Source organism: Mustela lutreola, chromosome 3 (assembly GCF_030435805.1).
Source record: "Mustela lutreola isolate mMusLut2 chromosome 3, mMusLut2.pri, whole genome shotgun sequence".
Taxonomy (NCBI): Eukaryota; Metazoa; Chordata; class Mammalia; order Carnivora; family Mustelidae; genus Mustela; species Mustela lutreola.
In genome coordinates, this window is record NC_081292.1 from 36,776,292 (window position 1) to 36,906,061 (window position 129,770).

At 38.9% G+C, this 129,770-nt stretch overlaps 1 protein-coding gene and 1 pseudogene across 3 annotated transcripts; both read left to right on the forward strand.

Moving 5' to 3' along the window:
- Positions 1 to 45,889: 45,889 nt before the first annotated feature.
- On the forward strand, positions 45,890 to 46,520 carry LOC131827818 (large ribosomal subunit protein eL20-like; annotated as a pseudogene).
- Positions 46,521 to 60,189: 13,669 nt separating this feature from the next.
- Positions 60,190 to 121,316, forward strand: RNF19A (ring finger protein 19A, RBR E3 ubiquitin protein ligase). 3 transcript variants are annotated; one of them, XM_059165924.1, is made up of 12 exons: positions 60,193 to 60,330; positions 69,138 to 69,412; positions 81,339 to 81,469; positions 86,307 to 87,074; positions 103,395 to 103,603; positions 107,733 to 107,877; positions 108,754 to 108,916; positions 112,916 to 113,030; positions 113,522 to 113,683; positions 116,494 to 116,707; positions 117,924 to 118,067; positions 119,116 to 121,316. In XM_059165924.1, the coding sequence occupies exons 4-12, from the start codon at positions 86,401 to 86,403 to the stop codon at positions 119,804 to 119,806; spliced, it is 2,517 nt and encodes an 838-aa protein (XP_059021907.1). In that variant the 5' UTR covers positions 60,193 to 60,330; positions 69,138 to 69,412; positions 81,339 to 81,469; positions 86,307 to 86,400; the 3' UTR covers positions 119,807 to 121,316. The 3 variants fall into 3 exon arrangements, with proteins under 3 accessions (XP_059021905.1, XP_059021907.1, XP_059021906.1); XM_059165923.1 differs by lacking the exon at positions 81,339 to 81,469; XM_059165922.1 differs by lacking the exons at positions 69,138 to 69,412; positions 81,339 to 81,469 and having other exon boundaries at positions 60,190 to 60,330.
- Positions 121,317 to 129,770: the final 8,454 nt, after the last annotated feature.

A 129,770-nucleotide genomic window follows, 5' to 3' on the forward strand; every position in this document is an offset into this window, starting at 1 on the left:
GGCTCCCCAGTACTTCTGTGGCTTGGTAGCTGGTCTTTGACCCTTCTGGACACTTGTAGATGAAACGAATGAGAGTCTAGGCACTCTAAACCAAGGCTTCTAGATCTGGGGACTTTTCCCTGGGAGCGCCACTCTCTTTCATGCAGGAAGTCCAAGATTCAAGTCCTGGCTCCTGAGACCGCTGGCTGTGCCATCCTGAATCTGTCGCTTATACTCTCTGGGTACTTGGTTTCTTCATCTGTGAGAGGGATGATAATTCCACCTGCCTATCCCCCCTACCCCCCTTCAGCAGATATCTGAAGCACGAGCCATTATACTCCAGGTCGCGGAGCCAGTGAGTGAGGAAAACTATGGTCCCTGCTCTCTGGTAGCTTCCGTTCTACTTTGAAATTGGTTGTGAGCAACTATCTACAGGTGTGACGGTGTCACCGTGGAAAAGCCCCCGGAATCGTGGGTGCATTCACCAGGGTTCCTAACCCAGACCGGAAGGTCAGGGACGGCTTCCTTGCTGGAGGCACACTTGAGCTGACATGCAAAGAATGAGGAGAAGTTAGACCAATGATGTGGGAAAGGGAGAGCTGGTCATGATAAAAGAACAACAGGAGAAGAAGGTGGCGTGAACAACAACAAAAAACGGGCAGAGTGACAGGAAGTGCAAATCCACGCGGGGAAGGTGGAACAGATCGGTGCTCAGCCTCACAGGCTGCAGTAGGTTAATTCTAAGGGAGACAGAATGAATAATAAAGTGATACTATTTCTCGGGCCAGATGCCGTGGTCATCACTTTCCATGCACCGTCCCATTTATGTCTCCCAATACCACAAGGTCATGTAATTATCAAGTAGGGGAGCCAGAACGCAACCCCAGGCAGCCTGCCCCGGCCCCCTCACACTATAAATGTGCTTTATATAAAAATTCTGTGCAGACTCGAAGGCAGCCTGCCACTGTCACATATGGACACTTAAGACCCAGAAGGAATCCTTTCTCCCCAAATCTCTTTTGGATATTTCTATTTTTGTAGGAGGTGTTTCCCAAGGCCACAGAGAATGTGAAAAATGAAATCAGCTTCTTTTTAAAGAAACTCATGAGGAACAAATGACTCTCGGTCGGGCTGTTCCTCTCTCTGGTCAACATCCTGGCAGGAAGCTTCCATTGCTGCCTGCAACAAACACAAGAGACTTGAGAAGGAAGGAGGGTTTTCCTTTGCCTATAATTTGGTTTCCTGTTTTGCTTTCCATAATTTCAATAGATATCTTTTAAATGCTTTTAGGAAAAGTGGGGTTTTTTCCAGTCTTTTCCGGGAGACAAGATTTATGTCAGTGAGGGATCAGCCATAGGAATTGCCCAAGATTGGCTTGAGCCTTCTGGATGTAAACTCGGCTGCCTCCTCCCTGGAGCCTGTTCTGTGCCCCTTCTCCCGGTTGCCTAGAAATATCTGCTCCTTCCTTTGTACTCTCACGCTGGCCCCACATTCCTCTGAGGCACTTTGGCAAGCTCATTTGCTTTTATGCCCGTTCCTCTACTAGACTGTCTGCTCCCTGGAGGCAGGAACTGTCTGACTCATCTGTCCATCCCCATGCTTAACTCACATGGTTTCTGGTACATGCTGGCCATTCACTGGAGGTTTATAGACGGAATGAGCGAACAGTGATACCAGCAGCAATGAAGTATCCCTTTTGTGAATAGCGCCATGTCAGTGGCTTGGATGTATCATCTCATTATATTCTTGGAAGCCTAATAGGCAGGGACTCTCTTGTTCCCTGGTTTTCAGGTAAGGAAACTGGGTCAGGGGACTAAGTAAATCACACAAGTAGTAAACAACTGAGCCAGGAGTCTATATCAACCTTTTCTGGCATGTTCTTGGCCTCCTTCCTTAAAGTGGCAGGTAGAAGAAGTCAGCAGCTCAGAGGGCCAATTTTTAAATGCCGTCTCTTATTTGGCATGGTAAGGCTTGCTTTGGGGCCGCTCTAGGAGGGTGAGGTGATGGGGACCGTTACTTCCCTCGTGTTCTGTGCGCTTTCCCACCAGCATTGAGCGGGAGGGAGGAAGGAAGCCATGGGTCGGCGAGGCCACAGTTCAAATCCTGGTTTTGTCACATTCCAGCTATGTGACTCTGGCAAGGTGTTCATCAGCTCTGTGTCTCTTAAAGAGGAGTCCTTTATAAAGTCTGGCTGGTTTTGGTGTGAAGATGCCCAAGAGATAAAGGTCCCACCCGACCACACCCTCCAGCTTTAGCAGACTCGAGGCAGCAGATAAAGCTCTGTCCCTCTACCTGGAGCACTTTCCCGTTCTGACGTTCTGACACAATCCTCCTCATCACACCTTTCACCCTGCCTGCCCTATGGCTTGTTGCTGTCTGTTATTTGGTCATTGGTTGGTTGGCAGGTATTGGGGAGGTCTTGAACTCTGGGCATGGCCAGGGCTCAGCAAACTGGAACCTGCAGGCTAAATTTTCTCTCCTTGTTTTTCTATGACTCACAAAGTAAGACTGGTTTTTACATTGTTAAATGGTTGGGAAAAAAAAATTTTTTAAAGGGTACTATTTTGTGACAAACGAAACTCATGTACAATTCAAACTTTGTGGTCCATAAATAGTTTTATTGGAAGACAGCCAAAAAAAAAAAAAAAAAGGAAGACCGTCCTGCTCACTCATTTACATATTATCTACAGCTGCTTTCCTGTGACAAGACAGAGCTGAGTAGTCACAACAAAGACTGTAGGGTCTGCAGTCTAAAATATTTCCTATCTGGCCCTTTACAGGAAAGTTCGCCATTCCCTGGTATAAGCAAATAACGGCGGAAGATTCCTCACTCAGAAATACCCAAGCAAACCTCTTCCCCTTCTCCCTCGGTTGCCCATCCCCAAACAGAGCCTCAGGCCAGAAGTTCTACTGGGTGCACAAACTGCGTTTACTCCCTGAGAACTCCACCGGTGCTCACCACGCTTCACACTTTTATATTATTTGACTTCATCACACCTTAGCATAGGGGAGGGAGGGAGGAGAAGGTGGAAGCAGATGAGGAGGAGAAAAAAAAAAAGAACAAGAGAAGTGAAAGAAAGAGAGAGTGAGAAGGATACACAAGAGCGTACATAGACTTGTCCCAAACAAATCCATTAAAAGTCAGGAAAAGATTTAATGGAAATGTATAAGTTTCCCCATCTTCCCCTCAAATGACACAATCATACCATGTCTTCTTCTCCAAAAAAAGTAACAGTTCTGACAAGATGGCAACGAGAGCTAATGATACCAGTTAGAGAAGACGGCTGTTAACCAGGCAACTATTGTTGACACAATTTAGTATTTACTCAGCTTAGAAACTGACCAGTTGACAGAGATGACGTCAAAACTCTTGGCAAAATTTGGCTGTCCTGGCAAACAAGCTGAGGGGCCAGAACTATCTAGAAGTCACTGGATCTCTGGAAAAGAAAGAAATAGCAATTTTAGCACTGAAACCTTCATAGTTTTTAAACTTTAATGTATTATTTGCCCCAGGGGTACAGGTTTGTGAATCATCAGTCTTACACAATTCACAGTGCTCACCATAGCACATACCCTCCCCCATGTCTATCACCCAGCCACCCTATCCCTTCCCCACACAACCCCCCAGCAAACCTCAGTTTGTTTCTTGAGATTAAGAGTCTCTTATGGGGGCGCCTGGGTGGCTCAGTGGGTTGAGCCTCTGCCTTCAGCTCGGGTCATGGTCCCAAGGTGCTGGGATCGAGCCCCGAATCGGGCTCTCTGCTCAGCAGGGGAGCCTGCTTCCTCCTCTCTCTGCCTGCCTCTCTGCCTACTTGTGATCTCTCTGTCCAATAAATAAATAAAATCTTTAAAAAAAAAAGTCTCTTATGGATTATCTCCCTCCCCAGTCCCGTCTTGTTTCATTTTTCCTCTCTTCCCCCCACAATCTGCCGCCCTGCCTTTCAAATTCCTCATATCAGAGAGATCACATGATAATTATCTTTCTCTGACTGACTTATTTCGCTTAGCATAATACCCTCTAGTTCCGTCCACGTCATGAAACCTTCATGTTGAATGACTATAGTAATTAACAGGGAAAGTGCTGGGTAGAAAAAGACATGGGCATTATTTTAAAAAATTAAAAAGCTAGCACATGCACTTGATTAGCATAAGCCTTACTTCATCAATAGAAAGAAAAGCCCTGGTGATGGTAAATACCAGAGAAGATCTGGTTTTATCCTCCGTGTCTGGGGAGCTCAGGCAAGATTTCTGAGCACAGGAATAGGGATTGTTAAAATACCAGAATAAGCCTAGCAAAGCATTTCTCCACTTTAGCACAAAGACCAGAGATGACGACCACAAGAGCACAAGTGTTTGCCAAAGCCAAGTCTCATGGGGCTTCGTTTTTTTCTGAGTGTGCACTTGACACAGAGGGGGAGATTTAATCTAACCCGGACTCACAGAGGAATGGGAAAAGCTGAAAAATCTTATCTCCTCACCTCCAAGGCATTTAGTAGTACCAAAAGAAGATAAAAAAAAAGAGAGAGAGAGAGAGAGAAAGCAGAAAAGCAAAAACCAAAGTGGTATAAACAAAAAGAATAGGAAAACACTTGCTATGTTCTCTGCACTCTGGGGCTTTTAAGCATTTGCTTATGCTCCTAGCTCCCCCAGCTCCAGCATTCCACATTCCCAACTTGGGGGAGTTAGTGCACAAGTTTATGCCAAACTGTAAAAGGGGCCCCCCCACCCCGATTCACTGCCCCAAATTAGATAGCAAAAAGAATAAGAGAAAAATTAAGTGATTCCAATCGGAGCATCTCACAATAGTCAAGGTCATGAAGAGTAAGGCTGGTCTGAGAAACTGTCACAGCCAAGAGGAGCCTAAGAAGACGCAATGACTAAATGTAACAGTGCAGAGGATCAGAGGGGAAGGGGGGCAAACCGAATGGGAAGTCATCAGAGGGAGACAAACTGTGAGAGACTCAACTCTAGGAAATAAACTGAGGATGGTTGGAGGGGAAGGGGGATGGGGTGGCTGGGGGATGGGCATTAAAGAGGGCACATGATGTGATGAGCACCAGGTGTTGTATGCAACTGATGAATTATTTAACTCTACCTCTGAAACTAATGATGCATACTATGTGTTGGCTAACTGAACTGAAATTTTTAAAAAATGTTATGTGGTACCTGGATGGGATCCTGGAACAGGAAAAGGATATTGGGTGCAAATAAACAAACAAACAAATAAATAAATAAATAAATAAAATTATTTATAAATAAATAAATAAATAAAATTATATATATATATATATGTATATATATATATATACACACTTTAGATTTGGATTAATAGTGATGTGTCAATATTGACTTATAAACTGTATAAAATCCACCATACTTTTGCATCTCCCAAAATTCTCAATGGTTTCACTACATAGGGAGTAAACTGTCCTCTTGACCCTGCAATGGCTTAAGTCAGTGTTTTCCAAAGGGAAATTCTCTGTGAGATTCAGTAGGTGTTACTTAAAAAGAGAGGGAGAGGGAAGAGGGATGCCTGGGTGGCTCAGTGAGTTAAACGTCTGCCTTTGGCTCAGGTCATGATCCCAGGGTCCTGGGGTTGAGTCCACACATCAGGATCTTTGCTCAGCGGGGAGCCTGCTTCTCTCTATGCCTGCTGCTCCCCCCCCCCCTTCTCTCTCTTTCTCTCTCTCTCTTTGACAAATAAATAAATAAATAAAATTCTTTAAAAAATTAAAGAAAATGGCACACATTTAAACAAAAATTAAAAGACAGGGAGAGAAAGAACAAAAGAGAGGGTAGACTTCGGTTAAACAAATTCCAGAAAAACTGAATTATGCACATTTCTCTACTGTGGGACCTTGCAGAGCCTTTCTTTGGTGCATGAACATTGCACATATCCAGAAAGATGTAGAATGCAGCATTTCCCAAACTTAGTTGATTATGAGACTCTTTTATTATAGAACACCTCTTGGGACTAGCTTTCTCCTGAACGTACTTTGGAAAACACTAATTTGTACAACCTAAGAAGAGGACTAAAATAGCTAACAACAACTAAAAGAAGGCCCTGAAAAAATAAGAAGAAACACACGGAAACTATCCAATTAGCCATTGCTGATTTTTAACAGGGTTGCTTCGGGATCTCAAAAGCAAGAAATTCTGCCAAACTAATTGCTGAAAAATTCTCATTTTATGCCCAGGGCCTTAGACAAGAGCTTAATGGACTGTGTATCTTGTTAAAAGCAACTGGATGAGGAAACTATTAACATGGGGCTCAGTTGATTTCCTTTGTTGCTAAACAAAAGGCATTTGTATCTCAGTCCTTTGAAGAGTTACACAGATTTGCGTGAACAATGAATATGTGGTCGAGATTAGTTAATGCGAGATGAATAAATCCTCCCTCTTCTGGGGAACAAAGACAATTCAGTTTGCAAATAACTGCAGACACCCAAATGTATCTTGGACAGCTGGAATATTTAGAACTCATATGTGAAAAATTGTACATTTTATTCCTTTAGACGTGAGAGTTTCTCAAGTCCAAACTGCATTCTAATTTAATCAGTTTGGGCTTGTGTATCTCATCAACGGAGATTAAAATAATAACAGGCTCAAACTATTCAGGCTTTTCTGGCGAATTTGTTTCAAAATGTAACAGAGGATAAGGGATAAGACTTGAATCTGGACAACACAGCTTTGTGATGGCATACATTAGTAGCATTTTTATCAACTCTGACTGTTTTTAGCACAATCCTTGAGGAATTGGAAAAATCTCGCTTGAGATGCATTTAAAGTAGCAGAACAAAAATCGTTGAGGAAAGAGAAGACCTGAGACAGCAGAATAGACTAAGGAATCAGACTGGAATAGAAAGACACAGGCTTTTTGAAGGGTAACATATATGGGTTTGAATCCTAGATCCATCCCTTCAAAGTTGAATAACATTGGGCAAATCACTGGAAATCTTAGCTCCCTCATCAGTAAAATGTGACAAGAATATTACCTTTGCAAGGTTGTTGTCATAAAAATAGGGCTCACAAACTGTCTTTTACAATACTAGACACTTCCTATACTCTCAGCAAATGATTATTCTAATAAGAAAGTACCGTCATTAATCTCCAACAGCAAAGAGTTTAGCAAGGATACAAGCAAATGTGGGAATATCAGTGCAAAACCCCTGGAAGCCAGGTTTATAGGAGACAGAGGAAAGGAAAAAATGTTAGGCCAACTAACAGTGAATGCTGTATGGAAAGAACAACTTTATTTGCATCAGCTGAGTTTCTTGGATGGCGGGCAAGACTAATAAACTTTTAGCCTGTTGGCATAACTGAACCCAGTTATAGTCCTTCCGCTTGAGTCAAGTTCATAAAATGGGCTACCCTGTACTTCTCAGATCAAAGTCTTCTAAAACTAAACTTCCTAAACGCAAACAAACAAACAAACAAAATTATTAGATTCTCAAAAATAATACAGTGAAAGTAAAACCAAGGAAATGTTTCCCAAAGAACCTTCTGGATGTTATATATAATTGTAAAATTATATATCTCAGGAGCCGTTGGGTTAACATTAAACCAATTTCTAGGTTTCTTTAAAAAAGCTAAGCATAGGGATGCCTGGGTGGCTCAGTCATTAAGCATCTGCCTTCAGCTCAAGTCATGGCCCCAGCATCCTGGGATCGAGCCCCGAATCGAGCCACAGGTCAGGCTCCCTGCTTGGTGGGAAGCCCGTTTCTCCCTCTCCCTCTCCCACTTCCCCTGCTTGTGTTCCCTCTCTCATTGTCACTCTCTCTGTCAGATGAATAAATGAAATATTAAAAAAAAAAAGTAAAGCATACACATGGATAAATATTTGGACAGTAGAAAAGAGCAAAGAATGCAACATAAGATTTCTTCTCACCTCTCCTACTGCCCCCCCAGTTCTTCACAGAATCAAAGATTAAGTTTCTTGTGTATCTTTCCAGAGACAGTGTATACATTTATAAGCCTCTTTTTAAAAAATATTTATTTATTTATTTATTTGAGAGAGAGAGAGAGAGAGAAAGACAGAGAGGCAGAGGGGCAGAGGGAGAGAAAGAAACTCAGGCAGACTGTGCACTGATTGCAAAGCCCGACACAGGTCTTGATCGCATGGCCCTGAGATCACAACCTGAGCCGAAACCAAGAGTCAGACGTTTAACCAACTGCATCACCCAGGTGCCCCTACATCTCTTATTTAAATCAAGGTGTCGGTAGCTATAGGTAAATAGTTTACACAAATGATAACATATTGGGGCGCCTGTGGCTCAGTGGGATAAAGCCTCTGCCTTCGGCTCAGGTCATGGTCTCCAAGTCCTGGAGTCGAGCCCCGCATCGGGCTCTCTGCACCGCAGGGAGCCTGCTTCCCCTTCTCTCTCTGCCTGCCTCTCTGCCTACTTGTGATCTCCCTCTCTGTCAAGTAAACAAATAAAATCTTAAAAAAAAAAAAAAAGAAGAAGAAGATAGCATATTATACCTGTTTCTCCACCTTCCTTTGTTCACTTAAATATAACTTAGGGGAACTATTAGTTCCTTTAAATCAGTAGTGGTTAACCAGGGGTGCTATCTGGAGACATTTTGCTGGGGGAGCTACCGGCAACTAGAGTTCAGGGATTCTGCTAAACATCTACATGCACAGGACAGCCTCCTACAGTGATGGATTATCTAGCCCAAAACAGCAACGGGACTGCCATTGAGAAACTGGTTTAGGTCTATCTCATTTTTTTAAATGACCTCATATTCTTCCACTATATGGATGAATCCTAATTTATATAACTTATGCAATATTGGTGGTCATCCAGGTGACTTCAAGTCTTTTACTAGGAAAAAAAAAAAAGAAAGCACAAATGCAGAAGCATATCTATAAAATATTATCCTATAAGTAGAATGGAGGGGTCAAAGTGCATATTTTTTTTTAATGATTTTATTCTATTTCTTTAAGTAAACTCTATGTCCAATGTGGGGCTCAAAACCACAACCCCGAGATCAGGAACCCTATGATCCACCAACTGGGCCAGCCAGGCCCCCCTGTGTGTGCATTTTTATCATAAAAATGATCAGTTGTTTTTCAAAGATGTTACAGTAGTTTATACCACCATCAACCATGCATGAAAATTCCTGTTTCCTCAGATCCTATCCAAGGCAGTGTCGTCACATAATTTTTTATACTTGCCCATCTAATTGGTTAAAATAGTTTGTTTAAATTTGTGTTTACTTATTATAAGTGAAGTTGAGCTTTTGTTCATATACCTAAATTCCATTAATTATTTTTGTAAATTATCTGACTAAAGTTTGACTTAATGCAAGTCTTCTTAGAGCCTTTCATATATTCTTCTATATTATTATGAGTCTCCAAGAGATAACTTTCAGCATCTCCCAGTTTTGGTGCCCTCATTACTGTATTTCCCTCGTAAATCATTTTTAGTAAGTATGGTTCTGTGACGCACTCTGAGAATCACTAAACACAAGACACCAGGATAATACTGACTTGTGAAAGGACTTTGTGGACATTTTAGGGAATGTACGACAGTGACTTATCAATCCTTTGACGGCCTTTTTAGCTCATAGGGAACCTCATAGAGAACCTTCCTTCCTTAGAAGGAAGGTCAGTCACACTTGAGCCCCCTGGACTCTTGCTTTTCCACCAAGTGTTCTGTCAGGATCCTTTCCCTTACAGACTGAAACCCAGCTGAATGAAACCCAACCGACTCAAACTAAGTTCGGCAAAACAAAACAAGACCCAAAAAAACCTCCTTTGCTCACATAAATAAATTTGGGGAGGGCCTGTACTTCAGTTGTACCTCAGTATTAAGTGGTGCCAAGAACTCAAACTCTGTGGGATTTTCCTCTCCTTGTACTCTCTTGCTCACTCACATTCCGGGCTTCTCTTATCAGTCTTAGCCCCTCAAATGACAACACCCCCCCGCCTTGCAGCTCCTGTACCTACAATTTCACTATTTCACTACCAGAGAGACTGAAACCCTTGCTTTTGGTCCCCAGGTTCATAAGTACCAGGGGGAGCCCTGGGTCACTGCCCACCCCTGCACCGCACTGGGGCGCCAGGGCTGGTTACCGTGAGGAGACCAAGCGGCCATCCCCTAGTCTGCATCATGGCAGTCGGGGAAGGAGTTTTGCCCAGAGAGAGGACAAAGGAAGTTTCTCTTTCACCAAGACATCACAAAATGTCCTCTGTGTTAACAAAAGAGACCAAAATCTTGGAGCATAAGTGACATTTGGCAAATAAATTTAAAAAGAAGCTATGATCCCTATATACAATGAAGTATTATGCCTCCATCAGAAAGGATGAATACCCAACTTTTGTATCAACTTGGACGGGACTGGAGGAGATTATGCTGAGTGAAATAAGTCAAGCAGAGAGTCAATTATCATATGGTTTCACTTACTTGTGGAGCATAAGGAATAACATGGAGGACATTGGCAGATGGAGAGGAGAAGTGAGTTGGGGGAAATCAGAGGGGGAGACAAACCACGAGAGACTGGGGACTCTGAGAAACAAACTGAGGGTTTTGGAGGGGAGGGGGTTGGGGGGTTAGGTGAGCTTGGTAGTGGGTATGATAGAGGGCACATGTTGCATGGAGCACTGGGCGTGGTGCATAAACAATGAATCTTGGAACACTGAAAAAAAATTAAATTAAAAAAAAAGAAATTTAACTGTGTGCAGTTTACACAGATGTGCCAACATGAAAAACAGCATCAGACACTGGGAAAGGGCTATTAATTGACGCGATTTGGACAGGTGAAAAAATAAATATCAAAGGGATTGCCGGCTGAGGCCCTGGGGCAGAGGGTAGATTCATAAACCCTGCCAGATATTAAATAAATAAATTCTCTTCTTCACAGTTAAAAGTCTACAATGGAGAATAGGAAAAACTGGACTATTCAGTACCAGTCTGAATGTATGGAACACTTAGAAATTATATTCAATTTCTATTTGCTGCCAAAACCTGGGAAATGCTGAATACTATCTCTTGGAGAGTTATAGTAGATGAACATATCAAAGGCTCACACAAACTTAGGGGCTTCAAAAATGCAAATGTATTATCCTTCAGTCCTGAAGGTTAGCAGTCCAAAATGGGTCTCCCTGGGCTAAAATTAAGGGGGGCTGGGTTCCCTCATAGAAGTTCTAGAAAGAGAATCCCTTTTCCTGCCTTTTCCGGTTTCTAGAGGCTGCCCACATTCCTTGGCTCTGGTCTGCTTTCTCCATCTACAAAGCCAGCAATGGTAGGCCCTGCCTTTCTCACATCCCATAATACGGACTCAATGTCACATTTCTCTCTCCAACCCCTCCCACTTTTAAGAACACTTGTGACTACCTTGGGTCCACATGGATAATCCAGAAGAATTTTTCTGTCTTGAAGTTGATGATTAGCAACCTTATTTCCTTAACTCTGCAATCTCCTTCTCCATTGCCAGGTAAAGTACCATTTCCCACGGTTCCCAGGGGTCAGGAAGTGGATATATTTGGGGAGGCATGATTCTGCCTACTCTACAAATTAAGACCTTGAAAACATTTTCTCCTGAGTCGCCAGAAGGACAGTCAGCATTTGAAATACGAATTATCAATGATATTAGGTACTCCAGATGTATAAAGCAATGTCTAAAGTTTAAATATTTCAAATGCTCAGAGGACAGTTTGCATGGACATGGAAAGGTAAGTCTCTCTGTAGGATAACCCCTAACTTAGAGGCAAGAAATTTCATGAAAAGAACTAGGTGAACACTTTTGAAACTGGCTATTTTTGAGTCATTCAGGAAATTGTTCACATTGCTTAATTTGTATTTTATCCTCCCAGCAACAGTACACATCATATATAGTATTACCACAAAAATCCCATAAAACTCATATATTCAATATCTACAACAGAAAACCAAATGGCAGAAATTCTTTTTTTTTTTTCATATTTTATTTATTTATTTAAGAGAGAGAGAACATGACCAAGGGGAGGGACAGAGGGAGAAAGAGAAGCAGAGGCCATTCTGAGCAGAGAGCCTGATGTGGGGCTCTATTCCAGGACTCTAAGATTATGACCTGAGCTGAAGGCAGATGCTTAACCAACTGAGCCACCCAGGTGCCCCTCAAGGGAAAAGATCCTTACAAGGTATATCAAAATTAGGACAGCATTATTCTTTCCTTAGCTAACAAGGAAGACTTCTTCACAGTGCTCCTGAGATTAGCCCCTCCTTCCTTGAAGGCAACACTTAGGCTTAAAGCTATCCAAATAGACAAATAGTGATGATAGTTTCCTGCGGATATATCATGAAATTAGAAAAAAAAAAAGGGGGGGGTGGATTTTATGTTATGTGAAATGTGGTATTGAATTATATCTCAGTAAAGATGTTATTAAAGAAAATAGTTCAGTATCATAAATGGTGGATCTGTCACAATTAAATAAAACAAGCCCTCAATAATAGTTCACAATAATTGAATATTAAGGACCAGAATTTTCCTGAATATTTCATATGTATTGACTTGTGTGATCCTCACAATCATCCTCTAAGGCAACTACTCTACCCGCACAAATAAACTGATTCATCCAAGAACCCCAATAGTGAACCCCAGTAGTAAATGGCAGAGTTGAAGTCTGAACTCAGGACATCTAAGTTCAGAACCTCTATTTCTAACCCTTCATTTTTCATTCCCTTAACCACTGTACTACGCCCTACTGCATCCTTGAATAGATGGGGTCCATTTATCTGAAGACCAAAGTTACTATTAGACATTCTCAGCAAAAAACTATGGTGGAAAAATAACTTAATATTTCACTCTAAATAGCTGTATGTTTTGGCAGAACTAAACAATATAATCAGCCTATACCCCAAGCCTGGTTTGACAACATATGTGAGGTTATAAAATTGAGAAAGTCATCATAGATTTAAACCACCTCCCACCCAAGTTCAACAGGCATTTTTTATCCTGTTGAATGCTCTAGAATTTTATCAATAAGAAAAACAGTGCAATCAGAGAAGAACATGTATTTCACATCCCATAAACATTTCCTTGAGGAGAATAAACAAAACTTGACGTCAAGATGAAATATATCTTCAATATCCATTTTGATATGGAAATGACATTAGAATTCCTGTATCATGTAAAAAAAATGTAACTTTTTCTTTTGTTTCTATTTCCATTAACCTAGTCTGGTGGGGAAAATTGAAATATATATATGAGAGTTTAGGAAAGATTTCAATAGCATTTATTTTTCTCTCCTCAAAACAAAAGGCAATATATATCTGTTAAATAGGACACAAAAGTGTTAAGGGAGCAACAGTCCATGCTTTGTAATGAGCTGAAGTTTCTTTGCCCTTTTGTTTTAAAATTAGGCTCTTGGGTTTTGTTTGACTAACATTTGAAAACTGAGTATTTTGTGCCTTATTAACACATAAAGTACCTTCTTGTCGGAAAATGATGATTCCACTTACTCTGAGGTTTCCTGTATACAAGGTCAGAGCCTCATCTCTCGCACTCAGTGCCAAGGTTTTTGTAGGATACCAGGACTGGGAAGTGGGGTAAAAGCTGACTCAGAAATGTTGGGCAAAGGCGCATGGGTGGCTCAGTCACTAAGCGTCTGCTCTCCGCTCAAGTCATGATCCCAGGGTCCTGGGATCGAGCTCTGCACTGGGCTCCCTGCTCAGTGGAGAGCCTGCTTCGCCCTCTCCCTCTGCCCCACCCCCCAGCTTGTGCTTTCTTGCATTCTCTCTCTGTCCCTCAAATAAAGAAATAAAAATCTTAAAAAAATAAAAAGAAGTCAGGCGAATTGGCTTGGAGGTGTGTTGGGATTAAAATTCCACCTGCAAACAACAGTAGTTATAGTCTTAACCCTGAACAAGTTGTATGCCCATGAGCTTCCCTCAAAGATGTGAAAAAGAAGAAAATGTCGCGACTAGCCAGTTGCCGATCTTTCAGATCGCCTCTCTTCCATGGCTCACTTACCAAAACCCTCAGCCTTCATCTTCACCAAGCCACCTTCCTATGTGTGTTCTACACTCCACCACCCTGGGGTCTTGGGCCCAGCTGCCCAAGTCCCTGGAGAAAATCTCCCCAACATACACACATACACCTTCTACACTTTTTCTTCAGTAATTTTATTCAACCAACACACATTCATTTAGAACCAAAACTATGGGCCAAACATTACAGAAACAACGCTTAAATGACTATTTTGGGGGGGCAATTTTGCAATTATGATAGTGCTTGCATTGATTTATATGGTAACTCTGTCCTATTGCTTGATGAGGACTTGCCTGTTCTTTGTACCTTAAGCGCTCTGGATTCTGGCATTATTGGTACTCACTCATACTCTGTGAGTTTTACTTAGCCTCCCAAGAGTGAACCCAGAGCAGCTCTTCTCACTATGCTCCACGGTAAGAGAAAATACATGAACTTTACCTCACTATCTGAGCCATACTAATCCAGCTGACTTGTGACCGCCCCCCCTCCACCCTCCTCACCAAAACAAACATTGAATAATTATCCCCAAGAATTATCAACTTTGGGGACGCCTGGGTGGCTCAGTTGGTTGGACGACTGCCTTCGGCTCAGGTCATGATCCCGGAGTCCCGGGATCGAGTCCCGCATCGGGCTCCCAGCTGCATGGGGAGTCTTCTTCTCCCTCTGACCTTCTCCTCGCTCATGCTCTCTCTCACTGTCTCTCTCTCAAATAAATAAATAAGATCTTTAAAAAAAAAAAAAAAAAGAATTATCAACTTTGGCCAAAAAACAGGAACCCTGAAGCCCAGAATCCAAGTCCTTTGCCTAAAGACTCTCATTAGCTGAAACATCTCAGAATACAGAGAACAAGGACACAGGATTCGAATCTGGGTGCTGCCACATCAGCTGGGGCGTCCCCAAGGAAACCACAACTTCACCGAGGTTCACTGTGCTCATGTGTAGGATGGAAAGGCTGGTGCCTGCCTACCAGGGCTTCTGGGAGGGAAGAAATAAGGAACCGTCTAAGAGAAGGCTGGGAAAACTGCATAGACTTAGGGGGAAAAAGAAAAACAACTATTGACAAGCCTCTCCTGCCTTTCTCTGGCTCACTACTGCCTTCCGAAGGACCAGTGCCTTCCTAATAAACCCAGTTTTGCGTCAATGACACAGACCTTTAATCTTTGCCTTTTGGCACTGGAATTTCAAATCAAACTTCACAAAAGAAAATCCTCACAGACTTTCTCCATAATCAGTCATGCCTCAACCCCCTGTAATCTGGCTTCCGTTCTCAGAAATGTAATGAAGCTGTAGCCTTGAAGTTCATCTAGGAGTTCAGTTTGCCAAGTCTAAGAACTTCTTTCCTTGTCAGTCGACTGGTCACTTAATGCTCTCGATCATTTTTCTTTCTCCACTCCTGAGACATAGCAACAGTGTGGTTTTTCTCTTACCTCTCAGTCTTCCCTCCCAGGACTCTTTGCGTTTCTATCTCCTTCTATCTCCTAATGGCTGCTGTCCCTAGCGTCCTGACCCCCATTGTGCTTTTTGGCTTCTGACTCTTGCCTCATGGACTCACCCACCATCATGACTTCAGCGACCACTTTCTGAGCAAATGACCCCCATTTGTAGCTTCAGTCCCCATCTCCCTACAGGCTTGCTGGATCTTCCCACACAATGAAAGCTTGACTATGTCATGTCTGCAACAAAATTCATTATATCTCCCCCAAACTGACTCTTCTTTCTGCTTTTTCTCTCCCTCACCCCCCTTATGTGGTTAATCACCTAATCTTGGTAGTCCTTCCCTCAAAATCCCTTGTCCAAGCCCCCGTCACCACGGAGAGTGATGACAATCGTCTTCTTTCCATCTTGCATGACTAGGGGGCTCTCCTTTTTGACACAAGGGGGCAAGTTTGGATTTGTGGTTTAATTACACAAGAGCATCTAAATGTATGAAAATTGTTTCTAGGCAACAAATTTCTGCTAAGCATTTTTAATACATTGTCTTAGGAGGAAGGTTTGAGTTAATCATTCTCACTTGGCAGTAAAAAGATATAGTAAAAGATTACATAATAGGTGTTTCTCAGATCAACAGACTGGGGGTGATATGATTCTCCCCCGGATATTAGTGAAACAGGTTTCCCAATTTTGTAAACCTCTGCTCAATCCGAACTGACCCATGCCTCAGAGGGTCCACACATCCAGGTCCTAAAGATGAGGTCTATTTAACTCCAAAGTGTATAGGGACACTGTATTTCCCCCAAAGTCCATGCCCAGCCCCCTACCCTACCCCACACACCCCTATATTCCTGTCTAATGAACATGCCAACCCCAGCGAAGCTTTTCTTTTTTCCTGCCATATACAAACTGCTGGTCATCTTTGCTTCATTGACAGTCCACCTTCCAGCTGTTCTGCCACCAAACCTCTGCTTTCTGCCCCAGTGAAAGGAAATATGCCTGTAGCTCCACTCAGGAACAAGATCCTAGGAGACCCCCAAAGAGTACATGAGATTTTGATACAAAATACTATGTCCAATAGATGAGGTAAAGCCACCTCTATGTCCCCCACCCCTGACTCTCAGGATGCCACCTCATTCTTCCTGAGAAGTCCAGACCCCCCACCACCACACTGCCTGAACAGGGGAGAAGCTTCTAACAGCCATGTTATCTGGCCCTGAGCACTGTGCTTCACTTCTCTTGAAGGGGATGATTTGGACCCCCAAATCCACTCCAATACTCTACCCTCTGTTGCTCTCTTCTCTCCTTCTAGCGGCTTCTCTGTTCCCCCCAGAAGATCTTTCCAAAGCTCAAAGGACAAATTGAGCCCCGTGACATTGACCATCTCTTTCGGAGTCTCTCATGATAATTGCCCTTCACCTAAACTTAACAAAAAATCATGGCAAAAGATGTCACAGTACTCCATTCACTCCCAGGAGCTGACTCCGTTGAATTAACCGAACATGCCTCTCTCTCTGTGATGTATATTCTTAGACTGTTGGTCCATCATAGTCAACAACTTTGTACTAGCTTTTTATTAAAAATTACAGGCATAGCTTCCCAGAAGACCAACAGCAACACTGAGACATAATGTACTGGCGGGCGCGTAGAAGGGCACATAGGGAAGGAAAGCAAGAGGCCTACAGATAGACTTGCCCCGACTTCAAGTCAGAACAGACCATCACAGGAGTGTTCGCTAGGGCACTGACAGGACCAACCTCCTTCTATGCTAATTCACAGAGATGTTTATGCCTCCATCACCATTTAAAACATTTCTTAATATCTTTGGGCTTTGAGGTCTACAACATTGTTTTCAGTTTACATTTTCCACCTGGTGTATAGCCCACACACTCAAAAGGGCAGAGCAATTCCATTTTATTTGAGGCAGAAAGGTCTTTCAGAGCCACTCCTAAGAGTCAGTGGAAAAATTTCTTCTCTCGTCCTCTCTCATCTTCTCCCCATCGCTCCCCACACAGCCTCTAGTACCCACTCACTGGTATAGAATCCTCTTAGCAGCTCTTCGTCCTTGAATATTATTAAATGGGGTTTGTACGACATTAAAAGTGAAATATCATGAGAGGAAGTACACATTAAGTCTCACCAGTCATTTGCATTTTGATGAAAAGCTTAGTTGATTTTATCTCTTTTCCACTTCCCTCAGAGCAAATTTTAAGAAAGGAAGAAGAACAAATGGGTTGTGGACACTGAGGACCTAATCAGGCCATGGAAAAACCTAGAGTCCAGTTGCCTATATCACAGTCTGGCTAAAAGCTGGGTCACGGGTATTTCTCTTTTCAGTTCTGTCATATCCCCTCAGTCCCATGTGGTATCCAAGGGATAAAAAGCCCAGCACCCCCATAGCTATCTAAGAAATGAGAAGAAGAAAGAATAAATGAGTTGCAAGTGGGAAGATAACACATGCCAAAGAGATCAAGCCAATGGTTTGAGGTGAGAAGCTATTCATGCTTGGCCTTATTTTATTATTAGTCAATAATCAATGCAAGTTCATGTCTTCAGTTGATCTTTGTATTAAGCGTTATAGGAACCAACTGATACACAGCAAAATGTAGTGATTTCTGGAGTAAGACGGGGAAGGAAGAAGGAACCCTGTGGCCATCATCTTGGGACCTTGAGTTTGATTTTCAATAGGAACTTAAACCAGAAATCACTGACATATGAATGGAAAAACAACCCCCCTTTTAAGACTGCAAACCGTTTTCAGTGTCATATGCAAGGAGATTTAATTTGTAGAGCCCAGAGCAAAATAAAAATGTAGGACCCTTGTTCATAAAGTCATAAGAAATCCAAAGTGATGACAGCAGCACATTCAAACAAAAGTCCCTTCTGAGCATGGGACCCCGAGAAGCTACACAGGTTGAAGGCCCATAAAGTGGCCATGGCACCATTTAATCATTCCAATGTGGACAACTTCTAATGTGGACATAGTTGAGGCCTGACTCCAAGGAGCTGATGTGCTCCATGGAAGAATATGACTTTATGAAGGCAGGAATGTGGGCTCTTTGGTTACCACCATATTGCCAGAGCATAGAGCAGGTGTTCAATCAATATTTGTTGGGGAGAAAATGAGCAAATGAGCATGAAATGCTTCGTACGCCAACAGGTAGCTGCATCATTGCAGACTTTACTTATGTTTGCTTCCAAGTTTTCTGTGTAGGAAACTGAACTGAAAATGCAGGTAAACCATTGCCTGTGCTTACAGAAACATGAATATTCCATTTACTCAAGAAAACCAAGGAGTTGTTTCCATCAAGGTGTTTGAGAAAATCTGAGCCCAGATGGTGCCTGGGGTTGAGAGGACCGAGTGTGGCCCCAGTTGGGAGCAAATCTTTCTTGTCACTAATGAAAGGAGAGCAGAGCCATTCATTTACCTCAACTATTGGAAGCACTGTGACCATGTCTTGGAGTATTAGCCATATACCTATGTGTTTAAGACCAAGGGCACCGAAATCAGACTAGCTTCATTATTCGCTGCTCCTGAACCTTGAACAAGTTATTGAGCCTTTCCATGCCTCCATTTCCTTTTCTATAAAAGGGAGGGATAATATAATATCTACCTCACCAGACTGTTTAGAGGCTCAAATGAATTTTAAGTGCCAAGCCCTTAGAATAGTGTCTAGAACATAGTAAATGCTATATAACTATTTGCTGCTTCTTATAACACTCTTCGAAAGACACCATGGTCTGAGGCAATCATGAGGCACCTTTAAGGACCTTCCTGGACAGTGAACGATGATGGTAATGGGAACAGAAGAGGAGGAACAGGCTCAATGCTGCCAACAAACATGTATGTGAGCACTTTTGTTCCCCCAGCCCTTACCTTAGCATATTGCTAGAAACATCCAGGGAAGAAGAGTTCTTTACTTCATAGGTGAGGGAAGGGAGAGGCAGACAATAAGCATGGAAAATTCAGGACACCAGTGCTATCATGTGATTTGACTTGTAAGTTTAGGCTGGAAGAAGAAGTGCACAATGGGAGTCTACACACCTGGATGGTTATGAGCAAGGGTCCTGGGGTCAGACTGTCTGGGTCCAAGTCCTGGCTCACCTGTGGGTTCAAAACTAATTTAGTAGTATAACTAGAACCCAGCCCTTGGGACATCTGGGTGGCTCAGTCAGTTACACATCTGCCTTTGGCTCAGGTTATGATCTCAGGGTCCTGGGATCAAGTCCCTACATTGGGCTCCTTGCTCAGTGGAGAGCCTGCTGCTTCTTCTGCCTGCTGTTTGTGTGCTCTCTCGCTCTCTCTCTCTCTCTCTCTCTCTCTCTGATAAATAAATACATCTTCAAAAACAAACAAAAAGAACCCAACCCTGAGTGATAAGCCTTCCTCTACAAGGGAAACCTAGAACGGAATTGTTGTTCTAAGGTTTTCCACGTTCTCACAGAAGACCAACCCTGTGTGGGATAACCGAAAGGACTCCTGGCCCAACTGGCCACTGTGTGTGAAGCAAGAGAAGTCTTCATTTTCTGAGCTTGCAAAGCTCAGGCTGGACTTGACTTCCAATTCATCCCCCTTGCCAGAAGCCCCTGTCAGGGTTTATTTAAGCTTAAAACATATACTCAAAGCACAGTTAACCAAATCAGTTACTATTTTAGTGTAAAGAAAACAACAACTTGGAAGAAAAGCGTCATTTAATTAAAAAATAACAAAGTCCATGAATTTTACATGTATTTTTGCAACTAGTCAAGACCAAGAAGACTGAATCTGGAGGCTCTGGCCAGTCATACTTTCTTAAGATGGTTAGGATCCTAGTAGAAAACAATATATTTTATTGTTTTTAGAAGGAAATGTTAAGAAATGCTTTGCCAAACAGAAATTGGAATTAAAAAGTAGTGGTCACTTTCATCACCAATCATATATGAAGTTCAAAAGAGTGGTTAAAAAAAAAAACAATTTTCCTATGAAATCTTTAAGTAAGGAAAAAACCCATAAAAGTAATTTGACACAGTTATACAGTAAGTTATCTCTGTGGTTTTAAAATGGAAAAAATAGATATATTAAAATATCTTCTATATGTAATTTAGATACAATTTGCAATTTAGATGCAAGTTATAATTGAGTCAGTAGTAAGAGATGTGAAATCTTTGCATTTGGAAAGTGGAACTGATTTAGAATTTTCACAAGTACCACCAATTATATATATTTTCCTGATATATTCTCCAGATTCCTGTCAAGAATCTTCCCAAGACCGAGGATTTCTTTGCCTGCAGTATGGAGAGACGAGTGCTGGACTGGATCAACATACAGGGGTTTAGACCACATTCAGCCACCAACCAGCTGGCCCTGCTGGAATGATCTTCCTCTCATTCTCCTCTGGCCAAATCCTGCTCCTCTTTCAAGACTCAGCCCAAATCCCAGCTCCTGCAGGAAACCTTCATGGACTCCCCCAGAGAGTCTCTGGATTCTCACACATTTTGCTGTATGTCTTTTATAGTTTTTTAGCTGTTTCATAATTTTGTTTTCCTAGCACCTAGTACAATACTTGACTAGGTAAATGATTAAATTAATGAACGAGCAGTGCTCTAGGCAGTTCATATAATCTCTTCGGTACTGGTTTTCTTCATCTATAAAAGGAAGACATCAGGCTATTTCTCAAGGTCCCATCTGGTTCGAATGTTCCTTGAATATATCTTCAGTTACCAATATTCTGCCCAGGCCTTTTCCAGGGGTAGAGCAGACAGGGTTCTGTCATATCCCCTTTGTACCCTCTATTCATCTGATTCCCCTCACATATCCTGGCTATATCTTTTCATCAAGCCCTTGCACTCAACTAATAGTCAATAGTATCAGGGTTAAGACACAGGGCCTGGAGACAGACTGAAATCAAACATTGGCTCTAGCACTAACTAATATGACTTTGAGAATGTTAGTTAACCTCTTGATTCCCTAATTTTAAAATAGGGATGATAATAACAATGACTTGCCTTCCTAGTATGTCTAACACAGGCTCTGACCAATCAGAATGGATCCAGGCTTAAACATCCTGCACAGATACACTGAGCACAGGATGCCTTCCCCCAACCTTGTAGCCTTCCAGTGCTGAGTCTGTTGTAGCCATTGACTGTTATTTTTGAGAAGAAATCAAATAAGGGCTTAACAAAAGATGTTCCCCCTCCCTAGGAATTTTGAATAAGGCCTTGGAGGTGGGACAATTCAGATAGTTGAAGTCCAGTCCCAAGAAGGCTCACCTTAAGAAGGTTTCCAAGCTTCGTTGATTTCACTTTGGCAATGAATGGCCAAGCTTTGGAACCTACTCCTCCTAGTTTGTGAACAGAATATATGTCTACTTATTATCAGAAAATAATATTAACGTGGTTTCTCAAGATTTATAATTCTCCGATCATATGTGTAACTTAAGAAACTGTTACTTTTAATAAAATATTTAATGTTAAAATAACACTTCATGCATTTCCCTGTAAATTACTTCATACAATTCTCACAAGCCCCAAGTGAGGTGGGTAGGGCGTTGTGAGCTGCCCCATTAAAAGAGTAATCACAAATTTGTCGTATCTGGGAGCATCTAACACATACAATTTGGGGCAATTCTTCAGAAACTTGTCTAAATACTGATGAGCTGGTAGTATTCTCTGGGAAAGTAGGAGAGTAACTCAGATTTTCTTAATCAATTTCCTGGAATCTAATTGGAAATCTTGGATGATGTAAGACTCTAAGGGTAATAGCTCATATTAAATGGATCTATAGCTTAGAAATTGCTGCTGTCACAGATAATATATTACTTCACTTACTCCAAGAATATAAGGTAAGTGACTTTTGCAATTCACAGAGCAAAGTAGAAAGAGAAGCATACCAAGCACATAGATTAGTTATAAAATATTATAGTAGAATCCCTCTGAAATATAAAGCTATTAGGAGCTCTGTAGACCATCTCTCCTGAGTGGAGATGAGCAAATTACAATTTTACTTAACTTGACAGAATACGTGGTGCAGAAAGAATAATCTTCACCCAGCAAATCACAATTGTAGTCCCAATCCTCTTCCACTATTCATTAAATTAATATACCCTTGACTTCTAAGAGAATGCTTAACAATAATTAAAGCTGATGGCTTAAAAATGTAAGTTTGACTCTATTAATGGGTCTATAGACTAGATATTAATATATAATAGCTAGATCTTCTGTCTTCAATCCTAGACAAGTATTTGTTCACTGATCATCTCATTTGATAAGTTCAGAGGAAAAGAATTGTGTCAACTCATCACTGAACGCAATTCCTGTGAAGCGTCCTTATGCCTAAGAGCAAGTGAGGTAGGCAATCTTTGTTTATTGAGCAGATTGATGGAGTAACATTTTGGAAAAATTATAGGAGTAAGCAGATGGGAAATGGGCAAAAAGCCACACGGGTAAGAAAAATCACGAGTTTTCATCATGTAACTGTGAAATACGAAGGAAAATTCTTTGGGGAACCCCATGGGTCACTTCATTCAACAACAGTGATTTATTTTCTATTGAGCAAGGGTTCTAAACTTTGGGAGTACAGGGAGTTTTATGACATATGGCTCTCAGCACCAGCTGTGACAGAAAAAAAGGCAGGGTGCGGGGAGGCTGTTGATAGAATAATTCTGACCAAGATAATGAGATCCTTAGCTGGCTGTCTCTAATAGCCTCACAGGAAATTTTAGAATGGAAGTCAGCCAATGAGCCCATCTTCATTTGCCCTTTCCTTTGAGCTGGCACAAACAGTAGACACTTATTTATTTCTCTGAAAAATTAATTCCTTTAAAAAAATTTAATGGAGTCCTTTCCCATGATAGTCCAGCCTATATTTCAAACTAGATAAAAGCTTCAAAATAATGTTCCATCTTGCTGACTTATTCCATCTCATCCTTGGCCCCATTGTGTCATCCTGTTATGTCATGACTACTGAAGGTGGAGAGACTGATCATACGAGAGCCACTGGAGATGGGAGTGCAGGAGGGAAAACAGCCCACGGGGAGCTCTATCTCCACACAGAGAAGGGTCTCATACAGCAGGCGAAGGGTAAGCAGTACAAGCTACAGATGCTTCCCAACTAGGAGTGCTATAGACTGAATCTTCGTGTGCCCCCCCCCCCAAATTCCATAGGTTAAAATCCTAACTCCCAGCATAATGATATCAGAAGGCGACTGGCACATTTGGGAAGTGAATAGGTCATATGGTCCAGGTCCTCACGAATGAGATTATAAAAGAGGCCAAGAAAACTCCCTCACCCCTTCTGCCATATACAATTATGGGGGAAAGATAGTCTTCAGTGAGAAATCAGGCTCTCTCCAGGCACTCAATCTGCACTATGATCTTGAACTTCCAGCCTCCAGAACTTTGAGAACTAAATGTTTGTTGTTGGGCTGCCTGGGTGGCTCAGTGGGTTAAAGCCTCTGCCTTCAGCTCTAGTCATGATCCCAGGGTACTAGAATCGAGTTCCGCATTGGGTTCTCTGCTCAGCGGGGAACCTGCTTCCCCCCTTCTCTCTCTGCCTGCCTCTCTGCCTACTTGTGATCTCTATCTGTCAAATAAATAAATTGAAAAATCTTTAAATGTTTGTTGTTTATAAGCCATCCAGTTTATAGTATTTTGTGACAGCAGCCCAGTGGACTGGTGTCCAAAGGAATATGGTGTAACCAGATCTGTGCTTCAGAAAATCACTCAGGTGACAACATGGAGGACAGATTAGAAGAGAAAGACTATGGACTTTGTTATATCACTTGGAAAATTCTCTAAAAGGGCTGAGGGGAGAAATGCTGAGAACCTGAACTAAGTGGCTCTGGGGATAGAGAGGAAAAAACAGATCAGCACACTTAGTCATCAGGTCCTGTTCATTTTCTCTCTGAAATCTCTCCACCAAACTAATCAAATATCCCAGTAATGTCCTTTAGAGCATTTTGTTTTCCTGCATTAGGAGACGCAGTTCAGGATCAGGAATTGTGTTTGGTTGTTATGTCTCTTTAGTCACTTTTAATCTGGAACAGCTCATCAGCTTTTCATTATCTTTCATGACACTGACATTTTTTTTTTAAGTACAGGTCAGTTCTTTTATAGACTGTTTCTTAACTTGGGTTTGTCTGATGTTTTCTCGTGATTAGATTCAGGTTATGCATTTCCAGCTGGAATACCACATAAGCAATGTCATGTCCTTCACGGGGTCACATCTGGAGGCCACATGAGGTCTAGCTGCTCCTCATTGGTTATGTTCATCTTGATCACCCGGTCTGGTTTCTCCACTGTGTAGTTACTATTTCCCCCTTTGTGGCCAATAAGCAATGTGGGGAGATATGGTAAAACCATACAAGTGTTCTGCTCTTCAGCAAACTTTCCTCCCCAGACTGAACATTCTCTGATGATCCTTGTACAAATCAATATTTACTAGGATGGCTACAAAGTGGTGATTCTTCCAGCACCTCCATTTTTAGCTGGATGTATTACTGTCAGAAATGAGGGGCCCCCTATCCAGTCTAGTTGTTGTGATTTTGTGACTAAATTCTCCTTGTAGCAGTCTGTGGGATTTCCAAGAAGTGTCCTTAAAGGTGAGGTGGGGTGGGCAGGTGTTCATTTTCACCCCGCTTCCTGCACCTCTAGGTTGAAGGTCCATCTTCCAGGTTAGACCACTTTGGACATTGCAAATGAAATCTTCAGTTAAAGGATACCAGAGCAGAAATCTTGTGTCCCTGTTGACACCATGAAGCTTCCACACCAGCGTTAGGCTGTCTACATTCGGACTTGCACCTTGTTGAAGCCAGTGTTTTGGGGTTCTCTGTTACAGATGAACAAAAATTTCTGGCTAGATACATACATAGTAGTTGAATCCTTGAGAAAGCATGGGCAGTTTTTTTAAGAAGAACATGGTGTAAGAAGAGAGAAGACTCTAGGGGCACTTGGGTGGCTCAGCTAAGTGTTTTACTCTTGATCTCAGCTTGGATCTTGATCCCAAGATCCTGATTTCAGGCCCCATGTGGAACTTACAAGAAGAAGAAGGAGGAGGAGGAGAGGAAGGGGAGGGGGAGAAGGAAGAAGAGGGCCCTGGGGAACACTGCAAATTACTGGGTAGAAGAGTAGCAGCTGTGAATCTGTGAAAAATCACGCACCAGGACAGAGTAGTGCCTCCAAAATCAAGGAAAGAAAGAGTTTGTAGGGAGAATGGAATGAGCAGTTCAAATATCGTAAGAACGCCAAAGTAAGTGAAGAGCCTCCATTGAATTGGCCATAAGAAATCTTTGGTCAGGGGCAACTGGGTGGCTCAGTGGGTTAAAGCCTCTGCCTTCAGCTCAGGTCATGATCTAAGGTCCTGGGATTGAGCCCCACATCAGGCTCTCTGCTCAGCAGGGAGCCTGCTTCCCTACCTCTCTCTCTCTCTCTCTCTCTCTCTCTGCCTGCTTGTGATCTCTGTCTTTCAAATAAATAAATAAAAATCTTAAAAAAAAAAAAAAAAGTCATTGGTCACCTACCAAAAGGAATTTTACTGAAATGGAGGGGGAAACCTAGACTGTACGAAGATGAAATATGGGCATTACAATCATTTAGTTGACTCTTCTGTAAAGCTTCCCAGAAAAGAAAAGGAATAGGATCAGGCTGTAACAAACCCTCAAACTAATATACTGAAGACAGAGATAAATTGTCTTGATTACCCTGGTCTCCAGCAATTCATAATAAGCAGTAAATAAATACTAGCTGAATGCAAACTACACAGAAAAAGTTTCTTCCTTTAGAGACCTTTGAGAGTAGGATGCATGGTGGAGGGTTCTTTTTTTTTTTTTTTTTTAAGGATATATATTTTTTCAGGTTTATTATATTAGGCATACAGCTCTATGAGTTTTGACAAACATACACTGTCAGTCACATATTAACCACAACAAATTTCAAAAGTTCCCTTATGTCCCCTTTCTCTTACTGCCAGTTTTTGGCAACCACTGATCTAATTTCTATCTCCATAAACTGACTTTTTTAGAATATCGTGTAAGGGAATCCAACAGGAGCTTTTGTGTCTGGATTATTTCATTTAGTATAATGCTTTTGAGATTCGTCTATGTTTTTGCATGTACTAGTGGTTTATTCCCCACATTCTTACCAACACTAGTTACCTCTTATCTCTTTGATGATATCCTATCTAACAGGTATGAGATAACATACTGTGGTTTTGATTTGCCTTTCCCTGATGGATAGTAAAGTTGAGCACCTTTTCATGTACCCATTGGCCATTTGTACACACTCTTTGGAAAATCTACTATTTGGTTCCTCTGCCAGGAACCAGATTTTTAAATTTTTAAGTTTGATTGTTCGGTTTGTTTTTTATTTTGGTTTGGCTGTTGTTTTACTTATTCTTTATGTTGTTTGTTATTGAGTTGTATGAGTTCTTTATGTATACTTGTGATGTTAATCTCTTATAAGATACATGATTTGAAAATAGTTTTCCCATTCAGTAGGTTGCCTTTTCATTTTGTTAATTATTTCTTTTGTCATGCAGAAGGTTTTTAGTTTGATGTAGTCTCATTTGTTAATTTTTGCTTTTGTTGCTTGTGCAAATTTTTGTGTCCTATCCAAAAAATTGTTGCCAAGACCAACATTAAGGAGCTGGTCCCACATGTTTTCTTCTAGAAATTTTATGGTTTCAGGTTTTGTGTTTTAGTCTTTAATCTATTCTGAGTTAATTTTTGTGTCTTGTGTAAGATAGGGGGTCCTATTTCATTCCTCTGAATGTGATTATTCAGTTTTCCCAGCACCATTTATTGAAAAGACTATCCTTTCCCCATTGAGTATTTTTGACTCCCGTGTCAAGGGGACAAGCTGACTGAATATGCACAAGTTTATTTCTAGGCTCTCGGTTCTGTTCCATTGACCTATGAGGCTATTTTTCTGCCAGTACTGTTTTCATTACTACAGGTTTATAATACACTTAGAATCAGGAAGTATAATGTCTTTATACTTTATTCTTATTTTTTAGCTTTATTCTTCTTTCTTGAGATAGCCTTAGCATTCAGGGTATTTTGTGGTTTCATACAAATTTGGGGATTGTTTCTAATATTTCTGTGGAAAATACCATTTGAATTTTGATAGGGATTGCATTGAATCAACAGATGGTTTTGGGTAGTATGGACATTTTAACAATATTAATTCTTCACACCCACGGACATGAGATAACTTTCCATTTATTTGTGGCTTCTTCCATTTCTGTCATCAAAGTCTTATAGTTTTCAGTGTATAAATCTCCTACCTCTGTGGTTAAATTTATCTCCAAATGTTTCACTGTTTGATGCAATTGTAAATGGGATTATTTTCTTTATTTCTTTTTCAGGTATTTCATTGTTAGTATAGAAGAAGTGCAACTGATTTCTGTATGTCCCTTTTGTATCCTACAACTTTACTGAATTCATTGATTAGTTATAACAGTTTTTGTGGAGTCTTTAGGATTTTCTATATATAAGATACCATCTACAAACAAGACGGTTGTACTTTTTCCTTTCTAAATTGGATATCTTTTATTTCTTTTGCTTGCGTTATTGCTCTTGTTAATACTATGTTAAATAGGAATTGTGACAAGAGTGGGCACTCTTGTCTTGTTGCTGATCTTAAAGGAAAATCCTCCCAATCTTTCACTGTTGAGTATGATGCTAACTGTGGGCTTGTCATATATGGCCTTTATTATGTTGAGGTATGTTCCTTCCATACCCAATCTGTTGAGAGTTTTCATTATGAAAGGTTGTTATATTTTGTCAAATGTTTTATCTGGAACTGCAGGGATGGTCATAATTTTTTCTTTCATTCTCTTGATGTGGTAGTATATCATATTTAGTGACTTGCATATGTTGAACCATCCTGGCAGTGTCTGTCCTATTCGTGCTTCTAGAAACGTACCTTAATAGGACAAAAACCTACAATCATGAAAAGGACCTCAGATATAGTTCCTACCCCTCAGGAGAGGCTGTACCTTAATTGTTTACCAAGTACATAACTTCAGTCATTTTTCAATGGTTTCCAGGAGGAAGATTTTTCAAAAATGAATAAGAAAATTGCCTGTTTTAAAGGAGCCTACAATCTAGAAAGGAAAAAAAATTATTATCACAATATATAGCATATTATAGGACTCAAAGTTATATATAGGAACAGTGAAGAAAACAACTGATTCCAGCTTGGCATACTGTTTATCAGAAGATACAGGGTTTAAGTTGACCCTTGGCAGATGGTTGGAATCTCAACCAGGAAAAGGACATTCTAGACTAAGAAAACAGAAAGCAAAAAAGTCAAATTCAGAAGTCATAAAGTACAAGATTTATTCTTGAAACATCTCATGTTTCATGTGGCAGTGGGATAGGGTTTTAGAGATAAGGGTGTGAGGCAATAGGGCTGCCGAGGTGGTTTGTGGGGGGTGGGGGGACCTTCTTGTGGAAAGCAGAATAAGACAGCAAGCAAGATGGATTTTTTCTGTACACACTGGGGAGCTACCGCAGGTTCTGAAGAAGCAAGTAAATAATAAGTCAGTTTTGAAAGGATTTGACTAGAGGCCAAGGGTAGAGGGAAGAGTTTAGAGACAGGGATGGGTTAGACGATTTTGCCATGATGATACCTAAAGAGTCTAAACATCTGTATGGGCTGTGGTTCTAGGAAGGGAAAGAGGAGGATGAACGCAAGAGCCATTTCACAGGGCAATGAAGGGAAAGTGTCCTGAAAATGTGATTACCATAAGATTCCTCTCTTTGCAAAATATTACCATAAACCAGCCTTTGCAGACATAAGCCACAGAGTAACTCCTGCTGCTATTGGTATGACTTTTCCCCAATGCCAATCAGAGTAGCATTCTGCTAACTATGGTCACAGCAGTCCATCATCATCAAAAGTCACTAATCCTAAAAATATCCAACTAATAGCTACCATCTATTAAGTGCCTACTATGCGTCAGTCACTGCACGAGTGTTTCATGTATTTTCCGGCAGATATTTATATCAACCCAATAAGGAATAATTTTCTCACTTGTAAGATATGGAAAATGAAGCCCGTTGAAGGGAAGTAAATTGCCAGGCGTGTCTCAAGACTTCCCATGTCCAAGGCGCTTAGCCCATGGAGATTAAGATAAAAATGCCCCAAATCCTTTGAACCTTTACTAAGACATCTGCCTTTTTCAGAATAGCTAAATTTCTACTATCTTTTTTTTTTTTTTAATTAAAAAATATCCTCCTTCTACCCAAGCTCTTGGGTTTTTTTAAAATTAATAGACATCCAAATACATTGCAAATACTCCTAAAGAAATAATTTTCAGCATTAGATCTTTCACTTGATCTCCTGACTTCATTCCACAGTCATATATTAGATGATATCTCTTAATTGCCTCTACCTGCCAAACCTGGATCCTTTGCATCTCAAATTCATTGTTTTAAATGATTATTTGCGGTCAGTGGGGGGAGCTGGCTAGTAGACAACAGGTCAGTTTCAAAACATACTGCCATTTTTCTCTGCCTCACGGTGTTCAGAAAATTATTTGAATCATTTATTGCATTTTTGTCTTTACTTTATTGTAATAGTGTGAAATATAAAATAACAGTGTTACTAATAGGAATGAGAAGCATTGGTCTTACAAACTTAAGACAACCGTGACTGTCAGAAAGAACCAAACTTCAAGTTCCCTAAATGCTTTCTAAACTTTAACTGGTTAATTTCTATTCAGTTGTGATGGAAAAATACAAAATCAAGAATACGAGTAAAATGCTAGAACCACATTATGAAAGATTATATCTAAGAAGTTCTACATATAACTATGAATATAAATTGTATGTCTCTCTATAGATAGACACATGGATATAGTTATAGATACACACAATTTATATTTATACTCTGGGATAAAATCCTTCCTTCAAACATGTATTTCTATTGTTTAGCTTTTACATATTTAATTTTAATTCACATTTCCACAAACGCATGTGTGAAAAGGAGACTTATTCGCCTCTCTTTACATTCAGAGTTTTCCAACGTTGAGGTCTTATTTAAATAACCTCTTACTTCTTCACAAAATCTACCTTAATGGATCCTTTCGGTCTAAACAGAAAGCTAATGCTGCTGTCCTATGTTTCTCTCCCACTGTCCTTCTACGTTACTCTCACTTTTCTTCTCTGTTCTGTACTGCAGCCCTTAGCCCCTCAGCTCTTTCTCTCCGTTATCCCAGCCTCGCTCTCTCTTAAAATGTTACCTAAATGTCTAGATTATTTTTCTTCCTCAAATGAACCTAAATGCCTCCAAGCAAAGAGATTAGGAATATAGTCACACAAAGAAGGACTGATTTGAAATAAAAATAACTCGGGTGTTGGCAGGTGCCCCTCTGTTTCTCAGTATTTTATTACATGTGGGGTATTTCTCGCTCATACTCTGTAAACCATAAGAACTATTAAAATTCCTTTGCTTGGCATGGTTCTGAGAATCCTGTTATAAGCACCAAATGTGATATTGCCAAACAAAATTTAATGAATCGTGAACGCAGAGGACCTAAATTCCAATCTCATGGCTGCCCTTTGTAGAATAATAAACATAGCAAATAGCAAATCTTGCTCATTCTGGAGATGAACAATAAAGAGGAAAGCAAATCTAAATTCACAAAAAGTTAAAGAGCTGCTTTGTTATACTACCTTTGTATACCAAGAATAATTTGAATGCCAAGGCTAAGGAAGGTTTTCTAAGTTAGAAGCCCTATCTTTTTTAATATTTTATTTATTTATTTGACAGAGAGAGATCACAAGTAGGCAGAGAGAGAGGAGGAAGGAGGCTCCCTGCTGAGCAGAAAGTGGGATGTCGGGCTCCATCCCAGGACCCTGAGATCACGACCTAAGCCAAAGGCAGAGGCTTAACCCACTGAGCCAGCCAGGCATCCATTTACATACTTCAGAGATAACAAACCTTTGGGTAGTTAGGATCTATTTACATATAAATAGCAAATGCACTTATCTCCTTAAAAAAACATTTCTTCTTTTAAGTAGACTAACATAGTAACCCCCCCAAACACAGAACCACAATCTCATCTAGGGGATTGATTTGCTCCCTTTAGATAGCACTGACAGTTACTCCTTGCAAGAATGGTTTCATTAGAGATTTACATTTTATTTTAATCTCCATAATTAGGGCTATATCCCTGACAAAGTTAGAGTTAGAAAAAGATACACTGGTATTACAGTTAAAATAGCCTATGAGAGGGTGCCTGGGTCGCTCATTCTGTTAAGCGTCTTCCTTTCTTTTTTTTTTTTTTTTTTTTTTTTTTTTAAAGATTTTATTTATTTATTTGACAGAGAGAGATCACAAGTAGGCAGAGAGGCAGGCAGAGAGAAGGAGAGGAGGAAGCAGGCTCCCTGCCGAGCAGAGAGCCTGATGCGGGACTCGATCCCAGGACCCTGAGATCATGACCTGAGCCGAAGGCAGCGGCTTAACCCACTGAGCCACCCAGGCGCCCCAAGCGTCTTCCTTTCTGCTAAGATCCTGATCTCAGGGTCCTCGGAAGGAGCCCCATATCTAGCTCCTTGCTCAGCAAGGTGCCTGCTTTTCCCTCTCACCAGTGCTCCTGTTCTCTCTCACTCTTTCTCTCTCTCTCTTCTCTCTCTCTCTCTCTCTCTCTCGCTCTCAAATAAATAAGTAAGATAATAAGATCTTAAAAAAAAAAAAAAAAAGAATAAAATAGTATGTGTGATTTCAACTGTGAGGGACCAGTCTAACATTGTTTTAGGCTGTGGCAACCTCAATTCATCACTCTTAGTTTAGTACAAAAAATGAAGTTATAGTTTGGTTCTATCATAAAGTGTATGGGTTTTGGAGGTAAAGAAACCATTTGAGATTATATAGAGGAATTTATATTAAGAATTTGCGGATTTTGAAATAGTTCACTGGTACCACCTCCCCAAAAAACCATTAGGTATAAAGTAAAGGAAAAACAAAATGCGATGCAAACCCCACAAGATTTAGAGTATAAAAACCTTAGTGTTTATCTGGCATATATATGACTTTGGACACCTCCTGTAACCTCTCTGGCGCTGTTTTCCAGCTACAGAATAATACTACAGTACTAACCTCAGCATATTATTTTGAGTATTAAATTCGATCACATGTGAGAAAAATGTTTTGTAAACTATTCAATGCTTGATTAAAAATGGAAAAACACTTAATTTGCATTTTATTGCTTTTGAAATAGAACTGTTTCTGTCTTGGCCTGAGAGAAAAATTTCCTCTAACACTTGGCATCTTTTGAAAAGCTAATAATAAACTCTTCTACCAGTAGTTGACTCGTAATTATTTCATACATTTGTGAAAGGAAGGAAACACGATACAAAGTAGTGACTTTAGACAAACTGTCAAAACATCCTTACAACAGTGACAAGTTTTTGGTCAGGAAAACATTCCCGTGTAGCTGCAACGTGGAGTTTAAAACCGGTTTTTGTTTTTGTTTTTTTATTTTTTAAGATTTTACTTATTTATTTGACAGAGAGACAGCAAAAGAGAGCACAAGCCTGGGAAGTGGGAGAGGGAGAACCAGGCTCCTTGCAGAGCAGGGAGCCCAATGCGGGGCTGGATCCCAGGACCCTGGGATCATGACCTGAGCCGCAGGCAGACGTTTAAGGACTGAGCCACCTGGGCGCCCCTTAAAGTAGTTTTTCACTACAACATCAACAACAGCTCATAACTACATTGTTAAAAATGAGATATGCGTTGTACTTAGTTGAATATGAACTAAAGTTTTACGAAGCTAGTGGAGTAGTAGCATCCTGAGATGTGATAAGAAAGAACTGAAGAGGGGACGCATGGGAGACTCAATGGGTTAAGCGTCTGCCATCAGCTCAGGTCATGATTCCAGGTCCTGCAATGGAGCCCCGCAGGGGGTCCGCAATCATCATGGCAACATCAGGGCTTCCTTGCTCAGTGGGGAGCCTCCTTTCCCCTCTGCCCCTCCCCCCTGCTTAGGCTCACACTCTCTCTCTCTCTCTCTCTCTCTCTGTCTCTCTCGCAAAAATAAATAAATAAAACCTTAAAAAAAAAAAGAACTGAAGGGAATTGTCTTGTCACCCTCAATAGTTTTCATATTTGTACATGAATGAAAATCAAAATAAGTGACTATTGACTAATTCCAGATGGTGATAGGTAGTACCACCAACAATTGGTTATTGTTCTCCCAACTCTAAGCACTGAACGGTGAAAAACAAGGAAGAGGAAAAGGAAATATGTAATAACAAAATAGGGCTCAGAAATTCAGAAATTTCACCCAGGTGGAAATGCCAATCATTTCTTCCCTGTCAAAATCTCTTCAGGTAGCCTGCTGCCTGTAGCCTGTGAGGGCATTCTTTCGGGAATAAGGACCCTGCCCTACTAACTGGCTCTCCCACCAGCTAACTGGACCAGGAGCAGAGACACCAGGCTCAAACTGGGTTCATTCTCGAAGACATGGAGGCAGAATTGGATGTTCTTGGCAATGAAGAAGCAAGGTCATGAAGAGTCATTGCCAAAACTGGCAATATGGCAACCCGAAGTCATGCGCGAGCCAGTGTGAGGAGGGCAGAGAAACTAAAATCCTTACAGAGCAGCAGAATAACCAGTCGGCAGAGAGGAAAACGGATCAGATGTGAAACAAGGACAAGGAGAGACGAAGAAACCAAGCAGCCAGTAGGAGAGAGGGAAAGAAAGAGACAGAATGAGAGAGAATCGGTCTGACCATGCATCCTTTCTTCAGCTGGGTTCTGTATAATGTCTTAAAATAAATCTCCTTTCCTGTACTTGTGCTGGCTTCAGTGTGTTTGGTTCCTCAGAACAGGGGGATATTTTAGTAAGACATTCACTGATTGGACTAGAGCCAAAAGTATAAAAGTAAACAAGAAAGACATCTGAACAAACTGCATTTCCAAAACGTATACTAAAGCTCAAGTGAAACTAAAAGTCTTCATGCTTATTCAATTTTGTGTAACAGCTTTATTGAGATATAATTGACATCTCTGATACTATAACATTCACCCTTCTCTAATTGCCCATTTACTTAGAGTTTTTTCTTAATTCCGTCAGGCTTCCAGATCGAGTGTCCAAGTCTACAAGTAGCCTTAATAACAAAGACAGAAAGACTAGTACATGCAGACACACTCTGGCAATGAAATGTGACAGTTGACAGCCTAGCAGCAAAGGAGAAACAGAAAAACTATAAATAGGAGAACAATAATTCCAAGGGGGAAAAAGAGAGCAATCTGGGGCCGTGTAGAGTGTTTTTCTTAGGCTCTTTTAGTTCTGAGGAACAGCTCAAGTTACATCTAATATTAGGGGAAGGAGTTATAAGGAATGAAGAAAACAGGGATCTCAGCCCCACAGGGCCTCGTGGGAACCACTGAGGGCCAGATCACCAAGCCTCTGGAAGAGCAGGCTCTGTCACCGAGCCAAACCTCGGGAAGACTGAAACCAAGACACCACGAAGAATCCAAGGTTACCCCAGGACTTCAGCATCAGGAGCCTGCACATCATCACCTCAGTGATTGGTTATTTATCTGACTCAGCTGTCCCCACGGGCTGTGGCCGTCCATATCTAACTGGCTTCCTCATCCTCTCTCTGGAATGTGTAAATGGCCAGTTCTTGACCTGTTTCAACCTGCAGACACATTTTGCTTGGCCGGCATGATGCCTCCACATTGTTGAGAATTCCAGTCTTTGGGTGGGATGTGAACTTGGAAGTCTTCGGAATCTTGACTGGGCCCCATTACCTTCGCCACACTCTCTTCTCTCAGCCACGGAGCCTGCTGGACTGCTGAAGGTACCTGAGTTTGTGACTCCTGCTCGCTCTCTCTTTTCCACCGCCCAGCAACCTCGTACCATTGTATCTGGTTCCTCATAACTTTGGCTTTTTCTCCCCCAACAGCTCTCTCTCTATATATATATATGCCTTCAGCTCCCACTGCTAACTAACAGTTCCCAGTTCAAATTCCCCAAAGGGAGAATCTGGATCACGTTGCCCATTCTTGGCTAACCTTCTCCCACTGGTTCATACTGTAGAATTCTGGCCAGACTGGAGCATGTTTCCTTTAAGACAGGTGTCATTCCGTCAGCAGCTGGGGCTGGGGGAACTCCAAGGCCTGCACCAAACAGAGCACAGCTGTCTCGGGCCAACGCCTCAGTCGGGTCCATGAGCTGCGTAGCTAGTTACCTTGAGAAGGGACCGAGGGCAAAGGTGGCCACTGCACTTGTCTAGTGCAGTGGGTCAAAATGACATGACTCTGCAAGTTTAAAAAAAAACTGAGAGAATCTAACCTCCCCCAAGTAATTACAGTCCATGATGCTAGCACGGAGTCTTCAAGAAAAGGTTAAATCATGTTCGCTTTCCTCTATTTAAAAAGCAGCAACATGCACAGTATACTTTGGAAGAATTTTCGTTGAAAACTAGAAAAGAAAAATAGTGGAAGTTATTTAATACATACTCAGATATTTGAGAAACTTTGGATATCTAAAAAAAAAAAAAATCTCATTTTCCTTTGAAATAGGAATTAGTCTTAGAAAGTTGTTAAGAACAGAAGCCCTGGAAGTTTTCTAATCCTGACTCTGATACTTCCCAGCTAGCAAATCCTTGAGCAATTCAGTGCCTCCATTTCTTCATCTATAAAATGAGGGTAATAATAATCCCTATCTCACAGGGTTGTCAGATTAATGAAACAATCAAAACAAAACAAAATAAAACCTTAGAACATGTACTTGGTGCATAGAGAGAGCTAAAAAGCATTATTGTTGCTTTTGTTATTATATAAATAAGCAGTCTGTGTTATGATGTCATGAGTCCAATTTTTATAATAGTTGAGGATGGCTGAGGTTTTCCTCTTTGTATGTATATATTCTCTTCTCTGTGATATTTTATTCTAGCTCGGTCACACAAATTATGTATCACACGTCCATATGAAACAAATTGCTTTGATCAGATCAGACTGCTGTACCATTAGCAATAGTGTTTTGTTTGGGGAGATCTGAGCTTATTTTAATGCTAGTGCTGGCTTGTCTGTTCATTCGCTTCCCTTCGCCTAGACTGAAAGGCAGCCCATACACGGCAATCTTCAGAGCAGGCTCCAATACAGACAGTTGTCTATTTGAAAGTAAACACCTTTGAAACACAACAAAGGCTATAGCTGATGCCAGAGCATTTATCCAAAGACAGTCTCTTTGGAGTCTCTGGCCAGGGCTAGGATGACTTCCTGCCTGGAAACAGGACAGGAAAGTGCTGGAAGGGGTGCATGCCAGAAGGGCTGGGGCCTGAAAGCATTAGGGCTCCCTTAGTGAAACCATTAAAGGCAGATAGGGAGCTTTAGAAAACAGATCAGTGCTGTCCCGCCTTTGACCCATTAAATTCTAAACCTCTGAGCAGGGCGGGGGAAGGAAGAGAGCAGTTATATTTTTTAAAGCTCCCCCAATGTTTATAATAGGTGGCCAGGGTTGAGAACCCTACCATTCGCGGGCTTCCTCTAATTTGCTTCTGCCACTGGGCGGGGCCTCCTTGGAAGAGAGGCTTCCGGGAAAGACCGGGTTATTGGGGGGTTGGTGAAGAAGAGAGGACATTGCCCACCAAGCTGCTCCTCCTAGCAGCCGCCTCAGGACTTGGCCAGGGCTTTGCCTCTGCTCAGCACTTTGCAGAAACCAAGTGGGAAGAGAAAAGAAGATTATGATTAGTGTTGCCTGCCCTCACAGAGCTCTCAAAACAGTTGGGGATTCCCTATTAGCTCATGAGAAATGGCGGCAGAACCGGGAGGCCTTACCCTGCAGCCAGGATTGAAAGGACACACTCCGAGAGTTCCACCAAGGGGGGATGGTGAAGGTGGACATGGAGGAGACGGGGCCTCCTAAGGATGTGAGAGAGAGGGGCACAAACGGAGCATGATGAAGGCGGTTGTGAGAGCAGTGCACAGAATGAGCAGGGTCACAGCAAAGGCCTGGGGTGTCCCAGTGACATATACATATATGTATGTTCCCCTCCCCAATACCTTTACAGAGAGTCTTTGCACCCTACATTTTTACTCAACAATGTATCTTGGAGAAACGCCATATCAGTACCTACAAAGGCCCATTGTTCTCTTTAATGGATGGGTAATACTCAACCGCATAGAGACACCCTACATTACTTAAATGATCTATTGATGTACCTTACGTTGTTTCCAATATTATGCTCCTACCAACAAATTTGCAATGATTATCTGAGTCATAAATTATTTCATACGTATTGCGAATTATCCATAGGATAAAGTCCTAAAAGTAGAATTGTTGGGTCAAAGAATATGACTAATTTTCTGTATTGATATCTATTGTCCACTTCTCCCCCAAAGTGATCACATAAATTAATAGTCTATCAACAATGGATGAATGTCTGTTTTCCAGCATCCTCTTTTTTTTTTTTTTTAAGATTTTATTTATTTAGTTGATAGAGATCACAAGTAGGCAGAGAGAAAGGAAGGGAAGAAGGCTCCCTGCTGAGCAGAGAGCCCCATGTGGGGCTCGATCCCAAAACCCTGGGATCATGACCTGAGATGAAGGCAGAGGCTTTAACCCACTGAGCCACCCAGGCACCCCTCCAGCATCCTCTTTGACAAAGTCTATTTTTAAACATTTTGGTCTTTGTAAATCTGCAAGTGAAAAATACTCTCTCATTTTCATTGTAACCTTACATATTTTATTATGAGGTTGAGTATCTGCTTGTGTTTAATACTCACTTGTCTTTCCTTCCCTAGAACTATTTGTTCATGTTTGTTGCCATTTTTCTATTAGATTGTTAACCTATTGATTGGTATATACATTTTACATTTTATGGAAACTAGCTTCTTTTCTTCCATATGTATTTGCAACTTTTTTCTAGATTGCTATTTAACCTTTCATTTCATTTATGTGTTTCTTTTTTTGCTTTGTCGTGTTTATTTTTGCCAAGAACATGACAACTTTGAATCTTCTTTTTTAATCCTCTGTATATTGCTAAGTCTTAAAGTTTGTTCCTTTTTACTATTCCGTGATGGGAAAAAAATGAGCAGACCATTTATAAGCAAGGAAGTACAAGTGGCTAATAATAAGCACATAAAAATTTCATCCTCATAAACAACAAAAAAATACAAATTGGTTTCATTTTTTAGTCAAGCAAATTAGCAAAGATAATTAGAGGGAAACCAGCATTGCTATACTGTGTTGGCAGGAGTGCAAATTAGTTCAGTACTTTTGGAAAGCAAATTCTCAGTAAGTAGCAAGAACTTTAAATTTTTGAAAACTCTTTATTCAGTAATGGCACACCTAGAAATGTATCCTATGGCTGTACCATCAAGATAGACAAAGATTCATGTCTGAGATGTACTTCCACCCCATACTATTTTAGCAGGGGAAGAATGGAAAGCAATTCACAAGTTGTTGTCCTGCAAGTAAATCACAGTGCAGCCGTACCAGCGAAGGCCACACAGCTACCAAATTAAAGCTCAAAGCCATTAACAATGCAGGAAAATTCTCATACTCTTATACTAAAGATGGGATACAAGTTTGCTTAGACTGTGAGATAACAACTCCATTACAATAAATGAAAAATCAAAGAGAAATGTCAAAGCAGTAGTTACTTGTGTTTAGAGAAATTATGCATGAACATGTTCTCCTTTTCACCCTTCTGTGATTTCTCAAATTTTATAGTGTGCGTGTATCATATAGTCTGATAAAAATCAAAATCAAGGGGCGCCTGGGTGGCTCAGTGGTTTGGGCTGCTGCCTTCGGCTCGGGTCATGATCTCAGGGTCCTGGGATCGAGCCCCGCATCGAGCTCCCTGCTCCGCAGGAAGCCTGCTTCCCTCTCTCTTTCTCTCTCTGCCTGCCTCTCTGCCTACTTGTGATCTCTGTCTGTCAAATAAATAAATAAAATTTAAAAAAAATCAAAATCAAAATAAGCACACATCAAAGGAATGTAAACCTATTTCTAGGATTTTTTCTTTCTCCTTGTGCTTCCACGGTGACCACACAGGTCTTTATTTATTTATTGGTCTTTCACATTGGGATTATTGTATTACCCCATCTTGCTGCCACTGGTCTCCCCCAATACTCTGTTAGGTTTCTGGAAAACACTGTCATTACTCAAGACCCTGCAACGTCTTCTTACTCCCTACCGCGTGATGTTACAGCACTCATAGTGCATCGGTCTTCCATAATCTGGCCCCACTCTACTTAAATCATCCAAGTGGATTTCCTGCTGCTCTCCAGGGACATCCTGCACCCTAGAGGGGTCTTGTCACTGGGACACCCCAGGCCTTTTCCATGACTCTGCTCACTCTGTACATTGTTCTCATGACCACCTTTGTCATGCTCCCTTTGTGCCCCTCTCTCGCACATCCTTATGTGAGATCTCCATCTCCTCCATGTCCATCTTCAACCCCCACCCTTGGTGGAACTCTCAGAGTATGTATATATATGCCCAGACTTGTTTTGGATTGATATGTAAGGTACTAATAATAGTTGCCTGGGGGGAGGGTGCTGGAGAGGTGGGACAGAAGTTTTTACCTCTAGAAAACGTTCACTCTATCCTTTTGTTCCTCTTGAATTTTGTATCGTACATCTGCAATGGGAAAATGTAACTCTTAAGCATGTGATGACGGCTTTCCTACACTGTGTGAAATCAAGGTTCAAAAGGGCAGCTGTTTGGATTCTCTCCCAGTTGTGATTTGGATACAGCTGCATCAGTCAGCGCTCTCCCCTGGATTGTCAACCCAAGATGACAGGGCCTGTGTAGGTTCACCTCCCCATTGAATCACCAGCATCTAGCCCAGATGGGAGGGGCTTAATAAATACATCTCAGATGACTACCAGGGTTTTAACTTAATAGAAAAATGGGAGGAGCCACAGGGAGAAACAAATTAATGTGAAAGGAAGACTCAGAGACAAAAGCATGTAGGAGCAAAAAGAAGGTTCCTTGCAAAAATGTTGCAAGGAAATCAGACTTCAGGACTGGCCCGGAGCCAGGCTGCTCCTTCTGCATCAGCACTGACTGGTGTTAGAGCCGGCTGGGGGAGATGCAGCTGGAGAGGCGGGCTGGGCAAGTTGCCATGGGCCCAGGACACCACGTAAAGAAGTGAGAAGAACAGTTAGAAAGAAATGGAGAGCCCAAACATGCTGTTCAGACTATTTTGGCTTCAAGAGACGGAGATCTAAACCAAAGAGGGAGTTTATTGGCTGCAGTAACTGGAAAGTCCAGAGATTCAACAATATCATCAGGATATTCTTTCTCTTTCCCCACCTCCACACCCACTTTTCTGTGCTGGCTTCTCTCTCTCGCAGACTCTTTCCACATGCTGGTTTTCTGGCAACTCCAGCTTTACAGCGAACAAACAAGTGGTCCCAGCAGTTCCTAAGAATTCCAGCAAAAACCTTAGAATGGATTCTTACTGGACAGCTTAGGTCACATGCCCATCCCTGAATTAGTCACTGTCTGAAACATTAGTAGGCCAGGCAAAAGTCATATGATCACCCCTAGGAGTGGTGGTGGTGAATACCACTCTAATCTTATAACCCAAGAGTGAGGGGAGTAGTCAGGATGCCATTTCCAGATACAAAGATGCTGAACAGGTAAAAGCAATAATAGCACTCCAATCTAACCAAAAACAAAAGATCAGGGGTGCCTGGGTGGCTCAGTGGGTTAAAGCCTCTGTCTTCAGCTCAGGTCATGATCCCAGGGTCTGGGGATCGAGCCCCGCAGTGGGTTCTTTGCTCAGCAGGGAAGCTGCTTCCCCCCTTCTCTCTCTGCTTGCCTCTCTGCCTACTTGTGATCTCTGTCAAAGAAATAAATAAAACCTTTAAAAAAAATGATCAATTGAAGATTGTTCCTTTCTTTAAAAATAAAAATTGGAAAGAATTTTTGGAAGGAGAAAATGTTAAGATCCTAGGCAAAGCGGGGGCGGTCATGGAAGCAAACTCTGGAGAAATGGGAAGGGTTGGCATTCAGATGGAAAGACTGATGGTGAAAAGTAATTGTGAGTTAGTAGAACTAATCCAGCCCCCTTACTCCTCTTATGTGGGCCTCCTCTGCCCACGCCACATACAAATTGGGACCTCTTATAGGACCATTCGAATTCAACCTGAACATATTCAATAACAGATAGTTTATGATTTCAGAAATTAGTTTTATCATCTGGGTTTGCTTCTCTAAAATGTCTGTGGGCCAGTGAGCTGGACCCCAGTTCTCAGGTGGCTTCTGGATTAACAAACCTTCAGGCTACTTCTCTCATCAGATGATCCTTGACGTGTTGGATAACACATTCCTGCCCCAGTATTTTCTCTTTTGGCCAAGCACAACCAGTTCTTTTGATCTTGTATCAGGTGACATGGTTTCCAGATTTTTCTAGGGCCTAATTATCTTTCTCTGGATTCATGCTGGTTTATATGCATCTGTCTTTAAAATATGCTTAGATGTAAGCCAGCAGATGAGGCCTTACCACTGCTGAGTTCAGTGGGGCCATTGCCTCCCTTTATCTGGACACTATATTTTGCTAATGCAATTGAAGATTTCATTGGCTTTTTTTTTTTTTTTTTTAACAACCATATCACAACTCAGTCCTGTTGAGCTTGTTACCAACAAAATCCCCAGGTCTTTTTTTCTTATGAACGGTTGCCAAGTCAGGTTTTTTGTAATTATGCGAGTAGTACTTTACTGAGCCAACAGAATGGAACTTCCTAGTTTTTTTTTTCTTTTAAATCTTTCTTTATTGTTTCTTTCAAGCTCCATCCTGTTACTTGCTCTGCCAAAGGCTCTTTCTGAGCCTTTAGAACCAGGTGGTATAAGGCCTGAGACCTTGCTGCAAAAGAAGGAAACCCTCTGGTATTCTATTTACCCAACTGGTTTTTGCCTTATGCATGGGCCAGGACTCATGCCTATTCCTGAATAATCTGGTTTCTGTTCCTTGCTAATGCCTTGGTCGTATGTTACACCACGAATAATTGGGCAGCCTTGCTAGCCCAAAGCAGCTGGGCATGTGCCTACACATGTGTATCAGATGATAAGCTTTGACCCGTGGTTTCAGGTCAGTTACTGCCAACCTTTGTCCCCACTTTAGTTTCGTGCCTGCTGTTCCAGAGGAGCAGACACTGGTGCCAGTAAAGCCATTCCACCGCTCTCCCATGACCAATGAAAAGATATCAGCCAGGATAGGTCCAGAGGCATTTGGAATTGGTCATATCTGGCCTGTGCTTTACACCAGAGTTGTCGGAGCTCTAACTCATCATCATGTAGCCAAACAGTCTGATGAGCCTTTGACCCAAGTCCCAGATTCTAGATGTCCCCCACCCCACATCCTGACTGGAACTAAAGGCCTCCGTACTTCAGCTGTGTCATCTAGGATCTTGACTCCCTGAGGATTCCCTCTTCTGGTTCACAGAAGACCCTTTTCATGGGGTTATACATATGCTTTCAGAACTCAGAAGGGCCTCTCTGATCTAAGATTTGCATACCCCATTACTGCTTTAAGATGCTCGTCCCCAGAAACTTCTCCTACACATTGCCCTAGTCGCTTGGACTAGACCCTTTGCATATAGACACACTACAAAGTGAACTAAAATTCACCTTGTTGTTCTGACTCAATGATTTTAACTGCTGACCTCTCCCTGATTGGATCTGGCTCCTTTGCTTCAGTTCGTCTCTGCTGTTTTTCTCGGCCCCCATGCTGTTCTCCTATTAGCTTGAGCCTGCTTCTGTACCAAGAGGTCCTAGGCGGTTGAGGCTCTGGGAAAGTGCCAATCATGATCATTAAAGAAAATGTGCAACTGGGACACTGAGGTTGTGGTCAAAAGTGGAGACTCTTCCCTGACCCAGAGAAGGAAGGTAGGTTATTCCAGGTGTAGGTCGTTATGCTAACAACCCTTGCATCCTGTCTCCCGTAATACATGCATTGAAGGCACCTGGAAAGAAGGACCAAGGTCTGAGACTCTCACTAGATAGTAGAACCCATATCTCAAATATTTGAAAGGTCTACCTTTTTGGCAGGATTTATTTCTCAGTTTTTTCCCACAAATCTCTACAATAGCTCACTGTCAGATTGTGTCAACAGCAATAAAAATATAATATATTAGCCCTGCTTCCTCCCATATTCTGTGTCCCTGAAGAAGAAATGCTGTCTTGAAGAGCAAGGCTGAAATAAAACCATCAGCGGTGTTCTCTTCACCTTTCCAAACTTGATTCGTGTGATGCCCTTCTTTAGAAGCAGTATTTTAAAAAGAGGAACCAGATGTTTTCCTAAGGGGAAATTTCTGATACTCTCTCTCTAAAAAAATAAGACACTGGAATTGAAAGATCATACACTCAGGATTTTCCAGGTTATGATCATAGTAAAGTAACGGGTGACATCACCTACAGGAGAGAGTTTTCATGAATGGATGCAGTAAACTGTGTATGAGAAGTAATTACTAAATCTAAAAGGAAATTTCTATAAGAATTCCTAGATACTGAAGTACTCTTCCTTGCCAATCCAAAATTAGGAGATCAGAAAGAGAAAATAATTGTTCTTGTTAGCCAATTGTTCTTCTTAGCCAATCTAAGATTGAAAAACCAAGCCTGTATGTGTGGGAATATTTTTATAGCAAAATAGAAAGTACCTGGAAGGCAATCCAAATAAAATCATCTAAAAAGAAAGGATCCTGACATATCTGCTAAGGAACTATTCATTAGAATGTTTAGATCAGATCCAAGAATGTTAATCCACTGGCTCCTATGTTGATTATTTTGGGACAGAACACAGATTTCAAAAAGAAGAAAACATAAGATAGCATTCAAAGAAACTGCCAGTTCTATAATTTGAAGATATTAACAAACGTACTCAGCATTTCTTTCATCAAAGAAAATTTAAAAACTTTGTATTTAATGCAGACCGTCTAAAGTGTTTAAGATATTATCATTTATTTTAGAATAAAAAGTATGAAGAACCATAAGGGATAAGGTATTGGAAGAGGGAAGAAAGGAATGAATTCAAGAGCTCCTATGGGAAAGTAAATAAGATTGGCTCTTCCTCTGAGACAGGAGGAAAGGTAGAAACAAAGAAGCAGAGAGAGATGACATAGGGAAAGGGAAGATGAAGAGGCTGTTGCTTGCGAAAGGCCTGATTGTTTCCAGCAAAGCAGAATGGGTGGGAAGCTTTTTTGTTTCCCTCACTAGACCATAAGATCTGTCAGGGCGGGGATTGAGTCTGTATTGTTTACTGGGAATGCCCATCGCCTAGTGTAGCAGGTGGTATATTATTGATTCTCAATTAGTATTTGTTAAATAAAATGAATGAAAGAATGTGGACATTAGGAATTTCGAAGAACAGGAAATGCTGGGAATAGCTACGTTAGAAATCAGTAAGAAATGAATAATGGGGTTATAAATTTGAGGTTAGCTGGTATGCAAAGGTCAGAAGCAAGAATGGAAAAGCAGGCAGATTGGAAACTGGTGTGATTGAGAGAGTGGGATGAAAAAGGAGTAAGAGGGTTCGGTCTGCAAGCAAAGATGATGGAAGCCAGGCTGGAAACGAGGCTCAAAGACGACAACCTATTGGAAGCAGCAATAGACTGTCAAGGTCATGTGATTAGAAGTACTTCTGAGGGTTTTAGGCAATGAGCCCCTTTAAAAACACCAGTGTGGCATATAACTTTGTCACAGGCTAAGCAAGCTTCCAACTCGAATTTTTACTCTCGATTCTGTGATTGTTCAGACAGGGACTATGTCTGATTTTTTATCTCTTGTCACCTGATTTTTTTTTTTTAAGATTTTTATTTATTTATTTGACAGAGAGAGATCACAAGTAGGCAGAGAGGCAGGCAGAGAGAGAAAGGAGGAAGCAGGCTCTCCGCGGAGCAGAGAGCCCGATGTGGGACTCGATCCCAGGACCCTGGGATCATGACCTGAGCCAAAGGCAGAGGCTTTAACCCACTGAGCCACCCAGGCACCCCCCGATATGTTTTTTTTTTTTTTAATTTAAATTCAATTTAAGTAACATACGGTGTATTACTAGTTTCAGAGATAGAATTTAGAGATTCATCAGTTGCATAAAACACCCAGCGCTCATTCCATTAAGTGCCCTCCTTAATGTCTATCCCCTGGGTACCCCATCCCCCCACCCACCTCCTCTCAGTTATCCTCAGTTTCCTAGAGTTAAGAGTCTCTTGTGGTTTGTCTCCCTCTCCATCTTGTTTTATTTTTCCTTCCCGTTCCCTATGTTCATCAGTTTTGTTTCTTAAATTCCACATGAAGGAAATCATATGATATTTGTCTCTCTCTGACTTATTTCACTTAGCATAATCCACCCTAGTCTCATCCATGTATCATTGCAAATGGCAAAATTTCATTCTTTTGGATGGCCACGGAATATCCTATTGTATATAAATGCCACATCTTCTTTAGCCATTCAGTTGTCAATGGACATCGGTCACCTGGTATGTTAATCAAATGAACAAAAAAGGGAGGAAAGAAGAAAGGAAATCAAAGACATGATTTACATGTCGTGTCTGTTAAAATTATGAGCTATTCTAGTCCTTTCTGGGGTGGCAGGGAGAGCAGAGAGAAGGCCCTGAAGGTCTGGGTCACACTTCAAGAGTACAAGGTGGTGGGGAGCTGCCTGCCCACCCCGAATGTCGCACTCTGCCCCTCTACTGGGTGTGAATCTTTGCACCTAATCATGTGGTCACCGAGTTCTGCTTCTGGCACTTTTCATCTCAGCTGAAGAAGATGAAGTCTTCAGGGGAAATTGTTAACTGTGGACAGGTGTTGGAGAAATCGCCCTTGTGGGTAAAGAGTGCTGGCATCCGGCTGTGCTATGACTCCCACAGGGTCTCCCACATCACTGGCCAGGAGCTGAACATGGCAGGCACTGTCATCCTTTGCTGTGAGTTGTGGGCACTGGCACCGCACCAGGCCCACTCTATCCAGATCACAAAGATGAAGGAGACTACAGCCAGCAAGTGCCGCCAAATGGCCATCAGATAGTTCCAGGACTCCCCACGATCAAGATCCTGCTGCTTCGCTGGGTCCTGCATGACCAGCACAAGCCACGCTTCACCCCCAAGAGGCCCAACACTTTCTTTTGGATGCAGAGCCTCCCTGTCCCCAGGTCGGCCCAAATAAACCCCGTGGGAAAACCAGGGTATTAGAAAAAAATAAAATAAAATAAAATATTTTTAAAATTATAAGCTATCCTAATTTTTTTCTGTGTCAAAGTGTATAAACATTTGGATATGCATGTATAATACTCACAAATTCACCATCATAAACATCTGCAGATATTTCTGCAGTATTGGGGTTGCTAACAAAGATTGGATAATCCAATGGTTAGTTATGTTCTAACTTCTGTGCTATAGGATTGAGCCAAGATCTGGTAAATACCGGGCTTGGGGATGCAGGCGACAGGCTAGAGATTTGAAGCTGCTGGGGGCAGAAAAGTAGAACCAAATTCCCGGGTACAAGCATCTTGTCCAGAGGGTAGTTACTGAAAAGAAAGGGCATAGAGGTGACACGGTTTGACCAGAATCAGAGACCATGGAACTGGTCAGGTCAAAGAGGGACAAATTAGCAGATGCTATATAGGAAATCAGAATCGAGAATGACTGTGTGTTTTTCTTCTTTGGAAGACCCAAAAATCAAACCCTTTGCTAAGACTCTTTAGTTTGAAGTTTTCTGTCTTTGATAGCAAACATACTTTCTTTTTTAGGATTTTCTATTTAAAAGATGAAGCTTTTGAGTTAATTTTCTTATCACCTCTTACTGAAATGTCATTTTATAAGGTTCTTTCTATTTCATTTGTTTTAAAATTTTTATGACATTATGAAAATACATATATTCATATATTCTGTTTCTCAGGCTGGAAATTCTTCACTTGTGAAAAATCAGTGCAAAGGTATATTAGAAGCCAAATTAAAACAGTGCTCATCGTTAGATCAGAGTGAGATGGGAGTGGGCTTTGGAAGGAGAAGAGAAGGAAAGGAACTTTCTCCTTCAGACTTCCTACATAAGTCTTCCAAATGTAGTATTTCAGGAGAATCCATTGTTCATTTTAAAGAAGAAAAAAAACCTCTATACTTTCTTTTCTACTGGGTCTAGAAATCAGTAAAATACTAAGGTGGAAACAAAAGAAATACCTCTTGGTGATTGACCATCTATTTGAGTCACCCATCCTTGAATTTGATGGTGCTGCAGATTTGTACTTCTGAAAATAGAATGTCTCAAGTATTATTGCTAAGTCCTCGAATGCTTGCTCCCAAATTATTTCTCTTCTATTCAACTGAAATGCAGAGATCGTTTAAAAGAGCTCCGGTGATGTACGGAACCAGCATTGTACAAAATCTGAATTGGGCACCCTCCTCTTCTCGGTAAAAATAAATTGCAATACAATTTTAGCATGTGGGAATCTTTATTTAAACAAAACCATCTCATAATGACAGCGCTGTAGTAATTATTCAGTTTTCCTTTCATGTCCTTGAGATACATTGTTTAAAAGTTTTGATTTTATCACAGGATATAAAACCCCTAGAAACAAATTGAAATTGAATACATAACACTAACCCTGAGACTTCAGATGTTTTTCTCCCTTGCTTACTTACTCAACTATTTTAAAATCTTACTCTCTTTGATCACTGATAGGAATGTTGGCCTGGCACAGTCATTTTAGCTCCAAAGTTGTGATGGTTTTTTGTTTTTTTGTTTTAAAACTCCCGAGTATGAATTTCAGCAAGGTAACAAATTCTTCCTTCAAGCCCCAAATATCAGTTGATGTATTCAAGGTACTACATGTCATCTCTTGTCCACCTTTTTATATCACACAGACTTATAATTACTCATTTTGGATTCTGACCACATTTGCCAGGAAATAACTGTTTAAATGTGTCTTCTAACACATTTCTGATGGGATTCCCCTGGCAAAGGTAGATGGGATTTTTAAAATTGGAAGCATACTAGACACAGAATTGGTTTTTTTGGTAATTGCTGATGAGTTTCCTGGCTAGCATACATGGAACTAAAGTGACAGTACTATTGAACAGAATGGATGGCCAAAAAAGGGCGGTGGCTTTGGGGGGAGGATGGCACCTGCAAAAACAGGCTGTCCACTGCCAGCGGGAGTTAATTTGTGCTTAGTTGTCTTTCCTACTATTTTCTCTCTGCTTAAATGTTTTGTATCTTCTTACTGCTTCAGTGCTAGACTGCCAAAAATATTAAACACAATTTGAAACACTTAAATACCACTGAATCCAATATCCACTCATCTTAAAATAACACTATTGATAATAGCTCATTTTTACTGAGCGGTTACTAAGTGCCATGCAAAATATTTTTATATTACTTCATCTAATTTTCACAGAAACTCTAAAGAGTTACTTTCAGGGGCGCCTGGGTGGCTCAGTGGGTTAAAGCCTCTGCCTTCAGCTCAGTTCATGATCCCAGGGTTCTGGGATCGAGCCCCGCATCAGGCTCTCTGCTCAGCGGGGAACCTTCTTCCTCCTCTCTTTCTGCCTGCCTCTCTGCCTACTTGTGATCTTTGTCTGACAAATAAATAAATAAAATCTTTTAAAAAAGAGTTATTTTCATTATTTTCATTTTTATAAAGATGAGGAAACAGGCATATAGGGACCTTGATTTATGAACATTCATCTCCTTGTATTAATAATTTTAGACTTTCTACTGGAATAGCTCTGAGAATCCAAATACACACATGTATTTTTTTTTCACCCACTGAATTTTTTTTAATTTTTTATTTTTTATAAACATATATTTTTATCCCCATGGGTACAGGTCTGTGAGTCGCCAGGTTTACACACTTCACAGCACTCACCAAAGCACATACCCTCCCCAATGTCCATAACCCCACCCCCCTTCTGCCGACCCCCCTCCCCCCAGCAACCCTCTGTTTGTTTTGTAAGATTAAGAGTCACTTATGGTTTGTCTCCCTCCCAATCTCATCTTGTTTCATTTATTCTTCTCCTACCCACTTAAGCCCCTATGTTGCATCACCACTTCCTCATATCAGGGAGATCATATGATAGTTGTCTTTCTCCACTTGACTTATTTCGCTAAGCATGATACGCTCTAGTTCCATCCATGTGGTCGCAAATGGCAAGATTTCATTTCTTTTGATGGCTGCATAGTATTCCATTGTGTATATATACCACATCTTCTTTATCCATTCATCTGTTGATGGACATCTAGGTTCTTTCCACAGTTTGGCTATTGTGGACATTGCTGCTATAAACATTCGAGTGCACATGCCCCTTCGGATCACTACGTTTGTATCTTTAGGGTAAATACCCAGTAGTGCAATTGCTGGGTCATAGGGCAGTTCTATTTTCAACATTTTGAGGAACCTCCATGCTGTTTTCCAGAGTGGTTGCACCAGCTTGCATTCCCACCAACAGTGTAGGAGGGTTCCCCTTTCTCCGCATCCTCACCAGCATCTGTCATTTCCTGACTTGTTGATTTTAGCCATTCTGACTGGTGTGAGGTGATATCTTATTGTGGTTTTGATTTGTATTTCCCTGATGCCGAGTGATATGGAGCACTTTTTCATGTGTCTGTTGGCCATCTGGATGTCTTCTTTGCAGAAATGTCTGTTCATGTCCTCTGCCCATTTCTTGATTGGATTATTTGTTCTTTGGGTGTTGAGTTTGCTAAGTTCTTTATAGATTTTGGACACTAGTCCTTTATCTGATATGTCGTTTGCAAATATCTTCTCCCATTGTCAGTTGTCTTTTGATTTTGTTAACCGTTTCCTTTGCTGTGCAAAAGCTTTTGATCTTGATTAAATCCCAATAGTTCATTTTTGCCCTTGCTTCCCTTGCCTTTGGCGATGTTCCTAGGAAGAGGTTGCTGCGGCTGAGTTCGAAGAGGTTGCTGCCTGTGTTCTCCTCAAGGATTTTGATGGATTCCTTTCTCACATTGAGGTCCTTCAACCATTTTGAGTCTATTTTTGTGTGTGGTGTAAGGAAATGGTCCAATTTCATTTTTCTGCATGTGGCTGTCCGATTTTCCCAACACCATTTATTGAAGAGGCTGTCTTTTTTCCATTGGACATTCTTTCCTGCTTTGTCGAAGATTAGTTGACCATAGAGTTGAGGGTCTATTTCTGGGCTCTCTATTCTGTTCCATTGATCTATGTGTCTGTTTTTGTGCCAGTACCATGATGTCTTGATGATGACAACTTTGTAATAGAGCTTGAAGTCCGGAATTGTGATGCCACCAACTTTGGCTTTCTTTTTCAATATCCCTTTGGCTATTCGAGGTCTTTTCTGGGTTCCATATAAATTTTAGAATTATTTGTTCCATTTCTTTGAAAAAGATGGATGGTACTTTGATAGGAATTGCATTAAATGTGTAGATTGCTTTAGGTAGCATAGACATTTTCACAATATTTATTCTTCCAATCCAGGAGCATGGAACATTTTTCCATTTCTTTGTGTCTTCCTCAATTTCTTTCTTTGTAGTTTTCTGAGTATAGATTCTTAGCCTCTTTGGTTAGGTTTATTCCTAGGTATCTTATGGTTTGGGGTGCAATTGTAAATGGGATGGACTCCTTAATTTCTCTTTCTTCTATCTTGTTGTTGGTGTAGAGAAATGCAACTGATTTCTGTGCATTGATTTTATATCCTGACACTTTACTGAATTCCTGTACAAGTTCTAGCAGTTTTGGAGTGGAGTCTTTTGGGTTTTCCACATATAGTATATCATCTGCGAAGAGTGATAATTTGACTTCTTCTTTGCCGATTTGGATGCCTTTAATTTCCTTTTGTTGTCTGATTGTTGAGGCTAGGGTCACCCACTGAATATTAACACTTACAGGTATAATCAGAATAAAGGACAGTCATAAGACAGGTTCTAGTATTTTTCAAGTTTTAAGAGTGCTTCAGTAATTCTTCTTCTAGGTATATACTCCAGAGAAATTCTCCCATACGTGCAAAAAGACACATATAAGGGGTGCCTGGGTGGCTCAGTGGGTTAAGCCTCTGCTTTCGGCTCAGGTCATGATCCCAGGGTCCTGGGATCGAACCCCGCATCGGGCTCTCTGCTCAGCAGGGAGCCTACTTCCCCTCCTCTCTCTCTCTCTCTCTCTCTCTCTCTGCCTGCCTCTCTGCCTACTTGTGATCTCTCTGTCAAATAAATAAATAAAATCTTTTAAAAAAAAGACGCATATAAGAAAACTCATTTATATGGAAGTTTAAGTAAATAAACTAGATTTCCATGTATTGATATGGGTAGATCGCAAAACAATGTTAAGTAGGAAAAAAGAAGAGAGGCTGCTGTAGAATGACACATTTGATACAATATCATTTATGTAAGAATGTTATTTAGTAAAAACTGTGTTTAGAACATAAAACAACAGAATATGTTATTGGGGAATATGCACTTAATGTCATAAAAGGATATGAACCAGAAGGGTAAAACTTTTAGGATAGCAGTTACTTGGGGAGGAGAGAAATGGGACTGGGGGAGGTCCAAAGGAGGTTTCAACTCTATAATGTTTCACTTCTTTTGCTTAAAAAAATATTACAAGTAAGAAAAATGTTAATATTTGTTCAGGTGCTACATGGGTTTGTTCCCTCACTCTCTGAAAGCTTGTATTTTAAGACCTATAAATGTGTCTATTCACACTGATAAGGGGCAGAAATCACTATATTCAGTATAGTCTCCATAAATTTGGGGTGCAAATGTTTTGAAGCAGATTTAACTAGATGCCCAATTTATCCATTAAATAACATAGAATGTCTGGCATCGAGTCTTGTAAATTCAGTGCAATCTCCAAAATAAACTAGTTGTAAAATGTATTTCTCAGTAATTTAATTTAAGTGAATTTCTTTATGTGGTTTTATGTTATCTACAAACCACAGTCAGCCAGGCTCCCCCTCTCCCGACTCTGGCAATATTATCAAGGCCAACAGTAAAAAGAATTGTCTGGAGACTGTTACAGGCCACATACTTCTAGCCAAAGACTCCTTTTCATGGGTCATCATTATTATCTGGACTGCACATACTCAAATCTGATTCCCTGACCTGCCCTCCTCCTCTCCCTTTCTTCGTGTCCAACAGTACAGGATTTCATTATGAAGATAAACACTCCTGCACACTATCTAATTAGGCTATGCAGTTTCTGTAGTGAGTGTTCCTCATTGCATTATTTGGTATAAGGTTCGGGGTCATATCTAAAAATATTGCAGCTTGAAAATTAATCTAACCTTTTGTTCATTTCCTTTTGTTTGAATCTTTCCACTTTCTAGATAATGAGGTAATTTAAGAATGCTAAATCCAGCATTACTTAAAATGTTATTCATTTTGTTAATACTACATTTTGAAGTGAGGAAATAATTCGTTGTGTACATTTTAAAATAATCCCTTTCAGCTATGTAACTAACAATCAGGACCAGTTTGTTTGTGGGCCTGTGTTCAGACACATTTTGCTTATACCTTGTTTCAAAAAGAATGAGATGAGTTACAGATACATACAACATAGTACCAGAGAAATAAATCTGAAGGTGAAGAAATGGAAGTAATCACTCTTGACTTAAGTACATCTTGTTCAGTCTTACATAGAGGCCAGAAGGAGGCCACATGATACAGCTCTAAACTTCCTCATACCAAGAGAAATACTGTCAGTTCCACAATTAGGTATCCAGAAGACAAAACAAATTGGGATAATAAACAAGGGGAAAAGGGAAACACAACTATGCCAGGTGCTGAAATCAAAGAAAAATATTTTCCAGATACAGTCAGAGAGAATAAATATAGCAACAATCTTCACGGACCTTTCTTATAAATCCCTTATTTACTTATTACACCGAAGTAAATTCATTAAGGAAATATGAGAGGAGGGAGTCATAGCATGAGACTGGAGACTAGGAGGATAGGTAGGGGGTGGGCTAGACACAATCCAAGGGCTAAAGGGCTGCAACTCTTGGTTTTGACATGAGGCTCATTACCAGGCCGATGATTTAATGTGTCTAACCCCGCACCCTTGGAAAGTGAAAGGGGTGCCATCAATATTTAAGCCTCCACAACAGGTATGGGCCAGGATTTTTCTGAGCAAACTGGGACATATGGTCATTAAGTCCTTGCTCATCACCCACTGACATCCTGCTTCCAGGACAACCCACCACTGCGGACCTAGTCAGCCAAACTCACCCTGTCCAACCAGCAGTAAGTCTAACCAGCTCTAGTTTTAGGGGGCTCTTGGGATTTCTAGCGCAGGTGACCAACTCAGGTGACCAACCTCCTGAAACAAATAGGAAATGTAATTAAGAAAGACTGGAATAAGCGAAGGGTAATGGTGACCTGAGGACCCAGTCTCCACCAAGAGAAGGTTAAAGGAGATTTCACTTCTGATAATGGGTAGGAGGGAGAATGAACTAGAGTATAGGTAACTGAATGGGTCCCATGAAGAGGAATGAGATACCCTCCTTCCAAAAGAGCCAGATGAGAGATCCTGTGGAAGAAAACTGCTTGAAGTTCGGATACGATCATAACGGCTGGAGCACTTAAGCTGTAGTTCTTAAACGTGTAATATGAACTACCCGGAGAGTTTGTTTAAAATTAGATTCCAGGACCCCAACCTCACAGATGATGGTTCTGGAAATGGAACCCAAGAATCTATTCTAGGAGGTGTTCCAGGTGATGCTGACAATGATGGTTCTAGCCTGTACTTTGAGAAATACCACTCTCAAGGTTGATTAATAACCCTTTGGGGAGTCTAATCTTCCCACAAGAAAAAGTACCTTGGGCTGACTTGGGGGAGGATATGGTGCCATTTCCCCTGTGGAAGGTGGTGAGTGAGAGATGGAGCAGGGAGAAGAGAGGCATCAGAGCAACTTCGCTTTTAGCCACGTGAAGGATTTTTCCATTGAGGAGCCTTCATTTCTCAGTTTGGAAGGGGAAAGTCCTTTCCTTTCCGGATCCCCTATATGGTCCTAATAATCATGATCCCCTCTATGCTCAGATCCCTGAGCAGGGATGCAGATGACCCCATCCAAAAAATCCTAGCTGGATTAACTCCCACTCTAGCCAGCTTCCCTTTACATAGTAATAGTCGCTGATATTTACTGATGGTTTACTACATGCCAAGCTTGAGAACTGTATCTGCTTTTATTTATTGAATCCTGAGAACAACCCAGTGGGGTAGGTACTATTTTTCCTTCCTATTTTATGACAGGTTATGTTGAGGAGGGCCACTATGTCCACAAGGTACTGAGCACAGTGTGGTCTATGTCCTTGATATCCCTTATGGTCACGCAGGGCAAAACCCTTATGCCTTACACACTGGGCCCAACACTGTGGGGCACAGGGGCTCTCAATAATTTTCCCAAGGTCCCACAGCTATAACCCAAGCTCTGAGAACTCATACATGAGAAAAATGAGGGACTTGTATAAGAAGAAATGTCTATGAACCTGCCGGGTAGGGAACTGAACCAACTTGAGATCAGTACACTTATTCACACAGCGACAGGTCAAAGTGAAAATCAGGAAGTGGCACATTCCAGTGAATCAACTGTGACAACTGAAGATATCCCAGATCTTCCTGGATGAGGTCCCAAGATTGCCTCCCCAAGCCATATTAAATGATGGAGGAGAACAAAGCTCCTAAGCTCCCATTTCCGCTTGCATTTTTTTTTTTTCTCCCAGTGAAACAACCTTTAGGCCAAGCTTCTTGCCTCCAATGTCCTGTCTTACAACATTTTGTTTCTATGACCCTTTTGGCCTTTGTATTAGAATGGTTTTCTATGAGTCTGTTTCCCTGTCAAGTTTACAAGCTTCTTGAAGGCAAGAACAATGCTTTACTACATTTGCCTTTCTTAATGCCCAAGGAAGACCCCTTTGCTCTCTCCCTTATGTATTTGGCTTTAAGCTAGCCACCTTCAAAATCTAGTGGGAAAGACCTACAAACACTAACGATGCACCTTACATAGAAAATTTTGGAGGTATGCACAGAGAAGATGGGTTTAACCTAGCCTGCAAGGATCAGCAAAGGTCATTAGATTGAGCCAGGCAGAGAAGGGGAGAGGGAATTCTAGGCAGAGGAAGCAGCATGTACAAAGAGAAGGAAATCCTCATCTGTAAGAGAGAGGGAGGAGAGAAAGGGAAAAAGAAAAAAAGATTTGCAGTATTGTAAGTAGTTTAATGAGGCTGAAAATTTCACTTTGTGACACCAGTGGAGGGGGCTTATGGTTGGGGTAGAGAAAGAGTATGAACTGTAGAGCCAGACTACCTTGCCTGTGTGGTCCAAATCCAAGCTATGCCACTTACCAACTATTTAACTTTGGGCAAATTACTTACCCTCTCAAGCCTTGGATCCTAATTTGTTTATGGGATAAAAATAGTACTGATCTTGGGGTGCCTGGGTGGCCCAGTCAGTTAAGCATCTGCCTTCAGCTCAGGTCATGATCCCAGGGTCCTGACTCCCTGCTCAGCAGGGAGTCTGCTTCTCACTCTCCCATTTCCCCCATTTGTGTGCGCGCTCTCTCTCTCTTTGTCAAATAACTAGGTAATCTTTTTTTTTTTTAAATAGTACCTATCTTTTGGGACTCCTACAATAATTAAATGGCTTAATACTTAAAGCACTTAGAACAGTGCCTGCCAGGTAATGAAGGACCCCAGGTCAGAATTATACTATAGCCTATAAGTTTTAACATTCTTTTTATGACCAGCTTATGCTAACTGAGAAACTGTAGCTAGCTGACGATAGATAAGGGAGTCAGCAAGCAGCATAACAGGATAATGAATAGCGAAAATCTGTGTTTAACCCGGCTGTTTCTGGCTTCTGTATAATAATGCTTCTAATGCTTTGCTAAGAAATGAAAAATTGCTTAAACCCTCAACTCTAAGGAGCAAGAGGCTGGCTGAGGACAAAGCAAAAGCTGGCGCCTTGCACCCCCCCCCTTCACCCGCTCCCCTCCATATGTGTAGCATTATAGTTAACTTGCAGAAATCACAGTCCTGCAGGGTAGGAGTCTCCCTTGGTTTGAGATTTACAACAAAGAAGTTACCTTACGTTTGATAGCAGGAATGTAACATTTCACCAGGAGAGACTCCCAATTGTCTTTATGTTAGGACCTCATTAAAGGGAAAATGGCCTTGGCTTGATAGTAACCAGGCCTTCAATATCCTGATAGTGCTTTCATTTGCCTGCGTGGGCTAACCGGCCAGTTCTGCTTCTGTAAGATTGCTTTGTCTGCTTTCGCACGTGGGTCCCCTGATCCACTCCACTGACGCCAAGTGTGCCTGTTCAAACTATCAATCAGTCAGCTCAGCCCCTCCCGAAACTTGTTTGTCCATAAAAATCCTGCACTACCCCAGCCTGGTGTGCTCGGTTAGCTGGAGCTGCCGACCACCCGCCGGTACCTGCGTAACAATAAAGAACCTCTTGCTGATTGCATCCAGTGGCAGTGTTGGATTCTTGGGTAAGGGGATCCGCGGGTCTTTCAGTAACATGTATTCAGTAAAGAGTAGCTGCATTTTTAGTACATTTCCTACCTTTATTCTAAGCAAGTCTTACCAATTCTGCCTCCAACACAAATACCAAAACCATTCTTTTCTGTCTCCGCCTTAGTCTGAAGAACTATGATTTCTTTCCTGGATTCTTGAAGTAGCTTCAAAACTAATCTCCTTCTTCCACTCTTGTTCTGCCACAATCTGATCCCCAGAGCAACCAGAGTGATCCTTTCCAGAGATAAATAAGGTGTCACTCCACTTAAAAATCTGTTATCTAGCCACACATCATACCAATCATTTAGAATTCTCTTTATCATGATCTCAGAATGTCTTAAATAATCTGGCTTCCTCATACCTCTGTAACCCCATGTGGTATATTCCCTCTTACTCACTATGCTTCAGCCTCTAGCTAACTTGAACTTGGGAAGTTTGTCTTGCAAGGGCATTTGCACCTGCTGTTCCCTCTACCTTCCCCACCCCTTAACTTGTTTGCCTTCTTCTTGTCTTGTAGAACCCAGCTCAAATGTCAGAGGAGGTAGACTTTAGTTTGAGACTTTTAGTTTGAGGTAGATTCTAGTTTGAGACCTTAGTATAAACTAAGGTAACGTTCTCCCAGGTTTCTGTATGTCATGAAGGTAAATTTACTTCCTTTATTTGTTGTTTTTTTCTGCCTTTTCCAACTGTGCCACTCCACTCCCCCACACCATAAGCTCTATGAGACCGGATACAAGGTCTGTCTTTCATTGTTGTATTCCCAGTTTCTGGGAAACTCAAACCCCTTCCCCCTCACGCACACACACACACACACATACTAAGGCACTCAATTAATATTTATTGAATTGATTCTGAATGAATAAGAAGAGAGTAGGGAAAGAAAGAAGAATGCTGCCAAAAATCAAGGCACCTGAGGCCAATTATGATCTTCCAGTAATCTGGTGAGAAATGATGAGGCCCTAGCAGTGGTTTTCAACCATGGCTATGCATTAGAATCACGAGAGGGTTTTTTTTTGTTTACTGTTGGTTTTTTGTTGTTGTTTGTTTGTTTTAAATCTTGAATCCTCAGAGATTCTGACTTAATTGATGGAGGCATCCTGGGCATCAGGATTTTTTTCAAAGCTCCTCAGGGGATCCTGATGTGCAAAGTGGGAATCACTGCCCAAAAGGCAGGAGGACGGGGATATAGAAGAGAGAATACAGGGGTATTTAACAGAACTTAGGGTTGATTATGAATTGGAAGTGACTGAACCAGGGGTACTTGGGAAGAATCCTAGATTTCTGGCTTGGGCCTGGGTGAATGACAGACACAAGTTTTGAGGAAAAGAGAAATTGTGTCTTGGGCAGGCTGAGTTTGATGTACCTGTGGGAATCCAAGTGGAGATGTTCAACAGATATTTGCTGTTGTTGTTTTTAACAGATCTATGTTGCCTCAGTGAAGAGTAGGAAATCCCTCTAGTTTTCAAGAGGACAGCAGGAAAAGGAATCTCTGGAAAAGATGACAATTGTACAGAGTACAAGACCTGTTTCCACTTCGCATAGCCTCTTTCCTCAAAACCTCCTTCCAAGCCAATGTCCCATCTGTTCTGCAATGTTCAACATGTTGAAATATTCTTAAGGATTATATTATGTATGAACAAGTTCCATAAATCCATTTAACTTATACTATTTTTGTACTATTGGTACAAAGTACCCCATTTATTAAATTGTAGGCAGCTTTCAAATAAGATTTATTTTTTTTTAGATTTTATTTATTTATTTGACAGAAAGAGATCACAAGTAGGCAGAGAGAGAGAGGAGGAAGCAGGCTCCCCGCTGAGCAGAGAGCCTGATGCGGGGCTCGATCCCAGGACCCTGGGATCATGAACTGAGCCGAAGGCAGAGGCTTTAACCCACTGAGCCACCCAGGTGCCCCTCAAGTAGGATTTAAAGGAGTGCATAACAGCTTTAAAATTTCCAATAAATGAAAATAAACATACCCATAATGATTTCCTTTAAGATTTGTGGTTAAAAAACAAAACAAAAAAGCAAACAAAACAAAACAAAACAAAAACAAAAACAAAAAATCTTGGACCTAAACTGCTTAGCTTGTTTAGTTTTCTAATTGGTAAACATTTACTGGGTTACCAAAGATACCAAGTACTGTCTGGAAGACCATGGCTCCTTGGTTTGTTTCTAATTTAAATTAGACAGACGCTCTAAAACAAGGATTGATAGGATGATATATTTAGTTAAGTAACAGATGGCAAATGGACATTCTGTCCAGCATCCATCACATTCCGTTTCTCAGTATTCCAGGGAAGAGTGACTCTTAATCCTGACATCAACTATGAAGGAATTAACCTGGTCTGCACTGAATGTTTATTCAGTTTATGTTTATTCAGTTTATTCAGTTTATGCACTGAAAAGAACTGATACTAAACCAGACGCAGGTTAAAAAATTCAAAGGGGAGGTATGACTGGCTTAAAGGATAAGAAGGGGCTGGAACACATAAAGCTGGATTCAAGTAATTCAGAATGTATCAGTAAGTACTAAAGGATGAATTCTGAATACTTAAGCGACTTTGTGAAAGTAAGCGATGCGGGGGGAAGAGAAGAGGCGAGGGGCAGATATTCTCTGCACGCTCACACAGGGTGTTAAACGGTGGCGAAGCGCTGCTGCTAGCAGCCCCTGCGGAAGAATGGGGTCTCTTAAAACTAAGAACCAAAGGGTGGGAGCGCCGTCACCCTGGGGGAAGACAATTCCACGCGGAGGGGAGAAGAAACTCGCAGCAACATCCCGGCTTTGCCCTCCCTGGGGTTACCAACCTAACAGGTGAACCGTGAGAACACAAAGAAACGAGTCATAAATGGTGTGCGGGATGCCAAGAGCCAGGGTCCTCAAGTCCAGCATCTACCACCACGTCCGGAGCAGCTCCGGCCACCCCACCCATCCTCGGAGGCGACACCTGCTCCACAGCCCCGCCCGCTCGGGGCGAAGTGCTGCTTGCCGAGGGGCAGAAAGGGCGGCTGACTCGACCGCGTAAGGGACGAGCGGGGCGCTGTCCGCCCAGCCGCCCGATCGCAGGCGGGACACACCAAGACCCGCCAGGCCGAACGTGCGCGAGCGAACGACAGCGTCCCAGAGCCGCCCGCGGCGGACCCGCTGGGCGTGACGCCATGACGCACGGCACGCGGGCGGCGCGCCGGGGCGGGGCGGGGCGGGGTGGGCCGGGGGCGGGAGGAAGGAGTGGGAGGAGGAGGCGGAGACAGCGGGGACTGAAGGAGGGGGAGAATGGCAGTTGGGGCGCTGGTTCCCGGGAACAGCCGTCAAGACAGAACTGCGGAGGAGGAGTTCGGGAAAGCGGCGGTCGGGACCCCTCCTCTGCGTTCCCCCCGCCCCAGCTGAGAGGCGTCTCGGCGGGTCTGAGGAGACCTCCTCCGTACTTCCTTCGGCTTCTGCCGCCGCCGCTGAGAGATGGGCCTCCTCTCCCGCACTCCGGCACCCGCCGCCGCTCTGAGGAGTTGAAGGTACGGTCGGCGCGGGTGGAGGTTGCGCCTGGGTGCGGGAGGACAGGGGCGGCTCCCGTTTCCGACTCGAGGCGCTCCGGCACGGCCGCTGCCCTCGCGCCTCTCCCCGGGACGGAAATGGATTCAGAAATCCCACGGGAAAGGCGCCCCCTCTCGGGCCGGGCCCCGGGGTAGGGGCCGGGGCGGGGGTCGGTCCTGGTCCTGGGGGTCAGGCCGCTGGCTGGTTTCGCGTTCACAGCCCGGACCCGGCGCTGGCGCCCCCTGGGCCGCGCAGGCTGAGCCTGAGCGTGGGATCCGCCCCGAGCTCTGCCCTCCCGGCCGGGGCAGTCTGTGGAGTCGGCGGCCAACCCAGCAGTGTTGTGACGGGCCGAGGCGGCGCTCCCCGGCAGCACTTCCCGGGCCGCCGAAGCAGCCGACACCGAGGGCGGCCGCCGCGCGGAGGCGGCGGGGGTGGAGCGCATTCCTGATGGGTGAAATCGGCTCTAACGGGACCGATTCCCGGGCCTCGCTGCAAATTCAGACCTGGGGCGAGAGCCCCCAATCCCTGCTGTAGGGGGCTCTGGGGAATGGGTGGCATGCACCCGGGAAGATTCTTCGGGGAGAACTGCCATCCCCTTCAAAAGCAGAAATTAAACAGACGAAAAATGGTGTTGCTTTAGTTAAAGGGTGCTTTAAGAGGGGTCTACCCAGGATCGTCTCTCTTGCTAAACCCTCAGGGTGTTCCTAGCCTTCACCCAGCAAGAAATGCCACGATTTTTAATTTCGTTTTCCCTGTCATTTGGGTTTTCCTCTCTCGTTGCTCTTCCTCCCCATTGCCATTAATGGGGAAAAGAAAAAGAAGTTTAGGGTTCATTAGCCCCGCGACAAGGGCAATAAATAAAAGAGGGGAGAGAGGGGCGCCAAGGCTATATATGGGAGAAAAAAAAGGTCTTAATTTTTTCCCATTGGTCCTTAAAGGTGGAAATACGCGAACGATGCTTTATTCTGGTTAATGTTTACTATTCAGAACGTTGCAGAATGTTCTGTTGGGTTTACGTTGGAAAAGACAATGTTTCCGTGCTGCTATTTTCAAACCCAGGTGTTGACTAGAAATGCTAGTTTTAAATGTTAGTAAACAGTGGAGGCGTAAAGCAGTCTTTCCCCATGGTTGCCTTAAAATGTTTGTGATCTTTTCTTTCCGTTCTACTTTTTTTTCTTTTTGTAAGAACATGGCTGTCTTATTCATTTTTTATTATTTTAACCTAGATTCCTTGACTCTTGGTTACACGAAGTATGACGGTATGCCTTGTTTTCATTTTCAGTTTTGCCATTAACCATCTTAATAGTCAGCCTTCCACGTCTGTTTATAATTCAAGCTATTACCGTATTTGCCTTTTTATGCTTCCTTAACACCCAACTGACTGGACTGAATTAAAATGTAAATACTTCTCTCTGTGTCGAAAATGGCGATGATCTATTGTTAACTCTTATTTTCAAATGTTCTTTATTTGCTATTTGGAATTCCATGGTAAAGATTTGGAATTAAGTCTTGGGACTTAATTACATTATGCAACAACAACAACAGCAAAAGGTCCTTTTTCTTTGTTTAGTACTCTTTTTTATTGTATACAATATAGCAAGTTTAAATTTCATGCCTCCATGGAAACTATTTTAATGTCACCCCAACGTGTCTTTCTGAGGGGGAAAAAATTACACTTGGCAACTAATGTTAAAATATTTTTTCAATATTGTTGACTTCCAGGAGGAGTCCAGTAAGATTAACTTTTTAAAAACTGCCGTGTGTTTTAAGAGTTGAAACACAACCCAAGTCTCCAGATAGTGGCTACTTAAAATATTGTTGTTTCATTTTGGGAAGGGCCTCAGTTGATCATTAGCTTAAATAAAGAACAGTCCATTTTACTACCTAACCAGTGTTGAAATTTCTTTTTAAAATTTTCCTGGCGATTTGTAGAATTTGGGGTGCCTTTTTACTTGACTAAATGAAACCATATTTTTTTCTACCTAATGTATGGAAGGTACTAGATTAGTATCTGTTTTTAAAGATACCTCAGCATCTTAGTTGCAAATAAACGTATTTCATAAATTTGAAGTAGGGAAGGTCATAAAGTAATATTTTTCCAGTTGTGAATGTAAGACCCTTGGAGCCCCCTCTCTTTAGTGAGATCAGATTGAAAGATACTATTTGTTATAGGTATATGATACCTATACTATCATAGGGTTATTAGATAGAATTAAATATAGGTAATTTGAAGCAAAGTTTTTTAGCATGTGAAAGACTCTCTTGTATAGTATTATGGCAGGTTCTGATTTTAGCCTTAAACATTTAGGTTTATCACAGAAATGCTTTGGTTTGTAATCATCTCCCACTCTCCCAGCTTTGTTTTGCTTTTTTAATCTGAAGGGCACTGAGGATTGAAAAATGTAGTTTTCTGAATTTATCAAGGAGGGAAGGGGGAGGACAAATAGTTGAGATAACGTGTAAAAAGACCCTGGTCTAGTGCTGGGCACAGAGTAAGGGGGGGGAGCAGATAAATTTTGTTACATTTACATCTGAATTGTCTCCTTATATTCTCTCTTCAGGTTATAAAGGAAATTTTAGGGAATTGTTACTTGTTTTCCTGATGCTACTAACAAGTGACAATCGATTGTCAAATGCAGACTGATTTTGCACTAAGCTTTATGCTCTTTTGTTTGAGGCCCATATGAAAAATAGGCCATTTGGGGTTGAAGACCAAAGAAAAGTTGAATTTGTCAACTTATATTTAATTGCATTGTATTTGGCATGTTAGCACTAGTAGTTTAATGATTAAAAGGACCCATGATCCTGTATGAATTACTTTCATTTAAAGATTTTGATTTCACTCCTTTTTAGCAAAGTGCTAATTTGATTATTTATGGAAAATAGCTCTATTTTCCTTAGGCATTTTTCCCCCAATGAGTAATTATTATTTTCTTTAGCTTAAAAAAAAAATGTCATAATAGTTTTTTGTTTGCTCGTAGAAGATGCATAACATTGAAACAACTACGTATGTAACCACACCTGCACAGCAATAGACCGAGGGATAATAATTCCTTTGCTCACCACATCTGTATTTCAGATGGTGGTAGACTTAAACCAAAAAAGGCAGTGAGATCACTTTGGGTGTTTGAAACTTGGGTACTTCATTTGTTTCTCAATAGCTATCATATGTCAGTAATATTTTCTCTATTAAAGTGGGAAAAATTACCACCTTTTGATAAAGTAGGTTTGTTTTTCTTGCTTTCTTTGTAGCTGTCTATAAACTTGAGCATTTAGTTTATTGGTAATAGTTTCTTGAAAGCAATGCCATTAGCCTTAAAAACATACATATTTTTGACCTATTGATGTTACCTAGTATTTTATTTTGAAAATCATTTGCTAGATAAAATACCACTAGTTAATTCATTTTAGAAATCCTATTTGGTAAAGTTTTCTTATGTGAACGCCTCAGTGGGACAAAACTAATGAGTTGTTTTAGCTCTCAAGTAAATTTGTGCTTTTAAGTATGAAGTGAAATCCTACAGAAATCACTCAAGTTTTAAACCCAAAAGAAACTTCAAATCTCAGTCTTGGGTCCAAAAAACAGGAGTTGGCTGCCTAAAATTATGTACACTTTACATTTTCAACGTCTTTCCTTCTTTGTAGACCCCTGAAAGTATAAATAACCCTGCTGTAATATGATTAGCAGGCAGGTTGCCAGTTGAAGAGACAGTCTGGGAGAGGTGAGCCATAAAGAGGGAGCAAACTAGTTAGAGGGAGGCATCAAGAAACTGGAAGAAGCTGTTGGAATGTGATAGTATTAGGCTTCCAGATAAACATTATATAGTATGTATTACAAAAATAGACAGCCATTAGTGTGAGTCTTTATGCTTTATATTCTGTCATTTCTAAGTCAAGTATTGGCATTTGCTCCCCCATATGGTAAAGTATTCTAAAATTAAATTATCTTTATGCATTATTACAAATGTGATAATATATGTGAAATGTGCATTAGAAGTATAGGAGATAATTTAAAAATTATGGCAGGGACCATTCTCTTTGTTCACTGTTAAGGTCTCAGCATTTAGCATAAAGCTTGACAATAATAGATGTTGAATAAATATGTACTAACTGAATATGTGTAATGTAAGGTATCTATTTCATAACTCTCTACAGCAGGGCTGTCATTATTAATGAAGTCTAATGTGAGTCATAAGTAATTAAAGATTTTTCTACTAGCTAAATTAAAAGTAAAAAGAAGCAGATGAAACTAATTTTCGTAATATATTTTATTTAATCTAGTGTATCCAAAATATTACCATTTCAGCATATATTGAGTGACTTTACATTCTTTTATTCATACTAAGTTTTTGATCCAGTACATATTTATACTGAACAGCATACATCTAGGGGCATTTTGCATGAAATGTTTGTTCCTTTCCACAGAAGTTCTATTAAATTAGATTCATTAGATATTTAACCGTAGACTCCTAGGAAATATCAACCTAAAGACCAATTTGAAAAATCACTAATCAGGAGACAGAGGGCATCTCTTAAATTAATTACAGAGATACAAAGAGTGAAATGACAAGGTTACAAACCTGGAATTGCTCTAGTTATGTTCAGGTGCATCTACTCGAATACTCATTTACTTTTTTCTTGGAATGTGGCACCAACTTGATTTGGCTGTGGAACTTATCCTAGTGACACTAGTGTTCTAATTTAACCTCTCCATTTTATAAGTGAGAGAACTATAGTGTAGAGCTACTCAGTCCAATGTGTCATCACTAGATACATGAGGCTATTTAAGTTTAAATTAGTTAACATTAAAAAAAATTTAAAATCCATTTCCTCAGTTGTACCAGTTATGTCTCAGATACTCTATAGCCATATGCGACTACTGGCTACCGTATTGGACAGTGCAGGTCTAGAATATTTCTATCATTTCAGGAAGTGCTGTTGGATTGTGCTGGTCTAAAGAATTATCCACACAGCTAATGTGGTAGAGCCAAAGTTTCAAACCACTTTCTCTTATCTTCCCAGACTGAAATTTCATTAATCACCTGGTTTCTGAATGATCACATAAGTCTTTTTGTTTACAAATCTTCATTTGCTTCTTACAGATAAATTTCAAATTTTCATGGCATTCAAAACCTTTCACAAGCTAACCTTATTCTCTCACCATTCTGGGGGGGGGGGCTCAACATTGAAGCCAGTTGATCTGTTTGGTAAATACGTTAATAAAACATCCTTAGTTTCACCCCCATGACTTTTCATAGGCCTTTTATCTCTGCCTGGAATACCCTTTTCCATTTTCCCTACTTATCTAAGGTCCTCTTCTTTCAAGGCCTGACTCCTATCTTATCTCCACAAATCATTCCAGGTTGGTGATTCTAAGTTAACTACTAAAAATTTTTCTGAGTTATTATTAACAGGTTCCAGACATGAATGGGAACATAACTTTTGAGGACCACCAATCTACTACGTGGTGCCACAGTTTTTGCTAAGGACATTAGTAAAGTATATTATGTTTATGTAAAAAGCCAAAGGATAGTCATTCGTAATAAAAATTTTGTTTTGTTTTGTTTTTTTAAACGGTATTGCTTGCCGTAAGGAGACATCTGTTTGATTTGGCTATGTGTAACTGCTTACCAGGTAACCTGATTTGGATGAAAGAATTAGTCGTTGTGCTATACATAATCTATCTTGTGATGATAGGCTTTTCTAAATGGTTGTTTTATTTCCCCCTTTCACACCCACTGATCAGTCCCTAACCCTCTTTCCGAAGGACTTTATTTCACTATTTTAAGAATGCCTATTTAAGAAGTGTTGGTTATTCATGTAAACAAAAACTGCAGGATAGATTAGTTTAGGCAGTATTTATGTAGATCAGAGATTTAAAATCTGGTGCTGCAGTGGACCTACTCACCTTTCCAGATTCTTCCTATTACAGTAGCATTTTGTATTGATTTATTCATTGTAACTGATTCCAGTGTGGGCAGTAACAGGACCTTCATATGCAGTAGTCTCATGGGAACTTCTTTCTTTTGTTTTTATACTTAGATTTGCTATGACAAGTTACCAATGGGGAAAAAAATCTCTTGTCTGAGTTCAGGATTCAAAAATATACTTTCAAAAATATACTTTAATACTAATCCAGTGAAATAGATGATAGCACATTTTCCCTTATTTGATAGGGAAAAAGAGTGAAGCACAGTCATTCTGGGAGAGTTGTAAAGCCAAGAAAAGGTTTATATCCTGACTTTCAGTTCAACTTAGTAATTCTGGATCAGTCACATATGTGCTTCCGTATTTGGTCTCAGAAGAAGACTACCAAAAAGGCAAAGATTATACTCATTCCACTGGATTTACAAAAGAACATACTAACATTTTAGAGAATTTGGAGATTTTTTAAAACAAAATTGTCTCAGAAAAATCTAAATTATCCACTTTTAACTCTAAAGTATGCTGTATATTAAAACTATGCATTTGTAATTGGAATTTTAGTCTTTTTGTTTTTTTAAAGATTTTATTTATTTATTAGAGAATGAGAGCCAGTAAGCATGAGGGGGAAGGTCAGAGGGAGAAGCAGACCCCCTGCTCAGCAGGAAGCCTGATGCAGGACTCATCCAGGGACTCAAAATTTATGAACTGAGCTGAAGGCAGTCGCTCAACCAACAGAGCCAGCCAGACACCCTGAATTTTAGTCTTTTAGAATTAAGGGACCTTTGACATCATCTGGTTCAACTTGTAAATAAGGAAACTGAAATTCAGAAAAGTAGATAGATGTGGCTAAGATTTCAGATGAGGTTAGTATTACCCTTCTGTTAATCTGTAGCAATAAATATTTTAACCAGTTCAAAAAAATTTTGGCAACTAGATATCTTTTTTAAAACCTATTTAAAAACCTTTGAATTTCTCTAAGCATTCCATCATGTGTGGCATTTTGAATGTTTCTGAGTACTCTGTCATGCCCAGGATTTTGCATTATGCTTTCCTATTTACCTGTTGGTTTGTCCTTCTGAACAAAGAGGGCCTGGCATGAGGCAGCCAAAATGTTTTTAATCTTTCTCTTTTTGGAAAAATGGAATGAATAAGGCTTTTGCTTTCTGCATCAGCTTTCTTTTTGTAATAGATTAAGTAAATAGTAGTTTTAATGAGTATTATTAAAACCACAAAGTACCATTCTGTTCTACATCCCAATCAAGAATAGGCTTCAGGAGGTGAATGTGGCAGGTATATGTTTGTGAAGCTGTTTAAGAACCCTCTTTGGAGAGGGTTATGGAATATGGGAATATGGGAATAGTATGCTCTGAACTGTTTCTTTTTCTGTGGAATTGTAGAAACTAAAGGACAGAGCTCAAAATAGTATATTTGAATCATTCTTAAAAACTTGCTGGATGGGGCGCCTGGGTGGCTCAGTGGGTTAAGCCTCTGCCTTCGGCTCAGGTCGTGATCTCAGAATCCTGGAATCGAGTCCCACATCGGGATCTCTGCTTGGCAGGGAGTCTGCTTCCTCCTCTCTCTCTCTCTGCCTGCTTCTCTGCCTGCTTGGTCTCTCTCTGTCAAATAAATAAATAAAATCTTTAAAAAAAAAAACTTGCTGGAAACTGTACTTGCCTATGTTAATGATCTGTTTGAATTACCCTCACCTCATACAGTTTTAAATAGTTGAATCAAAATTTGTAATCCATTTTTTTAAAGATTTTATTTATTTATTTAACAGAGAGAGAGAGAGATCACAAGTAGACAGAGAGGCAGGCAGAGAGAGAGAGAGAGAAGCAGGCTCCCCGCTGAGTAGAGAGCCTGATGTGGGGGCTTGATCCCAGGATACTGGGATCAAGACCTGAGCCAAAGGCAGAGGCTTTAACGCACTGAAGCACCCGAGCACCCCTAATCCATTTTTAATATTGGAAAGACCACGGGACGCCTGGGTGGCTCAGTCAGTTAAGTGTCTGCCTTTGGCTCAGGTCATGATCCGAGTCCTAGGATAGACTCCCGCATTGGGCTCCCTGCATGGGCTGCTTGCTTAGCAGGGAATTTGCTTCTCCAGCTGCCTGGTGGGCTTGTGCATGTGCGCGTGTGCGCTCTCTCTCTCTCTGACAATTAAATAGAATCTTTAAAATATGTGCTAGACCACTTGAGGTAGGTTTGTAGCTGTATAAACATAAGACTAAAAACATTCATATTTGCCTTAGAGAAATTAATGTACTATAATGATGTATTCCAAACTTCCACGTGACTAATTTTTCTGATTCTATTAGAAAAGCCCTCTCAGAACCATCAGTTTGTTTTATTACTAACCTTAAATATGATAATCTTTCCAACAGTTTTATTCAGTAGGTGGTTTAGTTAGACTTGTGCCATCTTCTTAAATATTTTTAATAGTTTGGCTAGTATTTGTAAAGTAGTTAAAAGTGCCATACCCTATTCTGCATTCTTTGTATATTTTATTTCGCTTAATCCTAATAATAATCTGGTGGGCTGTAGGTATTATTATTATTACTCCTATTTTGTAGTTGAAAAAACTGTATTAGTAATTTAACTCAGTGTCCCATAGCATAGTAAGTGTCAGAGGCTGAGCTTGAACCCAGACTTGTGAATCCAAAATCCATGCCTTAGTTTCTGGATAAAAAGTTCTTGTCATTACCCCACATATGTATAATATTTAAAAATCCCCCCCAAGCTACTCTAAATTTTTTACCTCATTTTATTTCCCCCCACTAAGGTAGGTTAAGATAATTGTATCTGAAACAGAGAACCCCAAAATCTCATGGTGGAGCACAGTAAAACTTTATTTCTCACACAGAGAACCATGTGGATGAATCCAGTATCCACATTCCTTCCGTCTTGTGACTCAGTTGCCCCTGTGGCCTGCTTGGAGTCACCACTAGAATTACTACATTCAACAAGCCAGTGATGAAGAGTGAGAGCTCAAAGGATATGTGAAAGGAAGATTTAGGGACCAGTCCTGGAAGGAGCATACATCATTGCATTGGTCAGGACTAGATCCATGGCTGCATGTAGCAGCAAATGGAATGGAAAATGTGGTCCTCCTATGTGCTTGGGAGAAAAATGAAACAGGTGAGTACATAACCTCATTACTGCTACAGTTGTGTATTCCCTGTTTTACAGATGGTACAGAGAGGTGGTTACTGAACCAAAGCCACAAAACCACTTGGTAGCAATAAATAGAATCCAGATTTCCTTAGAGCTGCATATAATATGCTCATGTTTCTGAGGAGACCTTCAAATAATTGAAAGGCATTTAGATTGTATTTCTAGCACCACTGCTGATTCTTTCTTATTGGACAGCAAATATTTTACCTCTGTGTCCATTACATTTTAAAAAGAGATATTGTCATTGATTTACTTTACGAGGAATGATAAAAACATTTTCCAGTGGTAATTGCCATTTTAAGTGAAGAAGATGTAGTAGCATTATAATACCTTTATATACATATTAATAATCAGTTGCCCTTTTAGTTTACAATATTAATTTAGTTTATAATATTCATTATTTGTATAATTTTATATAAAACATGGGATAGATTATTTTAGGCCATATACATGCCTCATGTTTATTCTTCCATTATGAACCTGAGACATTTGTTTTAGGGATGAGAGTTGTTTTTTAACCTTCCCCAAAACTTTTTTTTTTTAGCGTTCTAAGATTCATTGTATGTACCACACCCAGTGCTCCATGCAATATGTGCTCTCCTTAGTACCCAGATCACCCAAGCCCCCACCTCAGCCCTTCCAAAACTCTCAGCGTGTTTTTCAGTGTTCACAGTCTCTCACGGTTTGTCTCCCGTTTCCCCCAACTCACTCCTCTTCTCCTTCTCCCAATGTCCTCTGTGTTATCCTTATGCTCCACAAGTAAGTGAAACCATAATAATTGACTCTCTCTGCTTGACTCATGTTACTCCGCATAATCTCCTCTAGTCCCATCTATATGGGTGCAAAAGTCGGGTATTCATCCTTTCTGATGCCTGAGTAATATTCCATTGTGTTTATGGACCACATATTCTTTATCCATTCGTCTGATGAAGGGCATCTTGGCTCTTTCTACAGTTTGGCTATTGTGGACATTGCTGCTATGAACACTGGGGTCATATGACGGCTCTTTTCACTACATCTGTATCTTTGGGATAAATACCCAGTAGTGCAATTGCCGGGTCATAGGGTAGTTCTTTTTTTAAATTTCCTAAGGAATATCCACACTGTTTTCCAAAGTGACTGCACCAACTTGCATTCCCACCAACAGTGTAAGAGGGTTCCCCTTTCTCCACATCTTCTCCAATACTTGTTTATTGTCTTGTTGTCAACAATGTCTTGTTGATTTGGGACATTCTAACTGGTGTAAGGTGGTATCTCAACATGGTCTTGATTTGAAGCTCCCTGATGGCTAATGATGGTGAACATTTTTTCATGTGTTTGTTAGCCGTTTGTGTGTCTTCTTTAGAGAAGTGTCTATTCATGTCTTCTGCCCATTTTTTGACAAGATTATCTGTTTTGTATGCATTGAGTTTGAGGAGTTCTTTATAGATCCTGGATATCAGCCCTTTGTCTGTAGTGTCATTTGTGAATATTTTCTCCCATTCCGTGGGTTGCCTCCTTGTTTTGTTGACTATTTCCTTTGCTTTGCAGAAGCTTTTAATCTTGATGAAGTCCCAAAAGTTCATTCTTGCTTGTTTCCTTTGCCTTTGGAGACATGTCTTGAAAGAAGTTGCTATTAACCTTCTCCAAAACTTAACTCTTTTGGAAATAACTGCAGCTTCAAACCTTAACGGGATACAAGTGAATTCTAACTGAGTTAACAGTTAGTATAGATAAGAATATCATTCTGATATGAATTACCAAGAGCAGAAAATTTACAGAAACTGATGTTAACATCTACTGGCAAATTAAATTCCAATATCTCAGCGGTAGCTGTTAACCTTTTGTTTAGACTCCTTGGGGAATCTCTTGAAAGTTATGGATTCTGTCCATAGAATGTACAGTTATGCACTATTTAGTATACCATTTTAGAGATTTCATGGATTTTTTTGAAGCTTATCCATGTATTAGCTGTTATTTTTAAGCATTTTTACTCTTCTCCAAATATGTATTGTAGTGCCTATTATATTTTTACTTTAACACACATAGTATAAAGAGATGTTTAATATTTTAGAGTTTTTATAAGTGTGTGCCTCAGTATTATTTGGGCAGCAAGAACTAGGTCCAGAACCTGCACTGCTCTGATAGCTGAATTTGGCAGCTATATTGGGGATAGATTTATTAGAGGAAAATATGGCATTTTCAAATTTGACATTGGCAAAATGAATGCCATAACTTAAAAAAAAAAAACTTTAGACATTTAAATAATCTTTTTGAGTAACAGCAAACATTGTTATAATGAACTTTAGTAGTTTACCTTTGTTTAGAGAAAGCCATATATGAAAATCCAAGAAAATTAAATGCCTCAGACTTATCTTAATGAGATGTTTCAGATTTACAAAAGCACCGTTTACTTTGGGCCAAAATCAGCTTATATGGACACATATTATTATTTTTTTTTTAGAGATTTTATTCATTTATTTGACAGAGATCACAAGTAGGTGGAGAAATCAGGCAGAGAGAGAGAGGAGGAAGCAGGCTCCCCGCTGAGCAGAGAGCCAGATGCAGGGCTCGATCCCAAGGACCCTGGGACCATGACCTGCGCCGAAGGCAGGGGCTTTAACCCACTGAGCCACCCAGGCACCCTGGACACATTATTTTTAATATATCACTTCCAGTTGTGGTTCGATCAAAAGATGGCTTATGATAATTATGGTTTTTTGGTTTTTTGTTTTTAAATTCTGGTTTTTGGTAGTCAGTTACTACATTAAAATGTACCTAGCCATGTTTAAATTTGATAGGTTGTTATTTGCAGCTCTCCCTGTAGGAGATAGTATGGAAAGATAGATAGTTCTTTTCTCACTGCCTTAGGAGCCTTTATTTAACTCTAGAGGAATGGTAGAACCAAAGATATGAGTCAGGTTTTGAAGATTTCCCCCACTATTTATTTACCAGTATAGGTTCCTGAAATTATGCACAGTGACCTAAATGAATGTTCTCTATACTATGTTGTATGGTCAAATAACCAGTGATTCCTTTTTGTATAACTTAAATTGTCAGCTATTTATGGTGTCAGAAAATCATTGTTACAATGAAAAGCAGAGTTGCTGTCAGGGTATATGTAGTTTTTTAAAAGAAAGCTTTAAAATGGATTTTGATAAGTATTTATTTAGTTTATGGGACTACCATAATGTCCAAAAGTAAAATCAATTTTTCTTTCAAAATTATGCATGTGAAAAAAGGGCATCACTTTATTATAATGTAGATCCTGGCAAAATCACTCATATTATTGTTTGGGGAAGACATAGTCTGAAATGTCTTTGTTCAGTTTTTTAGATGCACTGGAATGAAAATTCCACAGAACAGAGGCCTTGCCTATTTCTATCTTGGTATTGTATATATACCACCTAGGAGAATGTCTGGCACACAATAGACATTGGACATATTTATTGAAAGACTAAATGAATTAATACACAGGTTACTTACAGTAAAAAGTAAAAAAGTTTAATAAATTCAGGTATTCCTTGAAGCCATTGCAGTTGCAAGTATTATAAATACAATAACACCTTTTAAAGATCAGTTTTTAAAAGCTGTACAGTATACATTTATATTTTAGAGATAATGTATACTTAAGGTTAGGCTAAGATTTCTTATGACAGCATCATATACAGGTTGAACAATACTATATCTCAGAACCTAGTTGAAGATATACTTTGGAAAACTGCCAGATTAAAAAAAATTAAAAAAAGTTTATATAGCTTTACTCTTGAGCAAAAGACCATGCCGCACAGGGCAGCTGGAAATCAGGTAGAAAGTCAGAGTCTTACTGGTTTAAGGTGTCAAGGAATGAAGTTTGAGAGTGCCAGAATTGCTGGAAATTGATGAATTCCAGAAAGGAGGGAGTTATAGTAGGATAGCCTTAAAATCTATGACTAACCCCCCCACCCCAAGACTTAGGTGACCCCTGAATTGTGAATGTAAGATACTGCTGAGCTCAATGGAAAACAACAGCTGTAAGACTGAAAATGCTGACTAGAGATACTGCAGCTATCCTCAGCAGGGGGACAGAATTTGGTTTTTGATTCCCACCAAATTAAAGGGTCTTGGTAAACATGTTCTTAAGACCCATGCTAAAAAAGTATAAACCAGTGTAAACTAAGCATCCACAAGTCCAACTTGATTAGCCATTGATTTTAACTGCCAGGTATAATACAATTCCTCATTCTTCACGAGATCATAAGAGACTCCTAAAGTCTCTACAACATATCTTCCACAATATCCAGTTTATAATGCACAGTTACTAGAATCAGGAAAATATGACTTTATGCCAACATCATCTACCCCAAATGGTAGCAGACGCTAATATTAGCAGGATTAGCAGACTTTAAAAAGCATCTGTAGTATTTTCAATGACTTAAAGGGAGGAGCATGATAATGACTGAACAGATGGGTAATGTCAGTGGAGAAGTGGAAACTATAAAAAGGAATAGACATTCTAGGACTAAGAAGTCCAATGTCTGAGATGAAAATGTCACTGAATGGATTTAACAACAGATTGGGGAGGCCAGAGGTAGAATTGGTAAACTTGAAGATAAATAAAAATTTGTCAATCTAAGGAATGCAGAAGCATTACAAAAAATGAACAGAGCCTCGATGGCCAATGGGACAGTATTAAACTGTCTAACATATGAATGGCAGAAGGAGAGATGAAACAGATCAGATAAAGGGGCGCCTGGGCTCCGTGGGTTAAGCCTCTGCCTTCGGCTCAGTTCATGATCTCAGGGTCCTGGGATCTAGCTCTGCATTGGGCTCTCTGCTCTTCAGGGAGCCTGCTTCACCCTCTCCCTCTGCCTGCCTCTCTGCCTACTTGTGATCTCTCTCTCTCTCTCTTTCTCTCGCTCTGTCAAATAACTAAAAATAAAAATCTTTAAAAAAAAATTGGAAAAAGTAATTGCCATCACTTACTCAGATTAAAATCAGTTTCAAATCCAAGAAGTTAAATGAATCCCAAGCAGGATAAACACAGGGAAAACCACATCTAGGCACATCTTAAACTACTGAATATCACAGGTTGAAAGAAAATATGGAATGTAGCCAAAGGGTGGAGGGCGGGGAGACACATTAGGAACATAGGAATTAAAATATCAAAAAAGGATGACTTAACCAGGAATGATGAAGGTTAGAGACAATGGAATGACCTGTTTAAAGTTCTAAAAGGATAAAGCTGTCAACCTGGAATTCTGAATTCAGCAAAAATATCCATAAAACATGAAGGTGAAATTGGGACATTTTTCAGATAAACAAAAGTTGAGAGAATTCGTTGCAAGGAGGCCTGCGTACCAAGAAATGCTATAGGATGCTCTTTAGACTGAAAGGAAATGACCTCAGGTGAAACTTGAATCCTGGAGAAGGAATGATTACAAAAAAATGGTAGTTGTATTGGTAAATAGATTCCATCCTCTGAGAAGATTTTGTAAGCATATGAAACAAAGAATTTACAGAGAAACAAAGAAGAGCTTGAAAGATGTGACTAAGGGGACGCCTGGGTGGCTCAGTTGGTTAAGCAGCTGCCTTCGGCTCAGGTCATGATCCCAGCGTCTTGGGATCAAGTCCCCCATCGGGCTCCTTGCTCAGCAGGGAGCCTGCTTCTCCCCTCTGCCTCTGCCTGCCATTCTGTCCGCCTGTACTCGCTCTCTCTCCCTCTCTCTCTGATAAATAAATAAAATCTTTAAAAAAAAAAAAAAAAGATGTGACTAAATAAAAATTTTAAACACCTTCAAAGTGTTCCACAATTAAAGGGCAAATGTTAGGAAGTAAATATTGTATGTTTAAAATCAAAGAGCATTAAGGTTCCAGTGTAAAAATGGAAAAAAAAAAATCATGGTCCATTTGGTCAAATAAACCATTGAAGAAATAAAGAAGATTGTTGAATTTGTTTAGTAATCAAATAAATGGAAATTGAAGTACTTTTTTGTCACTCTGAAAATGCTATTTAAAAAACATGGGATATTAGTAAGAATTCAGGATCTAAGCACCTTTCTGACTGGTGGGAATACAGATTCGAACAAAACAGTTTGGTAGTTTATTTCAAGAGCTTATTTTAGAAGTCCATACCACCTAGATAGCAAAAATTCATACTAAGATGTAGCTTATTAAATAGGTGGGAGTTGTGGATGAGAAAGAGGTAACTGGCTAGCCATTTAGAAAACATCAAATTTTGATCTCACTTATTCCTAACATTTAAAATGAATTGAAATGAATCAAAGATTTAAGCCAGAAGATAAGCTGTAGAAGTACCAAAAGAAGCATGAGAGCATTTTAAAAATACACTCTTGGAATAAGCCAAGACTTGTCCGAGACAGGTATAGAAGCCAAAAGTCATAAAGAGAAAGATACGTGAATTTGAAATACCTGCATTGGAAAATTGCCATAAAATGAAGTATAATTAAAAAATATTTTTTTGAGACATAAAAGCAAGTGTTTTTTTTACATATAAATAAGTTTTACACATGAGTAAGGAAAAGTCCAATATTGGGATATGAGTATATGGTTAGGCCATTACATAGCAAGTGAAATACAAATGACTTGTAAACACGTGAGAAATACTGTAGATATCTTGCCCACCAAAGCAAATGTCTCTCTTTGTCTCCCGGTCTCACATATAATAGCAAATACATAGCCACTGAAATGAATAAGTATTTTATTCCTCATCTTCTCCCAACTTCACAACATAAGTGTGTATTGCTGAAGTTTAATAGCCTGTTACGCTTTTTAATACAGAATACAACATCAAAAATAGAAAGTCTTGTTTATCTTCTTTCTTGATTCTTTCACTTGAATATAAGATAGCTCAGGCTTCACTAGTAACCAAAATCAGTGAGCTATAGAAACTCTGGTGGGGATCTCTGTGCCTCTTCCTCCTCACTTAAAAACAAGAAAATGACTTTATACTTAGCTGTTCTCTTCCACAGTGCTAATAAATGTTGTTCCATGCTCATAAATGTTATTCCTTCTTTACATGCAGGTTTTTATAGATGTAGAACATTTGGGTGTCAGACATCTGAAAAAATTGAAATTAGAATTTGTAGGTACTTTTTATTCTTATACTTAGTAATTAGACCATCAACACAAAATTTTTGGACTTTCTCTGTATTTTAACTTTTTCGAGAAGTAACAGAAGAAACCTAATTTTAGCTGAATAACAAGCAAAAACAGATCAAGAGTATAAAGGAATTTTCTCTCGGGAAGTGATTTATTATCTGTAAACATTTTTGCGCAGCCCTCTACTTTCCAGAATACCTTCTCATTAGTTTTAAATAATTTGGCATGTGGGTAGCTATTAGATGCTATTGAAGTGTTTATGATTAGGAGATGTTTTTTAGGAGAAATCCTAAATCTTTTTTTTTTTTTAAAGATTTTATTTATTTATTTGACAGACAGATTACAAGTAGGCAGAGAGGCAGGCAGAGAGAGCAGAGGAAGCCAGCTCCCCACTGAGCAGAGAGCGGGATGCGGGGCTCCATCCCAGGATCCTGAGATCACGACCTGAGCCAAAGCAGAGGCCCTAACCCATTGAACCACCCAGGCGCCCCCTAAATCTATAATTCTTGAAGTGACATAGTGTCAAGATACTTAACATGTTTTATTTCTCCTGTAGCACTCTTGGGATAAAGTTTCTTATTTTTTCACAATGTAAAAAGCTGGGTATAGTAAGATTGTATCTCTTGATAAGGATGGTACATTGATAGCAAACTAGAAGTAAAGATATGGATAGAATCCTCAGTTCCTCATTTCCACTTATGTATATTTTGCATCATAATTTATTTAGCCAAAGTTTATTAGGCATCTGCTGTAAGTTACACATTGTGTTAGGCACTAGGGATACAAAGCTTGTGTTCATTTCATTTCAGCTAACATTTAGTATAATGCCAGATTCTGTTAGATACTTTCAGCACTGGTCAACCTCACTTTATTTGCCTCACATCTGTTTGAAGTGAGTGGCATCATTCATATTTTGTAGTGGAGATCACAGACACGGTATTATACTTTATATATGGATTATATAACTAAAAGTAGCTAAACCAGGTCTTGACTCCCAAATTCTCTTTTATATATCCAGTACTGGATTTTTTTTTTTTTTTTAAATTTGCCCCTCCAGATCCACTCTTAACCCATTTGTGCCTTGCTCTGTGTCCGAGAGGGAGTTGACTTCTAAGAACTGCCTCATTTGGGCTCATTTGTTGGACTTAGCCAGTGTGAGGCATGGGCAGGATATTGGAGAGCCACAGAGAGAAGCTGGGTATTATTCTTCCAATTACTCTGGCACAGCTCCTCTTCAGTAATTGTTCCTCCTGCCTCTTCATTCCAAAGGGTGGCAGTGGGTTCCTGAGTGCTTTGCCATTCCTGTTTGGTTCCTTTAACCCTGCCCACACTTTCTTCAATGTGCCCTTCAGTTATCTTTTTGAAGAATGCTTTGTGTTTTGCCAGGACCTGACTGATACATACAGCTTTTCTTAAACAATGGGCTACTATTTGTATGGATTTGAACCTTTTTCCTGTTCTTGTCTATCCTGTGTTTATAAATTGAGTGTTTAAAATCTGGTACGTATTTTCATTTAAAAGAATATTTTAGGGGCACGTGGGTGGCTCAGTGGGTTAAGCCTCTGCCTTTGGCCCAGTTCGTGATCTCAGGGTCCTGGGATCCAGCTTGGCATCAGGCTCTCTGCTCAACGGGGAGCTTGCTTCCCCCTCTCTCTGCCTGCTGCTCTGCCTACTTGTGATCTCTCTCTCTCTCTCAAATAAAAATCTTTAAAAAAACGATATTTTAATTGTTGGTTAGATGCTTCAGGTGGAATGCTCGATTTCTGTAATGTTTACAAATATAAAAAATAGTGTGGTTTCAAATTAGATGTATTTTATGAGTCAGTACAAAGTTACCAGCACTTTTACTAAATCTTAATTCTACGGAGTTTTGACACATGTTGGTAGAAATATCTTTGTTTTTGAATATTCCTATTTCATAATCCCTCACGTATTCTCAAGAGGTAGAAAAAAGTAGGGGCACCTGTGGGGGGCTTAGTCAGTTAAGCATCTGATGATTTTGGCTCAGGTCATGATCTCAAGGTTTTGAGACTGAGTCTGCATGTTGGGTTCCGCATTGGGCTTTTGAAGGCTGCTTTAAGATTCTTTCTCTCCTCTCCCTCTGCTCCTCCCCAGCCCCCCCACAAAAAATAGAAAAAGGTAAGAATCAAGAGACCTTGACTTTAAAGGGGTATGAACCCTGAACTAGAGAAGGTTAGATGAGGAGGTATGGGTCTCTGTCCTTCTCCATACCAGTCTTAGGTTCTGTTTTTCAATTGAAGTCCATTAAAAAAAAAAAAAGGTCAAAAGTGGGGCCCCTCTGTAATAAAACGAATTCCCCAACTATTCATTTTAAACATTTTATTTATTTGTGAGAGAGAAAGAGCAAGCACAAGTACAAGCAGGGGGAGCAGCAGGCAGAGGGAGAAGCGGGCTCTCTGCTGAGCAAGGAGCCCAATGCGGGATTCAATCCCAGGACCCTGGGATCATGACCTGAGCTGGACGCAGATGCTTAACCGACTGAGCCACTGAGGTGTCATGTCCCTCTCCTGCCATTTTCTTTAGGAGCATGAGTGTATAGCAGCAATTGGTAGTCCTGGTTACTTGTTGGAGTTATCCTATAGTGAGAACAAGGGAAAGAAGAGACCTTTCTCATAGTTTAATTAACAGGTGACTAGAATTCCTTGTGACATTGGTGTAACAATAATTATGATTGTAGATACTTAGTTGAAAATGCATACTTTAGGATCTATTTGTGTTTTATTATTCTTTTCTGTTTCAGTAACTAAACTCTTCTAGTGTCTTTAATTAAAGATCTGTGCTTTTATTTTGGGTATTCCGCTAAGTCAATAACCATATGGAGCCCAACTTGAGTTATCTTTTCCCCCTCACTATTTTATGTTATCAGTGCATTACAGCCTGACAAATCCTTGTGCTAGTACATCAATTTAAAGAGCTTCCAAGATTGGGGATTTTTAGCAGTTGGGGGTATTTCAGATTATGTTATTAATACATTTACTGCCTTTCATCATCTGCTCCTGCTCTGAAGTTGTGTGAACTATTCTATTACGCCATGCAAATGTTTGTTTTTATATATAATCTATTCTGTATTTAATACAGTAGACCTGATATTTCTCTTTGTAGACCTAGTATGAACTAAATGGACTATTTAAAAAAAATAGAACAGGGGTGCCTGGGTGGGCTCAGTGGGTTAAAGCCTCTGCCTTCAGGCTCAGCCCGACCCCGCATGGGGCTCTCTACTCAGCAGGGAGCCTCCTTCCCTTCCTCTCTCTCTGCCTACTTGTGATCTCTCTCAAATAAATAAATAAATAAAATCTTAAAAAAAAAAAAAAAAGAAAGAACACATATGTGCTTAGGAAGTATGACAGTGAACTAACAGACTGATATTTTCTTCTGGTTATGGAATAGTAGCATCACTTCAGTGACATTGTGTCACTTTAAGAAATACTCATTTGGCATTTGTTCATGATGTTTCTGTTTATGACACCATCTTGGCTCTGTTGTATTAAAGAAATCACAAATATTCAAGTTCTACCTTAACCTTATTAAAAATTTAAAGATAATCAGGAAAAAAGTGGACAAAATGAAGTCATCGGAATTTTAAAAGTTGAGTACAGGGGTGCCTGGGTGGCTCAGTGGGTTAAGCCTCTGCCTTCAGCTGAGGTCATGATCTCAGGGTCCTGGATTGAGCCCCACAGCAAGCTCTCTGCTCAGCAGGGAGCCTGCTTCCCCCACTCTCTCTGCCTGCCTCTTTGCCTACTTTTGATACTCTCTATCAAATAAAATCTTTTTTTAAAAAAGTTGAGTACCGTTTGGTTAGGAGGAGAGAAAGAAAGTGACATTTCAGACAGGAGGAATGGTTTGAGTGAGACATGAAGTTTAAGGATAGTTAAGATGAGCCCCAGATGATGTATAAGATGTAATTGTCTTTTATTTTCTGAGGTAATTCTTGATATCTTGACAGTGACTAGAGAAGTTTTCATGAAGACAGCTGAAAGCAGATAATGGTACTGAGGCCGAGGTATCAGAACACCTGAATTTCCCTTAACCCTATCCTTTACTTGCAGTATTTACTCTCTGAACTTCAGTTTTCCTGTCAAATAAGTCTAATAAAACTTTTCTTTCGAGCAGTGAGGCTTGGATTAAGACACAGATAAAAAGGACTTTTAAACTCTATAATGGTATTATTATATACAACGTAATTTCCATTCTTTTTCCAACCTGAAAGCCAGCCATTTGTTTTAGAACTCAAGTAATATTTTTGTCTTAATGGTGTGTACATTTGAGAGGCAGAACATAATGCAGAATCATATAGTTGGTAGTTACTTCAAAAAAAATTGAGTTAAAAAAGAATAGTATATTAAATGATGCAAATAATAGGTTTTTATTTTTCACTGGAGAGTGAAGTCAGCTTTTTCTAAAAATAAGTTCCTGAATCACTGAAGTTTTTTTTTTTTTTATGTCACACATTTTGTTATCTTTAAAAATTGGCAGAAGTTCTGTAGTGCTTTTTTATTTTCCTTAGTGGTTTAGGGTGTAGTCTTAAAAATCCCAAGTTAGCCAAAGTTCCCTTGATTGAGGCATTCCCAGTACTCTTCAGTTACATGCTTATAGACACTTCTATGGATTATTTCTGCAGAAAAATAGTCTAAAATTAAAGTATGTGGATCTTTAAGTAAGTCTCATCATCTCTATGCCATAGGTTAAGGGGTACTTCACCATAATCCTTTTGACTGATGATGACTAATAAACTGAGTTGTTTGTTGTTCTTGTTGTTGTTTGATTACTTATTTATGTATTTATTTGACAGAGCAAGCGTGCAAGCAGGGGGAGCTGCAGAGGAGAGGGAGAAGCTGGGGCTGGATCCAAGGGGCTGGATTCCAGTACCTTGGGATCACAGCCTGAACTGAAGGCACACCCTTAACTGACTGAGCCATGCAGGTGCCCCCTGAGTTGTCGTTTTGTTTTTGTTTTGTTTTGTTTTGAGTTGTTTTTAATAGAACTTTTATTTTTTGTACCTGACGTAATGAAAAACAAGGAACTTTGTTTCAGAGGCAAAGCCCATGGAGTTTTGTTTTTTAAGTGAGTGTTTTAAGTCTCCTTAGTTTAGTGGTTCTTAATCAGAGTGTGCCACTAAATTATTGACCTAAATATAAAACACACAAACTTTGGACCCCATCCTTATTATTATTGGTTAGCTTTAGAGAAAAATAATTGTTACTGCTTGTGGGGTTCAGTTAGGTTTTTTTTGTTCTTTTTTCTTCTTTTTTTTTTTTTTTAATTTAAACTCTGATAAGAGTTTTAAACTCTGCAGGAGGCAGAAAGTCAGTATTAGATTGCACTAAACCACAGTGAGACACCTTGTCACATCAGTCAGAATGGCTAAAATTAACCAGTCCGGAAACAACAGGTGTGGGCGAGGATGCAGAGAAAGGGGAACCCTCCTACATTGTTTTTGCGAATGCAAGCTGATGCAGCCACTCTGGAAAATGGTTTGGGGGTTCCTTAAAAAGTTGAAAATAGAGCTACCCTATGACCCATCAATTGCACTGCTGGGTATTTACCCTAAAGATACAAATGTAGTGTCTGAAGGGGCATGTGCATCTGAGTGTTATAGCAGCAATGTCTGCAATAGCTGGACTGTGGAAAGAGCATACATGTCCATCAAAAGCTGAATGGATAAAGAAGATGTGGTGTGTGTATATACACAATGGAATACTATGCACCCATCAAAAATAAAATCTTGCCATTTGCAACAACATGGATGGAACTAGAGGGTATTATGCTAAGCGAAATAAGTCAATCAGAGAAAGGCAATTATCATATGATCTTTCTGATACAAGGAATTTGAGAGGCATGGAAGGAGGTCTGAGGGGAAGGGAGGGCAAAATGAAACAAAATGGGACCAGGGAGGGGAACGAACCATGAGAGACTCTTAACCTCAGGAAACAAACTGAGGGTTGCTGGAGAGGAGGAGGGAGGTATAGGGTGGCTGGGTGATGGACATTGGGGAGGGTATGTGCTTTGTTGAGTGCTGAGAATTGTGTAAGACTGGTGATTCACAGACCTGTAGCCCTGAAACAAATAATACTTCTATATTAATTTTAAAAAAATACTAGATTGTACTTCCCTTAGTAACTATTGTCAGTGGTTTCTTAATTTTTTCCAAAAATTGTGTAAGTATATGTAAGTCTGTGTGGATATATTTTTTCCACAAATGCATTGCTCATATTATATACACTATTTTGAAGTTATTTACTTAGCATTATGTAGAGAGTGCTTTCCATATCATTGCACATAAATCGTGGCTGGTTCATTTATTTTTATCAGTCCCCTGTTAGATACATAAGTTTTATTTTCAGGTTTTGTGTGGGTTTTTTTGTTTTTGTTTTTGTTTTTTTTGTCCTGTTTTGTTTGTTTCTATCAACCAGGCTACAGTGAATTTCCTTGCACATTATCTTTGCACACCTGTGTCCTTACATTTTCTGAAGGATAAGTTTTACAGGTGGGATTGCTGGTCAAAGAATACTTCCATTTCGACGTTTAATAGATAAGGCTAAATTGGTTTCCCCAAATTGTGCTGATTTGCACTCCTCCCAACAGTATATGAGTTTGTTTGTTTTGTTTTGTTTTGTTTTTAAGATTTTATTATGTATTTCACAGAGAGACCGTGAGAAAGAGAACACAAGCAGGGGCAATGGGAGAGGGAGAAGCAGGCTTCCCACTGAGCAGGGAGCCCCATGTGGGGTTTGATCCAAGGACCCTGGGATTATGACCTGAGCCAAAGGCTGACACTTAACAACTAAGCCACCCAGGTGCCCCAGTATATGAGACGTTAACAGTACATGCTTACCAACTTTTTACAACCTTTGTCAATCTAATGTGCACAAAGAGGATATCTAATGTTTGAATTTTTGCTTCTTTAGTTTTGGTTATTATTAAAAACTGTGTTCAATCTTTCTAACTTTTATAATTCTTCAGACATTCTCCTTGTATCTTTGTTATCAGGTTGTACATCTTTTTCTCATTAATGTGTAAAAGCTGTTTGTATGGTAGGGAAATTTTTTCATTGTTATACACATTTTTCTAATTTATCACTGTCTTTCTGCATTATAATATTTTTTACCATGTAGAAATATTCAAGTTTTAGCATTCAGATTTGTTTATTTTTCCTTTGAGCCATATTTGTGTATTTGCGTAATGTTTTAGGATTTCCTAAATAGGATGAACACATGTTCTAATCTGCTCACTATCCTAGTTTAAATATTAAGAGTACTTCTAAAAGCACCTGAATGGCTCAGTTGGTTGAGCATCCAACTCTTTTATTGGCTCATGTCATGATCTGAGGGTTGTGGGATCAAGCCCCATGTCTGGCTCTGTCTCTCCCTGTTACCTGCCACCTCTGTACGTTTCTCCCCCTGCCTCGCCCCAGCTCAAACTAATAAATCTTAAAAACAAAAAACAAGCAAACAAAAAAAACCCTACAGGGTTCTCTTTTGGAGAAAAAAAATTCCATGTCTATCAAGTGTCTTAAAATGTATATATATTTTTAAAGATTTTATTTATTTATTTGATAGAGATCACAAGTAGGCAGAGAGGCAGGCAGAGAGAGAGAGAGGGAAGCAGGCTCCCTGCTGAGCAGAGAGCCTGATTCGGGACTCGATCCCAGGACCCTGAGATCATGACCTGAGCCCTGAGCCGAAAGCAGCGGCTTAACCCACTGAGCCACCCAGGTGCCCCTTAAAATGTATATTTTGAAAAATTTCCCAGGTGATACTGATAAGTACCATTGGTTTACTATTTTAAGTGACAGATTCTGATGATAAGTTCCCCAAAGTCGATTACCTCTGTAGTTCTCTTCTATGATAAATATATTTCACTGTGGAGTACAGAAGACATTTTGAAATGCAAATTAAAATAAAAACATGGAAGAAAATAATGCTGAAAATTTTAGTAAAACCTACCATTACACCCTATATTTTCCGCAGAATTAGCAGAGAATGCTGCAAATAATGAGAAAATATAAACTGATGGACAAGAATAATGTTTGCCTGAGTGAAATGTTTTTCTAGATTTTGTGTTGGGAAATCAATATGACTTTCTCAAGGATACGTGTAGATACCAGCTCAGGAAGTTGTGTGTGTGTTTTTGTTTTTTTTTTTTTTAACTCTTGTGATAGAACAATCATTCAGCAAAGTGTATAAACATGAGTTTGTAGGTCATTGTAGTAGTTAGTTACTACTACATATGTCAAAGTTCCCTTTGTGCCTCCGCACAAAAGGTATCTATACTCCTGATTTCAGTCATCGTAGATTAGTTCTACCTGGTTTTAAACTTTCTTTAAATAGAATTATACATACAGTATGCCATCTTTTGTGTGAGATTCATTCTTATTTTGTGTAAAGCAGTATTTTGTTCATTTTCATTCATTTCTAATATGCTAGAAAGTGAATATAATTCGTTGGAAGAAGTGTGGGTTGCATCTAGTATTTTGGCTTGTTATAAATAATGCTGCTATTAATATTGTTATGTATCTCTTGATGCATGTAGGCATTCATTTCCCTTTTGCAGTTATTTCTGGTAGTGTAATTGGGTAATAAAGTGTCTATATGTTCAAGTTTGGTAGATACCATTAAACAGTTATCCAAAGTAGTTACGCCATTTTACACTCCCACCAGCAATCCACATCTTCGGTAATACTTAAAAATGTCAGTCTGAGTTTAAGCCATTCTGCTAGATGTGTATCTCATTGTGGCTTTAATCTGTATCTCCCTGATGACAGATGTTGTTGAGCACTTTTTCATATCCTTTTGTTAAATGCCTATTAAATCCCTTGCCCATTTTCTTTTTGTCTGTTTTGTCTTAATATGTAAGTGTTATCCACACTCTGGGTACTTGGTCCTTTATTAGTTATATGTGGCAACTGTCTTGTCCCACTCTCTTGAATACCATCTCTTGAGTTTATTGTATTCCAATTTGTCAGTCTTTTCTTTTATGGTTAGTACTTTTGTATGTTTAAGAAGTCTTTTCACAGAAATATTCTCGTTGACTTCTAGAAGCTTTATCATTTTACTTTTCATACTTAGATCTGCGAACCAAATGGAATTGATTTTTATGCATCTGATGAGCTATAGGTTAAGTTCCTCTTCTCAGATGGTAACCAGTAAAACAATAGTATGTTTGTTTTGTTTTTGAAAAGGCTATTGTTGCCTTTGACGTAACTCTAGTATCCACATATACTTGCGACCTTTTCTGGACTGTGTTATGCTCCATTGGTCTTTGTATCTAGCGTTGTGATGTACCACAATGTTGTCTTAATTCCTGCAGCTTTCTAAATTCCTAATTTTCTGCATTTGGCAGGATAAGAGCACACACACACACTTCACTTTTCTTCAAGATTGTATAAGCTATACTTAGTAATCCTTTGTATCTACATGTATATTTTACAGTCAGTTAAATTCTGAAAAGCAGTGGGGAATCATTGAAGTCTCAGTGAAAATGGTCAGAGATTTTTATGAGAGTTTAATAATGGTAAGGTCAGCTCAAATCTAGTTTTTTTAAATTAAGATTAAAGAATATACTTGTTTTAGTGCTAACTATATATACTTACATTCTCATGTAGACTACTCAGTAAATTAAATTGGTGTTATTTAAAAAACCCTAATGACTAAAGAACATACTGGTTTGAAGTTTCGTAGTAAGGTTGTAAGTTTATTTAAAAATCATGCACACTAAGAATATAAATAAAATTTTCTTGGTGTTATGTTTTGTTTTTCAGACCATCTATGATAACAGTCTTCTGTAAGTCAAGCTTTTTCAAGAATTCGCTGAAGGAACCAAGTAGGATTCTCTTACATCATGACTTAATCTGAATGCAAGAACAAGAAATAGGTTTCATTTCTAAATATAATGAAGGGCTGTGTGTAAACACAGACCCTGAGTCAATTCTAATGAACATTTTAGACATGAGTTTACATCGGCAAATGGGTTCAGATCGTGATCTTCAGTCTTCTGCTTCATCGGTGAGCTTGCCTTCAGTGAAAAAGGCACCCAAAAAAAGAAGAATTTCAATAGGCTCTCTGTTTCGGAGAAAAAAGGATAACAAACGTAAATCCAGGGAGCTAAATGGCGGGGTGGATGGAATTGCAAGCATTGAAAGTATACATTCTGAAATGTGTACTGATAAGAACTCCATTTTCTCTACAAATACCTCCTCTGACAATGGATTAACTTCTATCAGCAAACAAATTGGAGACTTTATAGAGTGCCCTTTGTGCCTTCTGCGGCATTCTAAGGACAGATTTCCTGAGATCATGACTTGTCATCATAGATCTTGTGTGGATTGCTTACGGCAATATCTAAGGATAGAAATTTCTGAAAGTAGAGTTAATATCAGTTGCCCAGAATGTACTGAACGGTTTAATCCCCATGATATTCGCTTGATATTAAGTGATGATGTCTTGATGGAAAAATATGAAGAATTTATGCTTAGACGGTGGCTTGTTGCAGATCCTGATTGTAGGTGGTGTCCAGCTCCAGACTGTGGGTAAGATTTTGTTTGGTTTTTCTTGAGTTAATATTTTTTTCTGTGGATAAAATAAGAATTAGCTGTTACTCAAAAGAAAAATCTTAACATGTCAGGTGTTTAGTAGACAAATGTACATAGAGTGCATACCATGTGCCAGGCTCAATGTTAGATGCAAATAGCAGGAATATTATCTTACTCATTTTTATATTGTGTCTCATCGCATACTCATTTGAACATTTTCGGAAGAAAGGGATAAGTTGGTAGAGTACAGGGTCTGGTTGTGTTCAAAATTGATTATCCCTCTAATTTGGAAAATTGTTATTTTAGTGTAGCAGATGAAATGATCAGGGGTTTTGTTTGGTTTTGGTTGTATAATCTCAAATGACCCTTTCAGAAGACACCTTAATGTGTGCACAATGTCATGTGTTCATGTTGGTATGACGTAAGTATTGCTAATATAAAGATTTAAAATATTTTTTCTTATACATTTGATTATGTTAACAATATCTTCTGTTTATAGAGCATTTCCTATGTAGGGTTGTTAGAACTAGGAATAAATAGTCTTATGCTTTTCAAGAATAACAAAGGCTGTAAACATTGGATGTTACCATTAGTAAGCTAGAGATTATGTATAAGTAAGAGTTGGGAAAACCCAGAGCTTTCAATATTATCTGAGTATAATCAGAAATAAGGGTAGAATGTGAGTTCAGTTTCTCAGATGAAGTTTCAGTATTCATCATCTGAATCAAATCTATTATTAAAAGCTGGTTGAGTAGTAACTTTTCAGATTGCATCTAGCCTATATCTCTCATTCCAAATGAGAAAATTAATAGTATGTTACCAGCCTTTGCAAATCCCAACCAGTTTTCCCAGGTATAACTAAACTTTAACTGTCCACCAGGGATTTCAGTGGAAATAACATATTAAAAATATTACCTGATTATTTGACATTTTATGAATTCATTAGTTGTGTGAAGTACTTAGAAATATAATTCATTATCACATTTGAACTGTGCTCCCCTCTAATGCAGGGAGCTTGTACTAGAACATAAATAATAAAATAATATTTTAAAGATACTTTCTAAACTGAGCCAAGGTTGACTGTGCTTACAGGTGTATGACAGAAGCAAACTCTGGGAGCCCTGAAGAGATAAACTCTCAAGAAAAAGATTGGAAGAAATCTTGATAATGAACAGTACCTTTAAAAATAACTTGAACAGGGGACAGTATCCTGTCAAAAGAACAGCTTGCATACAGTTGTATCACTCTTGGTCCCGTGGACCTCTGCACAACATTTTCACTGGTGCAAGCATGCATTCATTAGATTTCAACTTGGACAACAAATTTTAGGTTAACACACTTTTTGCAAATCATTATAGCAAATACTCCTTCAAGAGTTCAAATAGTGAGGAATATACCTATATGGTGTGTTTTGTCTGGAGAAAGAGTGGTTTTCTGTCTCTCATGGAACTCCAGGGTAAAAAGTACTTCCCAAGTTCCTCAAGCATTTAATGGTTTGGTTGCCTTTTTTTTTTTTTTTTTAAGATTCATTTATTTATTTGTCAGAGAGAGAGCATGCACACAAGCAGGGGGATAGTAGGCAGAGGGAGAAGCAGGCTTCCCACTGATCAAGGATCCCGATATGGGACTCAGTTCCAGGGCCCTGGAATCATGATGTGAGCCAAAGGCAGATGCCTAACTAACTGAGCCACCCAGGCATCCCCATTTAATAGTTTTAAAAGAAAAAGTTTGAAAATGATGGCATGAATTAAAAGGCTAAGTGTCAGAAGCTATGGCCCCAGGAGATTGAGGCAGTAAATCTGGGCACAAATTTTCTGGCCACTAAATAGATATATTCTCTTGAGCTGTGTTGATTGATCATGTGTTCCTAATGGATATCAATTGTATTAACTTAATAGAACACAATAGATACAGCTGACACAGATTCTTATTTAGATAAGAATTTGATTTTAGGGGAAACATGCTAAACCAACTGGGAAAGGATTGATTTTTTTCAACATACAGAGTTGTGAAAGTAGCTGTTTGAGGGGGGGGAAATGCGATTATCTCCACACATAACACACCAAAGCAAAATCAAAACAGATTATAAAGGAAAGTTTTATAAATAAAAGGGAAAATTTTAAATGAAAAGAAAATATAGGTGGAAGATTAGTTCACCAGCTGCCTTATTATTATTAAAATTGAATACACATTTACCCTGTAACTTAGAAGATTCACTCCTAGTGAAATACCTTGAAGAAATTCTTGTATTTCTTGTATGCTAGGAGACATGTTTAAGAATGTTCATAATAAAAAAGGGAACTGTTTTCAAAAAAAAAAAAAAAAAAAAAGAATGTTCATAATAGGCGCACCTAGGTGGTACATCCCAACCCTTGGTTTCAGCTCAGGTAGTGATCTCAGGGTGGTGAGATCAAGGCCTGCCTCCACTCTGCACTTAGCAAGGAGTCTACTTGAGATTCTCCCTCTGCCCCTCCGCCTCATGCACTTTCTAAAATAAATAAATCTTAAAAAAAAAAAAAAAAAGAATGTTCATGATAGCAAACAAGAAAAAAAGTGTTCGTTAGCACTAAAATGGATGAATATATTTAGTTTCATGGTTACCTATTGAAAGGAGGTTGTGAATTTGAAGGAGCAATCAAGCAGCTTCTAAAGCCACTGATAAATGTGGTAAAACCATAGGTTCTGACTTGCCAGTTCGGTTTTGCTTTTGCTGTAATTTTGATCGCATTACTCTTCTCAAGTGTTTTAGTTTGGGTTGTTAATTATATGATCACCTTACTGATACTTTTCTTAGTTTGCGTGGTAGATATGGGGTATTTGTTTTTATTTATAAATCCTTTTTGTATTGGTGACATTTTTCAGTAAAATTTAAAGATGTTTCATAAACTCATACTTTGTGTTATTTTTGCCCACTTTCTTCTTGTTGAGACTTCATTGTCAGAGAGTAAAATGGCTTAGGGGCACATAGGTGATTCAGTTGGTTAAGTGTCTAACTCTTGATTTTGGCTAAAGTCATAATCTCAAAGGTGTGGATTTGAGCCCTGCATTGGGTTCAGGTTCAGTCTGCTTGTCTCTTGCCCTCTGCTCCTCCCCCAGCTTGCTCTCTCTTTTTCTCTCAAATAAATGAATAAAATCTTTAAAAAAAAAAAAAGCAAAATGGCTTAATATTTTAAATATTTTGGAGAAGATAAATCTTAAGTGTAAAATATAAAATAATAGAAACAGCTACTTTAATAAATTCTGTTATTATGAACACAACTACTTGATTGCTATGTAAGTTTAACAAAGAATTAGTCTTGGTTAATTTGACTATAAATTAACTCTTGGTTTCATAGTTGTCAATAGTCTTACCCACAAAGGACAAAGAAAACATGTCAGCATTACTTCGTAATGTATTGTCATTTATATTTGATTTATGTTGTCTCTAGATTAAGAGCATATTTTATATACTTGATTACATTGTAGGTTTTATGGTTGCATTACATAGAAACTGTCATCCAGTAGCAGAAAATTTATATGTATACTTTGAGAATGGAATGCTACGTAAGCCTTGATTAAAGGTTTCAGTTTTACTTACCATGAGCGTTTAGACCTGATTTTAAATGTCTGTCCTATCATGTTGTTATAAGGCTTGGGGTAGACCTCTAATTTTATGACTAACATAATTCCTGGCACACAGCAAGTTTTTTGTAGCTCTTATTTATAATTCCTTGTGTCCATTTCTTAAGTTCCGCCTTAATTTTTAAAAATCAGACAGTTACTCATATATTTAAAGTACCTGTGTGCCAGGTACTTGGAAACTTAATAATGAATAAAAGACAAAAATCCCTTCCCCCTGGAACTTACTAAAATCTTTGGATCCACAGAGGGACATATTTTATTTAGAACCCATTTATTATTTAAATCTGGCATAAAGAATACTGGTAAATAAATGCCTGATTATCTGGCAGTGAGTAATGGAAATACTTAGCTAGCTAGGACCGTTGACATGTATATAGTATTTAACTCCTTCTATTGTACAACACACTTGAAAGACTTTTTTCTAGAAATGCTGTATGTAAAATTGTGAATTTTTTTGCATATGATATTTATTAATCTGACCATTTTCTGTATCTGACATTAATTTTACTTAAACATGTAGTTTAACACACTTTGAGAAATATTGCCCTTAGCTTAGAGGAGAAAGAAAAGCTGACCTGGTTTCTATTTGAGATCCCTCAGGTTTTCTGACCTAATATTCTTTATACTCTTCTGAGGGCCAGGACAAATTGAACTTGTTTTAAAAGACAGTATTTCGGAAAAGTCCTCTTGAGAAGGAGCCAAACCTGTGTGCTTTGATTTAACCAGGATGAAGTTTGCAAAACTGCTGCTATAACATGCAGTCTACACAGGCTCAGAAAAGAATCTGGCCATGACTAGGGAGATGTGTTGGGGCGAGTTGAGGGGCACAGAGGAAGGAATGCATAGAACTTGTCTTGAGTAAAAAGACCTGATTACCTTCTGCCCAGGTTGCCTAGTTTATACATTGCAGGCAGACAGCAAAAAGTTGGCATTTTAATGTTTGTCATCACGTGTTTCAGTTGGCCACCCTTCTACCAGCACACATTATCCCATGTGAGTGTTTTCTCATGTGAGTGCTTCTGACTTTGCTGGGGAGCTTTGAATATACAAGAACATTTATAATACAAGAATATAGTTAATGATTTAATAATGTCTGTGAGCCTTTCAAGGGCAAAAAAGAAAAAAGTATTTGATTTTTCTTTGTAATTGCTGGTTTAGCCATGCTCAATAAAGTGTTGTTGAATGAATCAATCGGACTGTATGCCACTAATATAAATCATATATCATAGGAGCTGTCAATAAGCCATTTTATTTTACTTTTTTTTCCAATAAGCCATTTTAAAGCAATGTGATCAACTGTAATCAGGTTTGTATAGTGTCAAACTGGCTGACATTTAAATGATTCTGGATGACCTGTCCATTTCAGTGAGGGGAATGTTAAAGTCCCCTACTATTATTGTATTATTGTTGATGTGTTTCTTTGATTTTGTTATTAATTGGTTTATATAGTTGGCTGCTCCCACATTGGGGGCATAGATATTTAAAATTGTTAAATCTTCTTGTTGGACAGACCCTTTGAGTATGATATAGTGTCCTTCCTCATCTCTTATTATAGTCTTTGGCTTAAAATCTAATTGATCTGATATAAGGATTGCCACTCCTGCTTTCTTCTGATGTCCATTAGCATGGTAAATTCTTTTCCACCCCCTCACTTTAAATCTGGAGGTGTCTTCGGGCTTAAAATGTGTTTCTTGGAGGCAACATATAGATGGGCTTTGTTTTTTTATCCATTCTGATACCCTGTGTCTTTTGACAGGGGAATTTAGCCCATTCACATTCAGGGTAACTATTGAGAGATATGAATTTAGTGCCATTGTATTGCCTGTAAGGTGACTGTTACTGTATATGGTCTCTGTTCCTTTCTGATCTACCACTTGTAGGCTCTCTCTTTGCTTAGAGGACCCCTTTCAATATTTCCTGTAGAGCTGGTTTGGTATTTGCAAATTCTTTCAGTTGTTGTTTGTCCTGGAAGCTTTTAATCTCTCCTTCTATTTTCAATGATAGCCTAGCTGGATATAGTATTCTTGGCTGCATGTTTTTCTCGTTTAGTGCTCTGAAAATATCATGCCAGCTCTTTCTGGCCTGCCAGGTCTCTGTGGATAAGTCAGCTGCCAATCTAATATTTTTACCATTGTATGTTACAGACTTCTTTTCCCGGGCTGCTTTCAGGATTTTCTCTTTGTCATTGAGACTTGTAAATTTTACTATTAGGTGACGGGGTGTGGGCCTATTCTTATTGATTTTGAGGGGCGTTCTCTGAACCTCCTGAATTTTGATGCTCGTTCCCTTTGCCATATTCTCCCCAATAATTCTCTCCAGTATACCTTCTGCTCCCCTCTCACTTTCTTCTTCTTCTGGAATCCCAATTATTCTAATGTTGTTTCGTCTTATGGTGTCACTTATCTCTCGAATTCTCCCCTCGTGGTCCAGTAGCTGTTTGTCCCTCTTTTGCTCACCTTCTTTATTCTCTGTCATTTGGTCTTCTATATCACTAATTCTTTCTTCTGCCTCATTTATCCTAGCAGTTAGAGCCTCCATTTTTGATTGCACCTCATTAATAGCTTTTTTGATTTCACCTTGGTTAGATTTTAGTTCTTTTATTTCTCCAGAAAGGGCTTTTATATCTCTTGAGAGGGTTTCTCTAATATCTTCCATGCCTTTTTCCAGCCCGGCTAGAACCTTGAGAATTGTCATTCTGAACTCTAGATCTGACATATTACCGATGTCTGTATTGATTAGGTCCCTAGCCTTCGGTACTGCCTCTTGTTCTTTTTTTTGTGTTGAATTTTTATGTCTTGTCATTTTGTCCAGATAAGAGTAAATGAAGGGGCAAGTAAAATACTAAAAGGGTGGCAACAACCCCAGGAAAATATGCTTTAACCAAATTAGAAGAGATCCAAAATCGTGAGTGGGGAGAAAGGGGATAAAAAGAGGTTCAAAAAGGAAGAAAGAAAAAAAAAAAAACAAAAAGAAAAGAAAAAAAAAGAAAAGAAAAAAGAATTTTTTAAAAAAGAAAACACCTAAGAAAAATGTAAAAAAGAAAAAATATATATATTAGATAAACTAGTAAAAAATCGTTAAAAAAGAAAAAGGTAACAGTTAAAAAAAAAAAAATTTACCCGAAGGCGAGAAAAAAAAAAAATGAAAAAGAAAAAATCAAATTAACTGCAAGACTAAAAAAAATCCCAGGAAAAAAGCCATGAGTTCCGTGTTTGGCTTTCTCCTCCTCTGGAATTCTGCTGCTCTCCTTGGTATTGAAACCGCACTCCTTGGTAGGTGAACTTGGTCTCGGCTGGATTTCTTGTTGATCTTCTGGGGGAGGGGCCTGGTGTAGTGATTCTCAAGTGTCTTTGCCCCAGGCGGAATTACACCGCCCTTACCCGGGGCCGGGGTGAGTAATCCGCTCGGGTTTGCTTTCAGGAGCTTTTGTTACCTGAGCGCTTTCCGTAGAGTTCCGGAGGACGGGAATACAAATGGCGGCCTCCTGGTCTCCGGCCCGGAGGAGCCGAGAGCCCAGGGCCCCACTCCTCAGTGCGCCCTCAGAGAACAGCGCCCAGTTACTCCCGTCTGCCTGACCTCCGGCCGCGCTCCGAGCTCACCGAGCCTGCGACCAGTTCAAGGTAACACCGAGCTGCGAGCTTACTGTCGGCTCCGTCTCTGTAGCCGGCTTTCCCGTTCCAATACCCGCAAGCTCTGCGACACTCAGACACCCCCGATCCTTCTGTGACCCTGCGGGACCTGAGGCCACGCTGACCCCGCGTGGGTTTCGCCCCGGTTTAGCCTCTGGAGCGATGTCTCTCAGCGGAACAGACTTTTAAAAGTCCTGATTTTGTGCACGGTTGCTCCGCTGCTTGCCGGGAGCCGGCCCCTCCCCCCGGGGTCTATCTTCCCGTCGCTTTGGATTCACTTCTCCGCCGGTCCTACCTTTCAGAAAGTGGTTGTTTTTCTGTTTCCAGAATTGCTGTTCTTCTTCTCTTCGATCTGCCGATGGATTTTCAGGTGTTTGCAATCTTTAGATAAGCTATCTAGCTGATCTCCGGCTAGCTGAAGCAGTCTCAGCTTGCTACTTCTCCGCCATCTTGACTCCTCCCCCCTAAATGATTCTGAATAATAATTTATTCTGGTGGAGGATACTATTCATAATGGATTTAAAAAATGGTATCGGGGGCGCCTGAGTGGCTCAGTGGGTTAAAGCCTCTGCCTTCAGCTCAGATCATGATCCCAGGGTCCTAGGATGGAGCCCCGCATCGTGCTCTCTGCATCGTGCTCTCTGCTCAGTGGGGAGCCTGCTTCCTCCTCTCTCTCTGCCTGCCTCTCTGTCTACTTGTGAACTCTGAGTGTCAAATAAATAAATAAAATATTTTTAAAAAATGGTTTCGGCTTAGGAACTAAACAAGATACATTTTTAAATTCCAGTTAATCTTCATATAGCTCTTATTTCAAAACCCTACAAAGAAAGGTTTTAGCCATAACTTGACCGTCTTTTGACATGCTGAAAGTGCTTTTGTAGGCTGACCTTTTAGAAATTTTATACAGAGAACAGATGCAACTTGTGATTTTCTCCAGAGGAAACAAATACATGTGACTTAGAAAACAGCAGGTTTTGTGTATAGGAAGCCATAATGAGTATAAACTGTGTTTCAGTGGAAGTTGTAATTCATAACTAATGACAGATTGTATCTGTTAGAATAGACATTCATAAAAGTATTCTAAGACTTTGAGCTTAGAGTTTAAAAATTCCTTGAGCTGAGAGTTTGCTCTTTTTAGTTTATTCTTCCTAACCATAAAATTGGTCTAGATATATTTTAATGCTATGTAATTCAGTATATACTGCTGCTACACCAGCCATTGTTAAATGATACTGAAATTTTGGGTGGTTTTAAGGGAATCAATAAAAATAGCATACCCTCAAACCCTCAGTCAGAACCAAGTGGATATGTAAGAGACATGTCAGCTCTACTAAAGAATGTGGCTTTAGTTATGCAGCCAGAATGGCTTGCTGACACCACCCTTGAATTAGACTGACTTCTCCAAATAGACTGGGCAGTTCTTGACAATTCCCCTGTAGCATGTAGTGGAAAGCACAACAGAAGGCATCCTCTAGAGGAAGCAGCTCATGAAAGACGGAACCAGGAGATGAGCCTCACTTTATCTAGACCTTCTCCTAAACATTTTAAACAAGTCACTCCTCTATCGAGTAATAGTAACTTCTAGCAAGTAGAAACACAAACCTGTTGATTTTGATGCAAAACTTGACTTTCCCCCCTAACTGGATCAAACAGTATTTGTGATTATATTTTCTTTGTTCTCTAAAGGTTTTGTTAAAGCTTTACTTTTGGGGGGCAGGGGTCTTTGATGCCTGGATAATCTTTCTTCATTCTTTTTCCTCATTTTTTAATTAAAATTTTTGTTGTGGAGTATTATGTTTATCTTAGGATTAGATTTTGTTTTAGGTATAGTTTGTTCTTTTTACTTGTTCCTTCATAAGGAATTCAGTATAGACACAATACAGTACCCTAGCTGATATCCCTACTTGCTCTGTTATCAGTGATGTAATTTGTAGAACTCTAGTACTGTGAGACTCTCCCAGAAAATAGACGCCATGGTGAAATAACTGGAAATAGTGCACACTATATACTGATCACTAGCATGTTAAAAATTCTTTTAGCGGGGTGCCTGGGTGGATTAGTGGGTTAAGCCTCTCCCTTCGGCTCAGGTCATGATCTCAGGGTCCTGGGATCAAGCCCCACATCTGGCTCTCTGCTGGGCAGGGAGCCTGCTTCCTCTCTCTCTCTCTGCCTACTTGTGATCTCTCTCTGTCAAATAAATAAATAAAATCTTTTTAAATAAATTCTTTTAGCAAATCCTGTAGTTAAAAATGAAAAAGTGCTTTAATTTTGCTTAGCATTTTTCTAACTTGACCACTGAGTACTTTCTTAGTATAGACCTCCTGTTGCCACTCCAATGAACAGAAAATATTTCTGGAAAGACTGTCCTATTTCAGTCCCTGTTTCTCTTTTCCCCACTTTCTTCTTGTCCCTCCACTCTGCTAAATAGGAAGCTTTAAACATTTTTAAGTAGAGGGCGCCTGGGTGGCTCAGTGGGTTAAGCCGCTGCCTTCGGCTCAGGTCATGATCTCAGGGTCCTGGGATCGAGTCCCGCATCGGGCTCTCTGCTCAGCGGGGAGCCTGCTTCCCTTCCTCTCTCTCTGCCTGCCTCTCCATCTACTTGTGATTTCTCTCTGTCAAATAAATAAATAAAATCTTTAAAAAAAAAAAATAAAAAAAAATAAATTCTTTTAGCAAATCCTGTAGTTAAAAATGAAAAAGTGCTTTAATTTTGCTTAGCATTTTTCTAACTTGACCACTGAGTACTTTCTTAGTATAGACCTCCTGTTGCCACTCCAATGAACAGAAAATATTTCTGGAAAGACTGTCCTATTTCAGTCCCTGTTTCTCTTTTCCCCACTTTCTTCTTGTCCCTCCACTCTGCTAAATAGGAAGCTTTAAACATTTTTAAGTAGAGGGCGCCTGGGTGGCTCAGTGGGTTGAGCCGCTGCCTTCGGCTCGGGTCATGATCTCGGGGTCCTGGGATCGAGTCCCGCATCGGGCTCTCTGCTCAGCAGGGAGCCTGCTTCCTCCTCTCTCTCTCTCTGCCTGCCTCTCTGCCTACTTGTGATCTCTCTCTCTGTCAAATAAATAAATAAATAAAATCTTTAAAAAAAAAAAAAAACATTTTTAAGTAGATAGACATGGAAGAATAGAGATGGAAAGTAAGACTTGAGTTAAATAATCGTAGAAGGACAAGGAGCCATCTTTTAAACCAAGATTTGGATACTGTTCAAGCCAAAGATCCTAGGTTAACTAGTATTGTTCAGTTATTCCTGACATTCTGCTGAGGGTGTTCTTTTCCCATATAACACTTAATGCACCGGAACAGAGATACTCCTGACATTTTTCTTTAAAGGAAGTGTTTTTTTTTTTTTTTTTTAAGATTTTATTTATTTATTTGACAGAGATCAAAGTAGGCAGAGAGGCAAGCAGAGAGAGAGGAAGGGAAGCAGGCTCCCTGCTGAGCAGAGAGCCCCATGCGGGGCTCCATCCCAGGACCCTGGGACCATGACCCAGGCCGCAGAGGCTTTAACCCACTGAGCCACCCAGGCGCCCCAAAGGAAGCATTTTATATTTAATTTAGTTTTACCATTTGCTTCATGGAAAATAAGTTTGACTCCCACACAATGAAAATCATCAAGAGGCCTAACATTGTTTTCAATGTGTGAATGCTAGTTACATTTAATTCTTGCTATATTATAAAATATGCCTAACAAAGTTATTATTAAGATTGAATGTTTATGAAAATTTACATAGTAAGCACTCAATAACTGTTAATAAGAAAAAACTGTGATAGACTCAACTTTTGGTTATCAAAATATACATTCATGAAAAATAGTTAGGATTATTAAAGATAAACCTATTTTTCTTTATAACTTGTACAGATTGAATGGGACTTGAATGTTTAATTCTGGGGTAGGATCTCTCAGCTTTTCCTTTAAAAAGGAGATACTGGGAAGTAGCATAAACAAGTTTGAGGTACTTTATCTCTGATTCTCTCAGCTTTTCCTTTAAAAAGGAGATATTGGGAAGTAGCATAAACAAGTTTGAGGTACTTTATCTCTGATATTTGAGTACATAATGATGATGTCCCATGAATGAATTCTCTTTCCCTTTCCCCCGGCTTTCCCCCGTTCTTTCCACAACACACAGTTTTATTTAAAGATCACAGTCTTTTTTTTTTTTTTAAAGATTTTATTTATTTATTTCACAGAGATATTAGATTACAAGTAGGCAGAGCAGCAGACAGAGAGAGGGGGAAGCAGGCTTCCCGCTGAGCAGAGAGTCCAACGCGGGGCTCCATCCCAGGACCCTGGGATCGTGACCTGAGCCGAAGGCAGAGGCTTAACTCACTGAGCCACCCAGTTACCCCTAAATATCACAACTCTTTTTTATTATGATATCCTAATTTCTGAGATGCATCAGATCTACATTTATTTTCAACAGATGCCAAATGACCAGACAATTAATACTTCTCCGGGGCTAATTTCAAATATCATAATTAAGGTGTGATGAATTTATGGGATACAAAAGTAAATGTAAAATTTTATTTTAAAAAATAATCAAATTTTAAATACTTGACATCATGCACAAATGCTAGTCTACTTTTCAGCTCTTTAGTTTGCTCCAGATAATTATACTGCATATATTTTAAAAATCTAAATAGGTATTCACTATTTATAAACAGTTATTCTCAACAAGTTTAAGTCACTGTAGGGAATTTTTATCTTAAAGCAACTTATGATGCTGTTTTGAAGCTTGATTATTGAGATTAAAATGTTTTGAGACCTCAGTTTTCACACCATACCCTTTCATGTTTTCATGGATTACATACCAGATGTAGAAATTATCTTGTCATGAAAGTTTAAAATAGCAAAGCTGACATTCTGCTTTTAATTCTTGTCAAAATGTGAAGAATTCCCTAATAGGACTTTTTCTTAAAAGACCCATAGCTTGGGTACCTGGGTGGCTCAGTCGTTGGGCATATGCCTTAGGCTCAGGTCATGATCCCAAGGTCCTGGGATTAAGGCCCACATTGAGCTCCCTGCTTCGTGGGAAGCCTCCTTCTTCCTCTCCCACTTCCCCTGCTTCTGTTCCCTCTCTTGTTGTGTCTCTGTCTGTCAAATAAAAATCTTAAAAAAAAAAAAAAAAAGACTCCTAGCTTAAATCATTGATTAAAAATTACGTCAGTTCTTAAGTTTTGTTTAGTGATATGGTGGTATACTGAACGACCTGTAAAGGTTAGAATTATATAACCGTGCCTGGGTGGCTCAGTTGGTTAAGCTTCTGCCTTCAGCTCAGGTCATGATCTCAGGGTCCTGGTATAGAGCCCTGCATCGGGCTCCCAGGTTGGTGGAGAGCCTGTTTCCCCCTCTTCCTCTGCCTGCCTCTCTGCCTGCTTGTGATCTCTCTTTCTCTGCCAAATAAATAAAATCTTTTTTTAAAAAAAGAATTATGATATAACCTATTTCTGTTAATCTGCCTTGTGTATTTTTATATTTATTTACTCAGAAAGACTATATTCTTCCTAAATTTAGTTCTGGCACTCCAGTGTTCATATTAACTACAAATCTATATCCCTGTTTTAATGAATTAAAAGTTAAGTTTAGGGACGCCTGGGTGGCTCAGTTGGTTAAGCAGCTGCCTTCGGCTCGAGTCATGGTCCCAGCGTCCTGGGATCGAGTCCCACATCGGGCTCCTTGCTCAGCAGGGAGCCTGCTTCTCCCTCTGCCTCTGCCTGCCATTCTCTCTGCCTGTGCTTGCTCTCTCCCCGCCCTCTCTCTCTGATAAATAAATAAAATTAAAAAAAAAAAAAGTTAAGTTTATATCTAAACTTGGCTTTCACAGGTCTCACTAATAATTACTGTATTTTATTCTTAAACACAATGTGCATTCATACTTCTGTTGTCCAGTAAAATTTCACCAGATGAAGCAGTAAGATTTTTTATTCTGTATCTAGAATGCCTACCAATGTTTGTTTGTTTTGTTTTGTTTTTTAAGAATTATTTCAGAGAGTGAAAGAGCACAGGGGGGAGGGACAAAGGAAGGGGAGAGAGTCTCAAGCAGACTCCACACTGAGCCCAGAGCCCAGCAAGCCCAACACAGGGCTTGATTTCCCAACTCTGAGATCAAGATGTGAGCCAAAACCAAGCATCAGACACTTAACCAACTGCTCCATCCAGGCGCCTTCCATACATTATTTTTGTTGATATAGAAAGGATAATAACTGTGGATTCCATGGTCATTAATCAAGTACAGATGCAGAGGTACTGGAACTGTCATTGAAATGGTGAATTGCTTGTTTGGCATTCTAAAGATCAAGGCTAAAGCTAAAGTTGACTTTGGCTGAATGCTGAAGTATTTGAATCCTGTTTTATGTTTTGGGAAGACTTAGTTGTAGGGAGGCTATGTGATTTAATGAGACTATACAGATTATAAGTGGTGGAAATTGTATTTTGACCAGGTAACCTAAACTTCTCTTCTGCCTTATATATTGTGACTGACCTTAACAAACAGTTGGTCTTAGCGTCATCGTCCCTTGCACACACACAGATTTCCCCATGTCCCTCTCCTTCCCTCCTTCCTTCAAGAAAAGCTAGGATAGAAAAGAGTTACAGGGGACGCCTGGGTGGCTCAGTTGGTTAAGCAGCTGCCTTCGGCTCAGGTCATGATCCCAGGGTCCTGGGATCGAGTCCCACATCGGGCTCCTTGCTCGGCAGGGAGCCTGCTTCTCCCTCTGCCTCTGCCTGCCTCTTTGTCTGCCTGTGCTTGCTTGCTCTCTCTCCCTCTGTCTCTTACAAATAAATAAATAAAATCTTAAAAAAAAAAAAAAAGAAAAGAGTTACAGAAGAGAGCATCATTTCCTTTTCAGTGAAATTACGATTTTAAAGACTGTTTAGCATTATAATTTGATAGAAAATAAAGTGTTGAGTCTTTGAGGACTTTTTTCTTTTTATGAGTAACTGCAATGAACTACTTTCCCTCAGGGAAAGTAAACTTGGCTAAATTACCCCATGTTGATAAATAAGTTGTCTTTAATTTAATCATGCTTGGACACATTTATGATTATGTTGGTAACTGGAGAATCGGTCTATCAAAAATAAAATGGAATTTAAGATGTAAAATTTAAGTTTAAAAAGATACTAAGGGAGCAACAGGTCCCAAAAGTGGAGGAACTTCCTGACTCTTAAAATTTTATCATTTTACACATTATCTGGAAATTTAATAAAAATATCAGTTATAGTTGCTATTTAAATTTTATTGCCAATAACAAGAGGAACCCTGAAAACTCCCTTAAATTTCCAGCCAAAAGGAAATATTTGCTATTTTAAAAAGCTCTTATACATAGATAAGACTTGTGTGTCTTTCAAAGAGAACCAGAACACCAGACATTTTTTATTTTAAGTTTTATTAAGATAATTGTAGATTCCTGTGTAGTTGTTAGAAATAATAAAGAGAAATCCTGATCCCAGGGGTGCCTGGGTGGCTTAGTGGGTTAAGCCTCTACCTTCAGTTCAGGTTGTGATCTTAGGGTCCTGGGATCGAGCCCCGCATTGGACTCTCTTCTCAGTGGGGAGGCAGCTTCCCCCTCTCTCTCTTTTTGCCTCTCTGTCTACTTGGGATCTCTGTCAAAATAAATAAGTAAAATCTAAAAAAAAAAGAAGGAGAAGAAATCCCATTCCTTCAGTTTGTCCCAGTGGTACCATTCTTCAGTGCTATAAAACAACATCACAAAACAAAACAGCAACAAAAAACATCACAAGCAGGATATTGGCATTGATATAATCTACCAATCTTGTTTAAATTTCCCCAGTTTTACTTGTGTGTGCATGTATATTTAGTTATATGCCATTTTATCACCTTACATAAGTGTATTCACCACCATGGGGTGGTGAATATACCATGGTGGTATATACCATGGTGGTGAACCTATTGTTCTTTTATAAATCCTCTGTCGCCTTCCCAACCACATCCCTAATCCCTGGCCACCTCTAATCTGTTTCCATTTCTAAAATTTTGTCATCTCAAAAATGGTCTATAAATGGAATCATAGAGTATATAACTTTTAAATTGACTTTTTTCACTCAGCATAATTCCTTAGAGATTTATCAGAGTGAAGTGTATTGGTAGTTTCTTTTTGTTGTTGAGTAGTATTCCATATATATGCCCCATAGTTTAAACATTCACCTAGTGAAAAAGACATCTAGACTGTTTCTGATTTTTGGCTGTTACAAAAAAAGCTACTACAAGCATTTGTGTACATGTTTGTACGTAAGTTTTCATTACTGTGGGATAAATGCCCAAGTGTGCCGAGAATTTAAGTAAGAAATTATTGAAGTGCCAAAATACTAATACGGAGAATAGGTCTCAGGGCTAGTCATGAGTCTACTGTTTTCAGTTTTTTAATCTGAAGTGAAAAAACAAATTTTCTAATTGGGAAAATCGAATTCACGTACTTTTTGGAGGAGATTGGCACCAAAGAGCACTTTTACTATGCATTTTAGAAACATTAATGTAAGAATTTATGCATAAATACAAGATAGTCACAAAATTTATGAATTATCAGAGTTTGCCATTAACTGATGTAATGGTGTAGCTGATTCAGTCATCATCGCATTTTTAAATAGGTGATATTTTAATTTTCTGATTTTAAAAGTAGCAGGTAATTATAAAAATCAGAAATATGTAAGTATATAAAGAAGAGAACTAGAACTCTAGTACCAGCAAAACTACTGTTAAGATTTTTGGTATATTTCCTTCTGGTGTTTTCTGTGTGCATACAATACTAATTTAATATAATTTTTATAAAATTGGAATTATGCTAACTATACAGTTTGACATCTTAGATAAAATTGAAAGTTAAAAGTTAAATATTGAACTTTAAAAATGTTTTTAGCCATTTATATTTATTCATTTGTGAATTGTTCATTTTTCCCCATTTTTATGTTGATGAGATAGTGTTAGGGTTTATGACTTAATTTGCTCATGTATATATAAATAGAAAACTTTTTCAGTTGGATAATTGTTTTACTTAGTATCTCTTCTTTTATGTCCCATTTTAAATCATTTTTCTTATTCTTTGAAGATATGCTGTGATAGCATTTGGATGTGCTAGCTGTCCAAAATTAACTTGTGGGCGAGAAGGCTGTGGAACAGAGTTTTGCTACCACTGTAAACAAATCTGGCATCCCAATCAGACCTGTGATGCTGCTCGGCAAGAGAGAGCCCAGAGTTTACGTCTGAGAACTATACGTTCTTCATCCATTAGTTATAGTCAGGAGTCTGGAGCAGCAGGTATTTATGTCTAACTTTTTCTAATAAAATATTTGACACAAACAGCACTATAGTTATCTTAATAAAAAATGCAGTATTCAAATAGTTCCTGTTATTACCTTTCCTCCTTTCAGTTTTCAGAAATGTTCTTTGTGTTGTTAGTATTTCTGTTCCAGAAGCACTCATTCCTTACTGTGGGAAAAATGGTATTGAGGTTGGGAAGATTTTATTGTAAAAAGAGAAAAAAGGAAGTGCTGTGGTGATGTATATAACTGATAACTGAGGATGGTCTGAAACTGTTGTTCATAAAAGTATATTATGCAAAGCTTAGCAAAGATGTTTAAAAATCATCTTTTATTTACAGATGTGTCATCTAATTCCAGGATGAAGGATTCAAAATCATACTTTATGGGACATTCAGAATTTTGTGTCTTTGGCTAGGAATTTTTAAATTACCTGGGGATCTATTTGAATAATGTATCCATCTCCTAAATCTCAAAAATTAAGAAAAATTATGATCTTAATGTTCTTCAGATAAAAATTGAAAAAATTAATATTTCCCATTTATAGATGTCATTGTTTATTGAACTTTCAGTCATTTTTAGAAAAATATTTTTCTCACTGATTATAAAATGGAAAAACTTGGAAAATACAGAAATTTGTCAAAATAATTTACATTCCTACTAGCACTGTGTTGAGGTAGTCGTGTACTTTATGCTGTTAAAGTCAAATTTAAAATTAAACTTTAAATTCAACATTTAATACTTTATACAGTATACACAGATTTTCATGGTTGTTTGCTCATTGGCTTCTCTTTGCTTTCCTGAAGATTTGGGGTGGAATTCAAAGGTATTAATAATAATTTACAGGTATGGGCCCAGAAGTAATTCAAAGGAGACCTGATAAACCTAAACTGTATCCTCTAGGGTCAGCTGTAGACATGGAGTGATCCACTTGGAAATGATATCTCTCTTCTCTGTGTGTGGACATGGGTATTTATTGATTGGTTACAGGATGTACATATTGAGTTAAGAGCCTGGACTCTGGAATCAGTCTGTCTAGATTTGAATCCTAGCTTTTCCACTAATTCTGTGTGACCCAATCAAGTTTTCTCATCTGTAAAATGAAGACACTAATAATACTTATGTCTGTAAGGTTTAAACATTTCCTGACACAAAGTAGGTGCTCTAGCTGTTTGAGGTAGAGAAACTAGAGAAACCAGTCATCTGTTAGAGATTTGCGTTTGTTATTAATTTTAAAATAAACATCATGATTTAGTCATGCAAATGAATGTTGATCTTTCTCACTGTATTCACTGTGAAAGATTTTATGGTTATTTCAGCAGTGCTACCCTGGAATGCCTTATTGTTCATAACCTTTAGATCCCAGTACAGCTACTTAAATTACCTTCTTAATTTCAGTTTGATTTCTGGAAGTAACGAGAAGTTCTTTTGGAACTAAGTCTAACAACTAGAATAACCAAGTTGAATCACTGGTTTGGGGTGGATCCAAACTAAGATGTGACTGTATGATCATGAGAGTGATTTTTTTTTTTTTTATATTAAGTAGTTTTGAAAATAATTTGAAAGAAAAGCTTCCCAAGTGATTTGAGCCAAATAGTAGCATTGTTGGAACAAATATAACCTCCCAAGGTGATTATTTTAAAAACTTCTTTTGGAGTTTTTCCATGTTCAGAAACCCTTATAATTCTGAAAATTTAAAGTACATGCATTTTTACCTCCAGTGCTCTTAAAAAATCAAAGCTCTCAGGATAAATGTTCATGTGATAGTTTCTTTTGACGAATCTATAAAAAACTTGAACTTAGCTACTCATTGACTTGTGGGGGAGAAAAAAGAAGAAAGGGCACTGCCATCTAAAATGGTTTTATTAATTCCATTATTCCAGATATCTTGATTTTTTTTTGTCTCCTGTTACCATGATACATTGAAAAATTGGCTGCACTTTTAATAATTGCTTGACATAATGATAATTAATTGGCTCTTTCTGATCAGTCAGCTGAAGATAAATACGTATGCTTAATCATCTGGTACATTAAGTAATTTGTATTATGATAAAATTATCTTTAAACTGTTACAGTATTATATCTACATAAGACACTTTATTATAGCTACGAGGGAGTTTATGCACTTGGAGTTAGCATTTTACATGAATTCTATATTTTTCATTTTTTTACTATATTTCTCCCTTTATTAAAAATATTTTTAATTGGCTTTCGAACCTCATCTGTGTCTCCTACTGCTACCACCCCAAGAGATAACCACTTTTAACACTTTGTTGTAAGTCCTTATAGGTAATCTGGTGGAGGTAGGAAAGTTCTTTGAACAAATTTTGAAAACTGTATATTGTTTTGTAACCTGTTGTGTTTATTTCCCTCTAACATGACAATAACTCACATTTTAACAGTAAATAGAAATGTAATGATTAAAAAAAAAAAAACTTTGCCAAATGTACCTTAAATAGAAATGGGAAGCTTTTTTTTTTTTTTTTCCTCAATATAAAGCTGCTATGGCTTAATTGATGTTCAGGGAAGGGGGCATCAGTTGACCAGCCAATCAGTAAAACAACTCTATTTAGGAGTTTTGCATTTGAGAATATTTTGAGAGAGATATATAATGTGCACAGTAAATTTCTAATTAAAGAGACAAAGACAAAACAGCCTTTTGTATGGATATATAATTACACAGTAGAAACATGCAGATACAGATCTATAAAGAGATGTCAAAAATACATTGCTGTGGCATTCGTTTCTAACATATAATCTTAGCATATTGAAAGGCTGTTTTGTGTTTTAGAACCATAAAAATGGGGATGTCACCTTTCATTTTGTTCTGAAGACTGCATTTATTACAGCAAAAGTCAAATCTTCTTACTCCCACCACTAATTAAGATAGTTACTAGTTGAGGAAACTCTGGAATGAGGAAGTTTATCAATTAACATACCACCTAAGCAGATAGTTTTAGCATTTCTTTAATTTGATGTACAGGCATTATATCTGCTGTAAAAGCCAGCTTTTTTAAATTCATGCTCCAATGTTAAAAAATTTTTAATGCAGACTTTTATGTTCTTTGGATCATTTAAATCGGGACATGAATATTTTTAATTTTTATATTCTAGTATTTATCATTTGTCTTGGTCTGGCTGCATAGAGTTATCAGTTTGCTCAAAATTGTTTGAAATTGTTAAAATACTAATTATGAGCATTGACCAGTTCTTAAGTTATAAAACAGCTTTGACCCTAAAAGAAGCACTAAAGAAACCCGAATTCACTGATAAAGCACAGGTAAATTTGACCATAAAACTTTTAGAAAGGAAAATATAATATAGTTTAATGCTTATCATGTAAGAAAATGGAACAAGTACTTGAATTCAGCAGCTAGTACTACACATACCTTTTCTTAACTGTGTGTAATTGGAAAATATAGCTGGCTACTAATAATAGTAAAATAATTTACTGGTTGCTATTAAGTAGATGCCAAGGTTCAAAGTAGTTTATAATATAACTCTTACTTTATGTCAGTGATTCCAAAAGTTACTGATTTTAACTTTAACCATTTGATTTTAACTTGGCACCTTTGTGCCTTATAACCATAGTATTTGACAGGGATACAGCAACAGCATTTGAATAAATGACTTTTAAAAAGACAAAGATAACTTCTGTAGTACAAAGAATATCTACACTTTAATAAAGCAGAGATGGTTAGAAAAATTCTAGAATATGAAGTGCCACTCAGAGAAGACAGCAGTGGGGTAGGAACAAATATAAACTTTATGTAGTTTGCTCTTTGCTTAGGGCTGTCCTTGGTTCTCCTTTTTCTTTTTATTATTTTGTTGCTCTTTGTTCTCATTGTTCTATTGTGTTTGAAAATGTTTACAGTTTGAAAATTTAATGTAAAACATGTTCCTTTTCTCAGAAAGGAAGAAAAATTCTTTTTAAAAAAGTTAAATAGATATTCTCTGTAGCATTTCTTTTGAAAAAATAGTTTATGTACTAAAAAAAGCTGGCTAAAGCTATCAGTTAACAAACTATATATGTTAAGATTTTTTGGCATTGCTATAATTATCTATTAGAAATTGTTATTTTTGGACCAGTTTTATGTAATAAACAGGTCTCTCTGTTTTCCTAATAGCTGATGATATAAAGCCATGTCCACGATGTGCTGCTTATATAATAAAGATGAATGATGGGAGCTGTAATCACATGACATGTGCTGTCTGTGGTTGTGAGTTTTGTTGGTTATGTATGAAAGAAATCTCAGATTTACATTATCTAAGGTAAGTTTATAGACAGAGCCATTTAATTTATGTCCTACCATCCTAAATGTGCCCAATCTTGTCTGATATTGGAAGCTAAGCAGGGTTGGCCTGGTTAGTAGTTGGAGAAGGAGGGAGAAAGAGCTATTTATATCTAAATATTTTATATTGTAAGATAATTGCGAGACCGTATTATCTTAGGAATTTTTAAACTTGATGCTTATACTAAGAGGAATGTGTTTTATTCTAGTTGCATACATCAGGTAATGTGAGACATAAATTCATGATGTATCTTTGAGTGGAAAAAACATTTTTTAAACAAAAATAAAATTTTTATTTTATTTAAAAAAATTTAAAAGGAGCCAAATAATTGTGCTAGCCACTTGGGATTAATTAGTCAAAATAAGAAGCATTTAGATGTATTCTTTTTTTGTTTGTTTTGTTAAACTAGAAGCTAGTATTTTATATCCCCATATAATTACGCTAGGTTTTAACTATTTCCATTTAATTTTCTTAAATATAAATTCCCTCATTTAGTCCACAAAGTGAGTTTGATATAATCAGATAATTGTATGCCTAAAAATAAGGCTTTTTTTTTTTTTTGCATTAATGTTTTGCATTAATTTACTCTTCAGAAACTAACCTAACATTTTCAAGATAATGACTAGGGATAAATACTTAACCTGAATTCTGGTTGTCAGTTTTCCTTTGAAAATAACTGATGGTCATTCTTACATTGATTTTTTTTTTTTTTTTTTGGCTTTTTAGTGAACTCAGAATTTAAAAAACCTCATTTCTGAGTATGAGAATTCTTTTAAAGACATTGTTTTAATGTATTATAAGTCATTTGCTGATACTATGTTTTATAGCAGTTATAGTTACAATTTTTTCCCTTAGTCCATCAGGATGTACTTTTTGGGGGAAGAAACCTTGGAGCCGGAAGAAGAAGATATTGTGGCAGCTTGGAACACTTGTTGGTGCTCCTGTAGGAATTGCTTTAATAGCTGGCATTGCTATCCCTGCAATGATTATTGGCATTCCTGTGTATGTGGGCCGTAAGGTAAAATGCTTAATTCTGTATTAGTTCATTATCTTATTCTAAACCTTCAGGTTTAAGACTGATGATCTTAGGGGTTTGTTTTGTTTTGTTTTATTTGTCTTGAAAGATCATTTTTCGTATCTCAGTATAAAACTATTTTATTTTTTCACAAGATAATAAATTTTCAGTGTTTGACAAACTTGTATGTACCCATAAAATGTAGAGTTGCTTTTTTTTTTTTTTGGACAGACAGATTACAAGTAGGCAGAGAGGCAGGCAGAGAGAGAGAAGAAAGCAGGCTCCCCGTGGAGCAGAGAGCCGGTTGTGGGACTCGCTCCCAGGACCCTGGGATCATGACCTGAGCTGAAGGCAGAGGCTTTAATCCACTGAGCCACCCAGGTGCCCCAAAAGTAGAGTTGCTTTAAAATTACCTGAATCTGGGGTGCCTGGGTGGCTTAGTGGCTTAAGCCTCTGCCTTTGGCTCAGGTCATAATCTTGGGGTCCTGGAATCAAGCCCATATCGGGCTCTCTGTTCAGCAGGGAGCCTGCTTATCCCTCTATCTCTCTGCTGCTGCTATGCCTACTTGTGATCTCTCTCTGTCAAATCAATAAATAAAATCTTTAAAAAATAAAATAAAATTACTTGAATCTAAAAACTTCCGTACATTTCCTAACTTTAAAGTATTGAAGGACACCTGCTATTTTTCTCATGGATATATCCTTTTAAAGTTAAGTCTATAACAATTTAATAGCTAAATAACACATGCCCTAAAGGCAAAGAATAATTAGCCAGTTCCTGAATTATTTTGAACTTCAGTTCAAAGGTTTTATTTTCTTAGATTACTGCTATTTGTAAATATGCTGTTCTGTAGATTATAACTGTCTTGTGTAAGTCCAGACACCAGTAATTACCACTGGCCTATGAGTGATGAATTATACTTCATTAGCCAGGCAATAATTCTTTTTTGAAAGGTTAAAGGGATAATTTATGAAGTGGCTAAGAAGTCTGCTGCTGTCTACATTAATGGAATCTCAGAATTGAGAAGGTACTTTAGAAATTATCTAAGGGGTGGCTGGGTGGCTCAGTTGGTTGGGCATCTAACTCTTAGTGTTGGTTCAGGTCATGATCTCATGAGTCCTCAGAGCCAGCAGCAGACTCCAAACTCAGTGGGGAATCTGCTCGATTCCCTCCTTCTGCCTCTCCCCCAACTCACACCGTGCACTCTCTCACTCTCTCTAAAATAAATCTTCAAAAAAAAAGAAACTGTCTAATCATAACCTTGCACTCAAGCAGAATAAAGTATAGGAATTAGAAGAAATAACATGTGGTGAACCCTTACTGTGGGGTAGTTGTTTTAATTTGACTCATTTTAACCTTAAAGAAATTTATGTATTTGAATATTGAGGTTTAGGAAAGTTTATGTAGTTTTAAGTTACACAGAAAGAAACAGAGCTAGGATTTAAACCTAGATACACACATTCTTTATGTAAGATCCCTGATTGGTTTCTCTAGCCATTTGGGCACTTCAGTGTTGGGGACATCACCAACTCCTGCAGTGGCCCATTCTGTTGCCAGCTGTCTGTAGTTGTTAGGTTGAGTCAGAATCTGCTTTCCTTTTAATTGTTTCGTTAAATTCTGGTTATGACTTTTGGAACTAAACTCAAGAGGAGGCTGATCCTCTTCCATATTCAATATATGTTGAATTTTTGAATATTTTTGAATATTTTTAAATATTCAACATATATTACTTTATAATCAGAAAAATCACAATATATACTATTTTTGAAAAATTACCAAAGATAAATAAACATGGATACTTATGAGCCAATTTTTTATTTCAGAAGGTTTTAATTAATTAAATTTGTTTAACGTCCCCAACATAGTAGCTGATTAAACTTTTATGTAGTTATCCAAAGCAAGGCTTTGCTAAAAACAAAACTGTTTATTCAGATACTTAGAAGTAGAAGAGACTGTTGTACTGCACACACCTACAAATAATTTATAGAGGAGAGATTATATCCCTCATTGTTCATGTCTTGGGAGCAGTTAAAAGGTTAAAAGTCTCCTTTTTTCAGACATATACCCAGAGGGTTGGCAGTTGATAAATTAGTTTTCCATTGAAACAATGTTCTCTATGGTGTTTAGGGTTATAGACCAGCCCAGGAAAACCTGTTAAGCTGATAAAGTACCTAAAAGCTTAGTCTTTATTTATAGTAACAAATAGAAATGTTGCACAAAACAGTAGAGCAGAAAGAAATTAAGCTGAACCAGGAATAGAATATTGTGATCACTGTAATTAAAAATTGGTGCTTAAGGATGCAAAATTTTCTGAAGATTCCTGTCTAGTCTGTCAGTTTTTTAGCTCTGGCTTTTCTCTGCTTCATTCCTGAGTTTTTCAGGAATGGTAATGAGGAGAGGAACAAGAATTAGCTGCAGTGCTGAAAGATAATGAAAGATGCCTTGGGAGGCTCTGCCATCTCTGCCTGCATAGACTATTTAGGGAGGTAGAGAGGCTCATTCCCTAGGGATATATAGTCAATGCTGGCAGGACACTGACTAGGAAAGATGAATGCTTCTTGTCCCATGCATGCTTCACCTACCTCTCCACCCCAGTTTTGTCACTGTTTCGTATATGCCACAAGACTCATTGTACTTCATAGCCTTCAAGATAACCACATAATAATAATAATAATTTTATTAAACCTCACCTGTAACACTGTTCATAAGTCAAGTATTTATTTTAGAGACTACCCTTACAGTTTTGAGGGCTGTTTTGAATATGTCTTGAAACAGAAGGGAAATGTACTTTATGAGCTTTAGCCATGAGACCAAAGATACTGGGCTGTTTCTTGAAGTTGATCTGTTTCACAAGCCACTTTCAATGTGGTATTAAATTCTGTTTATTAACACCTCTACTATACAAAGTTGCTAAGTAGATCTAGTTCCTATCCTCTGGCCGCATTCTTCTCTTTTATTCCCTCTTAGTACCTTTGACTTTGAGCTGTAAATGAGACCCCAGGATTCTGAGTCATTTGATGATAATTTTCTTTATAAAAAGGGATCCAAGAAAAAATAAACTTATTTATGATGTTTGCTTATTAGTACTGCTTGTTAAGGTCTATTTAAAAAAAAAAAGTGTGGCAGTCTCCCCTAGAAGCCAACTTTTACCATTTTGGGATGTTTGCTTATTTACTTATTTATTTTAATGATTTTATTTAGCTGAGAGAGACAGAAAGTACAGACGGGCAGGAGAAGGGAGCACAGAGGGGAAAAGAGGGAGGAGCAGGTTCCCCACTGAGCAAGGAGCCCAGTTCAGGACTCAAACCCAGGACCCTGAGACCATGACCTGAGCCAAATGGAGAGGCTTAACCGACTGAGCCACCCAGGTATCATAAGGGATGCTTATTTAGAAAGAAACCTGTGGAATGCTAAATTTCTTAGAAGTAATCCTATTAGTCAAACATCCAGTCCATAACTATGTTAAAAATAATATTCTTTTTTTTTTAAGATTTTATTTATTTGTCGGGGGGGTGGAGGGAGAACACAAGCAGGCAGAGTGGCAGGCAGAGGCAGAGAGAGAAGCAGGCTCCCCACTGAGCAAGGAGCCCGATGTGGGACTCGAGCCCAGGACCCTGGGATCATGACCTGAGCCAAACGCACCAGCTTAACCAACTGAGCCACCCAGGCATCCCTAAAAATAATATTCTTAATTCCTTCTTTGCTCAAAACATGATTTTATTATTCCTGAATAAAATTATACATCTACTCAAAACTGTCTTTTAAAAGCAAACACAAAGTAAAATCTATTAAATCACTGTCTTATTTAAGCAAATTATTAATAAGGACTAAATTATGGGTAAAAATATGGTTTAAGAACAATAAAACAATCATCTTGAATTAGGATACTCGAATGAAATAAAAAATCACTTTACCAGCAACTGTAGGTCTGTTTCCTTTAAATTAAATATGTAATGTGTTTTTTCTTTAAACCCCCACCCCATTTTTATTTTTAATTCAAGATTCACAATCGATATGAAGGCAAAGACGTTTCAAAGCACAAACGGAATTTGGCTATAACAGGTGGTGTGACATTGTCTGTAATAGTATCTCCAGTTGTAGCTGCAGTAACTGTAGGTAAGAAAATGCTTAAAAATACTGATCACCTTTTGTAGAATTTAAGTTTTGTGGAAGGATTTAAGACAGATCATTATATTGTGGATGATAAGAGAGTTACTTTTTTATTTATTTAAGGACAATTTAAGCGGAGCCTACAGAAAGCCTCTCATTGAGTAACTATATTGGTTAAAAGCACTATAGACTGAAGAGCCTAGGATTAGGATATTGGTAAATTCTTACTGACTGATACCCACCCTCACCTCATATGGTTTAGAGCCTTGTGACTTAAAAACAAAAAGGTTTACATCTTTTTTTCTCATGTGTGTCACCGGAAAGTTTAGAAGTTTTGAATTTGTTTGTGTCCCTTAACAGGTAAATCTTCTTTGGGCAAGGGTTGGAGAACAGTAGCACTTTTCTCCTATACAGTTTCTTTTGAAAAGGCTTTCTAAGAACTCATGTTTCAGTGATTTATTTTTTAACGTATAATGACTAATTTAATTCCTCTTTAGGTATTGGTGTTCCTATTATGTTAGCCTATGTCTATGGCGTTGTTCCAATCTCTCTCTGTCGAAGTGGAGGTTGTGGAGTCTCAGCAGGCAATGGAAAAGGAGTTAGGATTGAATTTGATGACGAAAACGATATAAATGTTGGTGGAACTAATACAGCTGTAGGTAAGTTTTTTAAGCAAAGGAAAAAGATACACTTATTAATAGTTTAAGTTGGAGAAATAGATAACATGCAAATTAGAATTTCCATTGCCCACCTTTTGCTAGGCCAAATAGCATTCATCCCGATGTACATCAGTGAAATGAACTGCCCAGGAAAGGTGAATGGATGAAAGGGGGTGAAAGAGTTCTGGATAATCCACACTAGAAATGTGATGTTTTAGAAACATCCAGACTTTCATCCTAAGTTTTGCCTTAAACGATACAAATTGGTAAGAACAAGATACGAAGAGAAAGGTAGTTCATAAAAGAAGAAATACAGATGGCCAGTGATTAGAGAGTATCTTTAACCCAGGGTTATTCAGAGAAATATGAATTAGAACAATACCTGTAGGATGAAAAGGCCCTCATAAAAATTTATTATAGAAATTTGTCTTTAGGAAGTAATCAGGCAGATGTGCAAAGATGATGACCACTTTCTTACCTCCCATTCTCTCTTGAACCCACTCTAATCAGTTTTGGTCCCTGCCACTCTAAGATTTTATCTCTACCACACCACCAAAGCAGAGCCATGAGTGACCTCCATCTTACCAGATATAATGGTCAACTCTTGATTTTCATTTTAATATAACAATTCAATGAAAAGAAAAAAATAATAATACAACAATTTGCCTGACATAGTAGACCATGCCCTCCTTCTTGAAACATTTTCTTATCTTTTACCTGAGAAACCATTTCTCATCTCATTGTATTTCCTAGCCATTTGTTCTCAGTCTTCATCTATACTCATTCCCTGGGTCATCTCTTAATATGGGTTGTATTAAATAATATGTAGGCTGACCACTCATAAATTTGTATCTAGGCTAGAACTTTCCTCTGCACTTCAGTTTTGTACATCTAACTCTCCTCGTTAATCTACACTTAAATGTCTGACAAGAATTTCAAGTTGTCTGTAACCATACTCTTCACTCTAAAACCTGTTCTCTCCAGTCATCATCCTTACCTCATCAGATAGCCTCTCCATTCTAACTTGTTGGTTGGACCAAAAACCTTCACTTACAGTGATTCCCCCTTTTCTGTTCTTAGCTTCCATCTGATCTGACAGCTAATTCTGGTGCTTCCTTTAGTATTTAGCCATAATCCAACCATTTCTCACCCTCCACTGTTCGTTAGTTCAAGCTACTGTCCTTTTTCTTGCACTATTGTAATAGGCTCTTTAGATGATCCATCAACTTCTCATCTACTGCTTACTATTCCACAGGGTATGTAGTAATACTTCTTCTTCTTCTTTTTTTTTTTTTTTAAGATTCATTTATTTCTTTGAAAGAGAAAGACACAACGAGAGAGGGAACACAAGCAGGGGAGAGGGACAGGGAGAAGCAGGCCCTCCGCTGAGCAGGGAGCCTGATGCAGGGCTTGATTCCAGGACCCAGGGATCATGATCTGAGCTAAAGGCAGATGCTTAATGACTGAGCCACCCAGGCGCCCCCGTAGTGATACTTCTGAAACATAAATCAGATTGGTTCTTATGCATAGAACACTCCTTGTGCTTCCAGCTGTACTGAAGGAAAACCCACAATCCTTATCTTAGCCCATACTGCCCCACATGATCTGTCCTGGGCTGCATCTCTCTCATCTCTTTTTACTCTCCTATTTAATACCACCCCTCTGTGATGTTTTGAGGACGCCAAGTACACTTTCACTTCTAGGCTTTTGAACTTGCAGTTCCCTCTGCCTGGAATAGTCTTCCTTCTGATAATTTTATGGAATACGGTGGTATCAGATCTTGTAATAGCTTGCAATAGTAGACAATTGGATCTGAAGAACATACCTAGAAATCAACTTTTGGCCCAATTTTATTGACCTGAAGAATAATAAGCTCTTTAAATGAAACCCTTATTGAAAACTCACATATTCCTCCAGAGTCAGCTAAATCTTCCAGCTGTCAGATTTTTTAAAGAATTCCTAAATCTTGAAGTGGTGACCACTTTTTTTGAGAATTTCAAGCCAATTTATTTTAGATTGAAGGTAAAAAGTTTGATTCCTTAAAAGCACTTATCACAGTCGGTAATAACTTGTTTCTTTGTTTACTTGGTTTCTTAGGGGTGAAGGCTATACCTGTATTCTTTGTTACTGTATTTTTAAAACCTGGAATATAGGGACGCCTGGGTGGCTCAGTGCTTTAAGCATCTGCCGTTGGCTCAGGCCATGATCCCGGGGTCCTGGGATTGAGCCCTGCGTCGGGCTCCTGCTCAGCAGGGAACCTACTTCTCCCTCTGCCTGAGGCTTTCCTTGCTTGAGCTCTCTCTCTCTGACAAAAAAAAAAAAACCTGGAACATAGTAGGCACTTGATTTCATCATCTTTATTTAGCATATAAAAATCCTAATACCTTTACTCTTAATAAAAGGAGGAAACCACTTCTCTCCTCCTATTTCTTCTTGGTCCTCATTTCTTTTCTTCTTAATATGAATATAGTTGACACACAATGTTACCTTAATTTCAGTTGTTCAACATATGATTCAGCAAGTTCCTACATTATGATATGTTTACCACAAGTGTAACTACCATCTCACCATACAATGCTATTACAGTAAAAAATGTTGTGACCATTTAATACTGAGAGCCAGTCCCAAATCCAATATTACACTCAGAGATAGTTCCTTTTCCTCTTACCCCATAGTTATGTGTTCCTAGTCCCAGATGTCTTTTCTGTTCCTGTGCATGTTGTATAATAAAATGTCCTATCTGAAATCATGGAGGAATTCGAGAATTAATAATCTTTCTTATTTAATTTCTTTGAAATATTTGCATTTAGACACAACTTCAGTAGCAGAAGCAAGACACAACCCTAGCATAGGGGAGGGAAGTGTTGGTGGTCTGACTGGCAGTTTGAGCGCAAGTGGAAGCCACATGGATCGCATAGGAGCCATTCGAGACAACCTGAGTGAGACGGCTAGTACCATGGCCCTAGCCGGAGCCAGTATAACGGGGAGTCTGTCAGGAAGCGCCATGGTGAACTGTTTTAACAGGTAAGAGAAATGTGCTCTGTTTTCTTTTTGCCTTCTGTTAACTACAAATTATTAGATGAGAATTTTAAAGATTATTATAATTGTGTAATCATTATGATTACATACAGTCCTGTGTCGGGGCTGAAAACAGTAATGTTAGCAATGAAATTTAGTGGTAAACAGTGAAATGTTTACTTGTTTGAATTTTCTGTTGTAGTATTATATACCCATGGTGTGGTAAAAACCAAGTCTAAGGCATGGCATTCTGCTAATTTCTTCACTGCATTTGTCAGATTTGATGTTATGCATCAGTGCTGGAGCTGCTTTGGTGTACGTGGTAAAGGCAGTGCTGAAGTCTGGAACCTCACGTCTGGAGGTGGCCACAGCTAGATGTTAGAAAAGGGGACACTGGCTGAGGCCTGGGGGGAGCAGATGGAGTCAGGATGTGTGGGAGTGCATGAGCTGAGGCCAGGGTAGTCTAGTCCTCCGGAAACCTTGTATGTGTTAGCACTTACTTCATTCTCACCAAGTCTCGTACCAGCAGCCATATCAATAAATAGAAGAAATCAAAGCATTTTTGTCTTCCTTTGTTTCTTCTCTAATTCTCTATTCTTTATTTCTGTTTATGAGCTTTGTTGTTGTTTTTAACATAGGAGAGTGTGCATGAATTAAAAGATAAGTTGGTTATATTTATCTTATTTTTAGGTAGTTTACTTTTATTTATTATTTGTTTTTAGGTAGCTTGTTTTGATGCTTTTTTCTTTTTTGCTTTTATGCTTTTAAACACAAATTCTCTTATAGTAGTGTTTATTATGTCTTTTTTAAAGAATTGGGTATTAAATTTAGAGGGTCAGTTTTAATATGTAGAGGCTTGGGATGTTTTGATCCACTCATCTGTCATGTACACTGGTTTTTAATATATTCAGATTTTGTTTCACACTCAGACATGGCTAGCATATTTAATTAAAATCTTTTATGTCCTTTTTGTGTTACTCTTTTACTACCTTATTTGGCAGACAGCTAATTTTTCCTGTTTTATTTGGATAGCTGGCACTGTTTAGCTTGCTGCAGTAGAATTTGAGTAATCAAATAAAATGAAATTTTTAAAATGCTGATAGCTGTTTCTAAAATAGTTTCTTGTTACTAGGGGTGTTAACTGAATTATATAACTGCTATATATTATAGTAGTCTGATATTATATGTAATTTCAGTTTTTATCTGCTCCCTGCTCTTTAAGGTTGGAAGTACAAGCAGATGTACAGAAAGAACGGTACAGTCTAAGTGGAGAATCTGGCACAGTCAGCTTGGGAACAGTTAGTGATAATGCCAGCACCAAAGCAATGGCAGGATCTATTCTGAATTCCTACATCCCATTGGACAAGTAAGGAAAGAACTGTTAAACAGTTCAAGTATTTTTTTATTTTTTGTTGTTGTTTTTTATTTTTTTTAAAGATTTTATTTATTTATTTTAGAGGGAGAAAGAGAATCCCAAGCTGACTCCGCACTTAGCGCAGAGCCCCCTCACAGGACTTGATCCCAAGACCCTGAGATCATGACCTGAGATGAAATCAAGAGTTGGACAATTAACTGACTGAGCCACTGAGGTGCTCCTTAAAATTAATTTTAAAATAATTATTCCTATCATTAAGCAAAATTATAATAAATAATGGTTACCAACTATTAGGTTCTCCAGGGAAAAAAAATGATGAAATGTCCAGAGTAGGCAAATTCAGAGACAGGAAGTAGATTAGTGGTTACCACAGACTGGGGGCAGGAAAGGGTGGCAACAGACTGCTAGCAGATATAGGGTTTCTTTTGGGAATGATGAAGATGTTCTGCAGTTAGTTGCTAGTGATACTTGCACAACTCTGAATATACTATTAAAAAAATAGAATTGTGCACTTTAAACAGGTGAATTTTGTGATATATATGTATTTCAATAAAGCTGTTCTGAAAAAAAAAAGTGGAGAGGGTAACATAGTACCTGGAACAGATAAGCAATCATTATAGCTACTTCTGTTTTTTTACATTGAAACATTATTATAAATACTGTCCTTAGGGTGCCTGGGTGGTTCAGTCAGTTAAGCATCTGCCTTTGGCTCAGGTCATGATCCCGGGTCCTGAATTGAGCCTTTTAGGTGCCCTGCTCAGTGGGGAGCCTACTTCTCCTTCTCCCTCTGCTGCTCCCCCTGCTTGTGTGCGCACGTGCTCGCGCGTGCTCGCTCGTGCGCTCTGTCAAATAAATAAAATATTTAAAAAGTCCTCTTATTTCAAGTAATATTTTAATAGAGCATATCCTGCATTAATTTGTTTTGATGGTTTTTATGTAGTCTTTGAATTTTTCACACAGAAGTCCCTCTCCCTTTGCTTTTACGTCAATAAAAAAGGAAGTTAGAAATCTATTTATATTTGTTACTCTTATGTTCCAGAGAAGGCAACAGTATGGAGGTGCAAGTAGATATTGAATCAAAGCCATCCAAATTCAGGCACAACAGTGGAAGCAGCAGTGTGGAGGATGGCAGTGCCACCCGAAGTCATGCTGGGGCTTCATCCAGCGGCTTGCCTGAAGGTAAATCTGGTGCCACCAAGTGGTCCAAAGAAGCAACAGCAGGGAAGAAAGCAAAAGGTGGTAAATTGAGGAAAAAGAGTAACATGAAGATAAACGAGACCAGAGAGGACATGGATGCACAGTTGCTAGAACAACAAAGCACGAACTCAAGTGAATTTGAGGCTCCATCCCTCAGTGACAGTATGCCATCTGTAGCAGATTCCCACTCCAGTCATTTTTCTGAATTTAGTTGTTCTGACCTAGAAAGCATGAAAACTTCTTGTAGTCATGGTTCCAATGATTATCATGCCCGCTTTGCTACTGTTAACATTCTTCCTGAGGTAGAAAACGATCGTCTGGAAAATTCCCCACATCAGTGTAGCATTTCTTTGCTTACCAAAACTGCTTCATGTTCAGAAGTTCCACAGTTGAATCATACTGCTGAAGAACATGGTAACAATGGAGTAAAACCCAGTGTTGATTTATATTTTGGTGATGCGCTAAAAGAAACAAATAACAACCACTCACATCAGACAATGGAATTAAAAGTTGCAATTCAGACTGAAATTTAGGCCTATAAATGCTGCAGATTAATTACAGCTGAACAACCTTGTTTGGAGCTGGTTGAACTACATGTGACTACTTTAAGTTTCAAGTTACCAGCAAATGCCCGGTTACATAATCTAATGCAGATACATTTTCTGTGTTGAGCAGAGCATTGTGTTTCATGTGGATCTTAATTACCAAACTATGAAATGAAGGCTTTAAAAGTGCATTATTGTAAGGACAATAGTTCTTAAGAGAAGTATGTTTTGTGTGTTTGCCACAAAACATTGCTTGAAGCACATACTTGTGTATTTAGATAGGACTTTGGCTTAATTTATAATCAATATAAAATACTAATACAGTTAGAAACATTCTTATGAAGAAAACTTGAGGCTTAGGGGTAAGTGGTTAGTGACATTTTATTGAAACCACTAAGGGATATTGTTTAAAGAACCTTGCAGGTTACTCTCAGTATATGATACTCTTTGTAACATTTCTGTTCATAACTGGGCATAAATTTCATTTTTTTCTTCATATGCAATGTGGAATTGTAAAGCTTAATGCAGCCCATTTGCTACCATTTGGATACTTAGACACTTTGAGCAAGATAGTGGCAGTTTTTGCACAACTTTGAAATAGAAATACCTGGTACTCTATATATCTTGTATATTGTTGATGCCATCTTAAAAGCAAAATGTAAAGGTAGGTAATTAAGTGTACTGACAGCACCAAATAAGGTACATAAAACTACAAAATAAAATTCCATTAGTTTGTAAGTATTATAAAAAAAAAAAAAGTCACCTTCCACCAAGGGGAAGTTTGCACCCCATTGATTCTTGGTGCCTTTGGAATAGACTGGATTTTAAGGGCCTAGTTGTTTGAGGATTTTGCTGTCTTGTTTTCCATTAGTCCTCTCTAGCCACGTTGGATTATATAGACAAATACAAGATAGATAAACATAAATATGAATAATAATAACAATGCTGAAAAAGTATTAGCCTACCAAAGACACACTCAGGCTTTAGTGAATACATAACCTCAGTTTTAACACACGCGTATCTTCTCCAATCATGAAATCAAAGCACGGTGCAGAGTTTGTACCAAGTGCTAAGGAGGGATCCACGTATGGCTGGCTTTATTTTCCTTTGCTTTTGTTTATGGAAGGTATTCAGCTGACATAAACAGAAGTTGACCCAAATAACTGCCTATACTGTTAATTTCCTGTATAATTCACTTAAATAAAACAGGTTAACCTCAAAGATAGCATTTGAAATGTTCCATCTTACGTGTTTCTGTTAAGTATTACCATTATGGTGCTACTGAGCGTTTTCTTTTGATAAAAAGAAAAATGCCGTGGGCTGCAGTCTTCTTCCACCACCTTTTCTCACCAGATCCATTAATATGCTTATAACACTAGTGCCAGTTATTTTATTTGATAATGCTTATTATGGAATTTGTATATTTGTTTGCATTCCAGTTTTGTTCAATAGTGAGTGTGTAAACTGCATACATTAAATAAATGTAAATACTAATGTATTGCTGCCTTATGGTTTGTGTGCAGGTATTTTTATAAGAATAAGAATTCTCATTTGTCACATTGTAGTTACTTAACAAATTTTGCTAGCCATTGAGATGATTCTGTATACTGGTCTCAGCCCAAAAGGAAGCATTTGCTGAACTTCCTCAGCAAACAGTGTTGACACACAGTGAATCCTTTCTTCATGTTTAATACCTGCCTTTCTTCCAGAAATAAGCTGCTTTATTCACCAACATATTTTACTTTTTAAAGTGAATTGGTTGGAAAATAAATAGATCTATCATTTAATTGTGAAGAGATAAATACTATAAAGGCTCATCATAACAGAAAAATAAAAAGATCTTAAAAGACTATTCCAAGAGATTCTACTCTGGCAACATTAGATCATGAAACTAGAGCTGTTTAAATTTAAGCTAGTAATTGTAATTAAATGCTTTCTATCCTCAACAGCCTCTATAAAATGGTGATTTTTCTCATTTCCTGTTACATAGTACTTAATGAAATAATATGTATGAATATGTGGACTGCTTCTTGACATTTCTGTAAAAGGCCAAAGATTAAATGGAAAGCTAAATGATTCTCAGAGGAATCCAGCAGAAGTGGTGCTATGTAGAAGGTTAGTGCATTCAGTTTACCCATTCCTCTTCTGGTTGTACCCTCAACCAGTACCACCCCAGTGTCACTTGAAAAAATGGTCTAAACCTTTCAGCTGGCTTCAGAAGTTCCTTCATCTCCCAGGAGTCATTCAAACTTGAATTAATTTAGGGCCAAGCCAAATTCCCCTGGAGCTCAACTCTAGGACAAGACTAAAACAAGAGAATACTCCAGGGTTCAAGACAGGCATTAACTCCCCCAAATCTTTGAAAGTCCCTTTGTACTTTGTTTTCTTTAAGGTCTATGAGGGGGAAAAAATCACGAGGTTGTGAGAGAGAATACAAAGATTAAAATAGCATACCCTACTGTTCATTATATTGACCACCATTTTAACTGCATTCTCTTGAATGTACAAATTCATATCTCCAGAGCATTGGATTAGTTGGCTTCTATGTTAAATTAATACAACCCTTCACTCTTAGTTTCACCAAAAATTGGGTTAATTTGTAAATATGTCAGACTTCCCAAAGCATATTGTTTAGTTAAATACAACTTTGATCACCAAAGGATAAATGCATGTTGGAAACCATCATAGCTATTAATTCCTATGTGAGCAAAATACCTAAACTCCTATTCTTCTGATCATTTTGCCTTTCTAATCAGAGTCTTCAGGATTCTCAGGGCTGTGTTTTATGTGGTTCCTTTTTATGGACTTGTTTCATTTCTTCCCCTTATTAAAATATGAGCTAACACTGCTAACAGCCCGTGTTTAAAACTGGTCGGTTTTGAATGCTCAAAGTAGTATTTTAAACTTGGGGAGAGTCACAGTGTTTTGGTAGCCTTCATTTAATAGATAAATAGTGAAAGGGAGTTTGCAGTTTTTAAATTTAGTTCAAATTTAATTACTGTACTTCATATGCCAATCAGAATTTTGTCATTTCTGCCAATTCATTCAACAAAGTAACAGTGGATTTGGGGATACATAGCATTGTATCAGACACCCTGGCTTCAATGGACTTATAGTTGGGGGAGAGAGGCATAAAAAACACATACACATAGCTTAAAATGATGTCAGATGATGGGTGCCAAGAAAAATACAGCGTGTGGAATAAAGTGACTTGAGTATTGGGTAGTGCTATTTCCTATAGAGCAAATCATAGAGAGGTCTCTATCCTAGATGACATTAATGCAAAGATGTAAAAGAAATGAGAGAGGAACTGGGTAGACTTACCAAATGGATGAATATTGCAGAAAGAGATCTTCTCCCAGGTGAGTTAACAGCCTATTTAGACACCTGTCTTGGAATTTGATAACTAGTAAGACAAATCTGCCTCCTTGTTTTTCTTGGAAGAATGTCTTGACTGTTCTTCACACTTTATATTTTCATAACCATTTCGGAGTAACCTTGTTGAATTCTACCAGTTTGTGTTGGGATAGTACTGAGTCTGTAATTATCCTTTTATTGAGAGCTTTCATGTTTTTTACTAATTTTATTCACGGGTACTTGGTTCTTTTTGGATGCCATTTTCTTTTTGTTCCTAATAGTATATAGAAATACAACTAATTTTCATGTAGTGATTTCATGTCTTGGGGAATATTATTTCCCTTTTAATTCCAGGAGTTTAGCTTCTTTGAGATTTCTGTGCACACAGTAATCATCTGTGAATAATGTATTTTTTATTTAACACTTTTACAGTGCTTTGAAGTGTCAAACACTTTCTGTGTACTTTCAAAATATTAACCTATTTACTCTTCAGAACAACTCTGTGAAGAAGGTATTCATTATCCCATTTTATAAATGAAACAGAGGCAAAGAGTTAAGTCCTTTGTCCAGAGTTGCATGGCTGGTAAGTGGCAAAGCCAGGATTCAGACTGTTTTGTTTCTTCCTCTTCGAGCTTTTGATCATGTATTTCTTTTTCTGGCCCATTTGCAGTGGCTGGGACTTCAAGTGTAAAGTGCTAAATGGCAGTGGTGATGGGGCATTGTTTACTTGTTGAACAAGTAAACCTTTCAGTGTTTCAGCTGTTAAGTGTGATATTTGTGCAGATATATTTGTAGATGCCCTTTATCAAATTTATCAAATTGTTTTCTAACTCTTCGTTTGCCAAGAGTTTTTAAAACCTCAGGAAATACATTGAATTTTATTGGGTGCTATTGAGGTATATCTGTCACATAATTGTGATTTATTCCTTTTATGTAATTATGCAATGTGAATATGATTTATTCCTTTAACCAGGGTTAATATGGTTATGGTTAAAATAAAAATTTGATTTTTCAAATATTAAACCAACCTCCTGGGATAAACTCCAGTATCAGCGCTTAAGATTGGAATTACATCTTTTATGAATGCTTAGTAGAAATTGCTGTTAAGGCTGTGTGGGCCTTCTGAATTGTTTTTTAATATTACAGAAAGCCAGGTTTTCAGGGTTGAGAAGCAGTTCATCTTCGTAGATATAATATGAGCAGTAAGGAATGACAGCCCCTTTCCCTCTGTAAGAGTTTCCTAATCCTAGAACGTGTAAATTCTCCTAGGTCTATGGTGACAACATAGTTTTCCTCTTACTCTTTTTCTTTTTCTGTCAAGCGTTTTGCCTAATAATTGGAACACCTATTTCTACTACCTTTTATCCAGCATAGAGGAGGTTTAAACTTAGATTTTACATGCCATGTGCACCAGGTGCCTCCAAATTCAGAATTCAGGATACTGGAAAAAAATCTTAGAAAGAAACTTAAGGCTCTTAGGGCAAGGACCTTGTCTTTTCTTTCTGTAAGTATGTACCAATATGTATATACCAAGAAGAGATTGAGGAGGTCCTTGCTATGATGGGACAGAATAACTGAGCCACAGGAATAAGAATGCTTGTGGACTCGGGCCTCAGATTTGGTGCCTAGTCTCTTCATTACACTGTGCACTAGAATAAGCTGTTTGAAACAAGACAGTGACTAAAACAGTCCCTTTTGGTAAGGTTTAATGCCACATATGTTAGGTCATAAATATTGTAGAATGTGTGACAGCCACCGGCACATCATTTTTCAGAGTTGATTTAGCCAAGGCATTTTAATTTTGGTTTTGGGGGGCTTTTTGTTGCATGTTCATTTCAAGGAAATGTGGTACCTTAAGCTAGTAAAGAAATTTGCTTTAGAGAGATAACATGCAAACATGTTTAGAGACAATTACTATTGATAGTTTATAAATAGAATACAAACAAAAGAATTTACTCCCCTTCCCCCTTTTTCGCTTTCTATCCCTTTTTTCTATGCTCCACCTTTTCCTAGACCCTCCTTCCCACCTTAACTTCCTCCATAACCGATGCGAATGAGTATGTACGTATGCTAGCATAGTTTTCTCCGTGTTACTTAGTGACACATGGTGCATATATACATGAATCATTTTCTCAGTTTTCTCAGTATCTTACAGAAATTAATCCAAGTCAAGCGGTATAGCTCCAAATCATTCTTATTTAATGACTGCATATGATAGGCATTCTCTTGGTGTCACTTTTGCGTTTTTTTTCCCCCTACTACAAAACAGTGCAGGAAACATCCTCATATATAAGTCCTATTTTCTGGTAGTTTTCATTACAGGAAATAGTTTCACGGATATCAAATGGCTAGGTTGCAAAGTCTATATAGTTTTAAATTGAATAAGGTTATCAGATTGCCTTTTGAAAAAGGCTGTCAACATTTAGAGTTCCACTAATAATGCATGAGTCCCCTTTCCTCTGCATCCAGCCAAGAGCAAATATTAGAGCTGTACCGTTTTTACAAGACTGATATAATATGTATCACCTGATTTGGTATTTATGCATCCCTGACCATTAGTGAATTTGTACATCTTTTTGTGTGGTTTTCTTTTTTAGAGGAGGAGGGGAATTGGTATTTGATTTGCTGTTTTCTAAACCGAGTATTACATCTTTTGCTTATTTTGCAGGGGGGATTCTCCTTGTGCAGTTTGAAAGAGATCTATATTGTGGCTATTATATATTAGAACTATTAAATTTTTTAAGGTTTATTTTTAGAAAGAGGGACAGGCAGGAGAGACAGAGGGTGAGGGAGAGAGAATCCCAAGCCGACTCCATGCTGAGCCTGACGCGGGATTCAGCCTCAGGACCCTGAGATCACTACCTGTGCCAAAACCAATGCTTAACCAACTGTGCCACCCAGGTGCCCCATTTTGTAGCTATTATCATAGATATGCATTGTAGATATCATAGTACATGTGCTGCCGAAGCCAGCACAGTTATTATTAGTTGTTTTTTCTTATATTTTTGTTCAAATCCATTATTTGACCATTGACTTTATTAATTTGTTCTGCATTTTATTCTAAACTTTATTTGAAATATTTTTAGACTATAAAGTTGCAAAGATAGTTCAGAAGCTTCCCGAATACACCACACACACACACACACACACACACTCTATCTCACACATTTTGCTATATGAAAACTCTGTTGTCAAATGTATCTGATTTTATAGTTCAGACCTTCTAAGTCATAGTTAAGGTCTGTTTTGTTCCTAAATTATACTTACAGTCTTGTAGGTTTCTTATGAGATTTTTATTTAATTTTTTATATTTGCCTTAATCTGTCTTGAATTTGTTTACTACAATGTAGAGGTCCAATCTTACTTCTTCCAGATGGTAAGCTGTTTGTGATGGTACATTATTTTTAAAATAATCTATCTTTTTCCACTAATCTGAATGCTGCCCTTATACTGGAATTTCTAGATTTCTGTCAGAAAGCCCACTGGGATTTTTATTGTGATTCTATTGAATCTACAGTAGATCTATTTGGGGGAAATTGGCATTTTAACAATAATGAGCCTTCTGATCCATGAATATGGTGTATGTATAAATGCATACATTTATTGGGTTTTTTAATTTCATAAGTGCTTTATAGTTTTCAGTATACAGATACTTTTTAAAATCTCAATTTCTGATTATATAGAAATACAGTTGATTTTTGTAGATCTTGAGTCCTAGAAACTTGTCATTTACTAACTCTAATAGATTCTTAGTAAATCTAGAAGATTTTTCTGCATAGACAATCATGTTTCTGAAAATAGTTTGATTTCCTTCTTTCTGATCTGGATGCCTTTAAGAACTTTTGGAGTGGGGGCTCCTTTTGTACTGACTTTGGTTTTGATACAATCTTAAATAGAGGTGATAAAAGAGACAACCTTACCTTGTTTCCAATCATGGTGTGTAAGTATATAGTCGTTTATCCTCAGCTTTTATTCCTTCTGCTAAATTCTTGACAAGCTTAAAGTGGTTGCCATTTTGGCAACCCCAGAGTTTGCCAGTAAGTTATTGTTTGAGTTGGGTGGTTTGCTTTTTTTTTCCTTCGGTTTTTAAAGTTGAGATATAGTTCACATATTGTAAAATTCGCCCTTTTTAAAGTGTAAAATTCAGTAATTGCTAATATATTTACAAGGTTATGCAACCATAACCATTACCTAATACTAGAACATCTTCATCACCCCAAAAAGAAACCCTGTATCCATTATCATTAATTCCCATTCCCCTGCCTTCTCAACCCCTGGCAACCACTTACAGCTATTTTCTGTCTGAATAGGTTTGTCTATTCTGGGCATTTTATATAAGAAGAGTCATATAATATGTGTTTTTTGTGTGTGTGTATGGCTTCTTTCACTTAACAGTTTTCAAGGTTCATCTGTGGAGTAGTGTATATCAGTACTTCAAGCTTTTTATAGTTCAATAGTATTCTGTTGTATGAATATACCATTTTTATTTATTCATCAGCTGATAGACATTTGGGTTGTTCCCACAGTTTTGGCTATCATAAATGAGGTTGATATCAACATTTGTGAACAGGACATTGTATGAACGTATGTTTTCAATTTTATTGGGTATAATGCTAGGAATAGAATTGCTGGGTCATATGATAACACTGTTTACATTTTTGGAAAACTACCAAACTGTTTTCCAAAGCAGCTGCATCAATTTACATTCCCATCAGCAATATGTATTTTTTCTAATTCCTCCATATCCTTGTCAACATTTGTTTTTGTCCTTTTTTAAATTATTACACCCATTCTAGTTAAATCTTTGCCCTTGTTGTAGCACACATGTGAATTAGGATTAAAATTGTATTTGTTGAAGTCTTCCCAACCCACTGCTTAATTATAGTAAATACTTGGTCCTATTTTCAGGTGGGAAACAAATTTTAAAAAGGTCAAATGGCAGCCAGTAAGATTCAATTTTTAGCAATTTGGGGATTTGACAGGTCACTATTAAAACTCTAAGGAAAAAATAGATAACCCAGTTTGTTATGTTCCTGTCTGGTGTCTGCCTGCTACACAGCGAAGCTTACAGTACCAGCATGATTACTACTAAGTTTCTAGTGCGTTGTGATAGTGGAAATTCCATAGTTATTTAATTATACTGAGCTCTCCCATCTCATCCACTGAAGTCTGTTTAAAAACGTGACTTAGATTTCACCTTTTCCTGAAAACATTCTTGATATATTCTACTTGATCCTTTTAGTAACTTTGACAAAAGTTTCACTGATGCTCCCCCCACACACACACACACACTAGAGTCTCTCTCACCCTTTTTTAAAGATGTATTTATTTTAGAGAGAGTGAGCATGAGCAGGAGGGGGAGGAGGGAAAGAGTATCTCAAGGAGACTCGCGCTAAGTGCAAAGCCCAGCATGAGGCATGATCTCACAACCCTGAGATCATGAAACCGAGGGTGGGAACCCAACCAGCTGTGCCACCCAGGTGCCCCCTATTAGAGTCTCTTGAACTTGGTTTTATTTTCTGTTTAAGTTAGTTGTCAGCTCATGAAAAGCAGGAACTATCCTTTTTATCTCTTCCCCATAATACTTTATTCAGAAGGTCATGAATAGTTGAGTTCACTTACAGTGCTTATCAACTCAGATACTAGTTACTGCACACTCGCCTTCTAGGACAGTGGGTCACATATTCCAACCTAAGAATTAAAGAGATATTTTAAAAGTTAGATTCCTAACCCCTGGGACTCAAGATTCCCAAGTGATTCTGATGCTGATATCCTAAGAACTATTTGAGAAATATTTGGGTTTTTAAAAAATATTTTATCTATCTCATAGACCAAGCAGTTGGGAGAGGCAAAGGTTGAAGCAGGCTCTCCATGGAGCAAGGAGCCCAGTGCGGGGCTCATCCCAGGACCCTGGAATCCTGACCTGAGCCAAAGGCAGACGCTTAACCAGCTGAGCCACTCAGGCATCTCTATGTTCCAGGTTTTAAAAATATAGTATCAAAGAATACAGGTGTAGCCCTCACTGCTAAGAAACCAAGTTAAAAAAAAAATTTGTTATAGACTGTGTTAAGTCCTTTTAAGGAATCAAACTTTTATTTCAATCTAAAATAAATTGGTTTGAAATACTCAAAAAAAAGGTCACCACTTCCCAGGATCATGAAGGGAGTTTTCACCAAAATGCATTTCAGAAGTGAAAACGAAAGCTTTCCTGACAAGCATCAAATTATCAGCATGTCCACCCTGTTGTAGTGACAACTTAAAGAGCCCTGTGCTTTCTGAGATCTTGCTCATGAAAGAGTTACTCTCTGAAACGGCCTAGAAACATCGTCCATCATTCTGAGCAGTCAGAGCTAAGATAGCCAATTTAGATTCAGTCTTACAGCTGCTGTTAAGGTTTTTGCTGTTTTCACCTTTCACGTTTCATTTTCTTTGCCCACAATCTCAGCAGAAGGGCAAAAACAGTACAGATTTTATCAGCATTTCTAACTGCATAGTATTCTATTTTGTTCTTAATTTGGGCTTCAGTATAAATAAAGGGAGTAGATTTAGATGAGATGATCTCTAAAACAAAATCTTTTGGGGCCACAGTATAACC

Coding starts and splice junctions, on each gene's coding strand:
- RNF19A (XM_059165922.1), top strand. CDS start 86,401: ATGCAAGAACAAGAAATAGGTTTCATTTCTAAATATAATGAAGGGCTG. Junction 87,075..103,394: donor TGTCCAGCTCCAGACTGTGG/GTAAGATTTTGT, acceptor TATTCTTTGAAG/ATATGCTGTGATAGCATTTG. Junction 113,684..116,493: donor TGGAACTAATACAGCTGTAG/GTAAGTTTTTTA, acceptor ATTTGCATTTAG/ACACAACTTCAGTAGCAGAA.